This window comes from Phalacrocorax carbo, chromosome 2 (assembly GCF_963921805.1).
Source record: "Phalacrocorax carbo chromosome 2, bPhaCar2.1, whole genome shotgun sequence".
Classification (NCBI taxonomy): Eukaryota; Metazoa; Chordata; class Aves; order Suliformes; family Phalacrocoracidae; genus Phalacrocorax; species Phalacrocorax carbo.
The window spans coordinates 41,459,865-41,604,043 of NC_087514.1; positions in this window are offsets into that span (position 1 = coordinate 41,459,865).

The window sequence follows — 144,179 nt, forward strand, 5'->3', positions numbered from 1 at the left end:
AGGCAAATGTATGTACAGTAATTCCTCCATGAAAATGAATAAATTTCCAGTTTAGAGAACTGTTAACAGGTCCTAATTTTTAAGTGTTGTAAGTGTGGTAACCTACAGTTACCTGTCACTGCTCAATCTATGTTGTCTTTCTTGAAAATAAAATAAAGTAAAGCAAAAGTAAAGAAAAAAGCCAAACATTTAGTTTGTTAATAGAACACCACTAAGTGCTACCGACAGGTTATTCCTTTGGTGTTTATACTTTTGATAAACTAGAGGTTTTTAAATTTAAACTTATGCTTGGGGAAAAAATAAATTAATAGATATCTATCTATCCCAAACCAAAAAAGAATTTAAATGTATATGCTTCATTACAGCTAATGGATAACATATGTTTACATTGTCTATGTTGCTTGGAAAACTCTTCTTTGTTGTATATGTTAAATGTGTATACAGTATGTATCTGTGAGTGAGAGAGAGGAAGAGAAGGAAGTCTGGTCTCCAAGAAGATCCACTGTAAAAGTTGACAAATGATATGCAGCAGCCGAGATTAGATAATCACAGTCAAAATCAGAGATCTTTTAAAACCTAATAACTTTGTCGACACTACAGAACTGGTCCTAAAAGTACATTTGGTGAAATTTCCTTAGTTTAGTTTTATCAGATTCTGAGAGTGGAGCATTTATTTTTTTATATCAAAATGGCTTATGCTGTGAGAATGGCATCCTGGTATTCAAATGTAATTTCCTTCTCTTAATTTCACATCATTAGTCTTAATTACGCTTCCTTACAATTATTTAATTGTATTGTATTTAATTTGGTATAACATCTTTTTGTTAAGGATTAAATATTTGTAGTTCCATCTCCATTCTTATTTACAGTTTAACTAAACTATATGTACTAAGAGACACTGTCAGTTTAATAAAGACCTGCTTTTCCCTGAATGTCCTTTTGCTTTGTACTCTTATTCATGCTACATAGAGATTCTACAAAAAACATAACTGAAAGAAATTAGAAGAAAAAAGAATCTGTTTGGCAGGGAGTGTCCAGGGAAAGAGTAGGAGTACTATAAGCTACTTTAATTCTTTATTTCAAACTACGCTGTTTTCAGGATGGTGGCATCTCTTTAAATAAGCTTTTCTTCCCAAGGATATCCATCCCTCCAGCCAACTCACCGTTTCTGTTACTGTTCTTTAAAACTCTTTCCAGATTCGCAGTATCTTTTTTTTTTTTTTTTTTTTTTTTATAATTTGCAGCCAAAAAAAAAACCCCACTGTGCAACAGTCTAACTGGGATGACATAGGAGCTGTAGAGATACTGTTACTTGCCTCCTCCACCATATGATGTCTCTGTGCATGCAGCCTAAAATTGCACTGCCCTTTTTCTGGCAGCTGTTACACATTGCAAATTGATGAATACTTTGCTGTCCACAGTTAATCCCATGTGTTTCTTGCACCATTATTACTTCCCAGGTTTGTCTCTTTCATCAAATGAACATCCTTGCATTATGTCTGCCAAACATTATTATACATTATGCCAAATTTAATTTTTCTTTTTTGTTTATACAGTTACAGAACACAGTCCTTTTCATCTTTTTCTCCTTGGCCTCTGAGGTGTGTCAACTTCTTTCAGTCTGAATTTCACTAATAGACCTGGCTACTAATGACTTAACAAAAATTATAAATAACTTCAACCAACCATCAATCCTGCTTGCGCCTTGCTAGACTTTCTCCAACTCAGTGCATTCCATTTATCATTGCTTTGTGTTTATTGTTTTTTTGGTCACTTTTCAGATTTCAGATCAGTCTTTCTTTTCCAGCTTAACTACATTCTCAATTCTTATTTGTATCAAATGCTAGGTAAAAATGCTAGCTATCACTCATCCACCAATTTTGCAATTTGAAGGAAAGAATGAAAGCAAAAAAAAAAAAAAAAAAAAGAAGTCATTCATCTGGAAAGCCATATGCTTGAGATTTGCCTAGTTTTTAAAGTCTAATTTCTTATGCATTGATATTATGTTGGAGATCCTCATATCTTTTGTTTGGAATATACATAAAATTTCCACTAATTGCAATGAACGGTAATTATGGCCTTTAAGGGTCCGTCCCTGCTTTCTGACATGGCATTCAGCACATACTGCCTATCATTCTATAGACAGCCTCTTGTGAGGGATGCCCTTGGAGATTTTAAATGGTGAGGGGGCCCTTTGCTGGTTTTCCAGACAACACATGAATTGCACTAACATGTGAATAAACAAAAAGAAATTTAAATACAGAAACAGAAATTACAGCTTTGCAACTTTATTTTGTGCTCTTCATAGAAAATCCAGAGACGTTCTGTAAGCTCTAAGAGTTTCTGAGTAAATTGTAAATAGTAAATTGGATTGATAGCCTACAAAACAAGCTGCAAGAGATTTACCAAGAATGACCTGCCTGCCAGGGAATGGGATAACCCTCTCCCCCCACTCCTCAATTTTCAGTGCTGATTGTCAGTTTTTGAGTAGAGCTGAAACAATTCCTTTTGCTGGGTGTCTAAGCACATTCTGCTTTCAAATGGAATTATGTCATAGAGTATGGGATTATTGCTCCCAAATTCCCTTGAAAAGGGGGGAATTGGAAGCATTGAGTGTCAAGAAGCGGTTCCCTTCTTCAAGCAGAGAAAAAGCAGGTACCTAAAAACTAGCATAAACCACTGAAAAAGAGTTGTACCCACACCAAAATGGTGATACAATTTTGAAAGTCTGCACTCTTCTCTGAGCTGCTGATACCCTAGAAGACTATGTCCTTGCCTGTGATAGCCCTTCAAAAATGCTGATGTTGTTTTGCAGAATATCTCCCTCCTAAACACTGCGAAGGAGAGATGCTGTTTTGTCCAGGGTAGTAAGTGATCCCCTGGACTTGGTCCCATGCTGACAACTGATACACCTTGAGGCATTTTAATCTGCTGGCTGTGTGCCAACACCTTCTTCTATCTAAATGCAGGACACATCTGCTTATGGGTGGGTATGTGACAAAAACCTGAGTCGCAGAAATCGAGTAAGATAGTGTTGCTGAAGAGCTTATAATGGAATTTCTTTTTAGAGATAATTTCATCAATAATTAAAGTTCCCACCTGTCCACTGTCCCCTTTTTTAATTATACCTGATGTCTCTTGTCCCACAAAATGCTGATATATGGAACCACTGCTTGTCCCTTAATTTCAAGATTAATTAATTGATGCCACTGTGTGTGATCTCATTATGAACACTGCAGAAAAAAAATTCATAACTAAGTACGGATAGGAATTCTAAAATGTTGTAGGTGAAGTTCGCAGCTGATGTTGAGCACAGCATTATTCAGCAAAGCATCACTGATGTCACTTACTACAACAGCAATAATTACTTTGGAACAATATGCAGACCAAGTACATTCAGAAACAAGGCTCCAATATGTTGTAGTATGTTTCAAAGCCTGAGCAGATGCTTTGCTATCATTTTCCTAGATGAAATTCTTCTTCCCACCTGTCTTTTTCTGCACCACTTAAAACACATGAAGGGTGGATGTTGGCATGAATGATAGAAAGACCTTGTGATGACCCTCTGCACCTGAGAGAATTTTCCTCCAAACAATATTTGGATGATTTTTAAAACAGATGTGCAAGCCTTAAAGCCCTCATCCCAATTGCCCGAGATATAGAAGAAAAACGAATTAAAATATAGATTGAAAATGTCTTTTGATATTAAAAATCATTTTCTGAGGAACATTTTAGAGCAATTTTCTGTCTTATGCATTTTATCTTGCCACTTTTCCCATTGACTATTATTTCCCTTGCTCTCATGTGGATATATCCTGAATAACATTCTGGAGGATATTAAGCCATGCAACAGTAAGAAAGAGCTCAAGGAAACTATAGCAGCTTAGTCTGCCCCTCATTCTACTTTAGATTTACATGGCCATGGTATTTAATTTTCAGGGATCCTAGCTCAAATTTCTTCTTCCAACTTATACAAACTTTCTGTGCTCTTTCCATCCGGTAACCTCTATAAAATCATGCATACCACTGCTAGTTGCCAGCATTTTTTCCAGACACCCTGTCTTTACTTGTTAATATTTCTGGATGGTTTTTTTTTTTTTTGCCCTTTGCCATTCTACCAGAGAAAAGGAAATACATTTAATGATACAGCCCACAGAAAGTCCTCTGCTTTAGGATTAAATGCAGTCTGTTCTCTTCTGTGATCCTAAAACCCCTGAATGCTTGATCAGATCTTTCAGTTATGCAATATGCACATTTTTGTAATGTTAAAAATCCAAATACTAAATTCAAAGAGATCTAGCTGAACTGTCCTTTTAGAAGACCCCAAATTATTAAAACTGCTTGCTGTGCATTTTTATAGGAATGTTTTAAATTTTCCATTACTGGTTTTGCAAATAATATATCTCTTAAAACTCTATAACGTAGCATGATAACTTTGGTACGATTTGATGTGTTTTTCACTACCACAGGTTACCTAGGAGAACATACATATTGCAAAGCCTACATTACTTTTATTTCAAATGGTGTAAAACAACAAAGAAAGAACAAATGGATATCATACAGGACAGAGCAATCAGCCTTTTAGTAGCACTGCATGAGCCACATTTGAATTTATTTCAGTGACTGTTTTTCCTTTTGCTGCTCTACATACATTTAGAGATTACTTGTGCTGTGTACCAGTAGACCACGGACATAAGTATGCCAAGGGCATCTAGGGAGTAATTTTCGGTGATCATATACCCTTTGCTCCAACTCAGCAATCTGGGATTTCTATGACATGTTGTGTTCTCATCTTGGGTGCTTCTGTGGGGAAAATTGAGCACTTCTGTACTTCCTAACTATGATCCACAGCTGACTGGGCAGTCACCTCTGCCCAGCTTATGTAGCAAGCTTCAGGGCAGGTATACTGAGGAAAAGGACAAAACGAATAGCAGATGAGGAGAAAGACAGATGAGAGGAAAGAGAAGAAAAAACAAATGGGTGTGCGCCCTTTCTGATAGAGTCATTTGCAACGTAGCACACCCTACAGAAATACTATAGTAGTAATCAGTCGGCCATGCAACCTCTGAATTACAGGGATGTAAATTACTGTGACTATTGCTGGCCCCTGGCTATTTCTGGAAGACAAAGCATTTCTGAAATGATTCTGAACATTTCTTCTGCCTCTGAGACACTCAAAAGTTTGTACTCATCCAACAGAATTGTACACGCTGAAACACTCAAATCAGTATTTTCCCACCTTTAGGCTGCCACTAGAGAAAATGGAGTGAGACGGATACATCCAGGAAGAAATTCAGCTCACCTCAGACTTAAAGTGTAATTTTAAAGGTCTTGATCTTTCTTTAGATAGGAGGTTGGATGAATCCATATTAGGTTGTTTCGTTGTTTGGGTTTTGCTTTTTTGGGCTTGGGTTTTTTTTTTTTCCCCTGTCTGCAGTCTGGGGTAAGCACTGTTACTGAGGAAACACTTTGGTACACATTTAGTCCCAGATTTTCTTCATAACTTAAAGTCTCAGACACGCTGTAGGCACAGAGAAGTTAAAATATCAGCACTGCCTAAGGAGCAAACCATTGCAATATAATGAAAAAGGCTAAGAAGGGCCTGTTCATCAAAGGAGATTCTATTAGCAACAAACCTTGCAAAACAATACTATATGCAAACAGTTTGCCTCACAGTCATATCTCCTTACCCAAGCACAATGGAAAAGACACCATTGTTCCTTGCTTATTACGATCACTTTCTCTTCTCACAGCCTGTTCCTTTGTCATTTACACTTCCTAGTGTAAGCTGTCTCTTAAATTGTGCTTAAGACTTTGTCCACAATGGTCCTAAATTATTTGACCTGGAGAAGGATTAGCTGTCTTCAAAACTGCTAATAACTCTGTAAACATTTTTATGTTATTTGCTTAAAGGTGGAACTATCTGACTTCAGCTTTAAAGCCATTTACTCCTAAGAAATTAAAATAATGCACCTAAAGGGCCTCTTCGTTAAAGCACTGGAGAGTAAAAGCTTCATTTAAGTGACATGTTTGACTCTCCCTCTCTTTCAAAGCTTCTATTTGTTGCTGATCTCTTCCCAACTCTCACTGTTTAGTCTACTAAATATGGTATATAGATAAAACTATATTCCCCTCCATAGGCTTTTTCTAAGATTTCCACATGCAGCAGGAGATAAACAGAAGAGTCAGATAAAAAGAATTACAATAGGATGTTATTTATGCATTAGAGCATGTGGAAGAACAGGGGAACAAGAAGAATACACTTAAAAGAAATGAAAATTGAGCTTGACAAGAAATACATGATTCTTTAAATGTTTTTGCCAATCTAAATGTTGGAGATAAGCTCCCTTTTCAAAGAAAAAATGATACTTAGAATCGTTTTTCTTTCACAATAAAAAGAAATAGCCTGTGGGAGGTGAAAAGTTGTTGTTGAAAAGCAGAACTTAGAGTTTGTGAGACACTATCCCACTCAGGCAAGGAAGAGGAAAGGGGTTTATCAGAGAGTAGGTGGGGGGAAGCATCTGGAAGCTTCAGCACACAAAATCATGGAATCATAGAATGATTTGGGTTGAAAGGGACCTTAAAGGTCATCTAGTCAAAATATTGCAGTTTCCATAATGATGTTCCACAGCTTTCCAGATTTAATGCAAAATGGTTCTGTCCTCTTCCCAAGGTGCTACATCTCCACATTATGCCCTTACCATGTAGTTTGCCAACCTAAGGCACTAGGAGTTATGAAACAGGATATTCAAAAGTGACCAGGGAAAAAGAGGGTCTTCATTTTATGTGCTCTTACTTTTATTTTACATTATTCAGTTCTAATACCTCAGACTTTCCCAGTTAGCCAAATCATCTCCATGGGTTCAAGGAAGGCCTTTTGCTGCCTCCCCAGGTTGCTTTTAATTGTTTTCATCTTTTCTAAGCCACTCAGTAAAAAGATGAAAACCACGCAGAGGTGTCTTTTTTTTTGCAAAACCATGTGCAAAAGGTCCTATACAAAGCACAGTTTATTGTCAAATGAACAGTTTCTGAAAATTCTACTTTGCAGAATTTTCCTAAATATTTTCAGTTGTACCATTCACAGAAAAAAGTTCTCAGATACTGGAAAAGGAGTACTGAAGTCAGTAAAACCCACAGTCTGACAAAAACTGAACTGTTTTTCCAACAGAACAAAATAAGATTGTTTTTATTCTAGGATGGATTATAAGGAAGTTGCTGTTGGGCTTGCTAGCATTCAGAATACATTGAAGCACACATATGCTTGTTAGGAATATGAGCTTAGCTGTCTGTGTTTTTTCCACTTGCCTCTACCTACTGCATATGTCTTTGTGGCTTTGTCACTCTGGTTTTTGCAAGGCTGCTCAGGACTCTTCCTCAAAGAGCCCTGGTGCCACTTGTGGATTTCCTAAGAAGGTACAGAGAGCCAGGCACAGGTACCCACTTGGTTCAGGATCTTCCTGGGATCCCACAGTTCAGGTAGGGGTATGCACAGCTAGAAAAGCTTTAAGCAAAAATTCCATCTATTTGCATCTCTAGATGAGTTTGAAAACCTGAATGCACATTACAGGAGAAGAGAAGCTTGATCTCAGATGGCTTGACTTCTTCTCCAGTATGCTACTCACCGGAATACAGCTCTTCTGAGCTCAGTAACGTCTTTGAGGAGAGCTTAAATCTTACGGTCTTAAATCTATTACAGCTTTCTTCTGGTTAGGTATTGTTACGTATTATTTTGTGCTGTTGTTATTCCTGCAAAATGGCTTTGGCACTCTGTTGGCCTGACTTCAAGGATTCCTGCTGTTCATTGGGCTGAAGAAGCCAGTAGCTGTATATCTTTGCCTTGCCTGATCCATAAAAGTATGCATCGTAATACCACATTAGAAGAAGAGAGGTCAGAATATTTTGATAAGGAAGGTAACTGAGTTTGTTAAATAAGTAATGGCATGTGTTTTCCTCCTATTTGACACATAGCATGGGTGTACTCTTCACAGAAAGTGCCGTCTAAAAATTAGAAATGGACAAAAATAACTAGTGTTATTTATCTGCCTGGAACTGCAGTTATGAGGCAGCATATAGGACTAGTACAATTAGTGAGAGAATGTGGGACAACTAATGTTTAAGTAATGTCTTCTGAAATTAATTATTACACAATGTAAAAATCATTTTATGTATTGATCCATTTTATGTACAAATTGAAACTTCTTCAGAGGAAAGGTGAGCTTTACAATTAAAATTCAGCCACATAAAGAACTAAAGTTTCTTGTTTTATGGAACTTACAGAGAATCAGTTTTTTTAAAACATAAGGCTGCTCTGCTCCATTCCTTTTTTTTTTTCACTTTTCTTCCTTTCATTTAGCTGAGTCAGACATATATCTAATTTTGATACTTTCACGTCTTTACAGATTTTAAATTTCTGGTGCAGGAATCCTGGTTTCCGTGAGGCCAATGGGGAAATATGTCTTCATTTTCCCCAGGGTTCAGTTTTCATATGATGCCTTCTGCCATGATGCAGCTTTTTAATATAAAAAAGTAAATGCCTTGTTAAGTAAATGAAAGAGAAGTTAACCAATTATAAAAACTCTATTGCCAGCATTAACAATTTTTTTCAAATTTTATTTCAGTATTAGATTACATATGAGAAGCTTATTAAAAGAACATTACATTTGCAAAGTCAATTTCTGGAAAGTTGCTCAGTGCCAGGATGAGGGCTGCATAAACAGATTCAGTCATAAGTAACGCTATGTTTCAATGCTGCTTTAACTGAGAAATGTTTATAACCTTTGGAATTCCAAGTCCAGTACAATCTTCTTTTATGCAGGCCTATTTCTGTGTGGAGGCAACTTTAAAATCTCAATAATTATTCAAGTACTTACTGTTTCTAGCCTGAATTTAAGCATTTTCCCAGAGTGATGGTTACGAATCATAGCATCATAGAAACATTAAGGTTGGAAAAGACCTCTAAGATCGTCAAGTCCAACTGTCAACCCAACACCCCCATGCCTCCTAAACCATGCCCTGAAGTGCCACGTCTACGTGGTTTTTGATCACCTCCAGGGCTGGTGACTCCACCACCTCTCTGGGCAGCCTGTTCCAATGCCTGACCACTCTTTCAGTGAAGAAATTTTTCCTAATATCCAATCTAAACCTTCCCTGATGCAGCTTGAGGCCATTTCTTCTCATTCTATCACTAGTAACTTGGGAGAAGAGACCAACACACACTACAACCTCCTTTCAGGTAGTTGTAGAGAGCGAGAAGATCTCCTCCAGACTAAACAACCCCAGTTCAATCAGCCGCTCCTCATAAGACCTGCTCTCCAGACCCTTCACCAGCTTTGTTGCCTTTCTCTGGACATGCTTCAGCTTCTCAATGTCCTTCTTGTAGTGAGGGGCCCAAAACTGAACACAATTTTTGAGGTGTGGCCTCACCAGTGCCAAGCACAGGGGGACGATCACTTCCCTACTCCTGCTGGCCTCACTATTCCTGATACAAGCCAGGATGCTGTTGGCCTTCTTGGCCAGCTGGGCACACTTATGGCTCACATTCAGCCAGCTGTCAACAAGCACCCCCAGGTCCTTTTCCTCCAGGCAGCTTTCCAGCCCCTCTTCCCAAGCCTGTAGTATTGCATGCGGTTGTTGTGACCAAGTGCAAGATGCTGTGGGAGACAGTATCAAAGACTTTACTAAAGTCCAGGTAGATAATGTCCACAGTCTTTCCCTCACCTACTAGGTGGGTCACCTGGTCATAGAAGATCAGGTTGGTCAGGCAGGACCTGCCTTTCCAGAAGCCATGCTGGCTGGGCCTGATCCCCTGGTTGTCCTGCATATGCCTGGTAAGCACACTCAAGATAAACCACTCCATAATCTTCGCCGGCACCAAGGTCAGGCTGACTAGCCTGTAGTTCCCTGGATCCTCCTCCCTGCCCTTCTTGTAGAGGGGCATCACATTAGCAAGCCTCCAGCCATCTGGAACATCCCCTGTTAACCAGGACTGCAAGCTCCTCTGCCAGCTCCCTCAGTACTCTTGGGTGGATCCCATCCAGCCCCATAGATCTGAGTGTCCAGGTGGTTCAGCAGGTCATGAACTGCTTCCTCCTGGATTATGGTGGGTTTGTTCTGTGATCCATCCCTGGGGATATCTATATCTCTATATCTATATCATCTATACCTATCCCTATCCCTATCCCTATCCCTATCCCTATCCCTATCCCTATCCCTATCTATCTATCTATCTATCTATCTATCTATCTATCTATCTATCTATCTATCTATCTATCTATCTATCTATCTATCTATCTATCTATCTATCATCTATCTACCTATCTATATCTCTCCCTGGGGATATCCTGGGGATAACTAGTCTGACTACTAATGACTGAGGCAAAGGCGGCATTAAGTACCTCAGCCTTCTCCTCGTCCTTGTTGTCAATGTTCCCCTCCACATCCAATAGAGAATGGAGATTTTCCTTCCTTCTTTTTTTGTTGTTAATATATTTGTAAAAACATTTTTTGTTATCCCTTACAACAGTGGCCAGACTGAGTTCCAGCTGGGCTTTTGCCTTTGTAATTTTCTCTCTGCGTGACCTAACAAGATTCCTGTACTCTTCTTGGGTTGCCTGCCCCTTCTCCTCCTTTTTTTCCTGAGTCCCAACAAAAGATCCCTGTTCAGCCAGGCCAATCTTCTTCCCTGCTGGTTCCCTTCAGTACATCCCCCCAAGGGACTCTCCCAACCAATGCCCTGAACAGGCCAAGGTTTGCCCTCCAGAAGTCCATGGCAGTGGTTCTGCTGAACCCCCTTCTTACTTCACCAAGAATTGAGAACTCAAGCATATCATGGTCACTAAGCCAAAGATGGCCTCTGACCACATCTCCCACCAGTCCTTCTCTGTTTGTGAACAGCAGGTCAAGCAAGGCACCTCCCCTGGTAGGCTCACTTACCAGCTGCATCAGGAAGTCACCTCCCACACACTCCAGGAACCTCCTAGACTGTTTCCTCTGCCGTGTTGTATTTCCAGCAGATGTCCAGTAAGCTGAAGTCCTCCACGAGAACAAGGGCTACCAATTGTGAGACTTCTGCCAGCCACTTGTAGAATGTTTCATCTACCTCTTCATCCTGGTTGGGTGGTCTATAACAGACCCCCAGCAGGATATCTGCCTTGGTGTCCTTCCCTCTCAACCTTAGAATCATTAAGCCCTATACTCTCAAAACTCTCCCTAACATACAAAGCCACCCCACCGCCTCTCCTTCCTTGTCTATACCTTGTGAAGAGCTCATAGCCATCCATTGAAACACTCCATTCATAAGAGTCATCCCACCATGTCTCTGTGATGGTAACTAAGTCATAGCTATCCTGCTGCACAGTGGCTTCCAGATCACCCTGTTTGGTGCCCATGCTGGCATAGATGCACTTGAGCTGGGCTATCAATTTCACCCCCAGCCTCAGCATGCCACCCCTAGACTCCTCTCTAGGGACCCTGGTTATATCCCCTTCCCTCTTCGATTATAGTTTAAAGCCCTCTTGATGAGCCCCGCCATGCCTCAGTTCCTTGACAAAAAAATGATAATGCCATTTTTTACTGTAATTTTCCTTTCTCTTGTGCATGGTTCATTGAAATTGCAAACTGTGTGGCAAGGACTGTATTTTATTGGGTAGGTGCAGACTGTCTAGTAAAGTGATACCCATAATCTGGGAGACACTTCTAGGTACTGCTATAATATAGATGAATGAATAAAAAGCAACTTGCTACAGCAACACAATTCTTCAAGATAAGAAAAATATGTCTTGGACATCAGGAACTATGCCCTTATTCATACAGCTATGTGGTATATGTTTAAGGATCTTATGACTTTTTAATGACTTTCCTAGAAGTCACTAGGTACACAGCAAACCTGAAGGTCTACTTACTGCATTAATAGACAAGGGTGCCATCAACATTTTCTGTTAACAGTGTTATAAAGTCTGCTTTTGTGTGAAATTTCATAAGCCACAGACTTAATCAAAGCAAGTGTACTGAAAAACTATTCATTATTTTAATTTAGTTGGAAAATTCTCAAAAACCAGTAATGATAGGGTACATGCCTTTTTATGCTAAAATAGATTGTTGGATATTTTGGTGTATTTCTCTGAATTTGCTTTTGTTAAAAATAGGATATCCATGCAAAACTTAAAAACAAATTAAAATCCAGGACAGATTCAATGAGCAATTTAATTATCGATGTTCTGTTCAACTAATTGTTTCATGGAGACAGTGTGCTTGCTAAGAGGAGAGCGCAAACAAATGAGTACACAAATAGCAGTGTAAATACATTCTACCAGACCAGCACCTTGCCCAGACTTTTGGCGGTTAACTCAGATTTTACTCAGAGTGGATCCCTTTGCAAAATCTGAGAATCAGTATTAGGCCTGAAACACATCTCTGAAAATTCAGAAAGGAAAATATTTGTGTTTAATGGACATTTTTGAAATGTTTGTAACACTACTTTTTCTAGAACAGTCCAGAGGAAAAAGATAATGACCTGAGAACTTGCCTAGAAATAGGGTCTTTCAAGTTTATTTCTCTCTGTATGATGTCTGAATGAGGAGGTGAAGCACCTGAATGTGTCAGGTCCCTGGTCCTTTCTGGGCACATGCCTGCAGGTCTAGCTCCTGGCTGGTTTGAGCAGATAAACAAGTAAACAGGGAGAGTGTTCAAGAGTTAAGGTATCTTTCCTGAGCCACTCTGTGTCTGACAAAATACAGAGTCTGACAAAACCTGTTTGAGGGCATTAGCAGATGGGAGCCTATAGGCCAGCGCTGGAACTGTTTGACCTAATTCTGCCACCAGATGAAAGAACCAAACAAAGGAACAAAATTCCTCTGAGATTGCTCCATTGAAAGCACCAGAGAGATACCAGGGATACACTTCTCCTCGAGAAGGGAGCCCTGATAAGGCCAGGAGGACCTTCGCAACAGAGAAGGAATCCTTCAGCATTTTTACAACATGAGAAGTGTGGATTTCTTAAGAGTAATATCTCCTGAGAAAGACTTGTCAGTAGCCAATTTTCTGCTTGGTAAAAAGAACAGGAAAAGTTTGAAATTGTCAAAATATCCCATCTGAATTATTTATAAAGGTTTTTTTTTTTTTGTTAAAAAGCAAGCTTTAATTCACACTTCAGACAACTCAAAGGAGAAAGAAAATAATATAAAAATCCAACTGATTTTTTTTAAGTACACAGAAAAACACTTTCACTGATATGACCCAGCAGGGTGAGGTTTCTTTTGTTTTCATTCTGCAGAAATATTGAGTATTCTTCTTTGTTTTATCCCTAGTGAGCTTGGGAAAACATTTGGCCTTATGAATTCTCACAGGATCAGAAAATTCCTTGTCCTAGAAACCTGCAGATTAGAAGACAGATAGGCTGAGTATGCTCTGTGAGAGGAGGCAGTGATATTTTTCAGTGTCAGAGTTTATTTGTAACAAGGCAGTAGATATGATAACAGTTGTATTTATTGGGCTTTCAGGCAGAGAGATAGATGTAGATAGATACAGGTAGTTATCACATTATTTTCCAACTTTTACAAAAATGGGATATATTTTATAAAGCTTTACAAATAGCACAGAGAAAAAATGGTTCATACACTGAAGAATTGGGACATTCATTTCAAAACACACTGAACAGAAAATTTTACATAAAGTAGCTCCAAGAGTTCAATCTCAAAGCAGTTTGTGTGTTTTTGTTTGCTTGTTTGCACATATTATTGGAAAGGAGCTTTTCATCAGCATCATCATCTTTCTTAGGCTGGCAGTCATTAACAAAGCTTCATGGAAGGGTTTGTTAGGGGGGATTTGCCTCACAGGGATGCATGCTGGTAAGAAAACAAGGGAATGTGTACATAGAGGGTTACACAGCCTTAATCCCTCAATCCTAAAACTGAAAAAAAGGACTGAAACAACTCATTTTTCTAGGAAGGGCAGAGGAGAGAAGAGGGCAGGACATGGGGCACACTGCATAGGTGCTAACAGAGGATGTTATTTAGAAGCCAGAAAGCTATTTTTATTCTTCTGCTCCTCCCCCACTCTTTACTGGAGTGGCTATTCATGCAACTGTTTTCTTCAGCTATAAAATCCCATACTCTTCTTATCCCAAAGAACATTATTTAATCAACTCTTTACAGCAACAAATGCATACATTCCTTCAGTATAATTCAAACAGACATTTTGTAATACAAAACACAGCAGAAATAACACTGCCTGTTCCCTTGCATTCAGGAGTCATCTTTTGTGTAATTATGAAGAAAAACTGCTGGAGACAAATTGAAAAATGTAATAACCAGTTTGCTGCCCGTGATTTACATGAAGGGTACCCTGACAGCACAACAGCATTACTAATTATGATGATCCAAATCAAATTCCCTTTGAGGTTGGTCTCCATCTCACTGCACCCAACCATAAGAGAGATATCTAAGAAAATCACCTATTACTTGTCACTTCAGAGCAACCACTGCCAGCATCCTACACTGGGCCAGTGGGATCTCTCTGACAACCTCCCAGACTACAAAAATTGTTGGTGAGCACCGCGTTAATTCAGCCTGTCATCAGCTCTCCATTCTACCACTGTAATTCAAAAAGATGGAGTACCTGTGATCTCTTGCAGGAAAACACTACTCTGGGAAAACATCTCTCCAAGTAGGTGTTACAAACTACTATGCAGTCTCCCTTCTAGATCTGCTGTAATTGACAGGTGCTGTGGTGAGTGTGCGGGAGCCCTCCTGGCTCCGGTGAAATTGAGCCTCTGTACCTATGCACACACCTGAAACGCGGCTGCAAAGCTTGGGCTGGCACGGGGATGCAATTCAAAACCACATCAGGCCTGTTTTCAAGACAGGGAGAGCAGTGACTGCACACATCAGCTCCCAGCTCTGACATTGTCTTTCAAGACCATTTGCTCCTCAGGTGTCTTACTCCAGCTTGTCCTCTGGAGTGCTGCCGAACGTATCACTTATCCACTGTCCTCACCGTATGCACTTTAGGCTCAATTCTCAAGCTTTTATTTAAGAATACTCTTCACAGAGTAATTTCTTTTTAAAAAATAAAGGTTGCAAGACTGGCCCAAGTTGTTTGTTTCTGATGGAGAAGATTGCTAAGCACACACAGTACTGCAAACACATTTGCCAGCAGACCATCGTGGACTCAGGGTATGCTCATTGCAGAATGGCACAAAATTACCATCTTTCTAGAAGACTTTTTTTTCCAGGTTATTACATATCCATACATTTGTTCATATCTATGCAATGCAAAGTAACACAATGACTAGCATTTGAGGAAAAATACACTATTTTCAGACCAGATACCAGCTGTCAAGTTAGATAGAGAATACTGCATCAGAAATTTTACAACCCAGTTCACAAAAATTTTATGTGTCTGTAATTCATGTTTTTGTGTGAAATAGTTGTTTGAATATGCCATGCATGGTGTGCCCAATAAGTACATGCATAAAGACCAGTCAAAGATTGTCTTGGGTCAGAGGATGGTCAAATGCATTCTAAAAGGAAGAAATACATGATGGTAAAACACTCCTTATTGTACTGGTGAAAATCTGTATGCAACATCTCAAATGGAATTTAACTGTATTTCTCTTATTTATTAAAAACCAAGCCACACACACATAAACGCTTGTTTGGTTGTTTGGTTTGTTTTTTTTTTCAAATTTAATTGAGTGCTCCAGAGAGAAGTGAAACGGAACAACTGACAGAAAAGCTAATCAATTTTAAGGCTCTCAGATTTTAGGGCCAGATCTTTTGTTTCTCCTGTGTTGTCTCTGGGACTCTCCAGGTCAAAGACAAGCTAACAAGCTTCTCCATTAAGCCCCAAACACAGTCTGAACTCTGTGGCAAACTTTAGGAAGCTGCTATTTATGGTAGGCCATAGTTATTTCTTACTCAAACTGATAAAGAGGTGGCTGGGACAAGAACAAAGATGCCAATGTCAGAAAACCTCAGTCACTTATCCACTTTTTTTGGTGAAAAGACATTAATCTTATAACATACAAGTATGCAACAGGCTCTGATCGAGGAAATTATATATAACTTCTACTGACCTCCAAGGTTAGATGAGTCCTTGAATTCACATCACAAATAGGTTGAACTTAATATCACAAAGATATTTGAATGCAGTGGACAGGAAGTAAATTAATAATAGAGATTTTATGCTGAATGTGATCTTTTTACTATAACTGTAGCATACACTAAGAGCTACAATAAAATTGCTGTACCAACCTATTTTTTCCATTTACAGCTGAATAATATTAATCTCATGTAAAAAGTAATGGTTCTAACAAAACTGATTGTAGTGCAGGTGGTCAGCATTTTCAAGTCTAACAGTTCCCAGAAGCACTGTATTCTGGAGATAGTTTTTTGTAGAATAAGATAAAAAATACAGAGATATCTTCTGAGTTCTGATAAAGGTAGGTAGGGCTAACATTTTGTGGGTGTTGAATACCCACCAGCTGAGTTTCACTGAAGATAAAACTGTACACTTGCATTCAAATAAACTTGAAACGAGCATCTCAAAAAAATACTCAACTTTTTAGGCATCAGTGTGTCTATGTGCATTTTATTTTCAGCCCCTCCAGCATGCAAATAGTGGTTTACTAGATCAGTTCAAGTCTCTGTGTCATTGCCATGGGCCAGACTTTGTCCCCAGGAACCTTGCTTTTGGCACAACACCCTTGAATTTTCAGTCATCTGCCCAGAAAAATCAACCTGCCATTCAACCCTCATGCAATTAAGAAACATCAGCACTATTTAAAAATACTGTATGAAAGACTAAGGGAAACATATATCTGGGGGGGGGAGGGAAAAAAGATATGTTCTTTATTGTAATGTTAAGGTTGTATATCCATAATGACATTTTTGCTTTTTTAAACTTTATTTTTAATTTGAGTAACTGAACAAGGCAAAGCGAGACAACTGGCATTTTATTAACTTAGAGGTATGTATTAACTTACAGAGGTAACCCAGATCACAGAGTCTCAATATGTAAATGGAGGCAGCTATATGCCCAGTCCTGCTGAGCACTGAGAATTGTGGGTCCAGTCCAGCAAAACACATTGTTTTACACTGGGAGAGGAGACCTACTGACTTCTGTGAGAACATGCATGTGTTTAAAGTGCTTTCCTGGAGAGCAGCCATAGTGCTTAGCATCTTACAGGAGTAGCATGCTCTTCTCTTCAGGAAGAGAATGACAGACAAAAGCTTCTTAATATGAATCTTAATATTAGCTGGTGTCACATCGGAGCAGCCCCACTGATACGAACAGAGCTCTCCTGTTTTTTTTTTTTACCAGCTGAGGGACTAGCTCATTGCATCAGCCCACTTGATCCTAAAAATCTACTCATCGCTAAGCTCAGTTAATTGAATGTAGAATACTCCATGCATTTTCTCTCTCCTTTTCCTTTCTTCTTTCTTTTCTTTTTTTTTTTTTTTGGCAAAGTGCCCTTATTATTTTGTATCCTAAAGCATTAGAGGCTAATAAAGAGAGCAAATGGAGAAGGAGATGGAAAAGGAGTTTGTTTGTACTTCACTCTCCATTGGCCCATTATGTTTAAATCCATTATGTAGTTTACCTGATGCTGTGTTCAGAGCAACTGAATGATATACTTCTTTGTAATACTGACATTTTCTTAACACAATTTAAATTTAAACCCTTTATTAGTCCAGAGAAGCCTGAGCACGAAACAATAGTAGCTCTGGGAGAGTAATTATTTCTGTTCCACTGTCTGGGATGTTAGAGCTTTTGATTAGTTATACTATACAGTACTTAACAGCTAACCAGCTTCACCATGGTTAACAATACATGAGATTTTCCCTGTCCCAGCAGCACTCCAAGTACTCCTGAAATGTTGGCTCTGTCTTCAATCTTGTTATTCACAAATACCTCTAATTTTCTGGGGCGTGTGTGAAAACTACTGTACTGCCAGCAGCATAGAACACCACGCGGCAGGCTCTGTTGGGAAGGGATCTTTGTAAAATGGATGCATGAAGCTGTGGGTTGTAAGCCATTAAGCTTTCTCAGTACGCTTCTAATGAGCTTATGATAGCCTCACAAAATGAGTGTTTTTACTGCAGCCTAGTAAATTACAGTATGTACAAATTAAATCAGTGGGACCCAATGCAAGCTGTTCCTCATCAGGTTCAACACTTCTTTTAAGAAGTGAAAAATTATGACATACTAGAACAGCTATATGTTTCAGTCATGTCATATGCTGGAAGTGTAGTGTACTTAGCTAATTCCTACAATTATCTGTATAACACTTCTCATTGTGTCCCACAGAAACCAAGTACTTCCTCTCTTGTGCTGTTCCTTCATGTTTCAAAATTGGTGTTGTAATGCTTGTGAATAATAAATTTGTCTCAGCTGTTAGAAGTTAAATGCCAACAAAATAGCCCTCTGGGGCCTTGATCCTTCTCCCATGGAGGCCAGTGGCAAAATCCCAACTGATTTTTTTTGATCACTTGTAACCCTCTGCATTACATTAAAACCACTTTTTGTATATTTACTGCTTGGCAGTCACAGGGCACGATTAGAAATGCTCATAGATGTTATTTTTACATCTTTACATATTGCCTCAATATTTCCTCCACCAGTTTTATTCTGGTGTGACCTGAGTGGATTAGCTCCTGGTGGCACCATTATGAATGAAACCTTCTGGGGAATGGGTGTATATATTACATGAAAGCTTGTCTCCCTCTTTCTTTCTTTCTTTCTTTCTTTCTTTCTTTCTTTCTTTCTTTCTTTCTTTCTTCCTTTCTTTCTTTCTTTCTTTCTTTCTTTCTTTCTTTCTTTCTTTCTTTCTTTCTTTCTTTCTTTCTTTCTTTCTTTCTTTCTTTCTTTCTTTCTTTCTTTCTTTCTTTCTTTCTTTCTTTCTTTCTTTCTTTCTTTCTTTCTTTCTTTCTTTCTTTCTTTCTTTCTTTCTTTCTTTCTTTCTTTCTTTCTTTCTTTCTTTCTTTCTTTCTTTCTTTCTTTCTTTCTTTCTTTCTTTCTTCCTTTCTCTCTTTCTTTCTTTCTCTCTTTCTTTCTTTCTTTCTCTCTTTCTTTCTTTCTCTCTTTCTTTCTCTCTTTCTTTCTTTCTTTCTCCGGCTTTCTACTTCTCTTTTAATACTATGGCCTCTGAAGAATATTAATTACAGTTTGCTAAACAGTCTGAACTGTTTTAAAATTACTAGTGGAACTCAAATTGACTTGGCCTTGCTGAACCCAGTAGGACCACATCAATTTACCTCACCTGAAGGCAGTTCTGGGTGTATTTTTCACTGAGCAGTCCATGGCATCCAGACGTAAATTCCTCAGAAAGTGTCTTTAGGTAAGCGGTGACATTAATGCTCTATAAACATGATGTATGGTTGTTAAGACTGTGCAGAAAGCATTCTGCAAGATGACTTTTACTATAGGGGACTGAGGCTGGGCAATAGGCACCAGATCTGCAGGAGGTGGTACATTGCAGACAAGCTGGTGATTCAGAAAGGTTTTCCAGGGGGTGGCCCTCAGAATCATTTCCCAGGACCTGTGGTTGGGTCTGTGCTTCAGCTCTGTCCCAGTGTATGCAGGGAGGCAGACTGGCTGCAGGGCTTCTCGCTGCTCCCCCCCTTCAACACTCTGCTCTTGTTTCAGAGGGGTCTTCCATCTCGTCACTCCTTGGCACTCCCAGTTTTGCTGCAGTTTAGTTGGATGGCCGTGTATGGACAGGACAGAGGGAAACTAGGTGAGTTTCTGATAGAAGCCTCATCCTCAGGAAGTCCTCTGTGTGTGCCTGCATTCCTACTGAAGGTTAAAAAAATCAACAAATATCCCCAAGGCAAAAACAGGAATTGATGACCATTTTTAATGACAGCATGGGGTGATGTGGTTTTGGAACAAGGGCAGTGTTAGCAACTTCAAGCATCTGGCAGGCAGTAACAGATCCCTTTACCTACCTGAAGTCATGAAATTTCAACACTCATAAAGAGAATAATGCTTTCTGCCTTCCAGTTTTCAAGTCTTCTGGCTTCCCATTTTCAATCTTTCCCTAAAACCTCCAGAGTTAAAACTCACCTTTAAAAAGCTGACGTGTTCACTCTCTTCTGAATAGGAAGAAAAAGAAAGCATCAAGAAAAGCATCGAACATCATGTTACAGAAATGATCCTTAAACCTGTCTGAAATGAAAATCAAAATATGTTGGAAAGAGAATGAAAACTAGACTGTGAATGCTTGATTAAAGCAATACTGACTGCAATGAAAAGGAAAGACAAAATGAAAATGGTTGCTACATTGCCATGTCCCTGCAGCACTCAAAATTAAAACATGCATGCCAAGCTGGAAACCTGTTAAGAAACCATTTAATTCTGTAAACAAAAAACCCCAAACTAATTCTAATAATATATAAAAGGTAAATTAACTAGTGAAATGAAGATTAACTTCAGGTGATTCTATGAGCACTTAGGAAAACTTGGCATATCACTTCCCCCTCCTATTGAAATGACAGCACTTTCGAGCAACAACTGTACTGTGGATGGCAGCAGTATTTGGAGCAGCCTTCTAGCATCCACAGTATTAAGGAGTAGGCTGTATTAGGTTTGTCCGTTTTTCATTTACATATGAATCTGAATACAAGTAACAATATTGGCATATCGACTACTGCATGACTATTTTATGTATTTATGCAAATACTGACACATATACACTCATATGCAGAAAATAAGGTAGTTTCTTTCCTCATTTTTTTTGGTATATACGTCCATTTCTCCACTACTGGGATGTGCCTGCCATTAATCGGCCTCTGAGAGGTGGCCTCCTTCCACTACCACATATAATAGGATGTCATATAGTTATAAATAGATAATTCACCCTGCCCACCTTCCTTCTCCCCTTTCCTTTCCTTTCCTTTCCTTTCCTTTCCTTTCCTTTCCTTTCTTTCCTTTCCTTTCCTTTCCTTTCCTTTCCTTTCCTTTCCTCTTTCCTTTCCTTTCCTTTCCTTTCCTTTCCTTTCCTTTCCTTTCCTTTCCTTTCCTTTCCTTTCCTTTCCTTTCCTTTCCCTTTCCTTTCCTTTCCTTTCCTTTCCTTTCCTTTCCTTTCCTTTCCTTTCCTTTCCTTTCCTTTCCTTTCCTTTCCTTTCCTTTCCTTTCCTTTCCTTTCCTTTCCTTTCCTTTCCTTTCCTTTCCTTTCCTTTCCCTTTCCTTTCCTTTCCTTTCCTTTCCTTTCCTTTCCTTTCCTTTCCTTTCCTTTCCTTTCCTTTCCTTCTTTCCTTTTCCTTTCCTTCTTTCCCTCCTCAGCTACATTTTAAAACCTGGCATCATATACCATGCATATGTGAAACATCAGAGATGATTAGTACAGACAGGAGATCGGAAAACCATGAAGCACTTTTCAAACCCTGATAGGAAGTGACTCTTCCTCGTTGTTGATTTATTGATGCTGACAACATTAGTTTTTTTCTCTTTTTTAAAAAAACTAAAAGTACCTTGGTACTTGCAAAAATACTGAAGCCAAGTAAATAATGGAAAAAACCCACCTCTGTAGGATTGAATGTCCCTGCTCTTGAAAGCACCTGCATGTGCAGCTTAAAGAAAAAAAAAGAGAAAAACAGAAAAAAGAAAAGGTTAAAAATGAAAGGCTTTCAGAGATGCTTCTTTACAAGCATCCAATATAATTTTCAGATGCTTACAAAGATCCAGCCCAGAAGCTATTTTGTTTCTTTAGAACCAGAGCCAGTATTGTTCAACCTCTGTCAAGTCAAGGTCTGGGAATAACACCACCTTTTCAAAAGCTGTCTTCCAATAGCCATACACCAATAAACTGACTAATGAGGGCATTTGACTTTAAAGTGTCTGGAGAAGGCTGAACACATGAAGTAGTAATTTTAAAGGTGAAAGTTTCTCAGATATTTTCTTTTAAAGGGCATAAGATAATTGCCTTTTTTTTTTACGAGCCCTTTAAAAATCACTTGCAGACCTGTTTTAAGTCCTCTTAACACACAAAAAGATGCAACTAATGTGTCAGTGGATTGTGAAAGCCATCAAGAAACCAGAAGACTTCCACACCCTCAGTTTACTCTGGGAATCAAGTGCATTTATGATAACAACAAAGATAGAAAAATTATGTTATTTTAGCCTATAAAAAAAGACCAAGAATGAATGTTGCAGATTAAAGGATTAAAGAACAAGAATAAAATAAAATGGATCCCCCAAGCTTTTCTAGTATTTAAGCCAAGCATATGATTTTTGAGCACTTAAACTTGTTCACGGACAGAAAAGCTCAGAAGCATGCATGTTTTCAAAGGCAGTTGCTCTGGCTTCACATTGGTGACCACAGATGCCTACCCCGTATTTCACCTCTGGTGGGCTTGAAGCCTCAGGCTTTGACTACACCAGCAAACTGAGGAGTTCCTGAGCATTGGAGTGCAGTGAATATTACAGAATTTTTAGAGTCCTGGCACTGTTTTGGCCCTGGTCAACAGAGCAGTCCCCCAAACACTTCTCAGGCACATCCTGGGAGTTAACATTTTCAGGGCAGCTTGCGGGCACCCTGCTCTGGATAGCAAGAGCAACAATTTGCACAGTGTGGAGGTAAGCCTTTGAATAGGCAGGCCTTTGAATAGTACAGAGGCAGCCAGCTGGCCTCCTTGAGAAAAATGTTTGATTTAATATCACAGACAGACACTGCTGCCATATACTCAGGCTTGAAAGCTGCACCAGTTCACCAAGCATCAGTTGGACCTTGTGTGTCTTATGGGTAGAATAATTGTAAGAGACATCATAGCAAAGTATATTGTCTGTCTAGGTGCTCTGGTTTCAACTGGGATAGAGTTAATTTTCTTTGTAGTAGCTAGTATGGGGCCAGGTTTTAGATTTGTGTTGATAATGTGGAGATGTTTTAGTTGTTGAGAAGTTGTGCTTACACTGGTCAAGGACTTTTCAGCTCCCCATGCTCTGCCAGGTGCACAAAAGCTGGGAGGGGACACAGCTGGGACAACTGACCCCAAAGGGATATTCCACACCATATGACGTCATGCTCAGCATAATAAAGCTGGGGGAAGAAGAGGAAGGCAAGGGACATTTGGAGTTATGGCATTTGTCTTCCCAAGTAACCATTATGTGTGATGGAGCCCCGCTTTCCTGGGGATGGCTGAGCACCTGCCTGCCCATGGGAAGTAGTGAATGAATTCCTTGTTTTGCTTTGCTTCTGCGTGTGGCTTTTATTTTACCTATTAAACTGTCTTTATCTCAACCCACAAGTTTGTTCTTACTTTTACCCTTCTGATTGTCTCCCCCATCCCACCAGGAGGGAGGGAGTGAGTGGCTGTGTGGTGCTTAGTTGCTGGCTGGGGCTAAACCACGACACTAGGTTCCCATGATACTCTCCATAAGGCACTTATAATGATAATAAACATTTCACCTTTTTGTGTAAAGATGTCTGATGAACATGTCCAGATATTTAGCATAGCCAAGGGACCCAGCTAAGGCCACATTTACTCAAGCACATGTATATTCTTTACCTAGTTATTGTACTATAGCCTGATTCTGCTGATGGCTACAGCAGCAAAGCTCTACAGCTCTCCTGATTCTTCCAAAATATTTTCCCTAAAGGGAAAAGCCAAAAGAAATTTCTGGTGTGTTTTCTACCTTGCTGTTAAAGAATCCAGAAAAAATTCCACTGAAATCAGTGGCTGAATTCCAGCTGTCTCCACCAGGTCGATGATTTTGTGCATGCAGCCAAAGCCACTGAGAGAGACAGATTCTCAGCTGGTGTTCATTGACTTCCATGGAGATAGGCCAGGTCACATCAGCTGGAGATTTTGCCAGAGATGTTGACAAAAAGGCGCAGATGGAAAGAGTCAGCTATGCAGGGCTTAGAGTTAAATTGGCACATCTAAAAGTAGCTGAAGCACCACTACAATGGATACATTTACTGCAAAATACAACAGGGAAAGAAAGTATATTCAGAAGATGAATGTTTCTAACCCTCTTAGAAACCATAATGATATGTCAGGTCGAGATCTCTGCACGTGGAAGCCACGGTGAGGATGACTTAGTTCTGTCCTAAAAGGCTGTCTTTAAATTGCCCCCTTACTTTCTGCTCTAAGATTTATAACCATAGCAGCCAAACCAAGAAACCACATGCTGTTTGAGACAAACCACACTCTCAACAGCACAGTAGACCACTTCTGTAATTAGAACTTCATGTCCCAAACGACGGCTTACGACTTCTTGTTGGCTGCTGGGGAGCAGAGAAGGGCCCTGGGGCTCCCTGTCCACCTTTGTGCTGAGAGTTCCAGTGGCAGAGCTCCCACATACACCCTTTCTCTGTGTTTAGCCTAATGAAGGAAGCCTTGAAATTAAATAAGACAAAACCTATGGTCAAAATATGTAATAGATGGTAAGGTGAACATGCAGGTGAACAGATCATGTAGGCTTGAATCAACTGCCTTCATCCCAACTCTGATTCCTCATTGGTGTTTTGGGTAACACGGGTAGTGATGTTATCATGAGATCTAATCCTTCAGCTCTTTTGTATCAGCTACCCACTCTTTTCCCTCTAAAATGACTGCTATACAAAACATGTCAATGAACATCAGAAAAGATCTGATAGTCTGTAATCAATGTTGTCCAGGGAAAAAAACCTATATTTTTGAGAAAAAAAATTACATTAAGTGGGAAATTGAGTAAAAAGTGCACTAAGACTTTATATTGAATGTACATGTGAACCTGACTATGGTATAAAATTTCCCAAACAATAAGCATACATGTATCTTCTGATTTTGCACCAATCCTTCTCAAATGAAGACAAACTGAAAATTGCACAGGATAAAATGAGTCACACTATAGAGCATATGACAGCCTATGTGTTGGGAGTAGGAAGGTAACTTATCTGAAAGTAAAAACTGACTGTAACATAATTTCTGGAAGTTTCTAGTGAGACAGCTGATGTCAACAACTGTTGCAAACACAACACTGGAGAGAATGGATATTGGTCTCATCCAACGTGGTGTGCACCTTGGTCTTGAGAAGCTTAATATAAAGAAAAAATATCACAGAATCACAAGTTAGAAGGGACCTCAGGGATCATCTAGTCCAACCTTTCTGGGAAGAGCACAGTCTAAACAAGATGGCCCAGCACCCTGTCCAGACAGCTCTTAAAAGTGTCCAATGTGGCTGAGTCAAGCATTTCCCTGGGGAGATTATTCCAATGGTGACTGTCCTCAATGTGAAAAATTTTCCTCTCCTGTCCAATCAGAATCTCCCCAAGAGCAACTTGTGTCCATTCCCCTTGTCCTCTCCATGTGACTCCTTGTAAAAAGGGAGTCTCCATCTTCTTTGTAGCTACCCCTTAAGTACTGGTACATGGTGATGAGATCCCCTCTGAGCCTCCTTTTCTCAAGGCTGAACAAACCCAGCTCTCCCAGCCTATCCTCATATGGCAGGCTTCCCAGTCCTTTGATCACCTTGGTGGCCCTTCTCTGGACCCCTTCCAGCCTGCCCACATCCTTTTTGTAGCGCAGGGACCAGAACTATACACAGTACTCCCGGTGTGGCCTGGCAAGTGCTGAGCAGAGTGGGATAATGACTTCTTTGTCTCTGCTGGTGATGCCGTTTTTGATGCAACCCAGCATCCTGTTGGCCTTCCTGGCCGCAGCAGCACACTGTTCGCTCATGTTGAGCTTTCTGTCCACCAGGACACCCGGGTCCCTTTCAACAGAGCTGCTCTCCAGACAGGTGGATCCCAGTCTGTGCTGCACTCCTGGATTACGTTTTCCCAGGTGCATGACCTCATACTTGTCCTTGTTGAACTTCATAAGGTTCTTGCTGGCCCACTCTTCCAGCCTATCCAGACCTCCCTGCAGAGCGGCTCTCCCTTCTGGAGTGTCTGCTTCCCCACTCAACTTGGTGTCATCAGCAAACTTCATCAGGCTACACTTGGTGCCGTTAACCAGATCACTTATGAAGATGTTGAATAACATTGGGCCCAATATTGATCCCTGGGGTGCCCACTTTTGACAGGTTGCCACTTTGAAAAAGAGCTATTTACCACCACCCTTTGGGTGCAGCCTGTCAGTCAGTTCCCCACCCACTGCACAGACCACTTTTCTAGGCCATAACGCATTAATTCCTCCAGGAGGAGGCTGTGGGGGACTGTATCAAAGGCCTTGGAGAAGTCCAGGTAGACAATGTCCATTGCCTGCCCCATGTCAACCAGGCAAGTCACTTTGTCATAGAAAGCCACCATGTTTGTCAAGCACAATCTGCCCTTAGTGAAGCCATGCTGGCTTTTCCCAATCACGTGCTTCATTTGACTTGTGATGGCCCCCAGGAGGATTTGTTCCATAACTTTCCCAGGGATTGAAGTAAGACTGATGGGCCTATAATTACCTGGATCCTCCCTTGAGCCCTTCTTGTAGATAGGGGTAACATTTGCCTTCCTCTAGTCCTCTGGGACATCACATACATGCTTGCACTGCTTTGTCTTTTATCAGTGGAATGGTGGTTATTAATAATCTAACCTTTCAATATACTGCTCTATTTATTACTGCATATTTAATGAAGCGTATACGATTAAAATTATTCTTCACTGCAAACAGAGACAAGGGACCTGGAAGTGCCATGCCATGTGATCTATGGGACTGGGCTGAGGCATTTACTCCTCTGTCCTTTTCCACCGTCATGGTTCAGCCTCAATCAGCAGCTACACACCACACAGCTGCTTTCTCACTCCCCCCCACCCCTGTGGGACAGGGGAGAGAATCTGAAGAGCAAAAGCACAAAAAAAACAACTTGTGGGTTGAGATAAGAACAGTTTAATAATTACGATAATATAGTGATAATGAATATTATAATAATAACAATAATGATAATATCATAAAAAGGAAAAGGGAAAAAGGGAAAAAAACCAGAAACACAAATGATACAACTGCTCACCACCCACCCACCGACGCTGCTCGTCCTGGAGCCGTGATTGCCGCTTCCCTCCCCCAGCCAGCTCCTCCCAGTTAACATACTGGGCATGGCATTACATGATATGGAATATCTCTTTGGCCAGTTTGAATCCGCTCTCTTGGCTGTGCCCCCTCCCCTCCTGGCTTCTTGTGCACCCAGCAGAGCATGGGAAGCTGGAAAAGTCCTTGACTAGCACAAGCCCTACCCAGCAACAACCAAAACATCGGTGTGTTATCAACATTGTTTTCATACTAAGTCCAAAGCACAGCACTACACCAGCTGCAGTGAAGAAAATTAACTCTATCCCAGCTAAAACCATGACACCTATCTGATGCTTCTTATGGATTAAGTGGAGTTCCTATAATAAACAAAAAGTAGCTATATATAAAGGTTATTGTGTCTTTGCTACAAATTTCAGTTGGAGATAGGCTAGGCCTGTTAAAAGTACAAGCAGTGCTTTATTGTGTTGAACCTTCAACACTGTCAAAGAGCTAATAAATGGAATATTAGTACTAAATCTACTTAAACCCCTCCTGCTCCCTTCATGCCCTGTGTGCTATGATATGCTACTTAGGCTTTAATGCAGGTCTTTCACAGACATTTCCCCTTTGTGTCTGCTCTTCCCAAGCTTGCATTAAAGCTGTGTCATTATGAACTATATGGCAGTTCATGATACATAAAATCGACCTGCCGCTTCTCCCTGCCAGAGAGCCAAAGAAGGAATCAGGAGCCACAAGGATGTATTTGAAATGTACCCTCAGATAATGGTTCAGGATCATTCTTGAACTCAGCATACTGTAAATATTCAACACTTCTGAAAGTCTGTATTCATAATTTCATGCAGCCAAAATATAGATTCATGTGCTCAGTTTAAGGACATGTGTTTCATTCAAGGTCACATCAGCAATTGGTTGTAGAAGGTATCAGAAGTCAAAAAAGCAGTGAACTTTGTAGGTTTTAATATGGGCTATATAGATTTTTTGTATAAATCTCCACAGGGGTTTGTACAGATGAAATATTCTCTGTATATAATATTTTTCATGGATCGACTGTCCCACCTAGTTCAGCTTGACTTTAGTCATAACCTTTCTGCATTGTGTTGTTGACTTAATTTGAAAACCAATTAATTTTAAATAGCGAATATCAAAACTCACTAGAAAAGAAAGTCACTCCCAAAAAACCATTGATCTCCGCTACTGTCCAATGTCTTTGGAAAGTATGCTGTTCTGAGTCCTCTTAGTTTGACAGTAATCATACAGTAGCTACCTTCAATCAAAGCTTAAACAGAAATGTCAATCCTTCCAAACCTTCCTTTCTGATCTTTTTTTTTTAATGATTATAGAGATAAAACAAAGGGTAACGGTTTTAAACTAAAAGCGGGTAGATTCAGACTAGATATAAGGAAGAAAATTTTTACAATGAGGGTGGTGAAACACTGGAATAGGCTGCCCAGGGAGGCGGTAGATGCCCCATCCTGGAAACATTCAAGGTCAGGCTGGTCAAGGCTCTGAGCAACCTGATCTAGTTGAAGATGTCCCTGCTTATTGCAAGGGGGTTGGACTAGATGACCTTGAAAGGTCCCTTCCAACCCAGACTATCCTGTGATTCTATTCTATGATTCTATTATTATTACTTATGAAGAATTGAACCTGTAGTTTAAACACCCTTTGAAATAACTGAGACAGCCATAGTCCTTTATACACATACTGCTTCTGAGCATACTTTCTGAGAAATATGTAAGTAAAAATAAGGGCTGATGCGAACTACAGAGATCATAAAATTATTGCAGAACAACAACCCCTTTTTGCTGCAATTAAACGCCCTGTTACCAATCTCAGAAACCTCAGAGTTTTAACTGCAAGACAATGATCTGTAATGGTCAAAATATTAGGCTAAGAAACAGGAATCATTAACTTTTCTGTATAGCTTTGAAGCTGACTCTTTCCTTTAGGAAAACACATAGCCCCTTTATAACTTTTTCCCCATATCTGATACTGATTTCGTGTTGATTTCCCAGCAGTATAATTCCATTCATTTCAGTAGAAGGCTCAATGATTTACACTAGCATAAATGAAAATACAGTCAGGTTCCTCAATTTAAAGATGGAAATCATAGTTATCATTCTCCCTCTGGGTAATGTAAGGATTAATTAGTACTAGTCTGTGCTCATGAAGTGTTTTAAAAAATATAGTGGTAACTATGATAAATATTATTCCTTTTGTGCTGAAAGTTCATGCTGACATGCAAAAATGTTTCTAAGTTAGGTCAATGTAGAGCAGTTTGAGAAGGTGAGGGTCTAACTTCTTGATAATGGAGACTTACAACCTTGTGAGATTTTCCAGTCTTGTGATAATATTAATTATAATAGTGCATTCTTTACACCATACTCATTCCTTCTTGCTCTTTAAAGACTTAATAATCTATCTATTTTAAACAGTTGAAATATATCTGAATAATAAATAACCATATACCTTAAAGTAACCTCCTCTTCCTGAATTCAAAGGCAGTTTTTATTCCATTCTGGCAAAGTAAAGAGGCCTAAAATTGTGAATTATTAATGCCTGCATCCATTTTAAAGTCTCTTTAGGAAAGAGATAAAAGAGGGTTTGTTGTAAATGACAATTAGATCTACCATGTATATAACAACATAACATTCTCAAATGGTAGTAAACTTATAGAGGAAAAAGAAAGCAATTAACAGTTTTGAAAAGAAATAGTTAAAATAGACACAGATGTAATCAATGAATTTGCTAAGTTCCTTTAATGAAAGAATTGTCTGTGTACATAAATTTAGAGCTAGGCTGAGTTGAGAACATGAAAACTTATCAGGATGGCACACAAAATACTGAAAATAAGGGCTTTTACTGTGAGGAGTCTTTATAAGGATTTTAAACCTGACTACCCCAATCAGGCAAATCTTCTATATTGCAAGTGAATATTAGAAGTCATGAAAGACAAGACACAACAAAGTTGGTGGTGTTCAAACAAGATTGAAAACAAGCCATAAACACCTGCAGATTACCTGCTCAAAATGAAACTCAACCCAGTACACATCATTCATCTGCCCACTCCAATTAACTTTTTCCTAAGTTAAACCAATAAGAGAAGCAATATGCAATTGTGCATGAGGAACATGCTAGAAGCAATGAATATTTTAATGTAAGGCCTTGTAGGAGTTAGATAAACAGAAACGACAGTTTTGCATAAAGACTTTGGAAACTGTAGGACATGCTTGTAACAAAATCCGCTTCTGATATGCCCCTTTTTGTCAGCTTGTGCCCTGTTATGTCCCATATGTTTATGAAGCCACCCCTTGCATAACCAAAATACACATTTGAAAGAAATAAACTGAACTCTGATATTGTTTGGACTAAGATGGAAAGTTTGATTCCAATTGTCTGGCTTTGGTCCAGCGAAGTGTCAGCTGATGATCAGATAGGTCTGCCCTTATGAAATGAGAACCTCACATACCACCACAGCTTTATGTTAGTAGGGATTTTGCATATGTCTCGTGAAGGATTTGTATCCACAAATGGATCTCAGGCCAGGATTCGTGCTCTGAGCTACATCCTGCAAAGTTCCCAAGTTATGAACCATTCATTGCATGTCGGTGGAGAGCTACGAAAGCAAGTGTTGAATGCTTTCTTAGTTTCTGTGTCACTGAAAGAAGCTAGAGCACACCTGTATAGTTTTGCTTATTTCTCAGCTGAATGAAGCTAGAAAGCTGGACCTGAACTTTATAGTATTTAAACTGGTTTACATATCAATCATCTCATTCATGTAAAGTTCATATTTTTGCAACATTTTTTAGTTTAAAAGGTCTTGCAGATTTTTTAGACGTTTCATTATCTAAGGTACGTTTTAGACTAACTTATTTTAAATTTTGCAAACGTACCTACAAAAATATGATACTGATGCATAAACATACTTCATATATAAATGAAATTGGTTCTCTCAAGCAACACGCATATGTCTGTCATGAGAGGGACTAAAACTGGATTGCAATAGATTTCTTTCATGTACACTGATAAGCTTCGGCACTAATGCAGCCTGAACACTTAACAGAGTGCACAGGCAATGAAAAGATGTGCAAAACCAGTTACTGAGTGATGTCTGAACCTTGATCCTGTTCATCCAATAAAGTCCTCCTCTGTTTGCATGCTACCAATAAGAAAAAACCAAATAAGTCTGCTAATACGGTACAGCATCATGAGGAAATCAAACACCATCCCCCGCACTGTGGGAACAGATCTATAGAAGACAGACTCATGAAAGAAAGAATGAAAAATCTACCAACACTCAGAAAAGTGAATGTGGTTGACAACCCAAATGAGGATAGGAACAGGCTTTGCATATTTTTTCCAATTTCATGGAGTATTTCTGTTAATAACTGACCTTTTTTCCCTCTAAATTTAAAAACAAATGCATATGAACAAACAAAACACTGGTATGTCTGCATTTTATTACCTGCCACTTTTTTTCCTAGGAAATGTTTAGCTGAAATAAATATTTTAGTTACAAGATATTGTCATAAAGCCTCATGAAGAAGGTAATTCACAAGTTGAATGCTTTTGTTTTCTTCCACAGCCAAGTTCATCCGGCCTATGTCACCTGTGAGCCACTTTTTAAGGTTGTGAATGGAATAGTGTAGGCGTCAGAACTTGTGACTACAAGTTACCTGTAGACACTAAAATCAAGCACCTAGGATGCTGCAGTACAGAGAAATCTTAAATTCTAGTATCTCAGAGCTACAATTGTACGCCAGCAGGGAGTTGTTATTCTGAGAATCCAGGTCTGTATACCTGTAATAGCGAACTACATGGATATTTTGGAAGCTATTGACAGATTCCGTGCTCTTCTGTACTGTACTGTTGCCAGGGCTCTGCTTGTTGCTGGGAAGGTACTTATGTGATCAGGTAACTGCACATTCTTTCAGGGTTGTCACATATGGATTTCATCGTATAAGAGAGGAAACTGACCACCAGCTATGGCTGATAGGACAGATAAGACAGAAGAAAAGCAAGAGGGGATGGCATATCTATGAAATGAGAAAACTTCAAGAGAATATTGTGTTAAATCATTAAAAAATATGTATGTATCTTTCAGAACATGGCATAAACATCTTCTGGGGTGCTGAATGCAATTATTCATTATTGTTATTATTATTATCACTTACCCTGTTCTTAAGATGATAAAATTTTAATAAATAGTAATTCAGTCTTTATTAGTAGCTATTTAATTAAGTGAATAGTTTTATTGCACACACTTTTAGTAATTGACCTGTGTCAGGTAGCTATAAGGAAAAGGCAGGTCTAACATACAGCTCTTTAGCTTTTAAATGTCAGGAATAGAACGATACAGCATTACAGCACTTAGTAATTTTCTTATTAACTTCTATACTGAACTCTACACTAGCTCATAAATAAAACAGGAGTTACCCCCAATACATAAGAGAATTGAGTCGAACAGTATTATCAAAAGGAGCAGGGATAAAAACTAAGAAAAAGGAAAGAAAAAAAATAAAAAGGAAACAAATTAAAATAACATGATATGCTGATTTATATGACATGTTAATCATCTATTATTTATCCTAAGTGCTTTTTGAGTTCTCATCTAATTTCACTATAGCATCACAGATAGACTGTAGTCACCTTTTCCTGAATGTTAATAATTGATAAGCAATATTTAGCTTGCAAATAGGAAGCTGATGCATACTCTTTGGAAAGCCATGCATTGCGATGGCTTCTCCCCTTGGGTGAAATCTGCTCCATCTGCATAAAATCATTCTGTAAAGCATCGAGGGCTTTGGGAAGCAGAATCCTTCCAACCAACATCTACAGTCCTCACAGCTGATCCTTACATTTTGTTCCTGGCTTACCTTCTTCGCAGCTTTCGACACTCGCTTACTTAAAAAGAGTCTTTTTTCTGTGCGCATTGCTGTTTTAGCTCATCCTTTTTGCTTCCAAGGCCCTAGACAGACACTGAACACTGCAAAGGAGAGTGTGCTGGATGTTTACGCTGGGACAAATCTCACTACATGTGCCTGTAAAAGAGGATGGTCATAGCACTTCCTATTCTGCGAATCACACTGGAAATTTCTGATGAGGATTCTGGAGTATCTAATGAGGAGAACTTGGAGTCAACAAAGAGCTATGCAGATCCACATCAGCTGAGAGTGCACCTGGGGACATTAGGCAATGCAGGGTGAATATTCACACTGTGTAGATGTGAGTGGTACATTTTTTGCTTACATTTGCCTTTACAAACTCACAGTTCCTTGACTGAGAACAAGGATGCAGTACATTATAACTTCTATATTTCTCATGAGACAAATTTTCACACTTTTGACAAACTGGATTTCATTAATTTTCACCTTTCCGCTCAGAGGCGTTTTTGTTTTCTTTGCTATCATATTCTGGGTATCAAGGAAAATATAACTGCAAAAGTCTTTATCATAATTTATCATAGTTACCTGCTGCTAAAGTTCTAGATAATTATATGACTAGTTCTGTCCTAGCTATATTTCAACAACTATATGGACAAAAGTCACCCCCAGGAATAATATTTGTAACGCACCAAAACTTTCTGACTTCCCAGCTGAGCTATAATAATTCATGTTACAGAATACTATTTGTGGTACAGGTATACTAGTAAAGTTTTTGGCTTGAATTTCATTTGCCATATATGACAGTGACTACTTAGCTTTATACTTTTGCTCTCTTCTAAGTCTTTTTAAAAATTATCTGGCTTGTTGGCAAATATGTATACAGATTTTATTTATATCTCAGTGAAGAACAAACTCTTGATTATAAATGTTTTTTGTTTGTTTTTTTTTTCTACATGCGGATTTGCCTTTAATGCTTTCAATGTTTTACATTTACTGACATTTACTGGCATACTGGCAATACATAGATTAGAAGGCAAATATATGAATACTGTATATTTTTTGCAAAGAGGGGGAATGGTTCCCTAAGTCTGAAGCAGTTGCCTTAGTTTGGGAAGCTTATTTTGATATTTTACTGACACCATAGAATGCCTATCAATTAGTCTTTCATCACAGTTGCTCCCACTAAGCAGTCAGTTAGCATATTTAATAATCATGTGTCCAAACCATTTGATTCAAAATGTTCATTGTTGCCTCCAAATATGAAAATAATATAATTTCCCAGCACTTCAACTGCTATCATAATGGACCAAAACCAGCTTAATTTAGTTGTATAAGTATTCCCATTCAAATAATTTTATCAGTAACGCCTGCAAATGAACCATGAAATTTAGCTGTTTCTAGTCAAGTATAATCTAGTGGAATATCTCATGTAGCTTTAGATCTTGATATAGAATTCTCTGATCCAGTTTGTTAAGTTTATTCAGAATACACGTGCCAATGTTGACTCAGAATGGTTGCCAGAGGACTTAAATGCTTTCCTTTTTTCACAAAGCCTCTCAAAAAGTTTATTTGAGTTTTATAAAATAATGCATTTAGAAAGTTGAAAGGTAATGGTGAGACATAATAGAGTATTCTAGGCCACATAAAAATCATAATGACTATTTCTGAGCAAACGGTTTAATAAAAGTGCTTTGCTTGTCCTTTAAATTTTATGGACATTAGTAAGGATGTGATTCATTGATGATGTATTTTTGGTCTCATTTATATATCAAAATACAATATCTGCTGTTTACAAGTTTATATATGCCAGCAATTACTACACATAATAACAACCAAAATACCATAATATGTACAATTTGATTATACAAATTTGATTAATTCTCATAAACAGATGGATGGTAGTGTGGGGGAAGCCAGAGCTAGTCACTGTCAAAACGACAATACATCTTGAATCAATTTCTTCAAGAGGTATTAACTTCAGCTGTAATATTAAAAGAAGTTACTTTAACATTCTTTTTATGGTCTACCATGGGATGCTTTTTTATTAGTGTCATCATGGATTATTAACAGACCAACTCTGCATGAGGAAAACCAGTCCTCCCCATACCATTTATACATTTCTGATATTTTACACAAAACCTATGTTAAAACAACATTTCCAAGGTTTTAAGTCATGCCTCTTTACATTAGGAGATGCCACAGTTACAGTGGCCTGGACAGCCTCCAACCTCAGTTCAATTCCCAGCATTATTAGTTGTCTTCATTAACATATCCAGTACATTGTTCCATGACCAGCCACTGCCTGAGCTTTCCACGAGACCCTTGCCGCATTCTGTGCATAGACAGGACAGTGCTCTTTTAATGAGTAGGCATTGAATATTTGTGTATTTGTCTGTTTGTTTTTCACTTTTCACCATATGGTACTAAGCTATGCATATACTGAACAAACCAAGCACTAAGAAATAATTATCCTTTCCTTTAGGAGCATTACTACACCAATCCTTCTTGTACCATTGAAATACTTCACAAGTATGAATCCATTTATCTGCACAAAACCCCTGTTCAGAAGAAAGAGGTTATGCAACAAGCAGTGTACAGATGGGTATTTGAGGCACACAAGGTTAAAGTCAACAGTTTGTCTTAAATTTGGACTAACTTTCAAATGACCTGTTTTTCATAACGCATAACAACGCGTAGAACCATACACAGCTGGTCACAGCTTCTGTCAATTTCATTCACGGGTGTGAGCATAACATAGATTTTGAAGCAAATATCTGCACTGCAGAGGTCAGATTTCTCACATCCACATGCAGCTCCCAAGATTTCAGAAAGACGGGTCTGAAAGGGAGGTTCATACAGGGGGCAAATGATTCTTCCTTCCTGGGAGGGTGGCTAAGCAAAAGAAAGAGTCATAACTCTAGTGGAAGGTCTCCAAATGGCAGTGAGGGCTCAGCTCACCAAGAGAGAGATTGTTGATTGCTACGACAGGGTGAAGAACAGGGTAACGTGAATGAAAGCCAGAAATGAAATGGAGGCAAACTGACAACAAGTGGCTCAGCACACATACCCCTAAAAACCAGATGGAAAGCATGAGGTGTGTGAGAAACAGAACCACAGTCCCAACCCTGCAGCTACTCAAGATGGGAAAGGAATAAACAGGCATGTGTGTGTAGGAGAGCTTTCCAGCAAGGAGAGAGACTACCATGTGACTTTAGGTGATCCAGACTCTCAAGACAGAAATTTCAGAAGAATGCCAAGCAATTATGTTATTTCAAATTAATTTGAGCATTTTGTATTGCAACAGATGGGTAGAGCTGTCTCATTTATGTATTTATTTTATATTGTGTTAAAAAGGTCATGCAGGGGATCAGGAAAGTGTTATGTTTGCCTTGTCATAGCTACTGCACTTTGTGAAATATTCTTTTCTCCTGGGAAGCAGGAGAAAGATTACTCCCACAGGAACCCAGATGAGCAAGACTGGTTCTGGAAAACTTTCTGGAGCATAGACTGGAGCAGGTAGTGGCGGAAAGAAAATGGGAGACTCCAAAAAAGTGTCCTGTCCAATAAGGGAAGCGGACCCAAATTAGGTCTTAGGGGTGTCAGGTGAAAATCCATAAGGAAGGCCTATATTGAGAGAGACTGGAGTACTCCTTGAATTAAAAAGGTGCTGAAGTTTAGACTTACAACACAGTATAGAAAAAAGGTATAAACACTGCAAAGACATGGTGGTTAGGAAGTTGATTTGTTTCCAAACTTGTTTAATCTGTCTCACCCAGTCCCTTATTTATTCAATTATCTTCCTGTAGTTTGGTTGGTTTTGTTGTTCTTTAATTAAAACATTAGCTTTAGAGATTGCATGTCATTACCGGTTTTTGACATGCTTGCGTCAAAAATGAGAAGAGGGGAAAGTGTTTTCACTTGGCCAAAGGTAGTCCCCTGGAGCAGGCTGCAATGTCATCTCCTCCAGCCTGGTATGAGCAATAGCAGGCTAGAAAACTCTGTTGAAGTGCACAGTGAAGTTGTGGGAAATGCACCTTTCAAATAGGAAAGCTACAAAACAACACATAGTTCAGTTTACCCTTCATGGTAACTCACAGTGTGGAGGTCTGGTCATGGGTGCAGACCAGTGCATACTGGGAATTTATATTTTGTTGAATGTCATATTCTAATAGAGTATTCTAATAGAGTTTAATATCATATAAGGAGATAGGCTAAGGAAAGGTAAAAAGGGTTAATCTTTTAATACAGTTTCTTATGCGCAGTATCAATTCCTGTACATCAAACCAGTAAGGGGTTATGGTCTTGCAGTATAAGGAGAAACAAAGGAGAAGACAATTGGGAACAACACAAAATTGTGATGACTCCTTAGTACCAGTAGGATGGCAAAGAAGCTAACACTAAAGAGGATAGGTGTTGGTCCATTGGCTATTTGAGGACTTTAGATGGGCTACAGTCAGAGACAAAGAATCTGAGAACCATTAAGGAAGTACCAAGCCTGTTAGTAGACACTGACTATCTTAGCAAATGCACATACTTATTAGGAATTTACAAACACCAAATGGCGAGGCATGGGGAAAGAGGGAATTCCAAGAATGGACTTTGGAAAAAGGGCGATAATCATAAGCAAGGCAACAATCCTGAATTCTTAAGTCTGGGTAGAACCAACCACAGCTATGTTGCAGCAGATCAAAATGGACACTGACTGATGTAGGCATTGAGGAGATTGTATTCAGATGGGTTGTATTGAGCGTGTAAGTGAATCTGAAAGGTTGTCCTTCACTGCTACAAGCCTGCATGCACAAGTTGTCTGCAGGCCATCATAAGCCATTGCTCTGTAAGCGAACAAATACTCCCCCAACAATAAACTAAATCGTCTTTACCTCAGTCAAAGCCTTTATTTGCCTTTCCTACCACCTGAGTAGTCATCAGTTCTGGGAACTTGCAGAGAGGCTTCCCACTAGAGGAGAAATCAGAACTGCAGGACTAGTATTTGCTTTATATACCTTGTTTTCTTTTAGTTAGACAAAACAGTCATTAAACCAAGTACAATACCAGTATGACAAAAGAAAGCACTGCTACCATTTCAGAGCCCAATGCCAGGTCTCTAGAAAACAAATTTTCTTCAAGAGGTGGCTATATTTAGAGAACCATCTGAAAAAAGATTGTTATTTTTTCCAAAAGCCTTTCTCAGAAATTACCTCAAACCCCTCCTCCCCCCACAACCCAACCCTCAAACCCCTCAACAACGCAGCATTTCCTCAAAGTCAATATGTTATTCACAGACACAAAAAAGTTAGGTGACTATGTATAATGATGCCATCCAGTAATGCTTGCTTTAAAAACGTATTTCCAGCAGAGACACAACTCCTAAAGAAGAGAAAATTTAATCACATATCTCAGACTGAATATACATTTTCTTCTTACAGTGTCTTCTGCTTCAAGCTTTATTTCGAAGGTGGCAAACTGATTTAATCTGAAAGAGATTAATTAATATTTTGTAGAATTTCACAAATCTTGAGAAGAATCAGAAGAGGCTCCCTCACTGCAAGCTCCAATCTTACCAACAAACCTCTGAAACAGTCCCATTCTTCCTGTGTTTATAGGATTTTAGTACTCAGGTTTGGATATGGGCCACTTGCTTATCTTGATTGCCAGGCTTTTGTGATTCTTGCCCCATGTCAGCTTTACCTGATTTGACTAACATAATCTTTATCTTGGAATCTCAACACTATTGTCAGGTCTCAGAGGAGCGCAGATTTGGTCCTTTGGACTACGTGATGAGGCTTTTTTATTATGCTCAAAAATCTAATTGAACAAGTTTTGAACAATGAGCATCACGTCCAATTCTATACCTTCTATTCCAGCAAGAGTACAATGGCTTCTGTTTTCTAATTTTCTTGCTTTGTTCAACATAAAAAATCAACACTCTGCCTCAGTTCATAGATCTCTTTGTTTCAGCTTCCCTTTCTTTAGTGTTGCTTATTCCTTCCTCTGTTGCATGCACACGTTTGGTTAATTTATCCAATTTAGCATCCATTGCATCTCCCTTTCTTTTAAGTCTCTCCCATGCTGTGAAGAATGACTGTCCAGGTCCATTTTATTTCTCTAAATATTGCTGCAATATCTGCAGAATCTTCTTTTTCCCTAAAGGACACTAAGACAGATGCTGTGTTTTCCATAATGTCTGTGAATTCTCTTGAGCAGCCTTCACTGGACTTCTGCAGACTACATGACACTCCTAAACTGTTGTTGCTCTTAATGATCTGTTGCTCTACAGTGATCTTTTGCTTATCTTTCTCCAGGGCTGGCAAAAAGTTAAGACCCAGAGAGAAAGGACTAAAAATTTGAATATTTGACTGGTTTGCAATTGGCTTAAAGCAATGGAGGACAGGATTATGGAAGTATTTTGGCATCTACCCCCAATGCAATTCACAGCCAAGCCTACAGGGGTAGCATATTGAGTTTGGTGGGCACCTAGCCCTTGAGAGGACATTAAAAACAGGACACATTTTTCAGAGGCAAGGTGAAACAGTTTTTTTTTTTTTTGTCAAGTCTCATTGAGCAGAAAGCAGTGTCCTGTTCATTCCTTTGCCAGGCAGCCAAGCAATGTATACCAGCTGACTAGATGAGGGGGCAGGTGGATGGCTCCTGAACTCCTTTGGAGAGGCAGGCTAGGACAATGGCAAAGTCTAGATCAAATTTCCTAGTAATGTATGTCTGGATTGGAATTTGTCATTTCAGTAGCCTTCCATTAAAGCACACTTAGTGTGTCCGTAAACCTAATATTGAAACCAACAGAACAGATAGCAATAGCTTATTTTATTTTATTTTAAATTGGTAAAACCCAAGCCAGAAAGAATTGAGAATTTTCATAGTCAGGAATGTTTTCCATCAGCAGCTTAAATTAAAAATACTTTAAAAGCATTTATCCCAGGTAATGGTAGTGGTTGAATATTTTTGTCACTTTGCCTTTGAGAAGTTTCTGGTCCAATTCCCAGTGGGTCTGTTTCTACTTCAAATGTGATGCCTTTTCTGCAACTGCAGAAGAATGTCAGAAGATGATTAAATATGCAGAGCTGCAGATAGTAATGGTCAAGGCTGAGTCCTCAAGAGAGGAAAATGTGAAATAGCAATACATGTCCTCAATCTGGTTTTATTACTGATGATTTGGGATTTTAGGGCATTTACCTGCCACCTTTCTAGTATCAGATTCTCCTCAGGAAACATATATCCTTTACTTTCTCTACTAATTTTTCTTAAAATATTCCATTTCTTATTTCTTGGACTTGTGGTTTGACTTTGAACTGAGACTTCAGCAAAATAAGTAGATTATTATCAGGATTAAAAACAAATGGTCCGCTATGCTGGCCATACACATTTTAGGATGCCTATTCTAAGACTTCTGAAAGAGGCTTTGAATATACTAAATACTTATCCTGTGAAATGAGGTCAATTTTTAGCATCTTTCAAAAACTGAGACATGCAAAATCATTGGACACTGTTGTAAATTTTGGCCATATGTGCAAGTGTGTATTTATCTGTATGTATGAGTATGGTATTGTAAAAGTTTTAATTTTCTCTAACTTCCATGAATAATTATCTGGAAAGTCTTCCCTTGTCACATATAGTAATATGGACTTTACCAGGTAATTAAACATAGGGTGACATATTTAGTTATACAAAGTATTGTTTGTCAAATAGCATATCCACTGAGTTTCAATAAACGTTTACTATATGCCTAGGTATCTAATTAAATAGGTGATAAATTTCATTAGAGATTCTTGAAACAATTTGTTTTTTTTTTTAAAACCTGGTCACTTTTAACACTTTTAAATTAAATCCTTATTTCAGTGACTATATTTAAAGTGTGACTCGAATTCCCTGTAGTTCACCTCAGAGGTTTTTTATTTTTACTCCTGCCTAATAAATTAAGAGGCATACCAGTCATACCAGTAAAACCCCAAGCAAGCTGCCCTGTATCATACTTCACACTTCATCAAGATTCTTCCCTGTGTAGTAATACTATTCATAGGGTTTTATATTTGTTTGTTTTGTTTCTATGGTTATTTTTCCACTTACCTTAGGAAGTGTGATTGGTTTTTCTCAGCTTCCAATCTCCACTAGAACATTTTGAGTTGTCCAGAAAATCACTTAAAGCTCTTACTGGTCAAATAGAGCTGAGTGAACAGGCACGTGATTTATCTACATCTGCCTGAATGAGGTGAAAACAGTCTTTCAGACACAGAGAGAAAAATACAGAAATGTTTCACCTCCTAAAGCTTTTTTTTTTTAATGGCTTGGTTATTTCTTTTAAAAATAGCATGCATCTAGCATTGTAGGCACCACAACTGTCCTCAAACATATATTATCTTGCATCATTTCCTAGAAAATAACTACATAGAAAATCTCAAATTTAAGAATTAGCTTATTCTTTCTCACCCATCCCATGTCCCAATTCAAGCTATACTTTGTTATGAAAGACCTACAAAGCAAGAGGGGTCTCACAGCACTGTAGGACTCTGACAAATAAGCAGCAAATTGAGTTCCAAAAGCATGAACTCATCATGATCGTTGAGAAAATGCCTTTACAACTGTGTCTCTTTCATAGCTTCATAGGGAGACTGGAAACTTGAATTATTCCAATCACCATAGCATAATCTCTGTCACACAAGGATCATGACAATTACTGAAGTAACAAGGATGCATTGAGGATGTGAAGGACAAAACAACTGCATCTTGCCTCTTAGAATTTAATGAGGAATTCATGTGCTTTGCAGGCAAGCTGGAATTTTCCTCTTCAGTCTACCACCAAATAAGGCCTATACTCACATATAAAACATAGTGAAGGCTGTTCAGTCACAGTGAGGCAGAGGACGCTGTTTCAACCACCATCTCACAGTTTTCCCAAGTGTTTAATCGTTAGCATACCTTCTGGCATGTTTGTGGACTGTGCCAAGTCCTACTCCCCAAGGGGGTGTGTTGTGCAATGCCACAGATCTGTGCTCTTCCTTGCCAGCTGTGCAGTCTCTTCAGATGAGGCTGCCCTGTTTGGGAAGGAAGACAACTAAGCATGAGGAAGCATGTGGTGCCACACCACGTGGCTGCAGAGCAAGGGAGCAGTCATTGCAACAGCTATGAAGTCATGCATACCAAAGTTTTCTCTTGGTTTTGCCAAGAGTCACTTCTTTTCTCAGTGGGTTATTTTGTCCATTCTTGAATTGATAAGGAATCAAATACCTTTTTAAAAATGAATTAAAATCTTCCTGCCAAGTAGAGATGAAATATACTTTGAGACTGCCACCACATGGACACTCAGAAAGACACAGAGAAGTTAACAAGCTCTTCAGGAAGTAAAGAGGATGCAGATAGACAAGCTTCTTCAAACCATGGGAGAGACATGTCCTCTAATTTCACTACCTACCAGCTTATCAAGCCCATCCTAGGCATGAATAGAATATATTTCAGGTAGCTCACCTAAATCCAAATCCTCCACCCTGTTGACTCAAGGTGAAAATAAATCTAGCTGTAGCACTCAGAATCACAGAATCACACAGGTTGGAAGGGACCTCAGGGATCATCTAGTCCAACCTTTCTGGGAAGAGCACAGTCTAAACAAGATGGCCCAGCACCCTGTCCAGACAGCTCTTAAAAGTGTCCAATGTGGCTGAGTCAAGCATTTCCCTGGGGAGATTATTCCAATGGTGACTGTCCTCAATGTGAAAAATTTTCCTCTCCTGTCCAATCAGAATCTCCCCAAGAGCAACTTGTGTCCATTCCCCTTGTCCTCTCCATGTGACTCCTTGTAAAAAGGGAGTCTCCATCTTCTTTGTAGCTACCCCTTAAGTACTGGTACATGGTGATGAGATCCCCTCTGAGCCTCCTTTTCTCAAGGCTGAACAAACCCAGCTCTCCCAGCCTATCCTCATATGGCAGGCTTCCCAGGCCTTTGATCACCTTGGTGGCCCTTCTCTGGACCCCTTCCAGCCTGCCCACATCCTTTTTGCAGAGTGGGGACCAGAACTGTACACAGTACTCCAGGTGCGGCCTGGCAAGCGCTGAGCAGAGTGGGGTAATGACTTCTTTATCTGAAGATCTGAGGAAATGGTGGTAGAAGTGGTTACATTCAACACCACAGATCCCAGAGTTGGAGGCATCTCTCTGTCTCCTCTAGTGGCCTCCTCTATATCCTGAACATGTAAACAACAGCTGCAAGATGTTAAGAGCCACTAAAAGCTCAGTCCGGTGTTTCAGGTATTAAATTACTCAAGCCCATGGAGACTTATTTTTGTTCTGATTTCAGACATGTTGACTAAGTAAATCTCATGTTGACAAGAATGAGACCAAACTGGAAGCTAATTTGTTGCTGCCTGACATCAGGAACAATATAACTTACCCACTGATGCCGCACAAAGAACTTTATTCCCAAACAAAGTACTTTGATAAAAAGCCATCCTCCTCATGTAATTAGGAAATACAAAGGGCAAAGCAAGAATTTGAGTTTTAATAGTGAAAGATAATAAATCCTGTTTATAACCCTTATGACAAAAGGCTTACTATAACACAAAAGAGATGGAGAATTCAGTTTCAGAAGTACTCTGAAAGCATGTCATCTCAGAGCTATAAATAATTAATTGTATCTATATGCTAAAGAAGTAAAAAAATGACAACAGTTTGGCAATTGCAAACAATGCGTGAGCCTTTATCCTTCACTAAAAATTTATAATTAATAATACCACAAAACATGATCTACTACCAGAACATATTTCAGCTACAGAAAATCCCAGACTGGTGTCTTTAAAGAGAACTTTATTTCTTGGGTTAAAGTCATTAAACAAGTGATAGGTTGTCCTTGGCCTCAGCACAGGAAAGCACTTACATTTCTACCTGTCTTTAAGTGTGGAAGTCACCCTTTTTGTGTAAAGCAGAATAACAGGTGGTACTATGGCCTATATGGAATATTTTAAGGGATATTAGAACAGGTATGAGATCAGGTATTAACTGTGGAAAATTTTAATTACCCAAATATTGATTAGATCAATGCCTCATTAGGATGAGATGTAGAGATAACATTTTTGAATACAGTAAGTGGTTACTCCCAAGAAATATAAATCTTAGAATCCAAGAAAAGACGCTGTTCTGAATTTGGTCATCAGTATTACACACAACATAGCTCAGAAAGTACTAGTGGGGTAGCTTTTCTGTAATAGCAACCACAATACAATTAGCTTTAACTTTGTAGGGTAGAGAGCAGGCTAAATAAATCCAGTGTGTGGCTATGTAATTTCAAGAAAGAAGATTATGTAAAACAAAGGAAATCAGTAAAACAAACAAGCAAGCAGAAACACCCCCCCACCCCCCCCACCCCCCCACCCCCCCAAAAAAAAAGTACAAAACCCCCAAATCCAAAAAGGAACATTCCAAAAAGCAAGATGCTTAAACCAGCCTGGAGTCTGTAAAAAATACTGTAGTGGAAAAAGGGTGAAATGCATGCCACAACTGAAAAAGAAAGAAACGCAGCCCAAAAAATCTGCCATGGGATCAACGGGAAAGCTTAGAAGGCTATCACAAGGAAGAGTTTAGCTTTTAGAAAATGGAAAGCTTGCCAAAATGAGAACTCTGTAAGAAAATGATAGGTTATACATAAGCAGGAAATTGAGAGGTCTAAAAAGAATTTGAAGTATAGCTTGCAAAAGATTTTCAAACTGATAACAAGAAGTCCTTTAAATAATTCAGATGCTGTGGAATTGGTGAGAATATTGATAACAAGTATGTAAAAGCAGCACTCAGGGCTGACAAAGGCCACAGCAGAAAAGCTCAGTAAATTTCTTGACAAAGGCAACCACACATTGGAAATACTCTTTGCAGCAGATAAGTCAGAGAAGGTAGATCCATTTGAAATAAATAGAACTCAAGTACAAGACCAAGCAGATAAGCTGGAAGTCAGTAAGTCACCCATTCCAGGTAGCATTCACCCTAGGTTGACCTCCATGTGAAACTGCAGAAGTGCCACCCCAGGTGTGTGACCATAAGGTTACAAACAGCCCCTGTGCCAGCTGGCAGGTGGCTTGCCAATGTAAGTTCCTCACAGAATGAGGGCCCAGGAGGGGATCCTGGAAACTACAAAACACAATGGTATCCACCCTACGGAAGATGGTCGAGTATATATTACAGAATGGGATTGATGGAGTCTATATTAAAGAATAGGATCACTGAGCACGCCAGACATGGTCAGCTAGGCAAGAACCAGTGTGGCTTCTGTGAAGGGAAATCCTGTCTCCCTGGCATGCTGGAGATCCATAAGGATGTTAGTAAGCCACAGACAAAGGACACTCAGGGGGAGTAACGTGCCTGGAGTTTTAAAAAACTTTTCAAAAAGTTAGTCTCCAAAGGTTAATTAAGAAATAAGGTTACAAGAGACAACGAAAAAACCTAGAGGCTGAAGGACAGGATGCAAAAGGTAGGATTTACTGCCACTTTCCAGGATGTAGAAGAGTCAGGTGGGGTCCCCCAAGGATCAGTGCCACCAGAGCTTTTATCTGTCATTGTTTTCCCCAAGGCACCTAAAGGAAAGGGTGTGTGAACGTGAAATGTCCGTGTCCAGATGAGCCTAGGCTCTTCCGGGAAGTCAGGTGTTGTGACAATGCCACGAAATTCCAGAAGGACTTCATAAAACTGAGTGAGCAAAAACATGGCAGATGAACTTCACTGTAGATAACACCTAGGGAAAATAATCCAAACCATTCCTTCCACAACACAGTACTCAGAACTGCAAAATGGGAAAGAGATCTCATAGTCATCACTGACAGGTCCCTGAAATCATTGGCTTAATGGGCAGGAGTAGCCAAAGGAGACAACAAAATGTTTAGCATCTTCTAGAAGGATCTTGAGAAGAGAGAACATAATTTTGCTACTGTATAAAATGTTTATGAGCTTGTATCATAAGTCTAATGTGCACTTCTGGTTCTTCCATCTCATGAAGGAAGCAGACTTTAAGAAGTAAAGAAGGTGGCAAATAAAATGACATGGGGTGCACAGCCACTGCCCTTGGGCACAGAGGCCAGGGCTCTTCAGTTTGAAGACAAGATAGAGGGATATGACTGAGGTTTACAAAATCTTGAAAGCAGTGGATAAGCTGAATGTGGAACTGTTGTTCTTGAAGTTCTGCAACAGGAGAACTAGAGAACATGATTAAACTAGCAGAAGATCTATTTAAAGCAGTTTTAAAAAGAGCTTCCTTGCACGGGAGGTGTGGAATTTAGTACTATAGAATGTTGTGGAAACAGAAGGTGTCAGCAGGATCAAAAGGGGATTGGGAAAAGTAATAGACAGCAGCTTCAGGACTTGGGGTATGCTGCGGCACGACGACAGGGAGGAGGGAGCAATGCTGTGCACCCATATTTCATTTCAACATTAAATCAAAATACTGTCAAGGTCCACAATCACATGCATATATGCACACCTGGGAACAAGAGAATGCTCCCAGCTTCCCTTCCCCACAGGGAGCTTAAGTAACTTTCTTTTAGATGTTCAAGAGCCTTGCAGCAGATTTAATAAAAAAAATCTGCATGTGAACACATGAAGGCTTGCTTAAATCAGTTATCCACCAGGGACTTTTAAGCTTGGGCCATGCCTACATTTTCTCTGTCTTGAGAAAGGAATAAAGTTCATTCTGAAAGAAATTCTTTACCACAGTCGTTTCTATACAAGTGACAGGCAGTATAATGTTAAGTATAAATATTATTGCATAGAGTATGTTTCCATTATTCTTGAGCAGTACTTTTACTGATCATTATTCATTCATTGACTAATAGCATTTCCAACATGTCAGCCACTGCATCAAGAGGACATTTTTAATAAACTTTCCATTCTTTCCCTATAAACAAATTTTAAAAGTTGTAATAAACCAAGAATTATGGCTACTTTGCTGTTTATAATGCAAAACTCAGAATTTCCATAGATCTTTGATGGTGCCCAAAATAAAACCAAATTATAATGCCCACAGGGGAGTCAGAGATCAAACAGAATGTGACTCTGACAACTCTATGCCATGTACCTATTTCATGTATCAAATTCCTTTCAAGTTCCTCTAACACTAGCCTTTTATGAAACCATCCCTAACTGTGCCTTGTTGCTAGCTTCACACAAAATGGGAAGGAAACTGCCTTTATAACCAGTACTATTTTCAAGACTGTTTCAACCAAAAAGCAGGTGTTTTGCTAGAGGTAAAATAAAGTAGAAAATAAAGCACCACAGAGAGGACCTGTGAGGCTGATGTTCACTTTGAGCTTGCAGTGATGTTTGTTCTCCCATCGGATGCTACCCACATAATTAGTACTGTTGATTCTTTCCAGTGGAAGACTTTGGAATGAAAGGACAGAGTATGAACTTTGGAAAAGGATATTTGTATATTCAACCTCATCAAAAGCCTCCTTGTTGCACAGGTTTTGGGTTGGTTTTGGTTGGGGTTTTTTTCTGGAAATGTTTATATTATTAGCTAGAATGATGACTTTCATACACTCTTTATGGTGATCGATGATAATGATTATTATTATTGTCTAACAAACCTAGAGAGGACTGAGGGCTCCAGTGTGCTCAGTGATGTGCAAAAAACTACAGTATAGTCCATGCCTTGAAGAATTAGGTCATGTAGAACAGGTGGATAAAATAATTTATGCTGCACAAAATTAACTAAAACAAAGAAAATGGTTAAGCACATGCTGTAAAATTCAGTGTTTCTTACATATAATTACACCATTTGACAGAACAGAATGGGCGAGTAGAGGCTCCAGAATTTCCTTGATAGCAAGTTGGCATTCATGGATCTGTCAGTAGATATTCGTGGTATGCAAGGGTAGCTTGCCTTGAATTTCCTGCACTGGAAAACTGATAGAAGAAGTTACACCACAGTAAAGGTAAACTGCAGCTGTCCTCTGTTTGCTGCTTACCCGAGGCTGCTACGTCTGCTGTAAATCATTCCAGTTCAGTTAGTGTTATGGTAATGTGAAGTGGCAAAGCAAGCCAGGTCCACTATGTCTCACCTTCCAGACAGCAGCATATTTGGTGGTGGTCATTTTCCATTTTGTTTGACTGGTCTGGACTGAGCTGTATTGCAACAGTGACAAGTGTAAAGGAAGTTATATGCTGAGAAAGACTATGAAGCAAAACCTAACCTTTTGCTATTCAAAGAGTGAATGTGTGACAAGGAACTATGCAAAACACAACACAAGACCCTGGTCCATCTGCTTTTGCTTCCTTCACAATGCAAAACTCAGAAAAGACTTTTTATGGTTTTTTTTTTTTTTTAGCCAAGCATACCCACAAATGTAATGCCTACTCACAGGGCATTAACAGTGGGCGATGCTGAGAATTATGCTAGAGTGAACCACAGCAAAATGTCTAGCCCCCAAAATTGCACTGCTGCTGCTTCATCTACATGTGAACATCTACATGTTCACAAGTTTATGCTGCTTGGGAGAAAGCTTGCTCTTTAAGGAATAAACTGAAGCAACATCTGTCAATACACTCTAGTTGAAGACACAGTGTTGTTGTATGTCTCCATTATAACTTCACTTTCTCTAATTTATTTAGAAGCAGAACCCCACCTGAGAAAGAGGAATTTGCCTGTTGATTATGATTTTACGCATCATATGTCAGCCATGCTCTGAGCCAGAAAATGTGGCAGCTACGTAAGCCCTGAAGCTTTGTGCAGGTCAACTCTGCTTGTTGCTGGGGATGATTTAATTCACATATGGCATCAGTAGCCATATGTGGCCTTTTGTCAGAAGATGTCGATATATTTGATGGTCAAAACTGGGCCAATATAGTGATGAGAATAAAACTGGTTTGTTTTGATGTAGTTGAAAGGCTAAATATTTCTGCAGCATGTTGTTTTCTTTAGAACTATGGGTAACAACAAAAAACATGGATAACAACAAAAAGCATGGAATATAACCAGCAACATAACTGGCAATGTTCTAGAACAACTGATATTTCATAGTTAAACTACTTTTTTGTTTGTTTTCAGAAAAACTATTTCCTCATATATGATTGTCTGCTGGAACATCAGAAATGCCAGCTGAGAAAAATACTTTTCTGAAACTAATTCATTTTACATATACAGTACTGCAAGCAGACTGAAAAGTGCTTTCCTTCCTAGCGAACATTCATATTACAGCCTTGAGCAAACAGGGAAAGTTTTCTTTTCAACTTCATTTTTGGCACAACGTCCTCACTTAACCAAACTGCACTAGACTTGCAGGCTTATAAATCTTGACTACCTCTCTTAACTACACACAAGCTTATTGTACATGTATTTCAGAGACTGTGCCTAGTGCACTCCAAGAAGCTTATAATTAGAGTCATTTTCTGAGGTCTTTCCTTCTATTATATCTGATAAATGAAAGATAAGATATTTTGCATATTCCTGGGGAATAAACTTTTTACTTTGAACTTAAAATCTTTAGAAAGTTGAGGAACAATGAAGAAAAAATAATAACGTCTAACTAAGATGAGGCAAAATAATTGAAATGCTAAACATCTGGTTTTGTCAGAAAATAGATATGTTACAACTAGAAGCAACTTCAGATATCTTCAGATATCTTACGATAATTACTATAAAAATCTGAACAGAAAAAGTCAGTAGAATCAACTTTTCTGGGAACTTCAAACACACTTTGAAGAAAGTCTGTTTTCATCCTTGATCTGAGCCAGAGGGAAATCTAGTAATTGAGTTTAAGATTAGAAATTAGCATTACATTTAAAAATATTTAAATGTGTAAATTGTCTCTGGGTGATGAAACTTGTTTTGCAATATAAAATGAGATTTTTTTTTTCTTTTAATATGGTACCTTTCTTCAACTTAGTCCATAATGATTACTGCTCAGTGTGCCCACATGGAACTGTTATATCATCATTCATGGTTTAGCAAAAATAAAAATCAAGTTAAAACAATGCCAGATTTTTTTTTCTGAAAGACAAGCAATAACATTTGTATCTGATCAGAGGTCCTTCTGTCCCCTAGTTGTTTGTCTTTTTTTTTCCAGCATGAAGCATGCAAGCTGTAGCCATCTTAACCACTTCAAGAAGTATCTTGCCAACTCACACAAAAAAAGGGGCTTCCTCATCACTCATCCTTCTATAGCATAAACTCTATTTCTTTTTCCCTGAGAATTGTAGATGTACCATCTTCTTTTTTGCTGACATATAAAATTCTAGAATATGGCACTAACTTGTTGATGTAAAACTGCTCATTGATATAAAGTTTCAATCTAAACTTAGGATGAATTTTCCATTTTACCAAATATACATATATATATCCTGGCAAGGCCAGCTGTACCTCAGCAACATGTAGAAGCAAATAGAGTTAATGTATAGGCAGTAAACCACTAACACTGTCAAAAAATGGTCCCACTGAACAGAAGAGCACCTGGGAAGTGATTTGTTTGATTTGGGAGTGTCACCAGGAAATTCAGTGGGGTGGGATGGCTTCAAGAATGCACCCACACCACCCAGGGATGCATAATTGAAAATGTATTTACTTAGCAGGACAAGTATAGCAGATGGATGGCAATTTTTAATCTACAATACATACTACATGCCCACATAAACCAGGGCTTCAGTCCCTTTGCACAGTTTAGACCAGCACAGCAGGGACCCACAGGAGCAGAACCCTCTCCCTGACTGGTCGACATTCCAGGTCCATAGCCTACTGTTTGGCTTATATATATGCTGGTGTCTCCTTGTCTCTAGTTTCCATCTGGTCTTGGATATCTGTGTATGGCATTCCCCAAAAAAGGGACAGTTTTAAACTGTTTTTCTCCTTCTAAATTAGATTGTTGTCATAGGACACCAATGGTCTTGCTGATCATGTAGCCTTGCACCAATCTCTGACTTTCTCCATACCTAAGGCCAAGCAGCAGTTGCCACTGTCTTTTTTCTCACCCTCTGGCCTCCTGCCTCAAATGTGATGCAAAAACTGTGAACTCAACAATAGCTGCCAAGTGAAATTTTGTCTACTGCTACTGTATTTCCAACTTGTCTAAAACTAATCCAGTTGACTGGAGCTGGGTCGGAGTAGTCAAGGTTGTGTATCTGGGGACACCATTTTCAGCGCAGGCTTTATCCCATGACAGGGTGATTCAGTGAGCAGCTGTAGTAATGTAAGGTCCTAAACCACTTAAGGTCGCCTGTGCTTGTTGTATCTGTGTACTACATATCCATTTAGAAAAGACTCTCAGTGTCCTTGCCTCCAACCTCCACAGTCATCTTGAGCTCTCAGAATTATTTCTGTTGCAAGTGGAATTAGCTTTACAGTGTGGGAGAACCTCTTCTACTAGAGGGAAACCCTTCTTAAGCTGGTTTGGATCTACGGGAATTGCATGTTGGCCATTTATTTGCTCAGTCCTTCAAAACGCTAGTCATAATGTACAAAGAGAGAAATGACATGGCAGGAAATAACAACTGCTGACTCGGTTCAAAGTTGGGTTTTTTTTTAAAGTATATGGCATAGAATTAACATTCTGCTAATGTTAGCATACTTTCTAATTCAGTCAGATAACTTCTGCCTAGCACTGTCTTAATCCTAAAATGGAGAAGGGTATGGCCATAGCAAGGTGCAAATTTACCACATTACAGGTACTCTTTTCCTATCTACTTGCAATATAGAAAACTAGTAGAATTTAGAAAGCCTGAAGACTTCTCAGAGATCTGCAGAGAATGAAGGAGACTAAGGGTAGTCTCTGGTTTTAGTAATATTAATCTGTTATGCTTCTTTCTTCACCTCTCTTCCCTTTGGATTGCCAATACAGCAAATCTTTAGGAAAAACCCTTTCTGAGTAGCTATGTGTATTACAAATATTTTTATGTACTTTTACGTACACAAATACTTCTATGTCCATGCCCTCCTCATATATCCTGACTCATTCCCCTAAAGCCTTTTCTTGCTCTACATCTCATTAATTTTGATGTAGTAAGAAAAGTAAAAGGAACAGTGTTTCTGTGGTCTATAAAACTAGTGGTTGTTGGAGATCAGAAGATGGTCTAAATATGCATGGGATTGGCCAGAGTAGATCAGGTCAAAAGTCCATTTACTCTCATTTCCTGTTTCCAATTTAGGAAAGAGAGTAAGAGTGGTGTAGACAGATATGATCCACTAACACACTTCAACCTTCTTAGAATTAGGGCTTTCAGAGCTCAGTGCTATTTATAACATGTATCTGATAACCCTAAATTCATTCATTCTCTTCTTGAAGTCATGTAAGCTTTTAAATCAAATCAGCTGAGAGAATATTTTTTAATATGCGCTCAGATGTCCATGCATACAAAGAAGCAAGCAACCAAGTGGGAAAAATAACACTAAAAATGAATATTCAAAGTTTTATTTATTAAATGAAAACAACTTGCAGGAATACACAAGATAAGTTATAACATTTTTTTTAATAAAATCAGCTTACAAAATATTGTAACTGCACCAGTGAGTTTCTTTATGTTTTGTACAATATCTTTTGGCTTTGGTACTTCCAAAGAAACTGTCTTTTAATCTGAAATTAGCACCAAGTGATACTTAGAAGTAACAAAAAATATCTAAAACATGCCTTCTCCTAGCACTTTCAGAGATTTGTATCTTAGGAAAATGTACATATCTAGTATATAGCATTAATGTATTATAATAGCATTACTTTAGAAATAATTGCAAGCAGGACCCATCCAGAGCTGATGCTGCATGGAGCTGGCACTAATGAGAAAAAAGGTAAGAACCAGTGCCTGCTCTGCATGAGTAAGATGTTAGGGATTAAATGATGTTACACATAACATGAGAAAATATTTTATAATAAGGGTGCCAATGAACAACTTCTGCCAAAACCTTAAAGGGTCTATTCACAGATGAACTGGAAACCTCAGCTTCTTACAAACACTTGTTTCTCTCCAGTTTATAAAATTTTTGAACCTGAATGTCTCACAGCTGTCACAGTCATTTGGTTTGATTAATGTATCCACCTTTGGGACAGCATATAAAACATACACCACAGTGTTCAGGAACACAAGGAGCTCTTCACACAGACAAAATTTACAGTACCTTCTTATAATCTTCATGAAGTGGCAGAAATTATCTCTTACTGCCCATGCTGTTGTATACAGTATACTATCAGCTAGAAAATAATATTATGTACTTATATGCTAGTACAAATGATAGGTTTTGTTGTTTTTTTTGCAAATTACTGAGGCCTGGTACCACTGTGACTCAAACTTTTCCACTTTTATATATATATAATGACTTTATAAATCACAATAAAGACCCCACTGCTTTATGCTGGAGACTTTCCACAAGATCTCAAAGCAATTAGCTTCAGTTCAAAAACCTATGGATAAAAATGTTGCATAGGTGAGTTGACTGGAAATCTTAGTAGTAACCAAAAATATCTTAATGTGGTGTTAAGGAACAGAGGACTCCATTTAGCACCTGATAGTCATCAAGTCACTGGCAATAATAAACTAAAGGTCCCATAAACTGGAGGCGTACTGTAAGAAATAAAGTGAAAATATCAGTTTAAATGTCTTTCAGCTCTTTAAAGAAGAATTGTTCTTGGTATGAAAAGAGGAAAAAAATTGCTAGGCTGCAATAAATTTCATCTCAGTATATCTGACTAGTCCATAATTCAGTTAAGTACAGGAAAAGTTGGCAGGCTCTTTTCTTGCATCAGTCTTCGAAGGACTGCAGAATCTCCTCCCTGAAAGCAGCTTGCAGGGGATGTCTGTGAGTGCCCTGCCCCTCCTCATTGTCTTTAGTGCTCCAGCCACCCTTGTCCTACATGTAGGAAAGCCAGTGCCTTTCCTAGAAGGCTTAGAGTCTTGCTTTTCAAGGCAGAACTGATCAGTTTGGCCCTTTTTTTTCCTGTCTCAGCCCATATCACACTCAACTCTACAGGAGGAAAAGGAGATAGTCAAAGAAGTAAAGTGCGTTTTCTGGGTATTCAGCTTCACATTCCTCCTCTGGTCCATTCAAGCTGTCTGTTTCAGACAAGTTTTGAAGTGTTTCACATGTGCAAAACCTATTCAGGATGAGACTGCAGCACAGTCTGATCTCTTTCTCAGCATTATCCCTTGATCTCAGCCCCTGCATTGTCTCCAACTTTGGAGCAGCATAAATTTTCTGCTGATGCTTTTGCTTAATTTTTAGAAATTTTTAGAATATGTGTGTTCATTGCCTGTACACAAAAGGGAGAATGTTGGCCTTGCAATGGGGAAAATGGCAGAAAGGCAAGCTAGGTGTGGATTTCTAAGGGTTTTCTGGTCAGGATGGTGTACCCTGAGTAAATAACCCTCTGTAAACCTTGTGCTCAGAAGATGGAAGATGAGGCACTTGAAAACAGAGTGGATTTGGAGTTTTCATAAACATAAAAAATACAGGATTTTTACTGTTTGTTTAGATGCTGTTTTCAAAGGCTTAGTTCTACTGAAAGAAACAAAACCTCTCTCGTGCAAATTTTCATGCATAGTCAGATTATTATAGGGTGCTGAATAGAGTAGGACTCTGCGGAAGACAGTATTGGATTGATTTATGTTATGTGGGCTAAACATACATTAGAAAAATGCAGTAAAGTTTTTATGTGAGATTCTGTGGTGAAATTGCCTCATGTACACATATAGTAAAGGTATCTTAAATGGACGTTTGCTAAGAATCATTTATGGTCAAAAATAAAAGAAGTAAATAAGATAATATATATGTCATATTATGCAAATGAAATAAAAACCAATTCATTTTCTACCTTTTGGCTTAGTACTTTGCCATATGTTGTCTGAAACCTGTTGAGATTTGTGATTTGAGTGCTACAAGTCGTATGAAGAGAACATGAATTCACCAGAGACACTGACAAGGAAGTTTGGCCCTGCATTGCTGATCTACAGTATCTGTCCCTCCCAAACTCTCCCTGAAACTAAGGGTGGTCCAAAATATTACCTTAATATTACCAAATATTACCTGAATATTACCAAAATATTACTCATTGACTTTGGTGAATTAATCTTTTTCTGCTAAAAACAAGTATTAAAATACCTGTGTTAAATGTACATTATCTCTTAGAAGATCCTACTTTTATTCATCGCAAACACAAAAAAAGCTTTAGCTATGGACATGCATCAGCATTTTATGCTGTCTGATTGTTCAAGATTGAAAGCATTTAGAATAACATCTCATCTAGCTTTTGCATTTACTAACCTCAAGTTGTAATACACTTCTGTTTTATAATTAATTCATAAAGCTGGGCTAGTATACAACATTTGTAGTCCAGTGTACAAAAAAAATAAAGTGCAACATGAAACCTATAATGTTCATAAATGTTTGAAGGAACCAAGAAGCCCAAAATATATGGACTGGCTGAAGCCTGTCCTCTTAGCTTTAACCAGTCATTATATCTCAGTAGCAATTACTCAACATGTCATTCTATACTGAATGAATCCCAATCAATTACAAGTGATTGCACATCACTCTGCATCAATCAGAGGATAATTCTTGATTCGATGAGATGCAATGGGTGATGTCAATTACACTTTGTTGATGCTCTTTGATTGCATATTCTTTTGCAAATACTGTTGCACCTGAATTGTACCACACTGACTAACCTGGCTATTCTGCATTTCACAGGTTACATCTAAAGTCATGAACATAAACTGAAATGCTAAAATATAGGCTGTACAGTGCATAAACATCTGTTAGCAATAATACCAGGGCATAGTATGACAGATTGCATTGTGACATAGAGGGATGAAAGGATCCACTGGAATATAGCCTGGGGAAAAAGGAAAGAGATATTGTCTCAGATTTTTTTTTCCTTTTTCTTTAAACTTGAGCTATGAGCCAGTTTCTTGGCTTCTCTTTTGGTGTCATCTGTTTGCATAGGCATGCGCAGGAATTAAGTTTGTACAAGCCTATCCTAAAGGGTGTGTGTGTGTGTTTCATTGAAACCTCATATGTACACTTCATATCTACATCTAATACACTTAATGCTGTGACGTTCATCGGATGGTCTTGTGCCAGTGGTGGGTAGGCTAAAGCTATGCCAGTCTTATGGGAACAGCCCAAGCATATTACCCACAGTTCCTGACAAGGCAAGCCCTAAGTGAAGGAGGTGCTGCAGTCTTCTCTCACCGGCAGACTGGAGTATGCTTGAGATAAATGAAGGCTACTTATCAGGCCAAGGAGTAGTACTGCAATGTGGTACGAGCACAAATGTTTTTTCTTTATTTATTTTCTTCTCTGAACTCTATGTGCTTTGGGCCAAGGAATAACAAGCTTAACCTAGAGAATTTCTTTGGGCTTCCCTTAACCAGCCTCCTTTGCCTGGTTGAAAAGGAACCACAGACATCACACACTGTTATGGGTTTCCTGGGTTAGTATGACTTGTGATCAACAGAACTGCAATCCAGAAGCACAGTCAAAGAGAAGAGTGATTTTCTACATTCATCTAGAGAGAAGTGAAGATAATCTGTGTGCTTGAATAGCAGTCATAGCAGCTAAATTACTACTGTCTTTCTAATCATAACTGAAGGGTAGAAGCAATGCATAGAACCCAGTGAGACCTACTTCAGTGCTTATTCAAACAGCCTTGAATTGGCGTTGTACACTGAGAGAGTGCTCTTATAACCAAACTGTAGGGCTACCACCAAGTAATGCTCAAATGAATATAACTTCCTTCTCATAGCAGGATTTATTCAGAAGTTATTCTTTTCAGTGGGTTAATTTTGTGAGTTTTTTTTCCCATTTGAGAAAAAATAGTCACTCTACAGAGAAAAGCCAAATCAATTAGATTTTAAACTGAGGGAAAAGGAGAGGCACACAGCAAAGACTGACAAGTCAATTTCTGGCATAAAATCTGTGCCTTTATATAGATTAAGCATTCTGTAAAGAGGCAGTAAATTATAAAATGAAATGGGAGATGAGGATGCTCAGCAGATGTAAAGGCTTAAGTCCAGGGTGTTCCTAGAAACACAAAACTGACACCTTCTTGCCATCACAGTTGGTACAGTTTGTACTTCTCTCATTCTGGGACAGGGGTACACCACCATAGGCCTTTCCAGATGACTGAAACACAAACAAATTATATAATATAATGATGTAATATTAATATGACGTAAAGGCTAACGCAAGCAAAGAGTAGACTCTGGTTTCCAAAAAATAATCTCTTGCTGAATAATGAGAGACAACTCTAGCAGTCACACTGATGGTTTTATTCTTGCTTCCATTTTGGAGGGATTTGATCAATCTCCAGTACTGAGGAGAAAATCTGAGACAGGTGCCACAGAACAAAATATTCCCAGCTATCAGAAGATCTCTAGTATTTATGTCTCTAACCAATACCCTCTATGATGCACAAAAAGCAGGAAATCAAAATAGTGACCACATGCTGAAATTTCTGACACAAGAGGCTCTGAACCAGCTTCTACGACTGTGCTTAATTGACCTTGAAGTCCTTGAATAAGCCAGACTGGGAGAGCCACTGCAGCACAGCTGAGTCTAGAGTGAGTTAAATAAAAGCACACCAGGCCTCTTCTTAGCTATATTTTTGGAACTGCCACTTTTGGCATCTACAAATGTTATTTCTGCCAGAAATCATCCGTTGAACAGATTAAAATCTCTTTGTAGGAACTGAGTCAGAACTGAGTGAGGAAAAGTTTTTGAGGGTCAGTGTGGAACGTGTACTGAAAGCAGGAGGTTTAAGCACACAAAAGTAGCCAACTATTTGTTGAACCAGTGCTTACTTGCAATCTCTGAACGTTCTTGACTAAATGGCTTGTCACTTTCTCAATCTATTGCTCTTTCCAGTGGTGAATTATACAACATCTAAAAGCAAGAGGAAAAACTGAGATCTGCAAACAGTGAAAGAAGTATTTTTTGCCTGTGGACAACCAGCCTTAAGCTTTTGATCTGGATCAGGCAAGTCTTGTCCTGTACATCTCCTAAGTTATAGGATAGTCTGGTGTGGCTTAGGCACCTTTCCCTTCATTTGGCATTTTGGAAAATATCTTCATGGTTTTTTCTTCTTTTCAAGCTTTATGACAGATCTCTGACCAGCAAACAGCTATGAAAGATGATTTTACAACTTTCTAAATACCACCATGTATGTTATTCGGCCATGGAGTATGTCTGTAGACTATGCTGATTATGGCCTCTGTAAAAGGTCTAAGGAGTACAATCTGGGAAAATGCAGTTAGTCCTTCTGTTGCCTAGCACTGTTCTTATCAGATCTGAATCACTTGCTTTTTTGGCATTGAAGGGATGGAGAGTCCCTAGATAGACGTGGAAGTTATTATTATAAAATGGATTAGAAATATCCAACAACCGCTTGGTTCATCTCCATATTATTAAGAGACTAAAACAGCAGGGCAGGAAAGTTTTCTCCATTTGCCAGTAGCCAAACTGTGGCCAATTTGGACTCTCTTCTTTCTCTGATGGAATCTCTGCAGCCACATTTCAGGCTTAAAAATCACTTAATTTTTGCTTTGTAAATGCTTATTTGTGCCTTAAATGTGCTAAATGAAGCATTTCAAAACTATAGAGAAGATTTACAAGCCTTAGAGATGATCACAATGACTGGTGCCTTGCCTAGGAGAGCTGGCAATTTAAATGAGTTACTGGAAACATTAGTTATTGGACATGAGCAAAGAGAGCATAGCAGAGTAGCTCCAAATCCTGTTGCATAATGGAATATTCTGCATGCCAGTTCCAGCTGTGAAAAGGGTAAAAGAAAAAGTCAGACTAGGCTTACAAGCATGTTAAAATCAACCTGCTTACTTTGAATTTTGTGTCTCAGAAATGAAACAGTCTTGTTGACTATAATAACAACCAGAGGGTAAAAATCACCACATTCCTCTGAAAATACTTTGAAAAATAGCTCAGACTTTTTATGTGTATTTGATCTAGGGTGAAACTCCTCTATGTTTTTATAAAGACATGAGTACCATTTTCTCCAGAAAAACAGAGGGTAAGTTTAAAATAGGTTTTCTCCAGAAGAAAATGTCTCACATTTAAAAGCCAAAGTAGGATTTCTGACCTGTGATACCTTTAATTAATATAAAAACTAGCTAAATCAAAATCATTAAAAAAACATGTCAAATTTTGCATTTTCAAGGCAATATGGTTTTCCACAGATCTCTTAGCAGTATATTAAATGTGTCACTTGTCCCTACCAGCCTCATATGCTAGGAGATGTAGTAACTGGTTCAAGCATCTTGAACATTTTGCATTTAGAGTACAAGCAGCATATAATTAAACAAGTGCCTATGTCAGCAGGGAAATCTCCATTGAAGTGAGGATCTGATCACACTAGCAGTTAATTTTGCAACTGTTTTCATGAATAGAAATGCTTCTGGTTATGCAAGCCTTAAAGCAGCTTCTATTCAAGTCACTAGGACTATTGAAATCATTGAGACTTCAGCAGAAATAGAATCTAAGTCATTATTATTTGAGCTGCAAGCAATTCTTGAAATGCTAGTGACTTTTTCCTTTCTGTAAAATGAAATTTTTGGAAGAGTGGAAAGCGAGTCATTTGGACACACAAATTGGACAAAGTCTTTTGTAATACAAGGAGCTGTCCTAATGGGATTTCATGCCCTTGCTGACCCACAGAGATATAGCAGACAGTATATTTATTTGTTAAAAAACCCCACTGATTTTAAGAAGGCAGTACATGATTTTACCAAACACTCACATCAGAGATTCGCTTTACTTTATCAGAATCAGTTGCCCTGAGATTGTAATGCAAACTGTAAATGTTGATCTCTTACTGTTGTAAATGGAAAACAACAGTACTTTAAAATGGCTGAGGTAGTTAGTTTTTGATGGGGCACCAATGAGTTGAAAAAGCAGACTAATAATGCTCCCCCCATCATTTCATCCTAGGCAAGTGAGCTAAATTTAGCAAATAAGCTGGATACAAGGCTCTCCATGCTTGTCAAAATATGATGGCAATTAAACTGGCATCTATTCTGTACCTCATTTTTTTTAAGGAATATATTTTTCAAGGCTTTGACAGTTAAAAACTATTTAGATTATTTATGACATTTCCAATGAGTTAGTAACATTTTTTTATTGCATTGCATTTTGCATAATATAATTTGTCACTACTTCTTTATTAAGCTTGTTTTATATTCATAGTTGTCCCACAACACTATATTTTCCTCTTTGTCAGCTCAGAACTTCATTATGAAGGATGAGGTTTTATCGTTTCCTAGTGATGCAAATGTCTACAGTGAATAAGTGTCATTATGCAGGAACAGGATTTTAGTTTTCCTCCATTAAGCAGCCAGGCTAATGACTCAACAAGTTTATAGCCCACCACAAAATTTGATAGCTTGGTGTGAGTTAAACAAATGATGGTTACATATTTATATGAAAATGAAAGTGGCTTTTTGGGGCTGGATGTTGTACTTCACTCATTTAAGGCCTAGACTTCCATTTTTAATTTAAAGAAGGGACATTCTCAGTTACACCTTAAGATGAGCATGCTTTCTATTTCTATATGCCCGATGTCAGTCCTATATGATAACACCATCACAGGGAAACAAAAAAATACCTATTTCATGGCCAAATTCCAAATCCCATTGACACCCATGGAAGCATCCTCATTTAATGGCTTTGAATTCTCACCATTTCCCACTATATGCAGAAAAAATGCTGTTCATAACAAACATTAGATCCAGCTGTATATAATATATGCCATGTTCTCAGCAATGGAACATTTCCATCTGGGTACGATACCCACACAACACTGTTTCACAGTCAGTGGACAACTATATAGGCAAAAACACTGCCAAGCTTTTTCTTTTCTTTGTAGAGCCAGTTTTAAGTAATTAAAAGAATGTGTGAAAAAGACCTATTTGACTGTCTAATTCATCTCCCCTCCAGTACAAATTTGTCCCCATGGCATATTTTTTCAAATGCTTTGCCTAATCTAATTCCAAATATGTCCAGGCTTAAAGCTTTCAGCATTTCCCTTGGGAGACTGCTTCTCAATTTAAGGGATCATGCTGTCAGGACTCTTATTCAGATATTTAGCTAAAGTTTAATTTTTTTTCCTTAATTTCAGTCTGTTTCTCCTGGGGACAGATTCCTGGCTGTCAGAGCTTCCCTAATTTCCTTTGGGTTTGGACAGTGTACATCAGCTGAGAATCTGGTCAGGGTTTTCCTTTCCTACTATACTAACAATTCTTCTCTCCTCTGATACATTATACTATTAATCATCTTGCTCACACTTAGTCATTGCATTCTGTATTTAATAACGCTTTCAAATCCCGCTTTTTAATGCTATATTGCTGGCTGTGTCAATCATTCCATCCCATAATTCACTTATTAACCCATACGTCATGTAGAGATTAAAATCAGCTCCTGAACTAGATGAAACTTCTCCATAGCGATGGTAGTACAGCTGCCATGATCATAAAAGAGGATAGTAACTGAGGGCAATGAAGTAAGATCCTACTTTTGATAAATTTTGTATTTGATATTTCTGTTTTCAGGCAAAAGCAGACAGAACCAACAATATGATATGCTTTTGTTGGGAAATTTTTTTAAAAAAGACAAAAACTCCTCTGCTTTATATTTCAGTGTTCGTAAAGGAGAGCTGGCTGTTTCAAAACAACTCCATACTTCCAGTGGTGCTTCTTACCTATAATCTGCTGTGTGCCCCCGACACAGACTCATATTACTTGCTGATATAAAATTCCCACCTTTCCACTAGCTTGTAAATCCACTAGCTCCACAAATGATGGATATTTTTAAAATAGCATGGGAAGGCATTGGTGCAAACAGGTCTCATGATTGAACTCTCCCCAGGTCATGACTCACATTTGCTTCTTTTGTAGGTATTTTTTTTAAATTCTGGGCTAGCCTATCAGCTAGTCATCAGCAAGCTCCAGAAGACCAAACAAAACAAAACAAAGCAATCTTTTCCATTGGCAGAGTTCCCTTGTAATGAGGTTATGTTTAAGAGATATTTTAAAAGTAGCCATTGTTTCCTGTTTTAAATGAAATCCCAGCTCTCCTGTGCCTTTAGAAATGATAAATTGAGCTCCCTGAAGCCAACAATTCTTTGGATTTCCAAATCCAAATCAAAACAATAACTAGACTTTAATCATCTAAATTTTGCTCCACCAGTTTTCAGCTTCTTCCAACCAGTAAATACAGGCTTTTTTTTTTTTTCCCAACATTTCTTAAAAAGTGACAAAATAAGAAAGCTTATTTACTTTTGGCACTTTCTTGTTCAACTCACTTAATGTTCTTCTGTGCCCCCGGCCTGCCTGATATATTATTGCTATTAAATCTGTCATGGTTTGTGGTGAGGATTGAAGATGACACCTATTTATGTAGTAGTGCCTATGAGGCTGTCTTACTGAAGACCTCCTACTATGTTGCTAAGTGCCCACTGTCAAACTGTGACTCATACAAGAGTCTTGAGCCCAGCACTTAGCCACTAGTAATCTGCTGAAGCTTTGCAAAATAGGATCACTGTTGTGATGTGGCCAACCTCTTTTGAAAGTCAGAGATGGATCCACTTTTTGAACAAAGCACTGGAGCATCACTGAACAACCTGTGATGAACTTTTTTGTATGCGATAAGTAAGGTTATCACTATCAGGAGCTTGGTGGCTACATTACTTACTAGAAATACTGCAAAAGCAATGTCTGTAAATGATAACACTTCAGAATTCAAAGGTACTTGAATGCCCCGACCTTGCTTATCTCTAATACTTACAGAGGTTCATCTATAACAGGAGTTACTGTGACAGTATCAAGGCAGTACACATTTTTGAGCAATGTTCATGGTGAGAGCACACAGAAATTTCTGTTTGGTTCTGTGAACTTCTTCAGCCATGTAACATTAGTGCTGGGATCCCAAACAGTATTTCAAGGGCTTAAGCAATGTGCTTAATGGATACGCGTGGCACTGAGCAGTACATTAGATAAAATTTCAAACTATTGCTTCACTAGCTTCTAGTGAGCAGTAGATCATTTGATCATGTTCCAGACTGTAGGCTTAGATTGGTTGCATTCTTTTTGCTAAAGTAGAAATAAATCTCCCAGGTAGAATGTATAATGTTAGCTTTTATAGAAAGAGAAAAAAAGCATGAACTAGTTCACAAGTTGACTTTCAGTTAGTTCTACATATTAGCAGTCACAAAAATGAGGTTTGTGGCCTCAGGCATTGAATTCAATCACTTCATCTTTCCAAGTAGCAACCCTATTTTTGCTTCCCTCCAGGCACACACTCACGGGGTAATCATGTTGAATTCTCAATTCAAGTATGAACTGTTAGCTAAGCTTTTCTCTCAATAAACCACATTATAGAAAATTTAGGGAAAATCAGGCAGTTACAGAAAATCACAAAAGCTAGATTTTGGTAATGTGATAGCTCTAGGGTTTGAAGTAAGAAAATCAAACAGCTGATGAAGACTACTCCATGACACAGAAGTCATGCTTGTTGCCTTCTTCTAAGAGATGTTACAGACCCTGTGTGAAGTGAGACAACGGTCCCAGCTCTATAGCTAAAGGTCAGGGGTCCAAATAAGGAAGCTGTAAATGCAATTTGACTTTTTTACTAGGTTTTAGTGGATAAATGATGGCTATGCTGGAACTGATGATCTGGAGAGGGTACCTCCAATTCAGGTTGAAATATTACTGAAACATTCTCATTGATGATGCTGTCCTGAGCTGGCAAAGAATTCAGTATCTTTTTTTCAGAGAGTTGGATTTGTTTTTCATAAGAGCAAAGGCCACATATGGTTTTTTGTACCATGGAATTATCACCTACCACTGATGTAAAATACAAAATAAACAATACTGTCATGTTGTGTGTCAAACAGGTAGGAAGGGACAGAAGGTTCTAAGCTCCACAAAAAAGTCAGCAAGGACCAAAAACAGATCCTCAGCAGCTTTTGGGCCTGGGCCAGATTCACTTGAACAGTAATGTAATTCTTTAGATTTTCTAGTATTTCATTTAATGATAGTATATTGTGAGGTAAGAATAATTGTAAAACAAATCCTTGGTGTAATAATGTGACAACAAAATGTAGCCTTAATAACACATACAGAATGTGTTATTACTTAAATTCAGTGGGGTTTTTTGTGTTACAGAATTGTTGTTTCCATTTTATTGATTGAGAAATCAAGGCCCAGAAAGACTATGTGGTATTTTTCAGACATGCAGAACTTCCCCATTTGAGTGAATTGCTGTCCATCCTGTTCCCATAGGTCAAGTGTTCAGCTCATTAAAATGTTCCACCATCACAATTCAGTGACCTTGTGGGCAATCTTTGCAGAGGCTAATGACTTCTTTAACATCAGCATTGATCTGCCAGGTATGATCTCTTTGAGTTAGAAGATCTATAAATACAGCTTAATCATTCAAAGGGCTTAATTAGCTACTGCATTACTTCATTTTTAGGTTGATGTAATATTAGTGGGTTTATATGAGATTACTGAAGAATCACACTGTGATTTAATATTTACTAGCTAGTCTTTCAAGCACTTCAGGCTCATCAGACCCTATTTTTGGAGGTGCTGCTATCTAGTGCCCACGGGCTGCATCAACACTAGCTTGGGCTGGTGGCTAGTCAGAATTTCTATATCTTGGCATGCTGTTGTGAAGACTGCATGCACAACAGGTCTGGACCAGCATATATGTATGTATGTATTAATGTGCAAAGATAAATCCGCACAAAAAACCTTGGTATTTGCACACACACATATTCACAACTCTGGAAAACTGACCTACAAAGATGTCTTTTCTTTTCAAAATCTTTAGTCAATGGTAAGTATGTTAGGGAGATTGCTGTTCTTTTCCTTAAAGACTGTTGTCTCCTATGTGAATAGCCAGAAAAATATTCTCCCATTTACCTTTGGCAAAACTAAAAATATGTGATCATATTCATCATCCTTATACTTCAATTATATTTCATGATAATATTTGCTTCTTAAATATTATGCAAGCTGTTCCTAGTTTAATGACTGTTTGCTCCTGTTCACAAAATTTCAAGGTTAGCACAAGGTCAAGCTGTACTTTGCTGAAGAAGCCAGTTATAAATTTCACTAATGTATTTCATCATGTGATGTTTTTCTGGTCATACTGGTGATTGTTCTGGAGTAGCAAAAGATTAGCTGAGCACACATGATACATTGATTACTCCTGAATTCACTATCTTCACAGATCAAATAATGTTACTCCTACATCTCTCTTTCCTATTGCTATATTTGAACTAAGAACAGAGTTCTTGCTTAAACATAATGAAACTGCTTTAGCCTGATGGCAATTAAATAAAATAGGTTTCCTTATGAGAATTTTAGTTGCTTCTGGTAGTTTCTAGGGACATCTGTGGTGAACAGCTTCTTTTAGCTGTTTGCTAATTGATGGGTTCTTTATTAGCTGTTTCCTGATAGTCTGGTTCTTGACTAAAAAGGATTCACACCTTTAGTCTCTAGCTTCCTGGCAAGTAGAGGGTATCTGAGTGGGGGACACTTGTTTACTTAGTAAGTGGGCATACAGCAAACTGAGGCTTTGGGAGTTTGCATGGGGGGCGGCAGTAATGCTCCAGATAGTGTGGGATCTGTACTGATGGTTATGGGCCACAGGGCTCAGTCTCCAGCCTTGTCTGGAGATACCAGCCCTGGAAAACCAGAAACCATGACCCAGGTGGAGCTCTGGAGGGAGTTGTACACCAGCGCACGCAGCATGGGGAATAAACAGGAGGAACTAGAGATCTGCATGTGACGCAGGGCCACAATCTGACTGCAACTACAGAGAAATGGTGGGATAGCTTGCATGACTGGAATGCTATTGTGGATGGCTAGATACTTTTTAGGAAAGACAGGCCAGCAAGGCAAGGTGGGGGAGTTGCTTTTTATGTGAGGCAGCAACTGGAATGTATTGAGCTCTGCCCAGGGGTGGAGGAAGAAGCAGTCAAGAGCTCATGAACAAAAATTAAGGGCAGGCAAATATGGGTGACACTGTTGTGAGCATCTGCTACAGGACACCTGATCAGGAAGGGTAAGTTGACAAGGCCTTCTATGGGCAGCTGGAAGTAGCCTCACAATCACAGGCCCTGGTTCTCATGGGGTCTTCAACTACCCTGATATTTGCTGGAAAAGCAACATGGTGCACAATCCAGAAGGTTCCTGCAGAGCATTGAGGATAACTTTGACACAGGTTGTGGAGGAACCAATGAGGGGACATGTGCTGCTGGACCTTATACTAACAAACAAAGAAGGTCTAGTTGAGGATGTGAGGACTGTGGGTAGCCTTGGCTGCAGTGCCCACAAGATGGTGGAGTTCAGGATCTTCAGTGGTAGAAGCAGGGCAATAAGTAGGATTACAACCCTGGACTACAGGAGACCTAACTTTGGCCTCTTCAAAGACCTGCTTGGAGGAATCCCATGGGTTAGGACTCTAGAAGGTAGGAGGGTCCAAGAGAGCTAGTCAATATTCAAGTACCACTTTCTCCAAGCTCAAGATTGGTGCATCCCTAGGAGGAAGTCAAGAAAAGGAGCCAGGAGACCAGCATGGATGACCAAAGAGCTCCTAGAGAAACTCAAATGGAAGAAGGAGGTTTATAGTTTGTGGAAAAAGAGACTGGCCACTTGGGAGGAATATAAGAACATTGTCAGAGTATGCAGAGATGCAATGAGGAAGGCCAAGGCCCACTTGGAACTAAATCTGTCAAGAGATGTCAAAGATAACAAGAAGGGCTTCTTCAAATACAGCAGTAAAAGAAAGACTAGGGAAACTGTGGGCCTGCTGCTGAAGAAGGTGGGTTGGGTGCCTTGGTGATGCAGGATGAAGAGAAGGCAGGGCTACTGAATGCTTTTTTTGCTTTAGTCTTTACTGCTAAGGCTGGGCCTCAGGCATCTCAGGCCCCAGAGGTGGGAGAGAAAATCTGCAGAAAAGAAGACTTCCACTTGTTTGAGGATTGAATTCAATATCATTTAGGCAAATTGGATTCTTACAAATCCATGGACCCCGATAGGATGCACCCACCAGTGCTGAGGGAGCTGGTGGATGCTGCTGTTAAGCCACTCTCCATCATCTTTGAAAGGTTGTGGAGGGCAGGAGAGGTGCCCAAGAAATGGAGGGTAGCCAATGTCACTCCAGTCTTCAAAAAGGGCAAGAAGGAGGACCTGGGAAACTATAGGCCAGTCAGCCTCACCTCCATCCCTGGAAAGGTGATGAAGCAGTTCATCCTGGAGGTCATCTCTAGGCATGTAGAGGACAAGAAAGTTATCAGAAGTAGTCAAAATGGATTCACCAAGAGGAGATCATGCTTGACCAACCTGATAATCTTCTACGATGGCATGACTGACTGAGTAGATGAAGGGAGAGCAGTGGATGTTGTTTACCTCAACTTCAGCAAGGCTTTTGACACTGTTTCCCATAACACCCTCATAGCCAAGCTAAGGAAGTGTGGGTTGGATGAGTGGACAGTGAGGTGGATTGAGAACTGGCTGAATGGCAGAGCTCAGAGGGTCGTGATCAATGGGGCAGAGTGTGCTTGGAGGCCCATAATTAGCAGTGTTCCCCAGGGGTCTGTGCTGGGTCCAGTCCTGTTCAACATATTCGTCAATGACCTGGACGAAGGGGCAGAGTATACCCTCAGCAAGTGTGTGGATACAAAATTGGGAGGAGTGGCTGATACAGCAGAAGGCTGTGCTGCCATCCAACGAGACCTGGACAGGCTGGAGAGCTGGGCCCAGGGGAACCGCATGAAATTCAACCAAAGTAAGTTTAAGGTCCTGCACCTGGGGAGGAACAACCCCATGCACCAGTACAGGTTGGAGACTGACCTGCTGGAAAGCAGCTCCACTGAGAAGGACCTGGGAGTGCTGGTGGACAGCAGGCTGACCATGTGCCAGCAATGTGCCATTGTGGCCAAGAAGGCCAAAGGTATCTTGGGCTGCATTTCAGGGACCCCAGTTCCTAAAAGAAGCAGGAAATATTAATTTACTGAATGGTGCTTTGGCTTGCCAGTTTTCTGTCTCTGTTGTTCAATGGTTCAGGACCAAATATTTTAGACAAATGGTTACTTTATATGCATGGTAAAATACTTTAAAACATGCTGCAGGCATTTTTGGATGCTAATATTCATGCATATTTCCGCTAGCAATGTTGATTCAACTGACCATAGTAATAACAAAAGAGCCAAAATAGTTGATTGAGTTAATAATACACAGGTTGAAGTATTTCTAAGTAGTATTCACAAAATATTGACATCACATTATGACCTGTCTGGTCAATTGCTCATGACTTAGGAAGAATTAAAATAAGCCTTCATAGGGAAGGCTGTATATACCAACACAAGCAGCAATGTGGCAATTGATTTTATTATGATATCCATAGCACAAGAAATGAGTCAAGTGTGAGTAGAATTGTCTGAAGCTTTTAATTATATTCTTGTCTTTTAAGTATTTACCTGAAATGCTGCCATCATTTTCACAAAAGGGTTTGCAGGATCTTTGCTATTACAATTTTTGTTAGAGGTTCCAGCAGCAGGAATAAAAATGTGACTGGACTTGTTTAGGAGGAAGAAATGGGCATGTAAAGTTCAAACAAGTGGCAGTGCTTTCCGGGAAGCCACATGCTAGAAGCAGCCAGGTATGAGGCCAGAAAAGTGACCCCCCAGAAGAGATGCTGGAATAGCAGCATATGCCTACATATTCACTGCCACAGCTCTATGCAGCAGATGTATATATATAAATAATAGAAGTTCTAGCCCCAATGCTCACTGAAAGAGCTCTTTGCATTTTTTCCCCAGTCACATACAATGTACGCTTCTCATCAAATGGCATACAGTTGGCCTTATGCCTGTGAGTGCCTGTGAACCACTCGTGTCAGGTTGTGAGAAGGTTCCCTTAGAACCTTTCACTAACAAGGGCTTGCACTGCCTCAAGCAGAAAATCACTTGCCTAACTACTGGCTTTCTGTCATCATTGCTAAGCAAACCCTGAGAGAGCATTTTAAGTTCATGTTTAACAAAAAAATGATGTTAGCCTGGATGTAAAATTCTGAACTGTATTCTCTAAAACAGAAAGTAATCTTGATCCAGTGGGAAAAAAAATCTCATGGTCATAAAATCCAATAGATTACAATTAGCTTTTGTAATCTAAATAACTTCATCTGGATATCACTATACATAAGAACAGAAGTAGCTGAAGTATTGCTTATAGGCAGGTTGTAACCTATGCTAGTTCCTCTCAGGTTAGTAGCACCTTCATCTCTGAAATAATATTAATAATCATTAATGGGTTGGATTCCAGGCTTCTGCCATCATTGCATTTCTGATTACTGAGGACTCGCAGAGGAAAAATATATGTGCTGTGAATAATGAATCTAACTAGTCTTCAGCCAAAGTTACAAAGATCTGAAGTTGCAGACCTGGGTGGTCTGCACAAGTCTCAGTTATCTGAGATTCGAATGGATTATTTAAATGTTTGGTATCTTTAACTTAACTGACAACATAAATGACTATACAATAAAATATTTTTAAAAATTATTCATGTTATGGAGTACAGATATATATATATTTTAAGTAGTCATTAAGATTTCAGTGTGGTTTTTCACTTTGCAGTCCAAGGCCTTCTGCAACTGGATAGCTAGAAGTAGAGAAGACCACAAGTTGTATTTCTCTGTGCATTAAGACAACTTTAGCTAAATAAATAGTTATTTGTACTGAGATTTTGTTTAACCAATTGCATGGAGGATTCAATTGTGAAATTTAGATTAGGCTTTAAGGTAAACTTTAACTCATCTCCAGGCACAGTAATTTCCTCTAGTGCTCTAGGCTACATCTATATGCAGCTAGAAGTATCTAATAACTATTGTGCTTCTTATCCATGTAAACTTAGTCTTTTTTTAATAGAAAACGAGAGAAGCTGATGGGCATTGACTGTTCATACTTTGTTTTCTGTTGCCTGAGAACAAGTCTTTAGTGACTTTTAAAACTAGGTTGTTAAATTTATCTTAAGTCTAAACTAAATAAGAATTAACTATCTTCAGTATATGTATTTTAAAGAATTAATGAGGATTTAATAAATTAATTGCATGTGTCATTTATATTAAAACATACTTTATATTACACACACTGATGTTAAAAAACACTTTTTCAAATTAAAGTAGTTAAAGCTGTTAAGTTAGCTGAATACAAAGCTTTCACTTAGCTCTCTTGTGTATATGACATAACATTTCATTACAAGATCACCTGTGATATTTTGCACAGAATAGGTGATGCTGTCTGACTAAGTAGCTCTTCAGCTGTTTGCCTTTTTTCAGTGATGGCTCTATTTCCGTCCCCAGCAATGTCCCAAGCTCTCAGTTGCCAGAGAAAGCCTTGACAGTGGTGAAAAGCAATGACTTTTCCCCAGTCACAACTTCAGAAAAGGAACAGTTGTTTTAGCTGTAGTTTAAGAAAAACACATAAGGGCCTGATATCTGTCATGAAGAATATTAACCAGAATGCATAAAAGTTGGCAAATAAATGAGCAACAAGGTCTTATGACTGTAACCAATACTTTAACAACAAACAGGACTATGAGTCCTGACTGCAGCCTATTCTCTCTACACAGTTTTTTGGCTCAGAACTAGAAGGGCCTGCACTGAGGATGTGGTTTTCTAAGTTCAGAGGAGGAATGCAGGACATGGCTGAGATATTTAAGTGAAGCTCCTGAGTGAGGTAGTAGGCCAAGTTAAAGGACAGGGGTCTTTACCTTACTCTAATACAAGTATCCTTTCTGGTAGAGAAAAAGACTGAACCCTAAGTTTTGCCACAGAGCAGGTCAATGTTTAAATGGGATCTAGAGCATTAAGTGGCCTGCACCTTTGAAAGCCAGTTGCAAACTGCAACTGCCTGTGTACTATGGGAGGAACACCACCTACCAGGGGAATCTCCTCTGTTTGCCTTCAAGGGTATGGCTACTCAAGTGGAATGAAAAGTCTGCAGAGCAAAATGCTCAGTAAATGAAGGACCTTACTTTTGTAGCTCAGTCAGTCAGGAATGCTGTTTCCTGGAGAAGAAACAGGTTTTCTTCTGATAAAGTATTCTTACAAAGGAACCAGAAGCAATGTCAATATCATAAAGACTGAGAAGCTATAAACAGAAAGAACTCTGTGTCAAAGATGCATCTACATATAAGAAAGACAGAAATAAAAGTATTTTTTACCTCCCAAATGCAGCACAAATGGGCAAGTTGCTGTGTTCTATTTGAACAAGTGACACTCACATCTTAGGTGATATTTGTCATCATGGCAACATCATCTTCACACAGGGGGACATATGAACCATGTATTTCTCAATCAAGAAGCAAGAAGATTGTGGGGTTTGGGGGAAAAAAAGAACAATAGAAATGGGAAAAGTAATCAGGCAATCATTAAGAACTAGAGACAGAATCAAGATGGAAGTTAGGCCAGTGCTGCTGAATATGACCAGCAAATCAGTCAGCAGGCTACTTGGCTTTTTTAAATGATAAGTGAGGGACATGAGCCATGGGAGCAGCAATTTGCAAGCACTGCATGAGGAGCATGCCTGATGCCTCCCAGCCCCAGCTAGGGTGCACGCATAGATGCAGTGTTTCTACCCTGCGCACATGCAGGTAGGCCAAGACACATTCAAGCGTTCCACAGATGGAAGCAGGTTCAGGTCAGATGAAATGTCCCAACGGACTTGAACATAGACCAGAGACCAAAATATCCAAATTAGGCAGTCAAAAAGTAAAAATCTTGGAAAAACCTGATGGGGAAAAAAAGAAATAGTGGAACAAGAAAGGAAAAAGTACTTGCAATTGTAAGTTAAAGATCAAAAAACCAAAAAAACGTAGAGGTTAGACCTCATTTTGGTCTATAGTTCTAAGCACTTTAACTTTCCCAGAGTGGGAGAGCAACTGACATATTTTCACTGTTGCGTACGCACAGAGTATCTCCCTCCCATTCCTTGTCTACATTCTGGCTCCCCACTAACAAAAACTAGCAAAAGTGCTTTATTTCCTGTGCCAGTCCTCCCTTTTTCTCTTTCTGCCTGGCAATATTTTGTAGATTTTACAGACTGTGGTTATATTTGTCTCTATTTGTCATTTGTCTCAAAGGTTCAACATTGCAGACCCTAAGTTCACCTCATAATACCAGATTCAGCAACACTGCTTTTCAGCAAGAGAGATCCCTAATGATCCCGTATGCCTTTGTGCTCTACTATCATCATTACTGAGAGCAATTTTGGTCTCCATGGTTGTCTGTTTGAGCAAAGGAAATACCCAGCCCCTATATTTGATCTTTTACTTAACTTTTTATATCAGTCTTGAGAAAAAATGTTTTATTAGACAGCATTAGGATAATGTAATCTGTTCTGAGTTAACCTGCAAGTATAAGAGCTTCTGATGATCTTGAAGTTGCTGAGTGATTGTACAGGTGATGCAGCTGTGGCTGTCCATATATTAAAAATATTAATAACTTTATAAACTATTTTTGAAAATGCCACACAGTCTAAGTGCATGCAAGGACATAAGCAAATGCCCTCTAAAACTGGCTTTGCTTGTCTTCAGGTGAAGAATTTCTTCAGTCAGCTCAAACTTACATGAATTGTTCTGGAGATGTAAAATTCCAGCACAGGCCTTGAATAGGTATTCCTGAAAACCCCAAAATATTTCCATGAAATGTTAAAAAGTTGTCTGGCAGTCTAAGAAGGACTGAAATAAGATGTTAATCCTGTGATTCTTCTGTCAGCTATAGTGTTAATCTGAAATTTATTTCCTCTTTTTTCCAGTACTAGCAACATGTCGAGCCTTGCTCAGAATAACCCCCACAAAACTGTTGCATATGATTTCCAGTTCACATATCAAGTTTTGCAGACTTTCCACTTCTGCATCACCAGTTTTTCTTGAATTATTCAGTTCCTTCCGCTAATGGCTACCAGTGTGCTGTACATGCAAGAGAGTATGTGTTATAGCTTCATTTACTTCATGCCATGTCTTAGTCATTTTTAAATTTAGAATTTTCTAAATGCTTTTCTAAATTTGTGTTGATGCCTGGCAAACAAGCTGTGAAGGATCAGTCACCATTAACACAATCTGTCTATCCTGCACCAGAGAGCCCTTGAAGGGAATTTCCAGCGTGACGCTGCAGGGTGTCTTGGCTTTTTGGAATGCTACAAAGCAAACTGTAAACAGTCTTCATTATGCCAGCACAAGCAACAGCTTTGGTACTGCTTTCTGCTGAATCTGCTTCACAACGATTCAGTGAATGTCAGTTGTTTAGGAATAGTAGGCACTGTTTACCTTCTTGCTTGAATACACTGTAGTTTTCCCCAAAACTTATATACCATATTAGCTGTATTAGTCACATTATTCTGTTTTACAGATTTATTATAAGAATAATTCAAAAAATCATCAAGTCTTTTAACTCTTGTCTTTCCATTCTAACTTCAATGGTTCAGAGAATGCTTCTAAGCAGCACACCTTTTCTAGGCACAAATGATTCATCATCACCCTCAAAGGCAACAAGCTTTATGTCTGATCCACTTTCATATGAATATGGTATACTATATTTCTGGTGAATTTTGTCTTGGCACACTTTCTGTTCAGGAGCTGGCTGACTGATGACTCAACCTCACAGTCACTTCTTGGCTTCACAGATAAAAATCTTAACCACCTTCAAGGAAACTGTGTGAACATCTGCATATCTGCTTTTGTATTCTTCATCTCTGTTGTAACGATGCTCAAGGACCAGGTGAGTCATGTTTCTGAAGACAGATTTTTCTCTAGATGCTTTCATCAACCTTAGGACTGGTGGGAAGTTCCTAATTAAAATTGCCATAGTCATAAAAGGGCCATACACCTCAAGAAAGAGGATTGTCTTCTTGACGTTTTGTATGGGACAACATGGGACTATGACCATCCTATTCCTTCATTTCATCACCAACTGAACAGGATGATTCAATAACTGAAATCTGTTCTTTTTCACATGCCAATGGCTATGTCTCAGCTGCAGGACCCAGAACTGCTTCTGATGTTTTGGGTCTGTGTGTACACGGAGCAGTCTGGAGACCTAGACCTTCACCACCCTTTCCCTGAGCGTTGATTTTGTGGGGGGGGAAGCTGGGTGGGCAGGCAGCAGAAGTGTCTTGATGCAGTCCAGTCAGCCTCTCAGTCTAGATGATTGAGATGTGGAAGGTGCATACCCTATCACCTGTCTTCTGCACAGCTTAAACAGAGGCCATCCGTCTTCTGTTGTAGTACTAGAATATGGCACAATTCAGATATTAAAGCTGAAGTGGCAAGTACTATTGTGCAACACGAGCACTCTTACCTTTCACAGTATTTAAGTGTTTCCTGCTGAGTTACCAAAACAAGTTCAATGCTTAACAAACAACCCCAGAATTCATTCTGTCCTTTTTGTGGTTTTTGTTTTGTTTTTTTCACTTGGATCTCTGTCTAGTATATTTGTCACCAAAAATCAATGTCATTTGCAGGTTGTAGCAAACTTTTGTTGATTTGGAGAAGACAAGGATATTTGGGGGATTTTAACATGAATAATTTAGTGTGACTTCATCACTCTGTTAATGAGAGAATGCGTTCTCTAAATATTTAGTAATCTAATTTATTTTATAGTATATTATCACATGGACATTACAAATGCATTAACCAATCTATTAATGCCATCATATTCAGGAATTAAGAATTGCTCTTTGCCTCTAGACTTCTTCAGAATTTAGCATTTCAGCTTCCACAGCGGGATGGTGGTTTGAAATTTTCAGCTGGTACCTAGTTTTCTAAAGAATCAACTTAATCCCTTAATTCTAGCCACAGCTATTATGTACAAATCCAGAGATGATATATTGGTCCTTTGCTGGAGAAAAGGGGAATGTCTGAAATGACTGAACAGGGTTTCCCCAAACTGTGGCTCAGTGCCAGTTTCAATTTAATTGAGAAAATTTTGATAAAGAATAAGAATGGGATACCAGCAACCCAGCCCAAGCCAAAGCAAAATTTTTATTCTTCATATTCATCAAAAGTTCAGAGCTGGAACCCAGTTTTATAGCTTTTGTTTGATGCTCCAGACAGGGATAATGCCTGAACACCATGAATTTTATAAACTGTTCTCCTCTCTTCACCTCGGCTCTTACTCCTTTCCCTCATCTTAGCTTCAGAACACAAAGCCTTTAACACAGCCCTGAAAATATTTTGTTCTTGGTTTTCAAATACCAATTAAAGCACACACTAGTATTTGTCTTTCATCTAAAAAACTCAAAACAATTAAGAAAATTTATGATCTTAAATATACAGAAGGAATTAAATGTTAAGAGTTATTTGCTGTTGAACCATTCTGCCCTCCATCTTCTATTTTAACTGTGCAATATGCATAAACTGTGACATTATGAAGTATGAGAAGCTTCAGACAATGAAGAGAATACTTTTTTGGGAAGAGTAAGCTTCTTTCATTCTAGTATGCATGTGTTTGGCTAACAATAATTTTAACTATATAACAGTGAACGCTAAACATGCTCATATTTTATTGCTTGCATTGCAGTTACATAGGTTTTATGGTACTATTATTCAACAGTTAGACTAATATAAGTTTCAAATGCATATCTTACCTGTGATTTTGATTTAAATTAAATATAGGCATTCAGTATTTGTTTCTAGCTTCTCATTTTTCATTAAATCCATGCAATTCTTTAAAATTTAATAATGTGAGCTTTTTGCAACCATTTGAGAATCTGGGTTACGTAGTTAAAACACTGTGCAAATAATTCATATGATCAGACTAATATAACTTTACTGTTATAGTCACTTTTAAAATTTTGAGACTGTAATTTAGCTACCAGGAATCCATAACCAATTGTCTTCACATGTTCCTGGGTGACTATTCCTTATATTATGAATGGCTCTGGAAACCTCTTGTTCTCAGAGTATATTATAGTATATAAAATAAAGTTGCAGTTTTACCTGACAATTTCCTTACTACAATGTCTGTTGGAATGTGGATTCTAGGTTATGTTGTATTACTGCATGTGTTGTTTACAGCGCAGAGAGGACTCAATAGTTCAGTTATGTATGAAACATCTCCTGAGGGATAAGAATATGTAGAATTTATCTCATTGTTATAGGAGTTACTTCATCACTCATGAGCAGAGCTGCCCCTAAGGACTAATAGGATGGTTGTTATCAGGCAAAGATTTACCCTGAGGGCAATATCCTGACAGTGATTTTCAGGCACCATTATTGATTCCAGAGGATATTTTGTGTCATAACTGATAGTCTTATACAGTCCCTACTTCAAGGTATAACTGGCAACTTAGTGGTATTGTACAAATTATTTTCCTTGTGAAAAAAATACATACAGTTCATTCAGTAAAGTTTTGGCTATTATCTTTCATAGGAAATTGTACCTTATACTGTCTACTTAAAATACTCTTATATTATTTTACACTTAAATACATTATAAACAGACCAGCGCAGAAGGCACGCATGGGACAACCTTGCTTTTTAAGTACATACATAAATACGTAGATACACATGCAGTTGTCACCACATGTGCTTGGATGACCTGCTCATCCTAACTGAGTAAGTAATACTAAGGAACAGGAAAGAGAAAAAGAGAAGGGAAAAAAGAAGAGTGGGGTGGGGTGGGGCAGTGAAGAGGAAGGAAGCTTCATGGTCTGGCCAGGTAACCCTTGCTGCTTTCCCAATGAGTGAGGACCTCTCTGAAGAGCCACATGGAACCAGAAAGTCCTTTGATAAAATGGCAGCCACATCACTGTGACAGCGTACAGTACCATGAAACCAAGGGCAATAAGATCAGAAGTCGCATGACAGGTTTGAAGGTCAATTGCCCCAAATCTCCAGTAATTAGGGAATATTGGATGGCTTAAACTTTGAGGACAGATTTTAAGCCCCATCCTTTAAAAAAAGTCAATTTCAGAGAGAGTTAACACCCAGATACAGTGATACTTGATTTTTTTGCTCAACCTTGAAAATCTGTGCCATAACATCTCTACCTCATTTCTCCTGTAAAAGAGACAAGTTATTTTAGTGGGATTTTTCTGAAGATTGCCTAATTCCCTAAAACCCTTATAAACGAGAAGCAACCCCACTTGACAACCAGTGATAGGTGGTGTGCCCACATTTTTATTTGTAACATACTGTTTACAAGTCTGATGATCATGGGATTTTCTGAAAAGCTTACTGTTTTGTGTTAACCCTGGTAGGCAGCTAAATACCATACAGCTGATCCCTCTCTCCCTCCGCAGTGGGATGGGAGAGAGAATTGGAAGGGCAAAAGTGAGAAAACTCACGGGTTGAGATAAAGGTGTTTTAATAGGTAAAAGAGGAAAAGATAAAACAAATTGAAACAAGTGATGCAAAAATCAGTTGCTCGCCACCAGTAGACCTACCCCCGCCAGTCCCCCAGCAACAGCAACCCTGGCAAAACTCCCCCTGGCCATATATAGCTACTATGAAGAAAATTAACTCTATCCCAGCCAAAACCAGTACACTTATCCAAACATAATTACAAAAGACTTGCCTATATAATAACCTGAGTACAAATGCATGCAGCATTCATAAATAGAAATCATGAATGTTCAGTTAAAGTTGACCATATGGATTATTCTTTTATTAAATTTTTTAAAATTATTTACATACTAAAGCATAGACTTCTGAATATTAATTACATTGTTAAGGAAATCAACCATTAGGTAATGAGTTAAATCTTGCTTTGGCTAAAAGATGTAAACCCAAAATTTATGATAAATATTCTATTTGGAAGATTTTAAATACATTTCTGAGTGAACAGGGAAAAAGAAAGGCAGAAAAAAACATGGTCCCCAGATAAACACAGAAAACCCCAGAAAGATATACTAATGTTGGGGCAGCAGATGTTAACTCCTGCTAATTCTGAGAAATGCAAGATTACGTTTAGCGAATGGGATTGTTTACCTTATTTTTTCTCAATGATGGGTTCTAAAAATATCCTAATAAAGATGGTGAAGCTTATTGATAATCTCTTACACCTGAAAAGGAATAAAGGCCTAAGAAATGGGATGGAAGAAAGTGCTATAAGGTGTTATAATGCCAGTAGCAAATAGCATCTGCTTACTTGTCCCACTGGCTGAAATCTGGCCTTAAAGATGAAGTGTCAAGAACATGTGTTGAGTTTAATGGTACCAGTATCTTGCTCATGGCATTATGTTTCTAGAAGAAATAAAAAAATAATTCAAAGACAGGTGATGAAAATTATTACAGACTACAAGCAATTTCTAAGTGGCTGAAGAAACCAATATGATTTGGGCTGCTTAATTTAAAAAAAAAAAAAAAAAACCACAAAAAAAGACAAATAGACACATCAGAGGGAATATATTTGATTCAGATAAAACAACAAAAGTTGCTGAGAAGGTCAATAAGGAATTCCTGTTTACAGTACAAGAACAAAAACATTTGATGAAATAGGAAAGCAATATACTTTTACACAGTTTGTAATTAACCTGTGGAACTGGCTGTCACGAAATATCAGTGCGCTCAAGAGTTTAAGAGCCTTTGAAAAAGAGATGACATTTTATCTGAGTAATGAGAACATCCACAGCTAATTTAGTAAAAAAATAATATTTTGGACAGAATGCAAACTTTCACACTTCAGGATATTAACCAATTTCCATTTAAAAGATTGAAAGAACTTTTGCCTGGCAAAATCTTTTAAAAATTCTCTGTGCATTTTACAGTTAATCTTGTTGTGCTCACAGCCAGACAGAGACTGTGACTATGTCTGTGCAGTGTTGCATAGTGACTAGGTGGTCCACTGGCAGTGTCTTGGACTCGTTGCATCCAGAGGAACAAGATTCCCACACTGTGTAAAATTATACTCTTTACATTACTGTAAAGCAAAGTTTCTTTCCGGAAAACTTTACAGGCTCTAATTTACTATTGGTTTTACATTTCTATTATTTTCTGGATTTCAGAATTTAATTAGACTTTTAAATGGTAGAATTTGTCTCCAAAAGCTGGAAGGCTCTATTCTAGAGTCTTAATACATGCAAGACTTTGGTCTTAGTCTTCCTTGCTGCTCTACTACAAGGAAAATAATATCTCGCTTTTTCTTATCAATACAATTCACTATTTTACCTATTGTGCCTCTTACATTCTTTGACGTGACTTTCTCCTGCAACTATTCTTACTCAAAACTTTTTGTTACTGAACACAATGGAAGCTTTATTCAGTCCACTTTCTCTTTCCATGGTGTTTCATTGTCTGGTTGTTTTGTAAAGAATTGTAAATGCAAGAAACTGTTCATTAAAATAATCCTTTCAGTTCCTACGTCCTTCAGTTCTACAGATAGACACACACACACACACACACACAGAGTCATGCATTGTACCTGCAGTTATCAAGCTAAAAAATAAACTTTCAGAAGTCTGCTGTATCCTTACATAGAGAAGTTACGCCTTTTTTTTTGCATTTTTTTTTTCTTAGTAAACACTAAGGATAAACAAGAGAAGTAAGCAAGGGAAAAAAAACATTTACTACAAAATCTTTCGTATTTTTCCTTGTTGAGCAGAAAGGAAAGGTTTTCAAAAGTTATTTTGGAAGGTGAAAGGCTTGAACAACCAGCCAAAATTACTGATGTCACGCTGCTTTTCCTTGGTGAAGCCAAAGGCTTGACCCTTAGCCTTTCATTTCCCAAGCAACTGACTTAACTCTAACCTATTGAACTGTTCTGGAAATGGTTGTCTAACAATTTAATCCAGTAAAATAATTTGAATAACTAACTAGGAACTGGACACAGAATGGGACTGACCCCATAAGTGGGGTTAGGATACTTGCTTGTTGCACAGGATGACTGGAGGCTTCTGACATTGACTCCAACTTTACCTTTTTCTCTGGTTTGCTGGTTATTCTGTTCTTGGGAAAGGGATACTGAGGTCTTCAAAGCACATGTGCTAAGCCATTGCTCTGATTTACCCTTTTAAAAAGTCCATCTCTAATGGCATTCTATGGAGAGCAGACTCCAAAGACTAAATTACTATCGTTGTTGTTGTTTCTTAACATCACATTTATTCTGAATGTAAATGAGAGTATCTGAGTATTTGATGAAATTATCATTGAAACAACATGTTCTGTAACTCCATTAAATCTGCATTTTCAGATAAAAATATTCTGTTGGAAAATTCCCAAATGGCTTTTATAGTCAATACATCCTGTTTTCTTTTCTCTTAGAACGCCTAAAATAACAACAAATTGTGCTCTGTATTTTATAGACTGAAGAGCATTATTCCAGCATTCATGAGTCCATATATTCATGTCCTCCTATTTGTACTATATGCATTTTGATTAATATTATATAGAATAACCTTCAAACATAACATCCAGATAGAAAATTCTATGATCAGATTCTGTAAGAAGTAAGTGCATTGATGGTCTTAATATAATTGAGATGTAATGAATTGGTTCATGCAAGTGACTGCTGAGGACCCAAATACTTAACATGTCCAAGCAAATACTCTGTTAATGTGGAAGCTAGACAGTTACATAAAGCCATGAGCTCTCTGTGGCATAACACCTCCCCCATATAGGATGCTCTTAAAATTCAGTTACACTTTGGACAGGAAGGGAGATATATTAATATAGGGTGATGGCAGAAATACCTTTTTCAGCAAGAGCTAGTTTTCTATTTTGCAGTCTTTTGGCTAACTGTTGTCTCACTATACGCAAAATTACACTGATTTGAAGGAGTTAAGTAATATTGAACATGAACAAAGTGGTAAGGCTGTGTCTGCTGTGAATTTTGAAAAAAATTAAATGTTTTGTTCTGGCCTCTGCCATTTCCTTTGGAATAAAACTGAGTCTTTACGATCATATGTAAACCTAAGACCACATAATTGGTCAAAAGCATCCTTCTTCAGCTAATCATCAAACCATCTATCATGTAAACCCAACTGGGTGTGGGGAGATGGACAGAGATTCTCCTCATCCCTGCTGCTGCCTCTATGGGGAGTCTATTTAAAACAAGCTTCCTGGGGATGCTCCATTAGCTTAAAACATACTGTATAGCTCTCTTCTTTTGTTGATGTTTTTGTTTTGTTTTCCAGCCAAAAATCTTCAAAAGCTTTTAAACAACAATGGATCCAGGAAAGATTGTTGTCTGAATTTAAAAAGCAGAAAAATCAGCAGATAGTCTCCTGTACACATGATTTCTTTTATTCTCTATTTCTTGCATTAAGCCAATTACTTAATGGACAGAAAGTTATTTTAAAATCCTTCAGAGTGTGAGGCAGATTACAGAAAAATCTCCCTAAGCAATGGAAAACAATGTATAAATAATAAGAACCTAATCATTCCCTTTAATGAAAAACTGCTCACAAGGGAGGAAAGATACGCATGCATATGCACTAAAATTAAGTCATCCTACTTACATGCTCGTGTCCCCGTGAAGCACGCTCTTCAGGCACCATTCTGAAGCTTAAATGCTGCTATGCTTCATGATCCAAGACATATGTAGGGAGAAGACAGTGCTGTATTTGTGTCAGCTCATTTTTGGCAGCTCTCCTGACTACAAAAAACAGGAGGAAACTTTATCATGCTATTTCTGTTTTGACAAATTCTACAGAAATCAGATATTTTTCCCTGCCCCCACCCCGAAAAAACCCTCCAAACAACCCCAAACACAAACAAAGAACACCCAAAACAGCTGAGAAAGCCTGATAGTCGTATACTTCAGTACAGGTGTAGGGAAGGCTAAAAGAGTTCAAGTCTTCTCCAGTAGCCTGAATTTGAATCATTTGGTATGCAGCCCTCTGTACCATTTAAAGCAGACATAGGCTCTGGCTACTCATCTTCAATATGAAAGGTCCTGCTTTAAAGCCTCTTCATATCATATGGAGTAGATTCAAACATTCAGCAACTTTTCTCTATGGGGTACTAATAACCCGTTTCTGGCTGTATGTAGGCAGGAACCAAGAGGCAATACAGACTTTATATGCTTACCAAATTTCTTTCCTTCCTTCTTTCTTTCTTTCTTTTCTTTCTTTCTTTCTCTCTTTCTCTCTTTCTCTCTTTTCTTTCTTTCTTTTCTTTCTTTCTTTCTTTCTTTCTTTCTTTCTTTCTTTCTTTCTTTCTTTCTTTCTTTCTTTCTTTCTTTCTTTCTTTCTTTCTTTCTTTCTTTCTTTCTTTCTTTCTTTCTTTCTTTCTTTCTTTCTTTCTTTCTTTCTTTCTTTCTTTCTTTCTTTCTTTCTTTCTTTCTTTCTTTCTTTCTTTCTTTCTTTCTTTCTTTCTTTCTTCTTTCTCTCTTTCTCTCTTTCCTTCTCTCTTTCTATCTCTCCTTTTATCTTTCTCTCTTTCTCTCTTTTTTCTCTCTTTCTCTCTTTCTTTCTTCTTTCTCTTTCTTCTCTCTTTCTTCTTTCTTTCTTCTTTCTCTCTTTCTTTCTCTCTTTCTTCTATTCATTCTAGCTTCTTCTAACCATAATAATAGCTTCTACAGTTATGAAAAATCATTTAGTGAAAAAATTTTCTAACACTGGCAGTCAGAAATGACAAAATCCTGGGATGAACCTGACAAATGCTAGGGCCCTATCTTCTAGCCAGAAGTCATTTTGTAGTTTGAGTTATTTGAATGTCATCTTGTAATTTGAATTATTTGCTAGAACAGTATGAGGAGGCAAAATGGTACCTTTATGGCAAAACACTGATTTAAACCTCCTCAAATATTCAGAAATTAGTGCTCAACCTCCTCTCTTCCCCATCCCCCCAATTACCTTTTTTTTATCCACATATAATTTATAACGAATTTCAGATTATTTCAGTTAACTCTATTTCACCAACAGCTCTTGTCATTCTGCTTATGCTTTCCTGGTGTCCAACAGCAGCAACTGTTTTCTTGGCAGAGTCATAAGTTATTCCCTAACACCTCATTGAGCTGCAGTTCCTTCTTGCACAGAATGGGCAGGTACTTTCCAAAACAACTTTATGCAGATCAGTTAAGTTCTGTCCATGTTTGGGTTGATGAAGTGAATGCTTGGCAGAAATACCTTCTTGGTTTCCACATTTTGAACCATTTTTACCTCTTCAGAAACTGTATCACTGGGTTCTCCTTAACAGTAGGAAAAGCAAGACTAGTGACCTATGGAGTGCATCTAGGGCAGAATGCTTTGATTTTAACAGGTTTAAACCCATTACAGAAAGTATTGGCTTAAACAATTGGCCTTTTTACTACAAATAAGAGAGGAGGCAAAACTGGCATATGTAGGATGAAAGGAGAAGGTGGAAAGTACCGCCCTTCAAAAGCATGTTGTCCATGAAGGACTGGAGGTGTGTGGGAGCTGAAATTCACACTTAAAAAATGTTGATTAAGTGTCCGCTTGCTTTGGGTCCTTTCAAGGCAATAGGGGAACTCCCACTGACATCAGTAAGTTTCTACCCCTATATTCCCTCTGTATTTCTAAAACGTATAATTATTTAGTGCTGAAGATCTAAGACAAGTAATATTTGAAGCAAAACTGGTTTTATTAGGGTATTTTTGGGCTATAAAATGGGGGGGGGGGGGGGGGGGGGGGGAAGAAGTTCCTGTTCCCTACCATAATACCTAGTTATGCAGTGAAATTATTTCTATGTTCAAAAGACCTGTTGAACACACCAGTCCTGTATTTATTTTGCACAGAATGTCTGGAGGTGTTTGTTTTTCTCTCACTTAATCTATTTGTGCTATATAAGTATATTACATCCTCTACCACCCTCTTTTTAAGAATGTGAATATAGCACTTCATTATTAGGTTTGCAGCTCTAAGAAATTATTCTTTGTGGAAGAAAGGAGAAACACCCCCAACTAATTAACAAATGTGCTATTTTGTTCCCTAAATTCTCCTTTAATAGTTAGTGTGTATAGATGAAAAGGAGTCAAACTGCCATAAGGTTTAGTACGTTTCACATGTACACCCTCTGTAAATTTATCACATGATAAAGAAAACTTTTCCAGTACGAACACAGCTGTTACAATGTCCTCAGTTGTTATAGTTGCCCCAAACACTCTTTAGCCTAAGTTTCCCCTACAGCTAGGCTGGTTACTTGTGATATTCTCTTGTCTGTTTTTTTTACTAGCAGGCATCCCACTGTTGGGACCGTATTCCTTGTTTGCTCATTTGATCATGTACAGTGTGTATAACATACAGTATTTGGTTAAGAGAACTTTTTTGTCATTAGAAAAAGCATGATTTCTTATATCATTCTCTGCCAGACATATTGACTATGCAGTCATCTAAAACTATGTTTGCAATATATATAATGAACATTTATGGAGCCTAGATAAGAAAACTTCCCTTTTCTCCACTATTGCATCTCCTTTACGAAACGATATTAAGCTAAATAATAAATCAAAGACAGCCCTGACATAATTCTAATTGTTATTTGATTCTCTTGAAGCATTCTCAGATAAGCTGAATTTAGAAGATTTCTTCACAGCCCCATTCAGATCACTCTAAAAGACAGTTAAAGCAGACATTTTTACTGAAGAACAAAGGCAAATGCAATGTTACTCAGGAATTCACATGCCCTGTGAAGAGGGGCTTTTCCTGAGCACTGCTTTGGGTATGAGAACAGGGGTAGAGAGATGGAGAAAGCCAGAGAAGAAAGCCTTTTTCCAGGGCCATTTCTATCAGCGTCAACACCAATTTAGCAGATCCTGGTTCACTCCCCACTTTCAGCTGGTATTTCTGCCCCCACATGCCTCCTCAGTTGTGTCAGAACAACTATTTGTAGGCCTCTGCAGTGAACCAGACCAGAGAACTGGTCTCTGTTAAAAGTAACGGGGTATTTTTAACCTCTTTCGGTTTCTTGATTGGCTCAGCACACAGTCTCCCAGCTGTGCTCCCCTAATGGAGGGGTCAGTGCAGGGACAGCAGATGAGAGACAGAGGGACAAGAGTGGGCCCAAAGAGCTTAAGCTGCTGAAGTCTGTGGAAGCTTGGCCTAAGCCAGCCCTAATGAAGATGCTGTCATAACCCTGAACTTACAAAAAGAAAGGGGGTATTGGCCAGAAGAGGCTTGGATCCTGAATACAAAAACTGAAAAAGGATTCCTACTTTGGCAAAAGATTCCCATCTTTGATCATTTTTGTAAAGGAGCAGACCAACATCAGAGATATTTTTCTCTGCTATCAATTTCTGCTCATTTTAGTAAGTGCAAAACTAGATTGGTGAAAATGGCTGAAAAAGAGTTGAAGTAAGTACAAAGGTGAGAAGCCTGAAACATCACTTTGTCCATTTCTATGTTTTCCTTCATAAAGTAACGTGAATTAGAAAATCATGTCAGCAAATTACATCATTGCAAACAGTCGTCCCTGCCCATCTCGTTTGGTAGGCCAGGCCACCATCGTACTTGCTTATGGGAAATCTTCCAGTAGATCCATTAAACTATACAGCGTATTTGGCAGTTATATTGGCCAGTCTTTCAGTATTAAATTGTCCAGTTGTCCAATCCATGTAATAGGTGACATTGATAGTAGCAAGAGTATGTTTATGGAGCAAAGTTACATGCATTGGTAGGTAGTTTCTGATTTGTAAACTTTAGATTTTCTTTCTTCCAAAATCAAAATCAAGAGCTTTATTTCAGGCATCAGACATTACTGCAGCTTAACACAGGGCTGCGCAGCAGCTAAGTGTTGGTAATTGTTGGTTCAGTTTTAACAAAAAAGCAAATGCAAAGTGATGTAACACAACTTTGCACTATTTAATTACCTGCAAAATAATGTCAAATCATCTGACATTTTTCATGCCCCAACAACAACATGATCCTGACTTCACTGGGAATCCGAGACCTCTGTATTGATCTATTCATTACTCCTGCCTGGTAACCCCTTCCTTTTATGTCAAAATATTGCTTGATTGCTCTTTTTTTACACAGCTGTTACATCTATTACACAGCTTAAACAAAGGCATGTTCTGGTTCTACAAACACTGATGCATGTTAGCTTTAAGTTTGCAACTAGGCCACAGAAGTCAAAGTTGTTTTAGTTTAAGGATCTAGAAAACTATTAAAAGGATTGAATCCATGGCCATCTAAAGATAAATATCAGAAACACAAATGAAAATACTTGAGCATATGCACAGCTTACTGTGGCATTACTAAGTCATTAGGGGCGATTGCTTGTGCCAGCAACCTAATATAAACATTAGATGATTTTGCATCTCCCTGATTGATCATACATTTGTTAGAGATGATGAGATGAATTTCATATTTCCATACAGCCTGAAAAAAATTAATAAAATGGAATAGGAAGGTATAAAACATAGAAGACGTTCTTCCGAATCCTGAAGGTCATTTCTTCATGAATACAGATATATACTATCTCTTGGTAAAAATGTACAAATATATTCTGTAACATAATGCTCCGTATTTATATTTTAAACATTTTAATGAAATATTAGACAGATTCAGTTTGAGATCCTGTTATTAAGCTATAGGAAAGGTCATGACAGTAGAGAGACTGCAATAGCTACTCTGAACAAAGTAGCTTGTTATTGAGTAACAACATGAAGTTTTAACCTGGAGCTGATATGCAATAACTAAAGATTATAAAAGTACAACTTTCTTGTTTCTGATTTTTTGTAAGTAATCTTTTTCTCAGGGAGGGGCGGTGGTGTTTCTTTAAAATATATGTTCTCAAACTCATTTCTTATCCTTCCCTTTATTCTTCCTTTACAGCCCCTGCTTTTGCCTCTACATTCTCCCCTCCCCCCAGTTTTCTTCAATTTGATCTCATCCATATGGTCTTAGACAAATTGGCTGCAAAAGATCTGGGTAAGGTGAGCAGATGTCCTGTAAAAAAAAGTAATCAGGGTGTCCATTTTTTCCCCATTTCTTCATATTACACTACTCAGTTGCACAGTAGGGGAAAAATAATAGGCAATTTACATAGAGGAATCCTTGGATAAACCTGTGTTAAAACACTGGAAAAGAAACTTTTGCAATAGTTTGTCAAAATTAAAAAAGAAAAACAAAAAACATTGTTCATTCTTCGCAGTTATGCCAGCAGGTTGTCTAAAATATCTGCTCCGGTAATATGTCACAAGAAATAGCCTGTGCAGGTTAGGCCAGTACATAATAGAAGTAAATGTATTTTTAAATGCCAGGTTTTAAAAGAAGACAGATCTGTTTGGTATCTCATTATAAGGGAAATGGCTTTTCATGTCACCCCATCAGCAGTTGTGCAGCTTTGGGAAAAGTTTCAAAGGTTACGATCTATACCTTTTAACTCTTAACTAGCTTACAATTTTTCCTATGAAGAAAATCTGGATGGTTTTAATTCTCAAATAATAAAATTCACTCTTTTTTTTGTCTTTAAAAAATGAAAGGGGATTTGTCTTGTACCTGCATATAGCAAATATTCTTCCTGTTTCTGGACAGGAAAACTCCTTAGGAATATCACGTGGTGTTCCTACTGTGAATGTTTGCTTCTCTGCATGTTCATTTGCATATACATACATGAATCTCAAAAATCTTTTGGGGTTGATTCCGACTTCATGGGAGCATAACAACGAAGCAAAATCACTGATTTCCGTAAAGTCCCTAGTCACATCAGTGAAGCATAAATTCAGATTTCAGAAAACTTCGGCTTTCTCTGAAAACAGCAGAATAGACCTGTCTCGAGTAAAAAATCCTCGCATAAATCTGCATGTTTTGGACCCAAATTCAGTAAGTCATCAAAATATGTGCTGAATTTAAGTATGTTTGCACACGTTTGCACAGATTGACCAAAAGAGAGATATTTAAGCATGCACTCATGTAATTTACTAAATCATGATTATCTGGCAAAGTACAAAACCTTTTAGATGATACAAGGTTCCAGACTGAATTCAACATTTAAATACATGATTCCCTTGGAACTACTTATGATCTTGCAGTTATGCAAGTACTTAAAGATTTTGGTGAGCTAGACCTATATTATTAAGTATACAACACCAATAGGCATTAATTTCCTTTTGCTTATGCTTGTTGTAAGCATGCAGAAGAAAAATAAAGATTACAGTGACTGAAGTAAGAAGAAAATATCTTTCTGGATGCAGAACTGGTACAGACATGTACCAGTTTTGACTAAATTTTCACTGGGAAGTCAAGTGTATATATTTCTGTTTAAAAGCTTACAGAAATCAGGCCTAGAATAGAAGTAACCTGCACATTTTTTCATTCACTACAGAGAAGTCCTTCCTCTGCCCATTTTGGAGAAGGATTTTAAAGATATCCCACGGCATTGTTACTGATTCTTCTGGAGTGGCTTTAACTCTAGTTTTTCACAGGCAAAAATCCTATATTGTGAAAGCTTTTGAGTCTATTCCCTCGTGGGTATGCACAGAATAGTAAAACTCAAAATATTTTTTTTAAAATAAGATGACTATTTCTTCCTTGCCTGAATTATCTCTTGATTGAAACTGAACAGAAAAAGCCTCCACATCTTTCTTTTGTATAAACTAATCCCCCATACCTAATCTTTTTTTTTTTTTAAATAAAGTACTATTTCCTATGTTGAAAAATTGAACATGTTTTAAAACCACAATTAAGAAGTGTGAGAAATAAGGAAAATGAACGATGAAGTATAAAAATGTGTCAGAAAAAAAGGACCTGATTATCTGGGAAGGGTTCTGCTTTGCATTGATATTACATAATAGCACTCTGGTCTGAACTACTTTCAATTTCTTAACCAAATTACCCTTTAAATTACCAAGCAAGGGCCATATGCTTCCCTCATTTATGCTGCGCATATCTCAGATTTTCACTTAATTTAAACAAGAGAGACATGATAAGTGTCTCTTTAGTTTAAAGGAAACCTGTGTGCACTTCTTTTAGTGCAATTTTCTGAAAGTTACCATGGTGAGAAACGCTTTTTCACAGTCCTCCTGATCTCTGACTCAGTCTAGAAGTTTCTCCTTTTTAACTTCTTTACACCATCATCTTTCTGGTCAAGGACTAGTCAAGACTCTTCTTCAGTGCTTCACAATGGCTACTTTATTTTCCTAAGGAGAGTTATGGTAGGATGAAAAACATGAGAGACAAGAAAAAGACTAAGGTTTAGAAATGAACTTAAATTTGCTTCTAAATTTAAATTTTTTTCATAATTCATCAATGCACAAAGATTAATAAAGTGCCTAAAATTATGCCTAATGTTTAGGTAACTCACTAAATCTGGGTTCATTTTCTTGGAAATAGAGTAACTGGACAGGTTTCAGAATGCACTAGTTAAGACTGGTTACGTCCATATGTCCATAATTTCATTAAATGATTTTGTTCTTGGTGGACTTGTACATGCATTGTGGCACTGAAGCATTTGCTCCACTGTTTCATATAATGCTGAGACTGTTTTCCTGCTGGTGCTCTGTTGTATGATAGAACCAAAATGGTATAACCTCTAACAGGACCTGAGGTTAGCCTGTTGCATAAATAATATTAAAGTGTTGTGCAACGTTAGGCTTGTTATAGTCCATTTCTTGCCTTCACAGTATCATTTTCTACTTGCATTTCCTTAAAGAAAAAAATAGATGTAGTATAAAAGGAGCATGAATAGGCTGAAATTAGGATTTAGCTGCAATGATTTATGGACAGCTAGAGGCTGGTTATGCCTAAGCAGACTTCTTGATGAAATAATTACTGCAGATGTGGGAAGAGGGAAACAACAGCATCTACTTCTTGATTTCCAAAATTTCTCATAGAACAATATATGAATCCTGTTAAATCATCCAAAATGGTGACATGGAGTACACCTATTTCTATGCCTGTGCCTCCCTTATGCTAGGTCAGAGGGAACAGAAGGCCATTAAATGTTGATGATTTCCATTTGAATATGAGTGTGGGATGGTCAAGTTGTAGGTGAGACCAAATTCTCCACATCTTTCTGCAGGGATCTGACCTGAAACTCTCTTATCAGGAGGACTAGATCAATATATACTAAATAATGCAGATTTTAAAAGACACAAAATGTCTACAAGTACCTCAGGAGCAAGTCCTCACAACTTCCCCTCCAGTATGCACATCCATGATTCATTTGTAGCCATATACCAGATATCTCTCTTGCTCTATAAACACCACCTGCAACTGTTCGCTAGGGTCTGCCAACCAGCTGGATGCAGTGTCTTGATGTAATTGTTTCACTGTTAGGAATACACTCCCTGGTAGAAACATTTCAAATGATTCCTGCCACCCGGTCCTTCCCTACTGCTGCAGCCCAGGCTGGTAGACTCCTCCATGGGAGTGCTGACATGCCCATTTAGTAATGAGGAAATCCACCTCGGCTTCTCACATGCTGGGAAGGTGAATATTGCACTCAGGGACAAAGAGCAAGAAGACAGAGGGATAGAGAAAGATGCTTTTTTTTTGTTCGTTGGCTCTTTCTGATTTGAAGACCAGCCACACACAAAGAAAACTACAAAATCAAGAAAGAGACACTGAGATTTGGAGGAGAAGGAGGGATTCACATTGGTAGGCTTTGCAGGTTTCTTTTTTCTGGATAAATGTAATTTTTCAGTTAGCTAAAAAAGAAGGATACTTTTTTATGACACTTTTAAAGCTTCTCTGTCCCTGAGTTTTAGCTATCCTTGTGAAACGGATTGTAACTATACGGGATTGCCAATAACCCTGATGTTATGAGTGATGTTTTAAGGCTAGTGTGGTTTTGTTTGTGTGTGGCAGGGTGAGGGTAGGGGATTGTGCATTATTTTAGGCTCTGGGCTATTAGCACTGCCCTGTGCGCCTGAAGCAGCTGGGTCCCCCATCTTATAACAGACTTCAGGAACGCAGTTTGTGCTAAATATATGGCAGAGGTCAAGACATAACAAGTGTTGAATACTACTCAGCAAAAGCTTAAGTAAATCTTAAGACAACATACAGCATTTTGTTGGCACCTAAATTCGGTCCACGTGTGGAAGAAGATATAGGACAGTACCATATCTGTGTGATGAGCAACTTAAATTGTATTAAAGCTATAGCTAGCGTGGCAAAGCAGCCGCAGCAGTCTGAATTTCAATAGAACCAACAACAGATTTTTACACACAATTTTTCTCTGCCACTTTCATGAATTACCTGTCATTTACTATTTTTCTATTCGTTCACAGTATACAGTTGCAGGAATCAGTGCATTGTGCTCACTGTGGAAATCTGATAGTAAAAAGGCCAGTTCAGTGAAACACCATAAAAATACCAGCAACAATAATTTAGTATTTTGCCATAATTACAATAATACCCTGGTTTACCAGATTCAGTTGCTCTGAGTGACACTTTGGTAGATAGCAGAGATCACCATGCCAAATCTAGACAGACAAATCAGGTTGCCATTTTCATCTCAGCAGGCCTTCAACCTTTCTCTTTTATCATCTGTGTTTAGTGCATATATTAGGATAATACTGTTTGTGGCAGGTTTTGTGTAGTGTGGTGTGTGTGCTTATGCTCTTCACACGACATCTGTTAAACGCGGCTGCCATAGCTATTTCAACACAATGCACAAAAATTGTTTCAGTTGTGAACTTTGAGTTTCATGGGCTACTGGGGGAGAATGGTGTTAGGAGGATTCAAAAAGTGTGAAAGGCGGTTAAAAGGATTTTTGAGCTTTATTTGGTCTAATTTAAGTTTCAACACTTACCAGGTTCGTTCAGTGTGGATTTGTGGTACTGCTGCAGCACCTATGCAAATCACTTGGTGTCTTTGGGACTTTTCGCTTTCTTTTCTACCATGACAAAACAGTCTTCACCTAACGTACAACAGGCCTTAAGTTTTAGTTTTGCATGTGGTCAAAAGGAGAAAAACTCCTTTCACTCTTTGTGCAAATCAGTATCATGGCAGGTAAGATGTCATTTTGTGGTTATTCTGCATTCCGTATAGTATTCTGTATAGTATTTCTATAGTCAGCCTTTTGCTGTTTTCTGACTCTTTCAAGTATAGTAGGACATACATAAACCACAGGATGGGGATCTATGAGTCTCCATCACATGCATGCCACACATGCACAGATAACAGGATTGTCAACCTCTGATGGCAGAATTAATTTTGTTAACCTTATCTGTGGTGGAATTGGAAAATATGCAGGTGGTGAATAAATAGTGTGAAGAGATAATAGAATTACTCAGCCTCATTAAACGGCTGCACATTGTGCTATTTAGTAATGCACTCAATAGCCAGGTGTCTTGACGAGCAGGTACAATAGATTATTAACTGTAGGGGGACTGCACACATAAAGACATAACTGTTAAGGGGATTCAATGCATTCTGCTCAGCACCATATGCATAGAGACATAAAACAGTTATTACAACATTATCTCAGCTTGTCTAACACAGCTATCCCTATCCTTTCACTTGGTCCTCTTTTCTCTGCTTTCTTCCCTTTTCTTTTGCAGACTCTAAATCTATAAAGGAACATAACAAAATCTTTCAAATTGAAATCTCACACCTCTCCATCCTCCTTAAGAAAGGAATGCATGCTATCAACAATACACATTAATCAGTTATAAATGAAAGTAATAATAATCTGCCATGCTCTTCTGCCTATTATCATAAGTAGCATGAAATGATAATTTAATAGTATGCAGTACTTCACTTCATCAATAAAAGTATCCAAGCAGCAAAGCACAAACACTAACAAGTGTGCAGCACAGTCAATTCTCATTGCATCCCCAGGACCTGATTCATTTTTCATCAGCTGTAACGCCAGCTTGCCAAGTCACAGAAGGGAGGAATGAAAGCTGCTACTTCAGCCTCGCTAATGTGTGAGAGGGAAGAGGACTGCCACTCCCTTAGCACTGCCTGCCTGAAAAGCTGTAATGACCCTGTGGTGTCACCAGCAGGGACCCTACTGTCATCTTCTGCTCCTACTGTTGTGGTTTTTTCCAGTCCTATACAGCTGCTGAGAACAGCTGGCTCTTCCTTTTCTCGTCATCTTATCTCACCTTGGAAATGAAAATTGTCTAACGCTTGGCTCTCAAAATGGAAAGTACCACAACTGCACGGCAGTGCAGTGGGCCGTAGCCAGTGGCTGGCTGACACACAAGCACTCCTTTGCTGGACCACATTTGCAGCTTGGCTGTCCGTTTGCCACATTATTACTGTGGTTCCTGTTCACACAGGCCTTTGTGCTTACACTTACTGGGTCACCAGGTGAAAACTTTCATCCTGACAAAGCTGGTTGGAAATTCTACATCAGTATGTTCTATGGAAAATGCAGTTTCTACAACATAAATGTTTACCATGCGAAAAGACCTATTTTGCCCAAAGTGAAACAAAATTGAAGTGTTTTCTTACAAAGAAGTTGTGCGTTGTATCTCATCTACCTGTCTCAGGGAAGACACTGTCCTTCGAGGGTTGTTGCTGTCTTTCCTCAGCTTTGACTGACAGTGCCCTTATTGGAGGTACAGCCCAGCTCATAGAGCCCCAGAGATGAAGGCAGTGCTTGGCATACAGCTTCTGTGTGGCATTATAGCACCTGCATTAACATTGCATTAGGTGAAAATGTAAATGTTTCCACATTCCCAAACAGCTATTTTTTTTAAAGCTGACAGCCCTGTAAATTATTTTTCAGTGCATTTTCATTTTTAACAGTTGTCAAGACACTTGAAACAATAATATAGGTAACAAAAAACGATGCCAGAGTCCTGTGTTTATTTTAACTGTCCACTCCTGTAGCAATTTAAAGGTATGCCTATACGACACATACAGTTCCTACACACAGAGTAACATCGTGGTAACCAGCTCAGAAGAACAGTACTGGTGTTTAAGTGTTGGGATTTCCACTGCATATATCCTTTTTCAAGTAAGGCTACACACCACCTGAGAGTTAGTTCATGTCACCCCTGCCATTTACACGTGCCTGTAATTGAGCCATCAAAGAAATTACAGGCAGAGATCTTTCTTGTAGTCCTACAAAAGGATTGAATGCTAGATGCAATAACAAAAGTAAGAAAAGTTAGGCGACACACCCATAACCCAACAAAAGTTTCTGCCAAGTGGATGAAAAAATTAAAGAAAATTTCCTTCAGTTCAAGGTTTCTCCTTCCCACAGAGCTATAACAGGCCCACGTTAGCTGTCAATCCTATTGTTAATTAAAATTTGTGTTGCAGTGGTTAGAAGATGCTTTTTCCTCACTAGATTTTAGTGATCAAAAAATGTAAAAATTAATGTAATTGAAAATTTGGAAGCTCAAAAAGCTAAATTTTGTCCATTTATAATTTTCAGTAGAAAGGCAAAATTTCTCCTTGGATATAGACAAAGGTATTAGTTCAGATCTAGTAAGAATGAAAAGTAGTATTACCCTCTAGACAAGTACTAACAACATTATATGTTCTCAAATTATATTAAGAGTCAGACAAGCTACAGCTGCTTACATATTCAGTTAAAAGTTGTCATGTAGAAAATTAGACACAGTCTATGCTATGTTCACGTCATGGCTATGACATGATTTCTAATTGCGTTGAGATGTTTCATGCTTGGTTTTTGGTTCGGATGCTCAGCACAGATTCGCAACACCTAGAGCTCAATGACACTTTTTCAAAAACTCCGTTGTCCTCATCCTGTGTGACTACTAATAGCTGTGAAGTGTCAAATCACCACGGTACCTAGACATTCAGAGAGTAATAGAGCTTATTTTGTATTTACTGCTTGAAAGGAAATTTCCAGAGGTTTTTAGTCTGTGAAAGGCTGGGCAACAGTGCAGAAAAATATAAGAACTGGTTTAATATGCTTGGAAAAGGGCAGATGTGACTATATTACTCCATTACACATGGAGGAAAACTAAGGCATAAAGATATAAAATGACTTCATAAACTCAGAAATGAGTACTGTGAACATTTCACTTCTTTTTGTTTATCACTCCAACCACCTGGTAATCCCAGCAGCTAACCCAAACTTTTGGCTAGATGAGGAAAAATTATTTCTTCTGGAAAGCCATCCTTGCATTACACGCTCAATATGTAACCAAGTGGTTGTGTCAAGTGGAAAATAACGATTTTATGACAACTTCTTCTGTGCTAGTCTCTCATAGTGCTCCAAACTTTATTATATGTAATGACATATTATTGAAACACCAAACTGCTTTCAGTAGTCACCACGGTTCCTTTTTTACTTCCCATCTCCACCATATGACTCTGATTTTAAAATGAGAATTTATAACACATACTTTCTTTTTTCATGACGTCAGTCCTGCCTTGGTGACTTCAACAAGAAGCAATCTTAGCTAATTATATTACCATAATCATATCTAATACTTAATGTTGTTGTTTCATATTATTTTAGGTTTCATTTTAAAGAAATTGGTTCAAACTAGAATAGTTACTAGTTGCCAGATTCTACTGGGAAGAATGACTCAGCATTTAGTACTGATTTTAATGCTTGGGGTCTGGATGAAGCCCATCCGTGGTTTACTGAAGAAGTACCTTGCCAACATCACTGTTATCAGAAAAATTGCATACCAATGTACCAACTCTACTTGATGTTTCTCTGTTACACAATTACTACAAACCACCCCTCTAAAACTGTTTCCTGCCCTGTTAATAACTTGGTGATTAGCCTTAGCCATTCACCTCAAGGAAATTTTCTGCCCAAGTTAAAGCAATTCTTTTTTAAGAGAAATCTACCACTGTGTTATTGAACCCAATATATAACACTGAGAATTTTCTAGCCATATTTTATGCATACATAGGCATAGCTAATTTGGAGATTTTGTCACCCACAGTGGAAGTGGCACAGAAACATAAGTCTAAATAGCATGTCCATGACCCACAGAAAAGTAAGTCTAATGATGTGTCAGCATGCGGCTGGGATCCACACATTTTCTGTGGAATATGCTGATGATGATAAAAATGGCACCTTAACATCACTTTCCTTCTCCAATATGTAAAAAGAAAGCAAAAAATACATATGTTGCAAAAGTTGCTAAGGAAATCTGAGCAAGTTGCATTGTAACAGAGGTACTGTTATGTTTATCCTGGTTCTGCTTTTATGAGCATTGCAATATGTTACAGCATACACAAAGAAAAGAAGTTACCATGCACTCCAACAAAAGGAAAAACTACAGCACACTTCCCTTACTTTCTCCTGCAACTGCCATTCTCATGAACTAGAAGAATCATCTAAAATAGTAGTAGGTGAATTCCCTGTTTCGAGATCAAAGGGCAAAAAGATTCTGTAAGTCAGTTTATATAGGTCTGAGAATTTATATTGTACCTGTGTGGCCTTTGAGTAGTCTTTCTGGATGAATGAGAGTGATCTGTGAAACTTCTGAGAATAAGTCGGGGCATGTGAGCGTGTACAAGTGACTGTATCTGTTCCGGTTAGATGGTGTTCACACTAACCATCAAAGCTCTGCTGTTCTGCTTCCACTTCACCATCTTGCTTTGCTCTGAATGTTTGTCTTCTTCCAAGACAATCAGTTGTTTGCCCACAAAGACCTATTTTAAAAGTCCATATGCTCATGTACACAAGTTGCCTGGTGCTTAAACAAAAGTGTTACTTCATGCACATATACCCAGGACAGCTATTGCAAGCAATGTAGCTATGTAGGCCTTTTGATGCTTTTAATTCATTCATACTCTTGCTAGCTCGTCACAGTGGAATGTACTCCGTGTGTGTGGCTGCAAACACAAGAATAAGTTAATACAAGTGCAGAAGCAAGTGGAGTTGCCACCATGAAATACAAAATTGGATGTTTTGGCTTCTCACTCGAGTTCCTTACTGTACATAATGCTGGCTGGTTTGTTAATCTTTCTGTTTATGTTTTTTAATGCTGCCATGAAAAACATCCCATCATTTTCAGCTAGACAACAGTTTTCAGTAGAAGTGATCCCGCTATGTCTTTCTGGGTTACTCAGACTACTTTGATTTTCTGCTTCTTTCCTTGTTTTCCTGGAGTATCATCAGGGGATGGCACTGATAAATGTAATGCCTGGTTCTTTTGTGACATTAACACCATTAAAAATAAGTTCCCATGAGCATCTCATTGCTTTCTCCCAGGGAGCCAAGTAAGTTGTGCCACAATACAGATTCTCTCGGCTTGTGAAACAATGATTTTCAGACTTTGTACAGAAAGTAGAACCAACAGAAAGTAAAATCAGCAACAAAATAAAGACTTAAGGGAAACGTTGGGGGCAAACAGGGACTCTCAGTAGCAACTGTTCTGGCATTGTAATGGGGCTTCATTGCAAAGAAAAAAACAGGTCTATAACTAAATGGAGGAGAGTCCTCTGTAGAGTGATGCCTTTTTACCACTCCCAGCCAACCTTTTTGCACCAAAAAATAAAGATAAATTCGCCAAAGAATGAAAGCTTTACCAAGTTTGGACAGACAGCAAAAGTAGGTTCAGTGATAAGGTCACAGCTTCTGCCCTGCCCTATTCTAGCTGACAGAGGAACAATAGAAAAAATAGCCACCTCTGTGCTAGACTAATGGGAAGACTGGTCATGTTAAAAATCTAAGCCCTAGTGCAAGAAGAAAAAAAGTAATGTTTTTAAAATAAAGTCAGTGCTTTATTATTTTTTTCATCAGTCTTGCTTTTGACAGAACTCCTGTCAATAAAACGCTGTGAGCACCCTGGACAAAAGCTATTTCCTGAAGAATGTTGGTCAAAGTTGCTGTTGTTTTTTTTTTTAAAAAAGGAAAATATTATATCTCCAAAGAATAAAAGAAACAGTTAAGGAATATGCTGGCAGCCTGGCAAACAGTGCAATGTTCATCATTCCCGAACAAGATCTGTGCTATTGCTTTTCAGCTTTGATGTCACATTTCTGCTTCTTCGTTACAAAGACTCTTTTCTATCACATGTGGACATACTGAATAGTAGGGTGGTATAAAGATGTTCAGAATGGTTTTCACCAAGGGCTAGTGCTGCCTTTAATTTTTAAATCTCACACTGAAACCTAGTTACAGACCACCTGGCTAGCCCAAGTAATCAGCACCTTTTCTAAGGAACATTGCCTCCAAAGCAGTTCAATCTGCATTGCTGCGCACTCCTTTCTCATTTACTCATGCATGTCTGGGGACATGGTTCCCAGCTCCTTAAACAGAGATGCTCAAGAATTTCTAATCAATAAATTCACTGCTACAAAGCTGTTCCCTTACCATGACAAACACAGAAAAACCTTTGGGACACTACCAGCACATTAGTATTTTTTTACTGTGAGGATCATCACAGCCAGGGTTAGAATGCAGTTCAACCATGTGAGAACAAAAGCATGCTTAAAACAACTCTAAACACCTATAGCAGTTCCTCTGTGTACATAAAATGGGTCTGGACTGAAAACCCCGTTTAATATGTATTAAGGGCCTATAATATACTTACACTTAAGTCGTAGCTTGTTTTTAACTTGCTAGCTTGCATATGGGTGGCAGGCTAGCCACAATCTGACTGCCTGGGACTTGGTGTTATGTGTAAAATATTTCCAAGAGTTAAATACTTTGAAAATCTTCCTCTGCTGAACTCTGGCCATCTCAGCTAGATTGGAGCAAGCATGTTAATTAGTTCTAAAGCTGGAACTAATATACTTCTATACTACACTTCAATCACTGGCTTCTGCTGAAAGTATCTTGAGTCAGAACTTGCACCTGTATCATTTTGTAAGGGAATTATACACAATGTAAGATCATTAGCTTCTAGCATAAGAAGCCAGAGGATTCAGCAGTATCTGTATAGTTAGCAACATTCAAAAATCTGTACTCAGAGCCATATCTGCAAAACTGAGTGCTCCATCCATTTCAACTGGTAAACCTCCATTTACATTAAAAAAAAAAAAAAGAAAAAGACAGAAGCAATTACATGTAAGTACTTATTCACATGTATTGCTAAATATTTGTACGTCAAAATTTTTCTGCAAATTCACAGATTAAAGAAAAAATCTGCATTAGCTACTGCAGCAGTTAGTTTTGAACCTGTGACTTGGATGATTTCAGTGATTCTCAAACTCTTTGACATATGCATGCTCACCATCATACTTTTAATTTGCAACTATACAAAGGTGGTATTGTTCTGCAATCCACTGAAGACCGTTTGTGGCTACAGACCACAATTTGGGAACTGATGGTTTATTCTCCTGAAAATAACTTTGTTGTACTAATGTAGTCTGCTGGGATAGGGAATTGATGGCTTCGTTAATGGCTGTTGCCAGATGTTTAGTCTCTGTATTTTCATACATTTTGTTTTGAAGCTAATTGCCTACAAGATAGTTCAGTTTTACAAGACTGCTGCCAACCAACAACGAAGAGCATGCAAATGATAGCATGGCAAAAGATGCTATGCTGATTGGAGCTCAAGACCAGGCTTTTAATGACTGGAGCACCTGGACTCTTGGAGCACCAGCCCAACACTACTGCTCATTTCCAGAAGCGCTCCTCTTCAGTTCAACATAAGCTACTCCTCAAATGTTAAATTTCTAGTGAAATTCATACTTTGTTGTAGAAAATAATTCTTCTTCAGATAAATAGCAGAACAATTACTGAGCAAGAAGTAGAAAGTGTGCTCTTGGTTGTTAGTGCATTCTGTGCTTGGAAACCTAAGTTTTGGTTAAGAGGAGAAGGAAATGAACTCTCTTGTTCATTGCCTGATCATTTAAAATGAAACTTATAGACAGTTGCACCTTTGATGTGCAACTTATTCTTGTATTTACTCTATGTTTAAAAAGGTTCCAAAATAAAGGATTACACATTAATTTCTTTCATCTTCATTATTTATTTTTGTAAGCTGCTAAAGCTGTGCTTTATTTATTGCAAGTCATCCATACATAATTCTCTGTAGTTTAGAAAACTGCATCTAACATTTTCACCCCAACTTTATAAATTGCATTGATTTATTTCTGTCTCTGAGGCCTACAACCATTTATTACAACAACAAAACATCCTCCAATTCTGGTGATCAAGGAACAAAGTCTACTCATTTACTGTGTAGTGAGAATTGACAGATGGCCAAATGGGGTGATAGATTTGATTTTAATGTGTCTTAAGAGAGTAAATGAACCAAAGGCAGTCTTCATCTCATGTGAAAAGTTGGATTTTTGTGTGGCTTTTCTGCAACAGTGAGGTGCAATTCTCACAGCACTTCATTGATTTTCCAATCAACCATGACCACTCAGATGGCAAAAAAGCAGGGTCAAAGAATTTTTATAAAGGATTTTTTTTTTAGTGTTTGTCTAGAGCTGCACAAACAAGCCTGAATGTACATAACATAAAATACTCTTCAGTGCTTTGTGGGTTTTTTCCCTCCTGTAAAATCTTTACAGGATTCACAGGTTATACATTTTTAATTTTGCATTAAATGAAGAGGTTTTGTCAAGAGAATAATTTACATCATAAAGATAATGAGGGTAAAATTTCCTCACATCTCCCCACCTGTTATTTTAGCATATATCATTGATAACAAAGCATTTTTCATTTCTTACTTTACACTTTGAGTAGAGATAGGTTCCCTATTTTGGGACACAAAATAACACATGGAGCTATGGAATAAAGCCAAAACACAGTAGGTCACAGTAGTTTTTCCATGCACTAGGCTCAGACAGCAATATATTTGTAGGTCCTTAAACATCATTAGAGACACAAAAAGTAATTGTACAGTGTGTATCAAATAGTGTTCGTGTGTTAGTTAGACCTCAGTGTATCTGGGGACTGGTGAAGATTCTCTAAGGCAGGCTTGAAAGTTATCGTATGGGAGTGTAAACACTTCTAAACACAGGCAGCAATATCTCAGAGCCAGTGGATATAACACCAATTTAGGATTTTAGAGTTTAGCAGAAGTGACAATATTTACAAACTCCTCTTGAACTAATTGGCCTTTTTGTCACATCATTACAGGTTCAGTGAAATAGGGATGGTGTGCTCTAAGAGGTACTACTCTTGAGTCAGATGACATCACATGGTACCTCTTTAGGTGGATAATGCCACCCAAAATGGCAAATCATGAGTAGGTGGGCATGTGCCTACCCTGCTCTCTGCCTGAAAACTGAAACCTTCTCTGTTTTCTGTTTTGTACACAGAGCACTTCAAAGCATCTGCGTATCATGCCTTACAGGGTGTCATACACATTCATTGCTTATTAAGCAATGGTTAGTATTTTTCTTGTGTTCAGCATAACCAGTATTTTGGCATAGCTTGAGCCACTAACATAAAATCCTCCCCTTTTAAGTGAGAAATTATGATCCTTTCACTAATCAGAGAAGTTACTTTTCAGTAACTTTCAGTTAGTTTCACTAACAGGAGGGCTACTTTTCTCTCGGTCTGTGGAAGGAATCTGGACGTCTTCTCACATTTCATATACGCAAAACTTGATTTTTAAAATTACTTCATATTTCAAAATCTCAGGCTATAATTTTAATTTAGGAGATGAGAATTGATATTCAAAAATAAATTTGTCTCTAATTTTCCACCTGCAAATCAGGTTAAGACCTGATTGACAGGACAAGTTGAAGGACAGTCAACAGTCTTTTCTGACTAACGGTCAGAAGACTACAGCCATGAAGGTGTACTACCGGTGAATTAAAATTACTGTACTTTTTTCTTCTGATCCTCATTTTTCTGCTCACCTCTATATAACAATATGCATTTTATTTCCTCTGGATTTTTAAAGGGAATTATGTGTGCAAAGAAAAATTTTCTTTGTGTTGAATTTTTTAGAAAAAAAAAAAAACCAACACAAACTTCAGAAGATATTTGGATCAGATTCTAAGTGGTTCCACTGAGATACTGAAAGCAAGCATGAAAAGTTTGAAATTAAAATCCTAAGGAATTTATTATCATGGAAAATAACAGAAAGGAAGCTTGTTCTTTTCCTTAAATACAGTTTCACTATTGCAAAAGTTATAATCTCTCCAAAAATAAATATTGCTAAAATCTAGTAAGTACTGTTCTTCCTAGAACAAAACTTAAATAATCCAAACCTGTCATACATCCAAAATATTTCTTATATGGATACCCTGAACACAAAGAAATGAAAGTCGGTAGAACAGGCAGCTGCTCTGTCTGCCTTTCATGTACCTTTGATGATACAGATGATGTATTAGACATGAGTTCTTGGTTTTTTGCAAATACAATATGTATTAGACATCTGGAACTGTCCCTTTTACATTGAATGTTCATTTTATTTTATTGTGCTTTAAAACTATTTAAAAAGAGAATTAAGGTTTTGTTTGTGTGTTTGTTTTTAAAAAGCAAATACTTTATTTTGGTAGGAGGAATTAATATAATTGCCCTTCATGGGATCAGAATTGTTACCTTGACTGCAGTGGGACCGTGATCCTCACTAACAGGTGGTACCACATCCAATTTGAATTGAGAAAAAGGACATGGTAATTTTGATACAGTTTTGTGATAATACCTCCAATATGCTATCAATGAAGGCCAATAGTCAAAAAAGCTGTATTTCCTCCGTCTAAGCGATACTCATGTTGTTCAAATGCACCATATCTGTTGGAAAACCTCCTGAGTTATGATAATGAGACATTTCCTCTAACATACTGGTTCCTTGAGGACACTGTAAATAAAATCTGCTTCCCCACTAGAAACAAAATTAGAAGTAATAAAGGAAACAAGGAAGATAGGCAAGCAAGGTAGAAGGCAGGAAGGGATTATGCAGCTTTTGATCTGAGGCTTGTGAATGACAATATTTTCATCCCCAGGTTCACAGAACTTGTGGTAAGTCTGGAGGCTATGAGTGCAGGACCCACTGTGACCAGCTTTCAATCTTAAAAGGCACAGAAAATAATATTTTTGAGATTTCAGAGATACAGGAATGTAGATGTTGCATGTCCAGTTCCCTAAATTTTTGTCATTTTGGTCCATAGCAGAAGCTAAAGTCCCAGAACATGTACACTGGTTCTGCATATATTCTAAAAAAAGGAGTACGCTACCTAAACCAGAGGTAGGAAGTACTTGTCTACTTGTGCACATCAGTGCTCCTGCCTAAATATTTTTTTTTCTAAAATCTAGTGCCTACATCAGCCCTTTCATGTATGGAGGCAGAGTAGCTGAGATTACCTACCAGCCCATGCTTAGAGTTCTCATACAGGGTGAGATATCTGCATTCAGTTTCCTCCTCTGTCTCGGGATTTGAGCCCACATGTCCAACAGAAAGGTGGTAGGCAGAGACTGTTAAAGCATTAAATACTAGTAAAAGTAATCAAAGGTGGGGTTTCTCCATATGTCCTACTGAAACTTCCATTTTGTGTAGAATAATCATCACTGAGCCAACTGAGTGTGAAAAGTGACATTATAGCCCAATTTTTCTCACCTCTGCACTCAACTTTCTGTACTTACGAGTAATGAATAACAAAGTGTGGTGGGTTGACCCTGGCTGGACGCCAGGTGCCCACCAAAGCTGTTCTATCCCTCCCCTCCTCAGCTGTTCAGGGGAGAGAAAATATAATGAAAAGTTCATGGGTCAAGATCAGGGCAGGGAGAGATCACTCAGCAATTACTGTCACGGACAAAACAGCCTTGACTTGGGGAAATGAGTTTAATTTATTACCAATCAAATCAGAGTAGGATAATGAGAAATAAAAACTAAATCTTAAAACACCTTCCCCCCCAACCCCTCCCTTCTTCCCTGGCTTAACTTTACTCCCAAATTCTCTACCTCCGCCCCTGTGCAGTGCAGGGGGGTGGGGAATGGGGGTCACGGTCAGTTTATCACACCTTGTCTCTGCTGCTCCTTCCTCCCCAGGGGGAAGACTCCTCACACTCTTTCCCTGCTCCAGCGTGGGGTCCTTCCCACGGGAGACAGTCCTCCACAAACCTCTCCAAAGTGGGTCTTGTCCCACGGGCTGCAGTTCTTTATGAACTGCTCTAGCGTGGGTCCCTTCCATGGGGTGCAGCCCATCAGGAACAGACTTCTACAGCATGGGTCCCCCACGGGGTCACAAGTCCTGCCAGCAAACCTGCTCCAGCATGGGGTCATCTTTCCATGGGTCCACAGGTTCTGCCAGGAGCCTGCTCCAGCGTGGGCTTCCCACAGGGTCACAGGCATCTGCTCCAGCGTGGGGTCCTCCATGGGCTGCAGGTGGATATCTGCTCCACTGTTAACCTCCATGGGCTGCATGGGGACAGCCTGCCTCACCATGGTCTTCACCACGGGCTGCAGGGGAATCTCTGCTCCAGTGCCTGGACCACCTCCTCCCCCTCCTTCTTCACCAACCTTGGTGTGTGCAGAGCTGTTCTTCTCACATATACTCACTCCTCTCTCCAGCTGCAATTGCACAGTTTTGGTTTAGTTTGGTTTGCGTTTTTGTTCCCCCTTCTTAAATATGTGATCCCAGAGGTGCTACCACCATTGCTCGTTGGCTTGGCCTTGGCCAGCAGTGGGTCTGTCTTGGAGCCAGCTGGCACTGGCTTTATCAGACATAGGGAAAGCTTCTAGCAGCTTCTCGCAGAAGCCACCCCTGTAGCCCCCCAGCCACCAAAACCTTGCCACTCAAACCCAATACACAAAGAGACAAAAGTTAATGGGAGCAGAAATCAGAATCCAGAGCTTTGTTTTCTCAAGCAAACCCTTTATTTAATCGGTAGGAAAAAATGCTTTGAGTATGCCCACCAGGTCAGGCTCCATAAGCAAGACAGGGCCAGCAAATAGGGCAAGTTTATATAGAATTTGAGCTAGTGTTGCCATGTCAACAATATTCTTTACTGAAAAAATGGAAAAATTTCTTTACTGAAAGAGTGGTCAGTCATTGGAACAGGCTGCCCAGAGAGGTGGTAGAGTCGACATCCCTGGAGGTATTTCAAAGATGTGTAGATGTGGCACTTCAGGGCATGGTTTAGGAGATATGTTAGTGTTGGGTTGACGGCTGGACTTGATGATCCTAGAGGTCTTTTCCAACCTTAATGATCCTATGATTCTATATTAGCTGAATAGAAAGAAACTACAACAGGATTCAGGAAGAAGCTGTAGGAGGTTCTAATCTTCAAGGATCTCAGGGCAACTCCTCCTGCCCCAGGTGTGCCTGTTTTGTCACTGGTAAATCAGAGCAAGCAGCTCTTTGAAAGGAAAAATTGCATAAAACTGGATGAATGAGATGAAATAATAATGTCTCAACAAGTCAGGTGGATCATGAGAAAATATACTCAGGACTGGATTTAGCTGACCATAGACATAACCATAGTCATGGATAGTGTAGATATCTCCAGACATTTTAGTCTTCTAGTCTCCTTTTATCAACAATGGAGAAAAATAGGTGCCTCTACAGAGTAGTTTATTTCGTCTTCAACTCCATGTTTCATATAGATGAAACTAATCGTGCTCTAAACCAACTTGGCTCTCTCCTACCTATGAATATAGTCTGGGTTCATGAGCTTACGTGTGACATTAGTGAGCTGTAAGATGGAAATCAGGTCAAACCCAGTGAGGGTTTCTGGATTATAGGGCCTCAGGTAATTAATTGCACTTACTATATCTGTCTAAAGTCAGCTTTGCTTAGATTGTGAATTTTTATGGTAATTAAACAGGGATTCAATATCTAAGCTCTTGTCAAGTCTTACTGTGCTCTAGACACATCAAGAGGCGGAAGTTTAGATACCACGCAGCCTATGAAACATCAATATTTTTACTATATCTACTTAGCTATGTCAGATCCATCTCCCAGTTTGTCATGGTTTAGCCCCACTCAGCTACCAAGCACCACACAGCCACGTGCTCACTCCCCCCCGGTGGGATGGGGGAGAGATTGGAAGAGTAAAAGTGAGGAAACTCATGCGTTGAGATAAAGACTGTTTAATAGTTAAAGCAAAAGCCATGTGCACGAGCAAAGAAAAACAAGGAATTCACTCACCTCTTCCCATGGGCAGGCAGGTGTTCAACCAGCTCCAGGAAAGCAGGGCTCCATCATGAGAAATGGTGACTTGGGAAGACAAACGCCATCAGTCCAAACATTCCCCCTTCCTTCTTCTTCCCCCAGCTTTATATACTGAGCATGACGCCATATGGTGTGGGATATCCCTTTGGCCAGTTGGGGTCAGCTGTCCCAGCTGTGTCCCCTCCCAGCTTCTTGTGCACCTGGCAGAGCGTGGGGAGCTGAAGAAGTCCTTGGCTAGTGTAAGCACAACTTAGCAACAACTAAAACATCTCCACATTGTCAACACTGTTTTCAGCACAAATCCAAAACATAGCCCCATACTAGCTACTGCAAAGAAAACTAACTCTATCCCAGCTAAAACCAGGACACAGTTTAAAGACTATGTGGTAATCATGGTTTGCTATCATTTTGTGAGATTGCCTTGGAGAAGGGATGATCTAGCACCATGGAGGTAATGTTTTGATTCTGTCCAACTCGTAACCACCATCATGATACTTTTCTTGAAGGTGTCTTACTTTACTGCTATTATTACTGGCATGAAAATATGCACCAGATTTTCAGTTAAGATATGCAAAGTTGTCTTTCTCTCCTCCTTGACAAATTTCTGAGAACCTACTCATTTCTGAGGCACTGCCATTGTGAAGTCAACATGCTGTTTTGTTCTGTAGCATACTGCAGAGTTACCTGCTCGTGCCTTTCCATTTGTCGTGGAGCAAGGGTTTGATATTCGTTTGGCACAATTCACATATTGTTTGGAACGATGCACACTAATGCCATGACATTCAGACTAAACAATTGGCAATAATTTTCAACCTCACTAGTTATTTGGATATATCCAATTATTTGCATGGGCAAATGTGTCTGTGTGTATGTGTAATAGTGACTAATAATCCTTATCCTGTTATTGACCCATCATATACACTCTGATTGAACTCAATAGGAAATGTTCGTGCAGAATAATTGTGAAATCAGACTAAGCATATAATTAAAAGATAATCTGTAAAAATTATAAATTTAAATACAAAAACAGATGCATAAGTTATATTTCCTTAAATATCTGCACTGTTGACAGGAAGAGGAATGTTGGTTTCAGGTTCTTCATATTGAAAACTCTTGTACATGCCCATCTTCCCCAGTTCTGTGCTTCTGTCTGTTGCTGCTTAGTGCCTTGAATCATATAAAAATAATGCTTAGATCATATTCTAAGCAATACTGTTCTTCCTAAGAACATAGTTTATGTCACAATCCGTTTTTATCCCAGATAAACTTTCCACAAATATTTTTTTGGAGATATTGACATGGTTGCTGTTAATGTTTATTTACTCAACAATAATCTTTACAAATCCTTAACAAGCTGGATGTTACCAGTGTGTAATTTCTCATTTGTTAGTTAATCATCCTGATAAAATGCCTAGCCCAGAGAAGCTCCAATAAATTAGTTATTAGCCACAGTAAATACTGGCTTAGAAGGAAACATCCTGATAATAAATGGCAAATAACACCATGCCAATAAACTGTAAACAACAAAATTGTTCTTATTTTATAAAAAGGGAAAGAAAAAAAAGGAGCAGCTTCATGGATCTGTGTTGCCTGTGTGTTGCATTCAGCACTCCTCGTGGTATGGTTTCAGGAGAGAAGAGTCTAAAAGGGGGAAACTAAATCAGAGTTACAAAATAATTTTAGGCGGGTGGGATGCTACCATTCCTCTGTTGGTTGATTACAGCCTGTGCATTCATACAAATGGTTTTCATTTTGCTAAACCCACATCTTCACCAACCCTGTTTCTCTTCAAAGGCAAAAAGCTATTGAAGAGATTGCTGCTGCCAGTGTCGGAGGAATTTGATGAGCCTTACTTAGAAAAGTGGTAATTCAAGAGGCAGAGGATAACAGGCCTTAAATGACAATGAGATAATACTATGAACAAAGGAAACAGATTACTCAACTAAGAGCCAAAGGACTGACAGTAGTGAAGAAAAATATTGAACAGGAATTGAGAAAATGTTCTGATGATAAAGTCAGGAATGGGGCACATGTGCTGAAGGATTGCAACCCTGTTTAGGTAAGTCATTGGTGGCCTCACCATAATGAGCCAGTCCTGCAGAATGCAGAGGAGGAATCAAAATCACATATATTTTACAGAAAAAGGAACAGAAAATATTAATGTAAATGCTACTCCATCTACTTTTGTAAAATGGCAGTTACCAAGGCTCTCCAGCATAGGCCAATACAAATGAAGTCTACCCACCCAAAAACTCCCTTGGATATTTAAACTGGTGAGTCAACCACATTAAATTATGGGACTTATTATTATACCTTTGCATGAGAAGGTGATGCTATGCGTTTCTTAAACTGCAGGGGTTTGAAAAATTTAATTAAGTGTAGGTTTAAGTCATAAACTAACTTTCTATGTACTTCTTTCATTCACAAAATTAACTTTGCTGGAATATATAAATATATCTAGAAGGAAAGAGGATGTTTTTAGTAGCTAAATAATCTGAAAAAGCATCTGAAAATATAGGAATGCATCAGGAACAGAGCAGCTTTTTGTTAATCTCTCCCACAAACACAAATGTATGATACAGTATGCATAAATTTGTAAGAGGATAATTTTAAATTTGCATGTTATTTACTCAGCATAACCATTTCTTTGGAAACATTAGGATTTCTCTTGTATATAAGTATTTACATAATTTTTAAAATGTGTATTATTTACTCAATAGACCATAAAGGCTACATGCAGAGCACTTACAGAGATACAGAACATAATAACATCTTGGATAAATCTAGTTTGGAGTCATCTGAGTGCATTAAATGATTAAAAATTATGCACGCATGCGCATTGGTTTGGTTTTTAAACAGTAATAAGGGAACCATTTTCCTCACCCTTCAAAGCTACCTCAAAATAACAGAACAGACTTCACGCTATGTTATCCCACCACATGATTCTGGGATTTTGACATCTAGTAAAAGGAAAATGTCATTCTTCATATACACTGTAGATTTATGCCCCCAAAATTAAAGACCACTTTCAGTTACAGAGTCAAAAAGCCTCTAGAACTACTATCTTTCTTTTGGCCCCTGTTATTGCTCACTAGCCCTAAGTACGAAGTTGTGCCTAGTATGCAGTGACTGTTGAAGACTTGATGATTCACTAGGTACTGTTCAAATGTTCCTTGAGATGCAGGGCTATCTGTTCTTGACTCACTTGGGGTGAAAAGTTGCTGCAGATGACTGTTAAGAGAGCTGAATTTCAGTTATTAAAACAAACTACTCTCTGATACTTAAAAGAAGTAGGAATTGTCTGCAGAAATCTGGTAAATAATATAAGTCAAATTACAGTTGGCTCATGTTTTATCACAATGAAAGAATGAAAGAGGAGGAAAAAATTAAGTCTAAATATGCAAATAAGCCATCAAGATTAATTTTCTCAATTCTGATTAAAGTCACTGAGGTACAAAAAAGCTCATCAATACCTGTACCCAACGCATGTTATCTTAAATGCTGAAAATTACTAAAAGCATTGTATTTCCACAAACTGATATCTTCCACCCAGTTCTCACATGATGAATTCATATGATGACTTCATGTTGGTTTTGGTGGGATTTTTTAAAGGCCTTATGTTCTCAAGGCATGAGGTTCAAGCAAACTTTACTTTAGTATTTTGTTAGTTGTTATCCCAAAAAGGTGTTTACTTACCACTGCAAAACACCAATGTTAGCAACACAGTAACTGAGAGCAATTTACTTCTTTTGCAGTAAGAAAGAACAGTTCAGAGCATCTTTACTAAACACAGCTGAGATATGGGTACCTTGTTCAGTAATCTCTGTCACAGCACATGCAGGTCTACATTGAGAAAATGAATAATGATCTACGTTCACTGGTAGAAAGACCTCAGCAAATCAGAGCAGAACCCATTGTACCTCTTAAAAAAAAAAAACACAACACACACACAAAAAAGGAAAACATCAGAAGCATAGTCTTTTGGCAGCATAGCCAAAGAAATGTGAGATTGGCCCTTAAGGGAATTCTTATTCTCAAGTGGATGTAAATGTATTCATCAATGCAAAGAAATGCATAGTGTGTTATATACACAATACATTAATAAATAGCCATGCATTAAAAAATAATGAGATTTTCTATGAAACAACATCCTGTGGTGTTTAGGGTCATAAAAAAGACAGTAAAGGAAGGTGGGGGGAAGATTATGTGGAAAATCTGATTAAAATACTGAAACCCCATCCTATATGTAAGATACAATAAATATTTCATTGGCTAACTGTAAACAAAAGAACAAGTGCAGTAAAATGTAATTAAAAATGTAAAAGTGTGGGGAATGATTTATTTTACCACAGTGATATTAATATTAGAAATGGTATGTAAATAGATATCAAGGTTCTGCTGCAGAAACAGTGGAAAATGGCTGTTCATTTTCTATAATGAGCTTTCATCTTTTTGACTTTCACTTTAAGTACTTGCAATGATTTATGAATAATGATGCTCTTAACTGTTGGAAAGCTCCAGCAAAGCTTCAAATTCTGGTACTTCCTAACAGATATTACAGTTTTTATGATTTTTTTAAGCCTGGTCAATAGGTTTAACACAAAGTGTTTTGGCAGAAATATAGATTGTTTCACACTTCTATCTTGTCATGTAAACGGCATGAGACTTCCTTGTGGTTTGTGAGCCATAGGCCACAATATGAGAAGACAGAGAGGTGTTCTGGCTCAGCAGCAGCTGGCACTGCACAGGCACAACAACTTCTAACATGCAAAGTATGCTGCTGCCACATGCACAGATTTTCTACTTTCATTTCATCATGCTTAAGTCTATCAAAAAATTCCCTAGTGAAAAGTCTTCTCCATGTAGCCTTTACCTTTGAAACACATGGTACTACTAGTGAGACAGAACGCTGGGTTTGCATCTGGGCTGGCATTGTTGTTGCCACAAAGTAGCCCGGGCCTTTCCTGATAATTAACAACAAGCTGGCTTAATGAGTTAGAGAATACCATAGGAAATTGTGGCTCATGGTAAAATAATTGCATTTTTGCCAGCCCAAGTGTCAGGCTGTAAGTTCCACTTATCCGTGGCCTTGGGGTTAGATAACGCTGCAGAAATTCAGCACTCGACCCTTGTTTTTTGAGCTGGTGCAACACGGATCCAGCAGATGGGATGTGATGACAACAAACAAGTGTTATCTGTTTGTTTAGACATTATAGTTATACAAATACTGGAAAGGATTCATAATTCCTATGACAGTGCATACTTGATTTACTTCAAAAACATATAATAAATAAAGCCTTAAGTATAGAAATGCAATTTCAGTATAACCACGATTGCTGGTAACACAGGCAATTTCTAATCAGAATCATTTAGATTGGAAAAGACCTCTAAGATCATCAAGTCCAACTGTCAACCTAATACAGCCAAGTCCACCACTAAACCATGTCCTTAAGCACCACATCTACATGTCTTTTAAATACCTTCAGGGATGGTGATGCCACCACTGCCCTGGGCAGCCTGTTCCAATGCTTGACAACCCATTCAGTGAAGAAATTTTTCCTAATATCCAATGAAACCTCCCCTGATGCAACTTGAAGCCATTTCCTCTCATCCTATCGCTTGTTACTAGGGAGAAAAGACAACACCCACCTCGCTACAACCTCCTTTCAGGTAGTTGTAGGGAGCAATAAGGTCTCCCCTCAGCCTCCTCTTCTCCAGACTAAACAACCCCAGCTCCCTCAGCTGCTCCTCATAAGACCTGCTCTCCAGACCATTCACCAACTTTGTCGCCTTTCTCTGGACACGCTCCAGCAACTCAATGTCCTTCCTGTAGTGAGGGCCCCAAAACTGAGCACAGGTGTGGTCTCACCAGTGCCGAGTACAGGGGCACGATTACTTCCCTGCTCCTACTCGCCACACTATTCCTGATACAAGCCAGGATGCTGTCGGCCGCCTTGGCCACCTGGGCACACTGCTGGCTCATGTTCAGCCGGCTGTCAACCAACAGCTGCCTGTCGGTCCTTTTGTGCTGGGCAGCTCTCCAGGCACTCTTCCCCAAGCCTGTAGCATTTCATGGGGTTGTTGTGACCCAAGTGCAGGACCCCACACTTGGCCTTCTTGAACCTCATAGAATTGGCTTAGTCCCTTTGATCCAGCCTGTCCAGATCCCTCTACCCTCGAGCAGAGGGTATGTCCTACCCTCGAGCAGAACAACACTCCCGCCCAACTTGGTGTCATCTGCAAACTTACTGAGGGTGCACTCGATCGCCTCATCCAGATCATTGATAAAGATATTAAACAGAATTGGTCCCAATGCTGAGCCTCAGGGAACACCACTTGTGACCAGCTGTCCACTGGATTTAACTCCATTCACCACAACACTTTGGGCCCGGCCATCCAGCCAGTTTTTTTACCCAGCAAAAGATATGCCTGTCGAAGCCATGAGCAGCCAATTTCTCCAGGAGAATGCTATGGGATACAGAGTCAAAGGCTTTAGTAAAGTCTAGGTAGACAACATCCACAGCCTTTCCCTCATCCACTACGCTTATCACCTTGCCATAGAAGGAAATCAGGTTAGTCAAGAAGGACCTGCCTTTCATAAATCCATGCTGACTGGGTCTGATTACATTGTTGTCCTGTACAATTTCATAGATCAAATTGCTTCTTCTTTCAATAACTTCTTAGCCTTTCAGCTCCAACTCCTTTTCAATACCCAAGGAAAAAAAAAAAAGACTACACAGCACGATCTGGAAGGCTACAAACCTGGGCTATTTTAGAACAAAGTAAGGTGAGAGGAACAGCACATTTTCTACAGAAATGTAGTTTCATTGAAATCGAAGTGCTGAAAGGGAAAAGTGTCAATGGAAAACAGCTGAACTAAATAATTTAAGCTTTCTCACTTCATTACCTAATTCTTTGACATTACTGAAACAAAATAACTCAACATGACAAATATGCGTTCTATTGATTCCTGACTGAATTGTTTTAAATTTTGTATTCCATAAGAGGGAACATATTAACTTTTCTTCCAAATCATCTTATTTTGCTGTTCCAAATATCTTCCTCCAGTTACTCCTTTCTTCTTTCAAAGCATCTGTGAATTTTCTGCTCTACATTCTTTCCTGATACCATGCACAGGTTAGTTGTATATTGCAGTTACCCCTTCAATCCAAAGATAAGCAGAGCCAACCATGATGATGTAATTCTCCTAGCTGTTGTTAGGAAGGAATACCGAGTTTGACCCTCAGACTTCAACACATTTACTGGAACGCCCTGGAACTCAAATGCAAAGACTTTTCAAGTTTAATAAGGCCATACATGAAGGTCATTGGGTCACACTAACAGGTCACATAATGGGACAGGGGCTCTGACAGTCCTCATAAAAGTGTATTCTGTTCCAGTTGGGTAAGAAAAGCCTGAAATTTCAAGCTCTTCAAAAAACTCTGGTTACCAGAAGTCACTTTAACATTTTCTCTAAAGAACTGGGAACAACTTATTTGTTTAAATAACTTTACAGGCTTCACAGCAGGAGTTGGCAGAGAAGCAAATTTCTGTTATAGAGACCTTTTTTGGTGGTTTTGGTACTTTTACCATGAAACATAATAGTTGTTCTGAAGTTTTAAAAATCAAGAAAAAAGAGTAAGAGAAAGGGAGGAAGGGAGGAGGGGAGGAAGGGAGGAAGGGAGGAAGGAAGGAAGGAAGGAAGGAGGGAGGGAGGGAGGGAGGGAGGGAGGGGCGGGGCAAAAAGAAATATGTTAGTAACAGTTAAGACACTTTTTGTTGGGCCAAAGAAAAAAAGAAGTTTGTCCAAGCATTTTCCTATAACATTTTCTTCAGAATAAATAGTAACAGGTAAGTGTTTGTCAACGCTTATGAACCTGCTGAAGGCAATAGAGAGTATGCTCATGAGTACTAGCATGAGATAGCATGCATAACTGATCTGGACAGTTTGCAAAAACATAATAGATACTGTGCAAAATCTGATATTACAAATTGCTTATAAGTACATGTTTCATTGCTGAAAGCAGAAGACACCAGAATATTTTTCAGGAACAAAGTAAATTCCTTAGAAGGAGCTCAATGTACGGTAAAGTTTACTAGCTTGTTTCAGACATATCCCTTAGGTACTGATCAACCAAATGACTGCTCCCATGAAAGACCCAGTGAAATCACTTTCTTCCATGTCTGTTTTAATATTATAGTGCTTTATCACTTTCCAGGAGGTGCATTCCAGAGCACTGAGCTCAATACTGTCTGTGAGGGCCATTCTCCCACTCGTTCTCTTGCCATGACAAAACAATGCATTCAGTGTGGTATTTTGGTTTGGTAAGATTCTTGTTCTTTTTGTTTGATTTTCAGTATGTACTCACTGCTATGTGTTTATATTAGAAAAAGTAAGGTCTAACACAAGTTCCTGGCACTTGTTGAGACTGATCATAATACTCAACCTCGTGGACTTCAAACCCAGTGTCAAGAGTCAGCCCCCAAGGCAGTTATAAGGTGTCAGCCATTGTATTCCTCCCAGGCTCTAGGTCACTTTTTTCAAATTTGTAAGGCTGAGGCAATTGAGTATCTATGAAAAACAAACCACAATCTCAAATATAATTAAATATTAAAAAAAAAAAATTAGAAGCAATGAAAGTTTGGTTTCCAGAATTCAGACTTAACCGTACTGAGGAGAGATATTCAAAGTCACAAAAGATAACGTTCATAAATATGAGTATTCAACTCCTCTGCAATTCTTTTTATTCTATCCTCTCACAACACCACCAGAACTGTAAAAGATTTAGCTGTTTTCCCAAAATCTACTGATATACAGAAAAGAGGCTGTTATTCTAAACATCTAGATTGACATGTAGGCCAGCTGAGGGAAGACTTTTTGTGAGGAAAGGTTATGCTTAGTTATTTCAATGTAATTGCAAAAATAAGTGTACAGTAGTTAAAATAGTAAATTTAAAACTGCATTTTGAGTTTGCTATTGCTTCATCTCACTCCCACCACTACCAAGGCAAATCTGTTGGATGTCACCAATGATAGTATGCTGTTGTGCTAATATGAAAAGAATTGGTTAGTACGTTAAGAATCTATTACATAACAAATATCTCCCTAGAGCAAAAAGTCAACATTAAAAATGCTATAGCGTAAACCAGATGTTTTGATATTATATATCAGAGAAAGCATTTCGGGGAGAAAAAGAAAAGAAAGAAAGGTCATTCATGATATATTTACATTAAATTAGACAGAAAGGAAAAACAAATAGACAAACTCTCTTCTAAACAAACAAACAAAAAAGTCTCCCAAGACTTCATTCAGTCTCTTTACTTATCAGATGGGTGTTTTGATTTGGTATGTGGTATGGCAAAGTATTTCAGACTCTTTCCCAGTCATGTTGTGGTGTTCTTATCCAATTTGCAGTATCTTCAAAATCTAATCTGTGTTACTGTTCTGTTTCTTAAGAGGTTTTGTATATTTATAGTATTTAAAAAGATATCAGACTTTCTTATTTGTAGAGGTTGATACAGCAGAAAGAAACTGATAACTCTCCACAGAAGGACAAATACAATTACAATGAACAGAAACACTAAATGTTTGATCTTTCACATATTCCTGGAATGGCCCTTTTAATGCTTGAAATGCTTATGCACGTGTATAACTCTGTCCTCGTAGAGTCTGAACTCAGGTTTACTTGCAAGATTGCAATAATGAGTAGCCATAAGTATTTACAGCATTAGAGCTTAGTGATAAGTGGCTGAATTGCTTCGAAATGAAATTTTATTGTCTTTAAAGAGTGCTTCCAGTTCACTCTACCAGAAACTTTCGGTATTCCTTAAAGACAGGGTTTTTCTACTTGAGAACTCGTAAAACAAGGCATTCCTCAGCTACCACCCTCCATCAGGATGGAAAAAAGGCAAATTCTGAAGTTACTCCAGTCTGCTGAAACCTCCAGACTGTTCCATTTCTTTAGAAGAGGTGAAGTAAGTAATTATTTCTGTACTTAAGTCAGTTGTAAAACAAATTCCATATATGGACACATTTTAGCATTTCTAGCACATCCTGTTTGACAATGGACTAAGATATCTGTCCTAGCTGGGGCTTCCCAAGTGCCTGAATTGTGTACTTCTTCCAAGTGAAAATAATATTTGAAATCAGCAGTGCCCTGGCAGCCATTCTCCCTGGAATTCCTCATAATTTGTTTCTGCAATATTCTGCAATGCTGCAATTCCTTGTAATTTCTACTGCAATAAGCAACTGACGCCTTTGTTCCTCACAAATAAAAGCACAGCCTTTTATTTGGAGTATATTCTGGAATTACGCCATTAGGTATGCAATGCCATGGATTATAAAGCCAAAAAAAACAAACCCAAGAAAGTGGTCAAGCTATCCAATCATGAACTGAATTCAACAGGCAAAATTTGAGCAAAGTAGATAAGTCATGGAGGAATAGATTTCAAAACTGTTAAATCTGGACCAGTGTCATGGATGCAGAGCAAGGCTAGGAAATTGAAAGACATGGAAATGAAGTTTGCTTAGATAGAAATCTTTTAGGTTTCAAAGCTGACCTATTCCTGAAGGGAGAAATTTTTAAAAATGTCACAAAAGCATGTATATTTGGGAGCACAGAAAACAAGATATTCATGAGGCTGACAATATTACAAAAAAAAAAAAAAAGAATCCTGTAGAAACAATATTTGGATAGCTTTGCTGGGCAGGTTCTGCACTGAAATGTGGCATGAAAGAAGCATCACCGAGCTTATTTTATTACAGGTAGATAATTTAAAGAGGTGCCTGAGGCTTAAGATAATTTTTAGTATTATCATAATTGATCTAATATCCTAATGTCCTGATACGTTTTTAGTGCTGAAACCTTTGCCTCAGTAGGCTGGAAATGTGAAAAGTCCCATACTTGCAGCAAAAGACTGCAATACATTTCACTACCTTTGCCCTTTACAATGCTTCACCATTTGATTATCTCGCATTCTTTGACTCCCCTGTACAAGTCCAACAACTTTGGGGAAGGAGAAGGAATGCCTACCAGAATGCCTCGTCAGTCACAGTACTGAGTATATAAAAGGTTAAAGAAGAACAACATTCAACTGTCTACCATGGGAAAGGGTAGCTATTCAAACTTTAATGTTTTGTTCTTGTGACAGAGTCTGCAAGGAGAACATAAAATGCCACCACATGACTCCATTCTCATGACAGCAGCTGTAACAAAAATGGGAAATAACACAAACAATCCATTCTAGACCTGCAATTTTTAGCTGGTGATCACTCCCCCCTTTTTGGATTCTGTAGTCAAGAACTGCCTGGCCTGTTCTCTTAAAAAGAAAGAATTCATGGCCTATCCTTAAAACAAAAAAAGTTCAGTCTGTTTGCTCAGGTTCTGTGGTTTCATCAAATCTGGTCTATAAAAGGCAACTGTCTTCTAAGAGAAAAAGGTACAGTGCATGTCCTTCAATTTCCATTTTTCTTGGCCTACCCTGCAGATAACTAAAATAACAGTAGTTGTCTAAAAAAGAAAGGAACAAAATTTACAATTCACATTTACAGTTACCATTATTTATTGAGTCAGTATTGCTATGGAGAAGACTAGGAATTGCTAATTTTTCAAGTGCTGCTATCCAGTAGAGCATACAGTATATAATAAAATAATACTTTAATGTCAAAGGAAAGCCTTTCATATAAAAAAAATGCAATGTTCAGTTAAGCCACTGAGCTTCTTCTGCACCTTTGAAATCTTTTAAGATGGACCTTCAGTCTGTATGCTAAAGATTCACCCATCTTTAGCTCTGGACAGTACATGTCTGTTACTCATATCAAAATTCAGTAATGGTATCCACACATTCCTAGCAGAGCATGAAGCAATGTGCCTAACAGTTGTGAAAATGAATTCTTTTCTCTCTTGTATTCTTCTTTGTAACAGAGTGTTTTACAGATGAGTTTTAGAGACCATGTTTTAGCAAGAGACAGTGACTTTACTACTCTGTCGTTAGTAATGCCCAAATTTTCATAAGTTCATTTTAAGGTCTGAAAGCAAAAGAGATAATTTAACTTAATCTCCATCTTCAAAAAGTCCATCTTCATAAAACCATTGCTAACATCCTCTCAAAGATAAAAAAATTACCAAATCATGCTTATTCCCTATTATAAAGACAGTGATGCCTGCTCATACTTTGTGGGGGGATAACTGATTGTACAAAGTGCCAAGCAATGGAGAGCTACACCAAAGGCAACCTAGTTATAGGGGTATACTAGCACAGGGAGCAGCACTTAGGAGGCAGGGAAAAGTATACTTTCAGGGCTTCTTGAACATCCATTAGGGTGACATGATAAAGAAAGAAGAAAAATATACCAAAACAGAACTGAAATGGAACTGAGTGATGTCTAGGTCAGATAAATTAGGGCAATATTTATCAGGTTTGAGTGGATAACAGTAATTAGATGTGGCCTTGAGAACAGAACTCTTGAAGCTGCAGTAAACAAAAGGACTGTAAATGAAAGAACATATGGCCTGAAGTAATTTTCTCAGTATTGTTTAGAAGTCATTATTTGTCTTAATAGACCTAAATTTTTGTCTGTATACAAATTCTAGCAGGCAAATACAATCACACATTTCTTGTATTAGTAGAAATTAAGAAAGGGAAAGCAGTTGGATATATCAAATCAGCAAGCATTTTTGAGATTAATATGATGTAGCGGAGCCTGATTCGTTTGCCTGTAAGACATAAAAGTAGCCACATTATGGATACACTGAGGGACACTGATTGACCTTTTTGACAGTATATAGCATGCTTTTTGAGACCTGCTGATGACAAACAAAATCTATTTGTGAACCCTTTACTACAGAATTTTCTACGCTTCCTGCTTTAGTATTGCTGGGGAAAAAACTGTTCTTTGACAATATTTATTTCACTCTCTGGTATATTTGAAACCAGTCTTACTTCATGGTTTTATGTAGAGCTCAGTCAAGGAAATGTCTGTCTAATAAGATAACTGCACATAGAATATACCCAGGATGACCTGCCTTCAGAGCAGCTATATATTTATACACATAAGTGTTTTACTCAAACTGGATTGTACTGTTGAAATGCTGAACTTTAAAACCTAGCTCAAGAAATGTGCAGAGTACTTTTGAAGTTATGGCTTTTATTAATTTCTAACACTCAAAATCAAAGTTTTAAAATTCATTAGTTTTACAAAAGTGAACCTGATTTGGATAATACTTTTATTCAAAATATGTTTTATTTATGAAAGAAGAATCTATAGAAAGGCATACCTTACCTGTGTTCTCACTGATGCAACAACATACCTTCAGAAACCAATGCAATATGTGGGAAAAGAGGAAATCGTTATGACACAAAATGTTGGCAAATGTACAAAATAAGCAAAGATTTATTGCTAAATTATTCATGGATACACAGACTTCAAGTCCAGAAGGTCAACTGTACCAGTAGCTTGACTGTGTATGTGATACAAGCAATCAAATTTTATACTTATACTTATACAAAGTGAACTGAAACGCTTGTGTTTGCTAAAGCATTCCTTTCAGAAAGGCATCTAGCTTTAATTTATAAAGACGTCGGATGTGAAAGAATTTAAAACTTTCTTTGGTAGTTTCTCCCAATATTTAGTTATCCTGTTAAAAATAAGTACCGAATATTTTATTTGAATTTGAGTATCTTTAAGAACTACTAATTGGTTCTTGTTATGCTGGTTCTTTTTTGTCCCAGATTGAAGAGCCTATAGTACCAGTTATTTTACCTCATGTATGTACTTATACACCATAATCAAATCAAGTTTTGATCTTCTTTCTGTTAATCTAAGCAAGCCGAATTTCATAAATATTATATTGCAACACATTATTTTCAACTTGCAATCATTTTAGAATATCCTCTTGGTGATCCTCTAGGAACCTCACGTATCACTGGGTAAAAATTTCTGAGCTATTTTACTTCCAATAGAGGAAACAAGATTTGGACAATCTAATCTGTTGATTTAGGATGACTGCAACTATGCAACATAAAATTCATAAAATGCAAACAAAAAACTATAAGAAAGTGTCATGTTGAATGCATTGACCCAGAATTTCATGCCTATTCTGAAAAAATACTCTGCATGTATGTTATTACAATGTTAAACTTCACAAGTCAAACAGGGAAGTCAGAAAATGGAATTACAGCCAGAATTTTAATGAGAATAAAATTCATAGACTGACTAAGGAAGAGACACAGCTGACTGCGTATCTTAACAGGTAACCAATAAATGCTAGCTGGTTTATGTTATCTAATTCAATGATGAATTTTCAGACAACACAATAGGTCTGAACACATCTAATTCAAGATCATTTCCATACAGTCTGTTCCAAGACTAGTGAAGCAGGCATTCTGTTGCATGTTCTCACCAGGCACAGATTTTTTTGTAAGCTATTGGGAACAAATGGCTATCAGGGAAGTACAGTAACTCAAAGTGGCTTAGCAACCTCCAGGACTGATGCTTGACTAACAAAAGCATTGTCCTAACTTGTTGATGGCTACTGTGCTTCCTTACTGAGACTCATGCAAGTCAGCCAGGGGAAAAGAGGCCTCTGAAGGCAGGGCACTACAGCTTTAAAGTAATGAAGCACAACAAAAACTGTCTCCTTTTATTTTCTCTTTATTATTATTTTTCTCCTTAAGAGTTTCTTCTTCATTAATGATAGAGATTGGAAATTTTCCCATCAACATGGGGATGCCAGAGTAAAGTGCCTCACTGCCTATTCAGCTAAAAGAACAATAACTAAAAAGTTTTGCTGATGATGTAATTCTGATTTGAGAAGAATCACAATGGTTCAACAAAGATTTTATTTTTTAAAGCAGCCAGAGGTGTGCTAATAAACCTATGAATCCTCTAAATAATGTAGTACTGACTTTACACCTGCAATTCCATTACAGATGTGTAAGAGCTTTGAACAAGGAAAACTTCCAAAAGAAGCGGAGGGGGAAAATTACAAATTAATTGTCCACCATCCATTCACTAGAAGAAAATTATTTCAATTCACAAATGCAATCCACGTCTTTCAGTGCTTAATCTACACTCTTGCTTTTTTGCTTCTATTTTCTCTCACAGGATTACTGAACCGTAAGTTATTCTTGATACTGAGCTTATAGCAGTCTAAGAACTGCATAATTTTCCTAGTGTGTAGGAACATGGGACTGGGACAAAGAAAGATGAGGATCACTCAGTCATGTACCCAGAAAGTATATTGAGCCATATCATTTTGTCTTAAAATGTAGTTGCTTGCCCCCCAAACTGATTCCTCTGATAGACTTTCAATTGATTTTGAACCTATGTTCATTCTTGAGTAATTTTGTGTCTGTTCTTATGCCTGAACTATCCCTTAGTTAAAATACTTCTTCCCATATTGAAAAAAAACAGAACCCTTAACCTTTCTGTAGGGTTAAAAATATTAACATCTTTGTGCATCTCTGAACAATGACTGATGGATTTCTCTTTTGGATTGTTTTAAGAGAAATTTGCTAATAAGGTATTGTAATTTTAATTTCTGCTAGAACAGCATATGAAGTACTCAAAGCCCCACAGTTCTAACTGGGCAGTACACACAAATGAAAAAACAGCTTTTATTAAAATATTTTAACCATTGCTTCAGCAATTTTGAAAGGACTGTGTTACAGTTATTGATACGATCGCAGCAGAGTTGAAAGATCTCCTATCTTCTACAATATACATTTTCTAGAAACTGTCTCATGCTGTACATTATTTTTCTTATACCACTAAATGTACAGTTGCACTGTTTTTTACCTTTAACACTACTTGAATTGCCTGTATATGTAATGTAGCACGTTGGTAATTTATAATAATATAGGATACCTTGGCTCTGGCACAACATATATATTACAGTGTTTAAAATTAATCCGGTGCATAACTCTATATGCTTGGGACATATATTTGCTTCTACACAGCTAAGGCATCTGAGTTTCCCTTCCCCTGCCAGGAGATGAAATGTAACCATCAAATCCTGCTCTGAGTTATATCTATGAAAATCCATTCGTCTCAATGGACATGCATATGTCAGAGTGGAACTTAATCTAATAGGCTACCTTCTATTTACACTTACTGTCATTTTCCCAATTTTTAAAAGATAAACAAGTCAATAAAAGCCTGAGTTAACAAAGTGGATTTGGGAGATAATATCAGTTTCCTCAACACAAACAATAAACTTTTTAACAATGTTCATCAGCTCCAAGAGGAAAGTATCCTATGTTACACATCCTAACCTAAAGGAAGAAAAAAATAATAATAAAAATGACTGCTATGCCGTGACCAATGAAGGCAGCTATTGCAACAGCACTGGTAAGAGGTGCTTTCCTCCTCTCTCACTAAGCACAATCAACAGCAGGGGTCTCTGGATAATCCCTTGGTTTTAGAAAAACAGACTCACAGTCTATTAATCTACTGTCATCACCGCTGGCAAATTATTTCAGTCCCTACTTGAGAGGGGGAGGGAGAGATTACTAAGAAATTACCTCTGCATACGAGTCTTTCTCTTCTTTTTCTTAAACTGGTGACATTATGACATTTGAAGTAAATAACTTATGTGCCTTTTAGCTGAAAGGTAACACATCATGAGTGCCATTGATACTTTAGGTTCTTTGGGGCTAGATATTAGTAGTTTGGTAGCTGGTGGTATTTACAAAGGGTCCCCGTTCTCACTGAAAGGAATATTTTAAGTGGCTTTTTTTTAGAAGCAGTTGCACTTGATTAATAGTTATCAGGGTGACCAGACCTGAAGTATTAGGTGAAAACTTGATTTCTTTTATAAGAAAAACATGGGCAGCTATGGTGGTTATAGAGTTGCAAGGGTAATTACTGGAAAGATAATCTGTCTGGACAGAAAAGTGCCCAAAACACATATTGAGTGTAATATTCCAGTTCGTCTATTATCTGTTTCACAAATAACGAGTCACTGAAGCACACCTGATGTGGTCAACCCCGAGGAGACTGCAGAACTCAGCAGGGGTAAGTCAGGTTTCATAAGATATCTTTTTAGACCACATGGAGTGAGAAACAGTAAATAGCTCAGAAAGGAGAAATACAAGTAGAATTGTACATGGACAACTAGTCTCCCTGGAGACACTCAAAAGTCTGTCACCACCAGGTCTTTTTTCTGGCTAACACTGCAGTATGTTATAACTTGTTACTGGCATGACTTGTAATGCGTATTCTTCACAATACACATTTTGTCCCGAGGTGGCACCTTGGACTCTGAGAAGCTAACTGAACACCAGAAAAAATACAACAGAGTGGTGAACCCAGTCAATGCAAAGAGTATTTACTATTGTATTTAATAATGTCAAAATATTTCAGGACACCATAGTGCTGTCGTCCAGTTAGTCTAGAAGTGAGAAAAAAAAACTTCCAAACATCTATAAGCTTATTAAATGATATGGGAGTTCCTTATATTTGTATGAAGCATTTGAGGATTTACTAAGCATGTCCCCAGTATATATACATGTATAAATATATACTCTGCATATATAAATGTATATGTACTCTTATATATAGTATATAGTTTACTTCACGTATTGAGAAATAAGTGACAGTAACACTTTTGTTAGATCCCTATTAATCTCACAGAGACATATTATTTTCCTAGAAAGTTATAATAGCCAAGAAAAACAGAACTATACAACAGATTTTTTTCAATACATTTTCTCACAGAAGAAAGTAAAAATGTCTAAATATGTCTTAGCATTACTCTCTCCCAAAAAAGAGAACTACAAATCAAACTACAAGCTGGAACAGGGTATGAAGAAGGTGAGCTGCTTTTCTCAGCACTGACTTTTACATTTAGGTCATAATTACAGCTATGATTTTGACAGGACACTTTCAAAGAATTTCATGGCAGAGGTCAGAATTTTTCACCATTAACGCCCAAGGCTACCAGTTCATGTAGCTTTGACTTCAACCAACAAATAGAGGGGATCCTAGTAGCAAAGTACCAATTAGCAATGGCATCAGTAGTAACAGGTACAATTAAAACAGTTATGGAAAAGAATAGCTCTAGATTTATTTAGCAGGGAGAAAAACAGTTTGCACATACACTTTGGCCTGAAATGAAACTCTGCTGAGGTTGTCAATCTTGATTCTTTGGCATGTCATTCTGGAAGACATCCCTGTAAAAAAAAAAAATTACAATGCTACTAGGCACCAGCAGACTTCTGAAATCAATAAATAGTCAGCACTGGAAAACAATCTCAGTGTTTAAGTATCTCACCAGAAATCTCATTGGACTTTACCCTTATGAATATATTGTCTTTTAAATGGGAATCATTCAAAAAACTAAATATTACAAAGCATATTTGGCTTGGCTTTGTTCAAAGTACTCAACATAACCCAAGTAAGTCAGCACTGGAATAACAAAACACACAACCCATGCACAAAGGTCTCAAATTTCAGGAGGGGTTTCTCATAGTTACGTATCACCCCACCACTCCCATTTGATATTTTCTGAAAAAGCAAAACCTACTAGAAGATATTTAAGAGCTAAAGTCTGTTGCCAAAATTATAATTCCTTTTTCCTGCAGAACTAAGATAGTGCTGCTGTGAAAGGTGTTGATGAAGTGGTATCAGCACTTGTGCATCAGTCTACAATACACAAAGCCCATGACAGTCCCCTAATAGTTCTTTCAGGTAATTTACATCACAAATATCAGCAGATGTTCCCTAAAATGGCTGGAGGGAAAGACCTAGAAAATGCACTTACGTATTTTCTGTACACATAACCGCAGGAAAACAATTTAGAACAAGAAGTAGCATTCTAAGTTTAACTTAATTTTTATTAGATTGTACATGAGAAACATCCTGGGAGAAACAGATTGTCCATGTGTGGGTTTTTTTCCAAAAAGGTCAAGTGGTCTTTGAACTGAAACAGTGCAGAAACAGTTTCACATGACTTCCAAGAAGCTTTGGTAAGTATTTTTTTCCCAGTTGATCTAAACAAGGTATGGCACCAGCATAAGGTATGTTTTTCTCAAGAAGCTTTCAAGTAGCTTTTCATAGCAGGGCTGTGCAGAACACGAAATGAAACACTAGCAGTGCAAAAAGCCTCTGTTAAGTCAGTAAACTTCCTTTCTATGATGTATTTTTTGTTCTCACAGAAAATAGCTCATTCACCATTTTTTGTAGTTTAGTTGTCTTTCCTACTGTAGATGCAACTGCTTGCAGTCTCCACTTACACGAATATCTCTCACAATGTTTGTCACAGCTTGCTTTTTGTTTGAAATCAATGGTATCGTTACTGCTGTACAAAATAAATAAATAAATATAAAAAGTAACATCACTTCCATGAAATGTCCCCTCTGGACAATTTTCACTTCTTTGCTTAACATTTGTAGATGTCTCTTTGCTCAACATTTGTAGATGTCTCTTTGCTCACATCTGCTGAAGTAATTTTTTATCTCTTTTTCAACAGCATTTTCCCACCTTCCCTCATTCAACCATCATTAGCTGGTTTGCCTTCCACACCTACAGCTTCCAACAGCCAAATTCCTATGTTACCAGCTGAGACACCTGCTGATTTATTTGTCACAAGCACATGGCAAACATTCATTTGTATTGAATGCAGATTAAATATATTCTTATACACACTGGCAAGATTTCAGTTTTTATTCAAAAGCACTGTGACTATCAGGGTAAGACTGTAGCTTTATTTATAATCATGTCTCTATAAAAATACATTGGATTTGCCCTTAACTCCTCAACTAATATATTAACAATTAACAATTATCAATTATCCAATTAAGTGTACTGAAGTCTTTACCCAAACATGTCTTTTCTTTTAAGTATTCCCAATTCAGACTTCCAAATGTCAATTTCTTTTATTGACACAATTTTTAAAAATTCCAAATACAAGGGGAAAAAAATCAAGAGGTATCAGTAGTGTCATACTTAATGTTACCTAATAATCTTGTCTTCGTAAATTACAACTTCCCAACCTTCCTGAGCTTCATCCAGTACTGCTTTAGGAAGTGGCTTTACAGCTCTTTTGAACATCTTACTATGAAGCAGTGTCTGGCAGTCACTCCATCTCATATTGTAAGTACAGCAGCCCTACATTCCTCCATAACTGCTCCAAACCATTCACTCACCTAATACATTACCTTGCCAAGCTTGCATCTCAGAGTGAGCTTCTGGGGACTTTGTATAGAGGTAACCTGTCTAATCAATTGTACTTTGTCTATGAAAGCTTATTTTAGAAAGAATTTGAATGGGAACCTCTGCAGTGTTTATTTAGGCTTTTTATACTGTGAGGTATGAATATCGTGCTTTTCATCTTTCAGACTGAAGGGATAAGTGTTAATGTTCATGAGAAGACAAGGCTACTACCATGTAGGGCAGTACCTCTATTCCCATGACATTAAAATAATAAGAAGTGTAAACCCGGTATTGGTGTGCATCAGATTTGTTTCTTTTTTAGTGTGATGGAAAGCCCAATATGATATTACAGGGATCAAAGGATGGTGCAAGAAAAAATTAGCAAGCCTGTTTCTCCACTTTTTGAAGACATTGAAATATTCAAACATTCCCTGATCCTTCTGAAAAGTTTTGTGGAAAATCAGCTTGATGTGCACTCACTTTATTATATCATCTACTTAGCCCAGCTCAAAAATGTCTCTTTCTAAATATTTAGTGGGACATCTGGTGTGTAAATCTTAATACAAAGCAGACCATCCACATATTACGTTGTTACAAGCAGCAGCAGGACTAAGACTTATTATTGTTCCTCTTCAAAAAGAAAAGAATATTGAGACTTCAGTGTATCCCTTCACAGTTACACACAGCTTTGCAGTGCTTTGTTTCACTTTCATTGGTTAAGAGGGTTGAATTATTTGTATTTCTTGAGGCTTTCCTACTTTGTACGTACATAGGCTAGAATTTACTGCTGTACATCCACCAAAATGTTTCTCATTAGACACGTTAGACTGCTTCTTCTAAAGGGGAAGCTTTCATAATTTTCTTTGAAAAGCCAGGTCTAAGCCTTCTGCATAGGTCGTTTGTGTTAGTCACACTTGTTAAAACTCAGTATTGTAGAATCGCTTCTTTATCTTTCTTCCTGAGTGTTCTTTATTGGCAAGTCACAACAAACTGTAAAATTTGCTACATTTACCACGAACAGCTTGTGAAACATGTCAACTTTCTCTATAATTTTCACAGGGCTTTAATTATGAATCAATGTGATGTTATGAATAGGGGTATTCATAGCTAATGCTTTCAACATGCAGTAAGCAATATTTCTATTACTTAAACATTGCTCATATCCACAGGCACTTCATTCTGGATTACTTCTTTTGTGAATAGCCAGGCATATGCATTTTACTCAATCTAATGGTCAAGTTAAAAAGGAAATGATGCATTTTCCATGGAATTTTACATTGCAAATAAGGATGGATTTTCTAACTGGAGAGTTGCAATTCTCCTGGGACTGTTTGTGACTGACACTATATTTATCTGCACATTGAAACAACATACTTATCAAATGGAAAAGAAGAAGAAAAATTACAAGAGATTTGATCTTCTTTACAGCTTCTAATAGTAAAATACACTGTATGATTAATGAACCTGTCAACTGTAATGGGAAAAATATGTAACAAGTAACTGTGCATTACTTGTTTGTGATTTTTATCTTTTATAAATGCAACCATGTGTAGGATGATAAGATTAACTCTTTGTGCTTTTAAATGAACATTATATGCAAGAATAATACAACCTCCGCTGTTTCTTGCCTTTCTGTCAGTTCTCAGTCTTAAGAACTGGCATTTTCACTAATTCAAAAATAACTATATTATTATTTCATCTGGCATATCTACACATCTACTGCTGGATAAACTATTCACAGGGATGAAAGACAAAAAAGCCCACAAAGCTCACCCCTCTTTTTCCATTTAGTTTCTTATGCTTTGTACCCTCCAGCTTTTCTGTGTATAACAAAAGGGTTTTTATAATTTATTCAGGGCTTTTATGGGGACTACCAGGGGAGAACCCTGGGCACGCTCTGGAACCTGCCTGGCACCAAGGCAGCATGGTATGAGGGCTATATGTCCTACAGATCTATATTGTCTTTGAGATGCCCTCTATGTCATTTTGTATCCTTATGTCCTATACTCTAGGAATAAGACTGGGGAAAGCATCTTTCATGTCCCCCTGACTCAAAACTTAAGGAATCGTAACGTTGTTTAAACTTCAGTGCAGTGGTAGGTCATTGGCATAGGAGACAAATCAGGGATTTCTGGCAGTTTTCTCACCAACTATTGCGAGTGAATAGGAAGGGCAGAGTGTTTGCATCTAAAACCCAGAAAGGTCATCGTATGACAGTAGCCAGATCTCTTTAAGGAGAACATTAAAGCAAATGCTTATGAAATTTCCCTGTCCTCAGAACAATGTCCAGTGGCATTCAAATAACAGGAAATTATTTATTGCCCTTAATTTTATATTTATTTCTTGGCATTCAACTATCTCGTTGCCTTTAATTGCCTTGGGTAACTTGTGCCACTGAAAGTAATACACGCACATTCCGCATGTAGAGAAATTCTGAATTAGCAATATAGAAAGTCTTTGTGATTGGAATCAAATCTGTCTGTCACTTTGTTATTCACAAAATGAAATTTTCTAATTATCTGATCAGAAAGAAAGATATTCACAAGGTTTTAATGTATTTGAAAATGGGCACATGATGTATGAAAACAGACCATTTCCCTTTAGCATTTGAGAACTTGAAGTTTTAAGTTTTAAAATAAAGTTCTAAATTAAAGTACATGGTGAAATCAGACATGGGGACGGGGGAAAGCATTTCATGTGGCGTGGAAATTGGAAAAATTACCTGTGGTTAAACTGTGTGTTATTATGAAAATAAATTGGTCACAATTTACACCATTTGTTGCAATGCATTATTTATCGTAATGTCACTTTATCAATTTAGCATAGTAACATTAACAGTGCAGGTTACAACATCCATATTAACTATTTAAAACATTTAAAATCAGTCCTTATTGTTCACTATCTTTACATTTTATTGGGGAAAAGTCCTATAAACCTAATTACATATAGAGAGAAAACGTAAAGTGTGTCCACTTCATCAGTACTATGATACCTCTATGATACATCTTTTGGAAACCTTCAGCAGTGCAAACTAATTGTGCTATTTTCTGTACAACTCTCCCATGTTTCTTGAATTCAGGCAAAATATTAAACAGAAGGGAATCATCAAATATTATTTCTACTGGCTCTACTTACAGTACTGCATATCCAAGAAGATTTTACAGTCCTTTAGAAGTCAAAGAAAAACACAGGCAAATTAGGTCCATTACTTAATAGAAAATTAACCATATGATGCAGTGCAGACAACTAACCAATGCCATTTTGCCCGAATGAGGTTAAATATGAAAAGATGCTTAACACAGTTAGTTTCAATGAGAGAATAGGTACCTGGACAGAAAAGGAAATTAGTAAGTTAAAAAAAGAGACAAGTTGATGTTAAATAAATGCACTGAAGTTCTATACTTAGAATACTAAAGAATGACAAGAAAAAAAATTTAACTATTAGAGATGCAGAGAGAATCCACAGGGGAGGAACTGTGGACAGTAAAATAAAGTACTCTTCTTGAAAAGGGAATAAAAGCAGCTTTAGGGTGTTGTACATGAGATAAGCTAATGTCTACAGTCATTAGAACATACTACAACCATAGTTGCAGTCATTATTCTTAAACAATCGATCTTTAAATGTTGAAAGGATAAGTTGACAAGAAACAATCAACACAGATTTTGAGGACGTACCATGTCAAGCCTGCATAATTTTCTATTGTGAGAGAAAAATTGATGTTTTGGTTGGTGGAAAGTAATAGATCTAAGTTAGTTTGACATTAGTAAAGCTTTTAAACGTGTCTAAATAATATATTCTTAAACAAACTAGAGAAAAGAGAGCCCAGATGAAAAGACTACACGACAGCAAGTGAAAAAAATTGGACTCAACGAATTAAACTAGGAGGACAGGCCAAAGATAATTCAGCAACCACATCACTGTTTTAGAAAAGAAAATTAGTCAAATATGAACACAACAAAGAATTATAAGCAATTTAGAAAGCATAATATAAAGAAAAGTTGATAAAAATTATGTTGCTTAGCCTGAAAAGTGACTTTTCTTGTAATACGTATGAAAAAGACAACAATCAATATTCTCTGTATCCAGTGAGGGTAGGAGAGGAAGTAATTATCTTAATTTGTAACAGGAGACATTTATGGTAGCTATTAGGAAAAAACAATCCAACTAGTGTTAAAGAAGTTCTCTAGTCTTTACCAGTGAAAGAGAGTGACTTTAAGAGACTCCTCATTCAAAGTTTTTTTAAAAAATACTTTAAATAAATACCTGTCTAGATTTGAGTCCTCAGCCCAGTAGCAGAAGAAGGAACTAGATATTCTCTTCAAGGCAATTTCCAGGCATAGTTTTTTATATTTTCTGTAACTTCAGTTTGTCTTCTAAGACTAGCTTCTAACAGGCTTTAACATAGCTTCAAAGGAGAGGAAAGTGATCAGAGACACTGTGAGTCCGTGGACCAAAAGAGAGAGCATATGCTCTCTCCTAATATTGTCTACTATGGAGCAGCACTTGGAGGATTAGGAGGGTTGTGGACAGCCTTGAACAATGATGAGCTAATTGACCTTTATGAGGCTACTTTTATGTTCAATTCTTAATTCAAAACAAATTGTCGAGTGCTCATGTAGCCCATAGTTTTGTTGCAGAGTTATATTTGTATGCCATTCCATGCTGACACAGTGACCTCTTATATGGAATCAATTGTAGTCTGCAGTAAAGGTATCATGTACACGAGTACCGCTAAAAGCAGATCCCAAAGCCTAACATAAGATACGAAAAATTGTATCTGTGCCCCATGGTCTCGGTCAATATGCGGCAGCTCTACAGGCTGCTCTTACAGTTGTCCTCTGCTTTCAGCAGAACATACTGACACCGGTTGCCTTCATAGGATGTTAAACTTGACAAGATATCAATGACATAATTTGTCTGCTGTAAATGTCCTGTAGCCAAACTGTCCTCTTCTATGTAAATGCTTACTGAAAGGAATGTCTTAAACTCTAGACTAAGTGTTGATGTAGCACTTCAAAGGCTGGAGAAATCAGACATTTACCAAGTTGTCTGAGTTGGTAAGAAGCAGTTTATTTTTAGTGCCTTCAGAATTGGCGTGAAATGCTTTCCCTGGCTAGCATTTCTGCTCTGACTATACGAGCAGTCAGTTAATATGTTAACATATTATACTTGCCAAAATAAAACTCCTAAACCGCACCCACTGACATTAATGATAGACTGTGGAAAGGTTATTAATAATCTGAGTTCAAGTTTTTCTACCAACTGTCAAATAAAGTGTTATGCTACTGAATTCATAATACAACACTGGAGTGAGGGAATTCTCTGCATTTAAAAGATTTATTGATGTAACTATATTAGTTTTCCATTGTGTATTTTATGTCAAAGAGCATAAAGTTCTATTCTCATTTGTACCATTATTTGCTGTTCTGTCTATTATCCCTGGAGGAAGGAAAAGGACTATGAACAACATCTAGTTATTCTTTCGGCATTTACTCTTCAATATGTAAAGAAAATTTTTTTCCAATTTACATGACCATTTTTCAAGCACTACCATGTATAGAGCTGATTTTTTTTTTTTCTGGCCTTGTTCATAATAAAGTTAACCCCTTTATTCCCAAGTAAATCTGGCTGGGATTTTTTCTGATGAACGTTGTTTAGCTAGAATATGCGATTTTATAAAATATGAAGAATTGGTGCAGAAATGCACCAGTTACCAAACATTTAGTTAGGAAGTTCTGCAGTGCAATGCTTGACTTCTTAGCTTGGTCATCAAGAGAGGAATCTAAATTTTCCATGTGCACCATCAGTCCTCAGACACTAGCTTGTTCTGAAGTTGACAGTTAATTCTTCTCCAGCTCTCCTCTCCTCCACTTTAGAGACCAATGACCGAAGTGATCATCATTATAATTCAGGGACCACTATGGCACTGAAAATTTGTCTTCGTAGTTAGGTTTCCTCTACACCAACTGTTCCATCTTTGGGACTAAGCATACAACCACTACTCTGTTGGGAACTAGTTATCTTTTTGACCACCTGACAGTGTCAATAAATAAGTTTATTTCTATTTAGCAAGAGGCTTCAGCATTTCTATGATGGCTTGATATATTCATCTAGGAATAAAGCATGATGTTTAAAGAAGTAGCAAGCCATTTTGCAAGTTACAGGAAGGCTACAACATATATTTTTAGACCCTTGGATTCTATTGGTTCATTCTTCTGTTGCATCAGAAAATTTGTCACTGTATGTTTGTTGTTTTATAGAAGATGTAGGCTAATTAATTAAGCAAAGGCATCCTCTTCATTCTTCTCTGCAGTTTACAGTTTGTGTCTCTGAGACACTCCTTTGAGGAATCAACAGTAGATGTCTGTTGCAGTTCTAGAGACTGAGGCTATTCCAACCCATTTTTCTTATAAACATTCCTGGAAAATCCACTACAGCCTGTCAGAGAGCTGAAGTGCACCAGTTCCAACAATGCCTTGGCTTTGTTTCTTACATGAAACAAAACTGAGCAGCCTACTCCATCTCCACAGTACGTGGGGACCTGTCAGCTAAAAGAAATCTGTGAAGACACGTGTAAATGAGAACAAAATTAACAGAACATTAGCTAGAACAATGAGGATTCAAAATACTGTAATTTCGCAAAATTTGTCACCGCTAAATCACTTTCAGTAGTGCCGGCCAGATGCAATAGGTGAAGCAGAAACCACTGCAGGGAACTGCCAACCTTGCTAGTTTGAAATGAACCACTATTGCAGAACATAATCATCATTTAAAAGGCTGCCACAGCATTCTTCACCTACTGCACTACAGACATTGTTAGTGTTGGTGGATATTGGCAATTGTTACATGCAATTACTCATATTACTTTATAAAGTGCTCTGTAACTGCACTCTAGTGATTCTGACAGTGTTTCTGTGTCCCTTGGCTGTTTGAGTGTCTCATTGTATAACCTCATGATGTTGTTTTTGGAGCAAAGCTGTAAAACTGCAAAATGCACCAGAAACGTTCATGTACTTAACATGACTCTGATGAGTATGTTTAACTTTCAGCACATCCCTCTGAATAAAAAACTCAGGTCCCAGCCCTGAATTCTCATCCACAGCTGTTATAAATTAATTTATGCCCCTGATGATGGTCAAGGCTACAAATTGAAGCATCAGTGAAACAAGTTATTTAATTATTTTCTTAGTCTACTTTTAACCCCTCATTGTCATCTTATTTTCATATTTGTAAAAACATTGGATAAAGTGGACAGAACTTCATCTTCAGGAGCAGAACACTTGCATTCAAAGGCCAAAACCGTACCACTAGAAATGAATACACATATTGTTAATATAGAACAAGTATTGCTTTCACACCTTTGAAGGGATAAAAGTATAAAATGTGAATTTGAACAAATGGGCAATAAAACATTTCTGAAAAAAATGTGCATATAGGCTATATATTGCATATAATGAAGAGATGAGAGCATTCTGCTGGATGAAAATCTCCAGGTGTTTCCTAATTCTCTAAGTGGGCATTTGTGGAGCTTAAGAATTTCACACTTGACAAATGCAACTTCCTGAACCTTCTGCTAACACTGTAGATACATTAGGAAACCCCAAGAGGCAACACTGGCTTTCGTTTTTCTTCTTTACACTTCATGCAGGGTCTTTTAGGTCAGCTGCCCACTAAGCGCCTCCTCCAGAGACCCTACCAGGTCCGACGTTCTGTACATGCAAAATGCAAATATTATCTGGGGGTGGAAAACTCGGTAAAATTGTAAAGGATCATTATTGTTTGGGAGACACCAACTTTGAGTGGCAGGTTTCTGGTATAAAATACTGATTAGTTTAATGGCGGTGACTACTGACAGTTTCTACCTAATTAAAACAGTATTACAATAACTTTTTTGCCCTGCGATGAAGACACACTTTTCTAGAGATCTGATGTTCCTAGAATTGTAAACATTGAGTAAAAATAAGAATCATCATTAATATGCAGTCTACCTAGTGGAAACTCCTGAAAGCATCAAACAGTTCTTTATTCCATAAATCCATGCTATTATTCTTTCTTGCTAATGTAAGTAGATCATTTGTAGAAGAAAAACCTGTAATTTTTTGGACTTCAGTTTTGCTGGTACAGCAAAAAGACTTACAGGTTTACATTTCAGCTAGGGTTTATTCTGATTCCAAATTTGCCCCTCGGTGGCACAGACATCAGGGGAACAACAGGAGAGTGCTATTTCTGCACTCCTCAGCTGAGAGAATATATGTTCCCTAATAAAAAAGAGTCCCATCTCTCCTTCCATTGCTTTCTGCCTTCGAGGCTGAGAGGGGCATACAATCCAGATTTGTCACTGAAGTGCATTCCTTCACCTTTTTTTTTTCCATTTTTATCACCTTCCTCTTTTCTGGTATGGATCCATCTCCTCTCCTCTAGTCACTTGTTTCAGTTCTTAGGGAGGGTTGCAGGGCAGAATTAATTTCATTTTCAGCTTAGTAAACACAGGAGTCTGGGAATTGAGCTGCAAAAAGCATTGAGTTCAGTCATAATTGAACAAAAGTAATAAAAATGTGATCTTTCCAAAACTGCTTGGGAATACTGAAAATGCTCAAACTCTGTAGGAGCTATAGCAAACAAGAGGGCAGCACTCTCATGACTGTCATCCTCATAGCTTTCGACCAAACTGCATTCTAGCAACAGGCCGAACCCAGAAAACTGCTGCATGAGTACATTGAAAATATGATTCCCTCACACTAGTGCATAAGCTGTTAATAATTCAAATAGAAACAGTGGCTGAATAATAAAACTTTACACCACATGTTCTTAATTTCTGAAATTACTCATGGTAGCTGGATTTGGGAAGCAGGGAGTATGCAGTAAGATCTCTGCCCTTTGTAATGTAGATGTCTTTTTAAAGAAGGTGTGATTATATTCTGAAGAGGTCAGCTTCTGTGCTTGGCTGTCTTTCTTTCTTTCTTTCTTTCTTTCTTTCTTTCTTTCTTTCTTTCTTTCTTTCTTTCTTTCTTTCTTTCTTTCTTTCTTTCTTTCTTTCTTTCTTTCTTTCTTTCTTTCTTTCTTTCTTTCTTTCTTTCTTTCTTTCTTTCTTTCTTTCTTTCTTTCTTTCTTTCTTTCTTTCTTTCTTTCTTTCTTTCTTTCTTTCTTTCTTTCTTTCTTTCTTTCTTTCTTTCTTTCTTTCTTTCTTTCTTTCTTTCTTTCTTTCTTTCTTTCTTTCTTTCTTTCTTTCTTTCTTTCTTTCTTTCTTTCTTTCTTTCTTTCTTTCTTTCTTTCTTTCTTTCTTCTTTCTTTCTTTCTTTCTTTCTTTCTTTCTTTCTTCTTTCTTTCTTTCTTTCTCTTCTTTCTTTCTTTCTCTTTCTTTCTTTCTTCTTTCTTCTCTTCTTTCTTTCTTCTTTCTTCTTTCTCTTCTCTTTCTTTTCTCTTCTTCTCTTCTTTTCTCTCTTTCTTCTCTTTCTCTCTCTTCTTTCTTCTCTTTCTTTCTTTCTCTTTCTTCTTCTTCTTTCTTCTCTTTCTTTCTTTCTTTCTTTCTTTCCTTTCTCCTTTCTTTCTTTCTTCTTTTCTTTTTCTTCTCTTTCTTTCCTCTTCTCTTTCTTCTTCGTTCTCTTTCCTCTTTTCTTTCTTTCTTTCTTTTCTTTTCTTTCTTTTCTTTCTTTTCTTTCTTTCTTTCCTTTCCTATGACCTTTTACTAAGTAAGTTGGTTTTTGCACTCTTTTTGGAACTGTCCATCCATTTGAGGCAGTGAATATGAGAGGCACAGTTTGAGCATATCAGAATTATTGCACTGGGTTATTGCAAGGGCAGTAACCACCTACTGCGGGTGGAACTGTTTCTTGCTTAACAGCACGTCTCCAATTCAGGTTTAGCTTTACTTTGTCTTGTGTTTGTTCATCCACATTTCTAAAGATTTAAATAAATGTGCAGTCACATTTGTTCATGGAAAGTAACAAATGAATAAAACTGCACTGGACAGATTTGAGTTTCACAATGTATGCCGAAACAGATGTCTTCTTTTGAATGGCTCTGTAAAGAATTATTAATATGGACCTTCCTTGGTTATGAAAGAGACAATTAGGAGCTTTAATCCAATATCTAATATTTCAAAAATGTTATTTTTTATTAGATTTCAGCAGCAAAGAATACCATTAGATAGATCACCACAGTAATAAGCAACATGATGCTGGGTTCCACCCCATCTGTGATATTTTAAAAATACTGTGTACCAGTGCCAACTTTCAGATTTCCCATGGGAGCATTTATAAGAATACAAAGCTCAATAGGCAGCACTGATGCTGTATTAAGGATTTGTGTCATTTTCACTACAGAATAAATATGCGCTATAAAGTGGCATGTAGGATTTTATTAGTAGAGAACTGAAGTTTGGCTTATATGAAGAATTTGATTCCGTTCAATACAGTACAGAGCTATCGCATTTTCAGAACTTTGTCTGCTGTACTGAGGTAGAGGACCGACAAACATTTAAACCTTTTGTTAATGAACCAGCTTTTAACCGACGGAGAAATAGCTTTAAATATGGTATATAATCTGTTCAAGGAATTTGATAGCTTTAGTTTGGTCCCTACTGGACACTTTTCCATATTTCAAAAACCACTCTGCTTCCCAAATTTGGCACAGTTAGCAATTTTTGGTGATACAAAGCCAAGAACTAAAATCGTAGGGTGTTGGAGATTAGGTTTACGGACTATTGGAGAAGCTGTGAAGAGGAGAATATACAAGGTCTGTCACAGCCATCTGTCCCCACCCAAACAATTTAAGGAACAGAAATGCTAAGTGATTTGCTCAAAAGGAGCAGGCCTATGCAGGCTGCCATATAGGGATGCTAGAACTAATCCTGACCTGAGAACGTGCACTCAGATAATTCAGTGTAGGACCATACTCTAGGTGAAGATAACCCCATATAAACAAAATTACTCACTCATTCTTTCATCAGTAAGTCCAAATGCTTTACAGTCAGTTCTTCATTATGTGTATCATATAGCCACAGTTAAGCCAAGGTTTAGGGGCTGATACTAGAGTTGTGGTTTGAGTTATACTGAAGCCTTACTCCTCAAAGCCATAGGCCTAACTGTCAGCAAAGTAAAACACTTTTTTCTGTGGCTCCTTTGGATCAGTGACTATTAGAAAATGCTACAGCTCAGTCTGTGGTGAAGAGCATGCCAAATACAATGTGGTGTGTGGACAAATCCTGAGAAATCTTCAATTCTAGAATCAGTGCTGCTCTGATGGGAAATGTCACTTGAGAAGTTCTCTGGCAGACATGTCTCCTTCATGGGGCTAGGATGGAATAAGGACAAGGGTTTGAGAGAGCAGGGATTACAGTCACTTTAATTACTTCCACTGTTACTTTTTAATGGTTGCATCACAGTTACAAACATAGGCTGTAACTAAATTCTAGCAACTCGTAACAGTCCTGGCTCCAGCTCTCATCCTAGTCTCTTGGCTCATGAATACAAGGAGATAAATCTCTTAAACCTCTTGTTTTCCTGAAAGCTGAGTCTAGTACAACCACAGACAATGACTCATACATATCACTCATTTGAACACAGGTCCTGAGCAATGGACACTAACAGTCAGGTTTCACATTTAGAACACCAGACATCAAAGACTTGAGTTTACGGAGGGAGGGAGGGATGGATGGGTGGGTGGGTGGGTGGATGGATGGATGGATGGATGGGTGGGCTGGGTCTGGGACTGTGGTTAGTTTTCAGAAAGCCAGAGACTAAAGATCTGCATCTACCATTGGGTCTTTAAAAGACTAAAAGCTTGAATGCAGGCTAGAATCACCAGATAAAATGGCATATTGATGAGTGCTTTGACAGTCAGCCATGGGTTAGATTAGGTCTGCCTTTCCCTTGTTGCAAGATATTAGGTTATGACTGCCTCCCCCCAAAAGGCTACATACATCATTAAAGTTGCAATAAAATTATATCAGGTTAACAAAAGTAATCTGTCACCATGCACCAACATGCAGGTATAATAAAATGCAAAACTACTGGTCTGGCCTGCTAATTATCCTTGAATATGTGTATTAGGCATGTTTCCATTTTGAAATCCTATTTTATATTTGCAAGCTTTTTTTCAATGTTTAATAGAGAACTGGCTCTGTGTGCCAGGCTCATAAAGTAATTTTCTGTGTACTTAGGACAACTGTAGTTTAAGTCTGCCTGCCAGTTGCTTCTCTTCTTGCTTCTATTTAGTCTACAGCCAGATGTACTATTTTCTTCATGTGCAAGTTATAGTGCTTTCTGCACACTGCTGAATGTGTAATGATCTGCAGGTTGGCTGCCACAGTGAAGGTATTTACCTCAAACACATCTGGTGAAACCAGCTGAGGGCGTTTGTGACAGGGAAGGGTCTAAAGGCTACAGTCAGAACCAGGCTTCTGGTGGGCTCAGTCCTCTGCAACCTTGCCCTGTATCCCACAATGCACACAAATGAATTATCTTTCCTAAAGTCCATTTAAGTATTTGTACAAAATATTACAGACCCAGAAGTAGTATCAGAGTTGGAAGGCCTCCAAAATATGAATTTTTGCCAGTACTGATCTATAGCAAAGATTATCAACTGTTCTTACCCTACCAGTCACCTCCCAGATCTCACAAATGGACCAGAGCCATATCAAGTATTTAAAACATCTCAAAAGTCAAGAGAAAAAAGGGAACTCCAGATGTAGCAAATTGCCATGAAAAGACAATTAGAGCATAAGGAGTTCAGGGCTCCTCTCAAAGTGTCAGTCAGAAGCAGATACTACAATAGTACCAATATCAGCCTCGGCCTCCCCCATGCAGGGGGGATTTGTGTTACACACACCTACACACAGCTAGGTGTGCATCACATGCATATAATACAGTCCCACTTGGGAACTGCACTTGGTCTGGGCCACATGCACTTTGTGAAAAGTAACTGTATCTATCAGGACAGAGCAGTGTGCAGCAGTGCTTGCTAGAAAACAGAAAACTGGAGGAAGCTTCCTACATCCAAAATGAAACTTGCCAGGTCTGAAGTAAAACTAAACACATTTAATGAATTAATAACATTAGATTAAGATTTTGCTTGGTCCTCCATTTCAAACCGTGTACATAATTAGTATATGGTTTAGGTATAGGAAGTATAGGTAGTTTCAGGTCTCTATTTTGCTGTTATTAAATGGTTCTAAGAAGGACATTGATTTATACTGGTATGATAGATGCAGCTCCTGATGAAACTTACACATATCATCCACTAGTGAAGTATTTATTTTAAGTCCATATTTTAACCTACTCGGATTTCTATCTGAATTTTTTTCAGAAAAGTACATTATACTCAGCACTTTACAGCAAAGTTATAGTTCAGTAGACACAACCTTCAACATGGAGGTAAGTATTCAAAAGTAAAGTAAGCTTTAAGAACATCTTTTTAACAGTTGCAAGCTGTTTCTTGAAAATTTCTAGAATATGTAGCTATGTTTTCTCCTAATCTCCATTTTCCCTTGCCTGATGCTTGACTCAGAAGGGAGTTGTGGGTGTTTGGTGTTCCAGGAAAGAGCAACTGACAGGCTGTTGACTTCTGTAGCAAGAAAACAAAATTGAATGAACTATTTTGAAACACTTGAATGCTTTTAAAGTGTCAATCTGTAGAAAAGAACCCATATATTACAGAATGTGTGTTGTGTTTATTTCAATACTATGCATACATTTTGGATGACCCTAATTCTCTACTAGTGATTTAATTTCTTAGGAGTGACCCTCTTTTTCAGAGTCAGGCTACTCAAACTTTTCAAATCAGACCAATGAAGCAAACAAAGTGAAAAAGGTATTAAAGGATATCCTTAGCCTGAAACTTACGTTAAAGCACTTTCCTGAATAGAATGAACCTAAAGACATGCTTGAGGTCTTTCTTGAAATAGGACTTATATCACGCCATGCAATCATGGGATCATGGTAAAAAGGTAGAGGTATAAAAAAAAGAGACAGATAAATTTCTGTATTATTTAAATTAATATAATAACCATATCAGCACTTTGGAAGCATTGAACATTTCACCATGTTTCAGACTTTCAGTCCATGAGTTTCATTTCTAAGCATGTAATTGCATCTCTTTTCTTCATGCCCATCAGCTTATAAAGATTCCATGCCTTTACAAATTTAAAAAAAGAAAGTAATGCACTGAAAAGAAGAAGAAATATGTTACATTCTACACAGAACCTCATGGTTTTTCTACTATAAAACAAATAATAACTTTATGGTAAAATGAAGGAAGAGAAAGTGAGGATACAGTGGAGAACCTATAGGTGTGCTCAATGACAAGGGTGGAGCGGGGCCAGTGATGGTGACTGGGGTCAGAAGATCACCAGACAGATCCTTGTTGATGAGACAGGTCCAAGGTGGAGCCAGGAAGCTATGTCAGCAAGTACAGACTTGGGTCAGTGGTCCCTGGCCAGGCACAGACATGGCCACAGCACAGCTCAGGTGAGTACCATGATCCAGGGCCTGAGTTTAAATGCAGTTCCTGAGCAAAGTAGTTGAAGGCCCTGATGAGATTTCTGAGGGATGTTTCCCAGCAGGTTGATGCAGGTCACAGAGCCCAGGAGTGGGAGCTGATCCTCACACAGGCAGCCAGACTCCTGCCTGCAGGAGAGGCTGCTGGGCCTGTGGGGCACTCATGTTCTTTGCTGGATGGATAAGGATGGTTTGGTGCCAAGGGATGGGCTTCACCTAACTACATCAGATGCCTCATCTAATCAAAAGGAAATGCCAATGACTGGATGAGTGAGTCTCAAATCTTGCAGAGTAGGCGTCTCTCTGCAGCTCTGAATTAAGACTGCTGTATGAAACTGGGACTCATAGCCAGCCCCATGCCTTCTTTTCCTGGAAGGACCCACTTATGTTACTTTATGGCATGGTGGCAGTGGTGCAGTCTCTCTCATATAAAATTCTGCCTTGCATCCTGATATTCCTTATTTCATCTGCTTAAAATGTAGGCTATGTCCCAATGGTGTCTTTACTGCTGATTTAGCAGCACATTCCCTCTGCAGTCTAACTCTGAATTCTTGGACCTTGCAGTTTTGGCAGAAACTCTTCAATTTTGGCTGAAGGTCTTCCATTTGGACTGAAGAGAGATGGTAGGCTATCCTCTACTGCCTTTCTGGTGTCCCAGGAGATAGCAGTGCAAGGTTTGAACTCCAGCAGGACACCCTTCCAAGTGAGAGGCAAGGATAAATGAACGCTGCATGTCCCCTTCTAAAGCAAGTGCTGGAACCACAAAGCAACTGTATAAAAGATGCTCACCACTATCATGAACTGTGTTTGAAAAACTAAAGACAATTCAGTGACAGGGGTTGGGAAATCAAAAGGAACATAGGCACCTAAGTCCGAGCTGCAGGAAATTATGACTTCAAGTTGTCAGCTTAGCTGCCCCCTTTACTGAAAAAGTCCAGGAAAACACAATCAGGTGGGTGAATTCACCAGTAACTTAAATCTTGTGCAGTGTCCCTGACCCAATAGCTTCCCTTCAAGTATAAATCTTTCACACAACTTTTAGACTATATGTCATTATAAGAACAAAGAAAAAGAAACCTTTTCATGTTACAAACAACTGCTAGGAAAAAAGCCACAAACAAATGTTTTGTAATTAATGATTCATTATGAAGCTGATCTAATGAATGTATAAGTGTATGAAGAATGAACTGGGACACCAGCAGAAAGGCTTTGGTAGGCCATTTAAAACAAAAGACAACATGTTCCCGAATGCAGGAGCTCACTAGAGACCATCCGAGATGGGCAAAACTAATGCTGTCAAAAGAGCAGAATGAAAGGAGTCAGGCACAGCTGGCAGAAATACACAGTAAAATTTCTTGAGGATAATATTTAATTATATTATGATGGTCACAAGAGAGAGGCCAAACTTGTGTCCTGATGGAAATTGATTACCCTCCACAAGGTGTCCCTAGGAGAGCCTCCAAACCAAGCCAATGTTTCCAAAAGACAGTCTGGCTTCTAGTCATAGCAGGTTAGCAATGTCCTGTCCTTCTAGCAGTGCAAAAGCCAATCTAATCAGGTGTGAAGCATTTGATATATGGAAAAATTAACCAGCATCTAGAGAGAAAACCTGGCACAAGATGAAGAAACCTGGCAGCTGAGACAATAGACCTGGCAAAATTTACAGGATTTTCATTCCAATTTTGTTGAAGGTAATTCTTTTCTGCTTTCTATTTTACATAGCCTTTCTTTTATTTTCATTCTAGGCTGTAAATCCAAAATAAGTAAGCAAGTTAGTCTACTGTGTGCCATGACACCAATCTGCAGTAAAGCACAAAAAGAACTTTCCATTTATTTCTCTCTGAAGTCTTTGTTTTAAAACATGCTCCTTAAACTAACTTTACAGCATAGTTTTATGGAATACAAATAATATGAGTTAAAATATCTGGCAGTATATGAATTACAAAGTAAAGGCAAAGCAAAGTCTTACTATAATCATTAAGTGGTCTCACGAACCAATGGAAAATACTATTATTTTTTAATAAAGCACTTAGCTAGAATCAGTGTCTTGCAGATTGGAGGAAAATTGCTGATGGACTTTGGCAGCTCTTTCATAGAATTATTTGTCTAGACAGAGAATGTATGCAATGTTTTGTTTCAAAACAAAAACATAAACAAAAACAAGTATCCACACTTAAGTTTTATCTAGCACAGTGTTTCACCCAAAGACATTCTCTCTTAGCTCTTTCTGAAGATCACCCTTTTCTAGTTGTCCTTGGATTTCTTCTGCCTTCTTCCTTGAAATGGCTGGGGTTTGTTTTGGTTTTGTGTTGTTGTTTGTTTTGTTTTTTTTTTAATTTTCCTGTCTGCACACAGCTCCCTCAGGAAAAAGGAAAAGAAATTACACCTGTCTCACTTTCATCCCCAACTCTTCTCATACATTTCACCTTCCTAAATGTGGCCAAAGTTTTGGGAAAGTGTTCCTATTGTTTTATCTACTTTCCCTCAGATAATGTACTTATATTTTTCCTGACTGACTAGTGGCTGTACCATAGCTCCACCTTACTGAGATTTTCACATAACTCCTGGAATAAGAACACATATTTAGAAAAAACCTGTTTCTTCACTGCAAAGCTTACCTAGACCAAAGCACTCAGTGATAAGCAGTTCAGTTATCCAGACACACAGATGAATATTCACACCGTAGACTAGCTTGATTTGTGTCCATGTATTTTCCTCCCAGAACAATGTGGTAACCTGCACTAGTAATTAGCATCTTTAGCAGGATGGTTAGAGCTTCACTAGTATCATTTTTCACACTCTGCTCTAGAAGCTGATGTCCTTTCTACAAAAGCAATACTATCAACTCCGAACTTAATTTGCTCAGGTACTGCTATCACAGAAAGAGAATTGTGTTGCCCTGTATTGAACCTACACTGGCAGTAGTTACAGCAGCTGGAGCAGCTGCCTCTACACGTGGTAGATATGCATCCACGTGTACGTGTCATTAGCTTCTATTACAGAGGAAATGTGGTGGCATATTTATGTACATACAGAAGATCATAGACTCATAGAAACATAGAATTGTTAAGGTTGGAAAAGACCCTTATGATCACTGAGTCCAACCACTAACCTATCACTGCGAAGTCCACCACTAAACCATATCCTCAAGCGCCACGTCTACCCTTCTTTTAAATGCCTCCAGGGATGGAGACTCAACCACCTCCCTGGGCAGCCTGTTCCAATGTTTGACAACCCATTCAGTGAAGAAATTTTTCCTAATATCCAATCTAAACCTCCCCTGAGAGAACATGAGGCCGTTTCCTCTTGTCCTATCACTAGTAACTTGGGAGAAGAGACCAACACCCACTTCACTACAACCTCCTTTCAGGTAGTTGTAGAGAGCTATAAGGTCTCCCCTCAGCCTCCTCTTCTCCAGACTAAACAACCCCAGTTCCCTCAGCTACTCCTCATAAGACTTGCTCTCCAGACCCTTCACCAACTTTGTTGCCCTTCTCTGGACACGCTCCAGCACCTCAATGTCCTTCTTGTAGTGAGGGGCCCAAAACTGCACACAGTACTCAAGGTGCGGCCTCACCAGTGCTGAGTACAGGGGCACTATCATCTCCCTGCTCCTGCTGGCCGCACTGTTCCTGATACAAGCCAGGATGCTGGTGGCCTTCTTGGCCGCCTGAGCACACTCCTGGCTCATGTTCAGCCGGCTGTCAACCAACACCCCCAGGTCCTTTTCCTCCAGGCAGCTCTCCAGCCACTCCTCCCCAGGCCTGTAGCGTTGCATGGGGTTGTTGTGACCCAAGTGCAGGACCCAGCACTTGGCCTTGTTGAAGATGTACAGTAATTTGAAGTAGCTTGCTTGTTACTGGGGATACATGTATGCCACTATTACTGGTCACTTCTAGTATAAGAATGCCAAG